Source organism: Zea mays, chromosome 7, assembly GCF_902167145.1.
Source record: "Zea mays cultivar B73 chromosome 7, Zm-B73-REFERENCE-NAM-5.0, whole genome shotgun sequence".
Taxonomy (NCBI): domain Eukaryota; kingdom Viridiplantae; phylum Streptophyta; class Magnoliopsida; order Poales; family Poaceae; genus Zea; species Zea mays.
The window spans coordinates 126558917-126702118 of NC_050102.1; the positions used below are offsets into that span (position 1 = coordinate 126558917).

General features: G+C 47.4%; 5 protein-coding genes and 1 long non-coding RNA gene across 7 annotated transcripts; 4 read left to right on the plus strand and 2 right to left on the minus strand.

Moving 5' to 3' along the window:
• Positions 1–21164: 21164 nt before the first annotated feature.
• Positions 21165–23224, minus strand: LOC100384222 (uncharacterized). Its single transcript, NM_001195883.1, has 5 exons — positions 22910–23224; positions 22615–22729; positions 22169–22377; positions 21975–22032; positions 21165–21835 (listed from the first exon to the last, which is right to left on the minus strand). Exons 1-5 carry the CDS (start codon positions 23049–23051, stop codon positions 21703–21705), a joined length of 657 nt encoding a protein of 218 aa, NP_001182812.1. The 5' UTR covers positions 23052–23224; the 3' UTR covers positions 21165–21702.
• Positions 23225–50067: 26843 nt separating this feature from the next.
• LOC103632812 (probable polygalacturonase) lies at positions 50068–54332 on the plus strand. The gene is made up of 5 exons (XM_008654546.4): positions 50068–50972; positions 51970–52090; positions 52444–52692; positions 52917–53070; positions 53448–54332. Exons 1-5 carry the CDS (start codon positions 50472–50474, stop codon positions 53971–53973), a joined length of 1551 nt encoding a protein of 516 aa, XP_008652768.1. The 5' UTR covers positions 50068–50471; the 3' UTR covers positions 53974–54332.
• Positions 54333–64823: 10491 nt separating this feature from the next.
• LOC103632813 (uncharacterized) lies at positions 64824–69121 on the plus strand. 2 transcript variants are annotated; one of them, XR_556160.3, is made up of 4 exons: positions 64824–65344; positions 66555–66612; positions 66731–66850; positions 66946–67121. It is a non-coding gene; the product is annotated as an uncharacterized lncRNA (long non-coding RNA). The 2 variants fall into 2 exon arrangements; XR_002263339.2 differs by having other exon boundaries at positions 66731–69121.
• A 3291-nt stretch (positions 69122–72412) lies between these two features.
• On the plus strand, positions 72413–94277 carry LOC118473032 (serine/threonine-protein phosphatase 7 long form homolog). Its single transcript, XM_035961243.1, has 4 exons — positions 72413–72460; positions 72553–72761; positions 72844–72975; positions 94202–94277. Exons 1-4 carry the CDS (start codon positions 72458–72460, stop codon positions 94275–94277), a joined length of 420 nt encoding a protein of 139 aa, XP_035817136.1. The 5' UTR covers positions 72413–72457.
• Positions 94278–94383: 106 nt separating this feature from the next.
• On the plus strand, positions 94384–97371 carry LOC103632814 (exocyst complex component EXO70B1). Its single transcript, XM_008654548.3, has one exon. It carries the CDS (start codon positions 94986–94988, stop codon positions 96900–96902), a length of 1917 nt encoding a protein of 638 aa, XP_008652770.1. The 5' UTR covers positions 94384–94985; the 3' UTR covers positions 96903–97371.
• Positions 97372–110324: 12953 nt separating this feature from the next.
• Positions 110325–113470, minus strand: LOC100191444 (uncharacterized). The gene is made up of 5 exons (NM_001136877.1): positions 113181–113470; positions 111607–112537; positions 111350–111445; positions 110963–111099; positions 110325–110861 (listed from the first exon to the last, which is right to left on the minus strand). The coding sequence occupies exons 1-5, from the start codon at positions 113390–113392 to the stop codon at positions 110681–110683; spliced, it is 1557 nt and encodes a 518-aa protein (NP_001130349.1). The 5' UTR covers positions 113393–113470; the 3' UTR covers positions 110325–110680.
• Between the last annotated feature and the right edge of the window lie 29732 nt (positions 113471–143202).

Here is a 143202-nt window from a genome sequence, read left to right on the forward strand (position 1 = left end):
TTCCAGGTCGGAGACATGGTTTTCTTGAAGCTTCAGCCCTATGTTCAGACCACAGTGGCACCCCGCTCTTCGCAGAAACTGTCGTTCCGCTACTTTGGCCCTTATCGCATCCTGGCTCGCGTGGGCAGCGTGGCTTACAAACTGGATCTCCCAGCATCTTCGGCTGTTCATCCCACCTTCCATGTCTCTCAACTCAAAAAAGCAATACCCCCAACTACCCAGGTGACTACTGATCTGCCCGACCCTGATGATCGTTTGCAGGTTCCCATTGAGATTCTACAGAAGAGAGTGATCCTGCGCGGCGTGCGAGCTGTTTCCCAAGGCTTGATCAAATGGTCATCGCTGCCGTCATCTCTTGCTACTTGGGAAGATCTGGAACCTCTCCGTCAGCGCTTTCCTTCAGCACCAGCCTGGGGACATGCAGGTGCTAAAGAGGGGGGAGATGTCAGCACTCCGGCTCAACAGATAAAGCAAACCAACGCTGGAGCCGTGGAGGAGAAGGAAGCAAGGCCCAAACGTGTGCTGAAGCCCAATACCAGGATCATGGGCCCTGAGTGGGTCAATATGTAATTCAGGGTTGGTGTGTGCGTGCAGGATTATAAGACTCTGTATTATGGAAACATTGCATAAGAAAGAAATACAATCAGTATTCCCGTACCTTCTTCTCCAGTTCCTTCTCCTCTGCGCCTCCCTTCTCCGACCCCCTTCCCCCTCATCCGGTTGGTGCCAGTGGGCGCTAACAATCTATTCTTCAAAAGAGGGGATGCCATGAGCGGATGAGGCCATGCCGCAGGTTTGCATACAGGAGTTAGGTGCCCTCGTGTGTGCCGATGCAGAAGTGAGAGCATCCCCGGGAGCTCAAGTCTCCCCTAGCTTAAAATTCTTGTAAACAGTTTTCCTAAATCTCTCCCAACTTTTTGATGGTTCTAAGTCTCCCCTTGTTTATAGTTACAAATAGATAGATTTTTTTGGTTTTCCAATACTATATCCCATGTCACATCACCACTACTCCCGTCACCGCATTGCCATTTTTGTTTCTCGACACTCATCACCGACCCATCTGTCTGTTGGAACTTGCTCTCTGGTGCAAGGGGATCCAACGGGGGTGCGTAGTGACGTAAACAGGGCTCTCGCACGAGATGGCAATAGCTCTGTTAATCTAGCCTCTCAAGGGCACTGTGCGGGGGTATTTATAGGTATCTGAGTGCCCAGCGTCCTGTGTTAAGGACGCATGTGCCCTCAGACACCTAGGTTATCCCTGGAATATTCCCATAAAGCGGGGTTACAGACCGTAATTACAGGGAGGCCTTTACAAATTAGGCCCGTAATGCGCAGCGGCCACGCAGGGCCTGTTACAATGGGCCGGATCACACGTGGGCCTCCATGCGGGACGAGGTTGCAAGGTCTGACGACCTCGTCACAGGTCTTCGTCCGGTGACGTATGGGATGAAGGGTGAGCCTGCCCGTTGTCTTGTCTCCGTTGGTCCAGCGATTACGGCGAAGGCATCGAGCGAAGGGTGGCGTCTTCGCCTTCGCCCCAACATTTGCCCTCCGAGGGACCAGTTCGACTAAGTCATCTGGTGCCGAAGACGTCGCTAGATGGTGGAGACGCTGCCCTCGCTCGAAGTGGTTCCGCGGGGGTTTTTGACATGACCATTGATTGACACCGTACTGTTGGACTGTGGGTTTCCCGAAGCGCCGCGCCTTGTGTATAAAAGGGGGGGCGGGGGGCGGCGCGTTTTGAACTTTATCTTTCCGCGCTCTGCGAAAACCCTAGCCGCCCTTCCGAACCTCTTGCTGCTCGTCTGCCCTCCTTGCTCTTGTTCGCCGGCGATCTGGCCCATGTCAAGCAGACCGCCCGCCGCCGCCGACGGTACGTAGCGATGTCGACCTCTTCTTTTTCTGCTGCCGCTACACCGCTGGCCGACGCGTCGTCTGAGGAGACGCTGAGCACTGGGGCGGCGGAGGAGTTGCGCGTCGGCGATACGGTGGATTTCGGTGTGTCGCGGATGTCCTTGGTCCGCGTGCAAGATATGCAGCAGCTTGGTTACTTTGGCGGCGGAGTCGCTCGTGTCCCGGGGACGGAGGAGGTCCCTGAGCCAAAAGGCGAATTGGTTGTGTTCGAGGCGTTCTTTGCCGCTGGTCTTCGCCTGCCTGCGCACCGATTTGTGGGAGAAGTCCTATGCAGATTCAACGTTCAGATCCATCAGCTGACTCCGAATGCCGTGGTGGCTCTGTCGAAGTATGTCTGGGCGACGACTTCGTACGGCGGACAGCCATCGGTCGAAATCTTTGCGAAGTACTATTGCCTGCACTGGCAGAAAAGGATGGTTGGAAATAAGGTTGCCCAGTTTGGGTCCTGTACATTTACGCCGAAGACCGGCAAGACCTCGATGGAGGTAGTTGAGTTGGTTCCTTGCGCCCGTAATAAATGGGGCAACTGGCATGAGTTTTGGTTCTACGTTGCGGAGGGCACGGTCGAAGACCATCTAGGGCTCCCCGTGGCCGAGATGTGCTCACATTATTACTCAGCATACCCGCAGTTTGAAGTGGCGGAGGATGATGCAAGCGAAGGGGCCCTTCAGTGCGCGGCCGGCCTGAGCAGCGGGCGCGATTTGGTTGAGGAGTTTGTGGCGTACGGGGTGTGGCCTTTGGCGCATGGCTGGGCGCTGGGCGAAGTATGCCCTCGCCATATGCCTTCCCATGGTGGGAAGCTGGTGCGAAGTCCCGCCTTCGCACTAGATCTGCATAGCCGCGATCCGGCCGCCTTTGTGCGTGAGGCGGAGGATGGGGCGGTGCGGATCATTGGTCGGTATGTGCCGAAGACAGAGGGCCAGCGTAGCTGGAATATACACGGGTCTAATGACCGCTTGAACAGGGTCTTCGAGTTGAACCGTCTGCCGTATGGCGGTTATCCCGGGCAAGACGATGTGGATCGTCGCGGGAAGAAGCCGGCGGTAGAGACTGGAGACGACCCCGCGCCGGCGGCCGCCCCATCCTCTAAGAATAGGAAGCTAGGTATTGCTACGGGAGAACTGTGGGTTTCCAATGGTTTCGCTAGGGAATTGATGAGGACATGCGCGGCCCCAGGGGGAAGGATGTCTTCGCCCGAGCTCCGGGAGTCTTCGGCGCGGATGCTAAGGGTTACCGGGGGTTGGTGGCCTAAGAATGTTCCTATCCCCCGCGCGGCCGGTGAAGACTTTTTTACATCTCGCATGGTTCGTGATTGGAGAGTGTTTCCTTACGGGCGGAATATTGCTGCTGTTGTGTCGGCAGTGATGGACAAGGATCGTCAGGGAGCTGCGCAGAAGCGCCAGGCGGTCGTCCGGCTTCACGAGGCCAGGCCGAAGAGGCCGCGGGGGACTGCGAAGGCTGCTGCCCCCGGCGGAAGCCAGCCGCCGCTGGCGGCGAAGTCGGTCGCCCCTGTGTCCAGCAGGGCGCCGGAGGCGGCGAAGGCGGCTGCCGCCGGCGGTACCAAGTCTATGAAGGCCGCCCCTGGGTCCAGCAGGGCGCCGGAGGCTGCGAAGGCGGCCCGAGAGTTGCCGCCGCCGGGCAAGCGCGTTGCCGACTTTGCCACCGATATTAGTGTGGACGATTATCTTGTTGGTAAGTCGTTGGCTCGATTTTTTTTAATCTGTTGATTCGTCGCAGGGTCGAACGAAGGCCAACTTGTTGTTGTTCCGCCTGCCGTGGCGACCGCGGCGGCTGCCGTGGTGCCCAGGGCGAAGGGTAGTGCTCTTAGTGCCGGTGGCGAGATTCCGGCACTCACTGCCGTCAGGGACGAGGCGGGCGCTGTGTCCCGCCAGCTGAAGGAGTTGAAGGAGGCATTAAGTCAGGTACGTTGAGCTAGACTTCGGTTTTTTACCGGCTTCATTGGGGTTGTGGTCTTATGTGTGTCTTGTAGGCGGCTGACTTCGTAGACCGCGCGGCGTCGGGGGCCCTAACGGCAGTTGTGTCTGCCGAAGTCGAGAGACTTCGGACGCAACATGTTGACGCCGTCCAGGAAAAGTCGGCCGCCGACAGCAAGTGCCGCAAGCTGGCGGATAAGGTGGTCGTGCTGGAGGGTGAGAGGACTGACCTCTGGCGCCAACTGGCGGAGGAGAGGAAGGAGGCTAATGAGGCCCTCGCCAAGGCGCAGTCTGCGCAAGCGGAGGCCAATTTGGCGCGGGCGGAGGGCAGTCTTGCCAGGCAGCGCGCCGAGGAGTTGGAGGAGCGGCTCAACGCTCTGCAGACCCGTGTGGAGAGGGTCGAGGCATCGACGCGCTCGGAGGCTGAGCGGACACGCAAACAGCTTATGGATTCATACCATGAGCTGGGCGCGCGGACCGCTGACTTCGAAGTGGCGGACCGAGAGCCCGGACTTCGCTGCCTCGAGTGGATACAGGAGGAGTTGCTGGCGCTCCCCGCCATCGTGGAGGGGTTTATGTCTTATGCCTCCCTGGTCACCTGCGAGGGGGCGATGAACACGCTCTCTCGCGAAGGGTGCCGACACTATGAGGTCTTCGACCAAGCTGATGAGGATTTCGAGCGCGATATCTACAAGGTTGAGGACCCTGTGCTGAAGGAATCCGCGGGAGCCCTCTACGACCGGATGTGGGGCCCCCACGGTCGGGAGGTGGTCAGGGAGCGGGCCGAGACGGCGAGGGGTCAGGTAATGTTTGGCTTTTGTTTGGTGTTTGTTGCGTGTGGGTTGTATGTGGGTTTGCTGAATCTGTGTGCTGTGTCTCAAGCGGCGCGTGGCGAGAAGGTGGAGGACTTCGGGGCTTTGAATAGCGCGCAGCCTGATTCGGAGTCGAACCCGGCGGTGGCTGTGCCTGAGACCGCCCCGGAGCCGCCTTTGGAAACCATCGAAGGCGTTCCCGATGCCCCCGCAGCCACTGTGGCCGACGGAGGCCCGTCGCCAACTGCCACGCCGAGGGCTGAGGATCTTGTGAAGATGGCGGCGGAGCCGACAGCGGAGGATCCCGCGACGGCCGGGTCTTCGCAGGTGGCTTAGTGGGTGTGGGTAGTTAGTGAATTTTGGATATGTTGCTGAACCTTGGTTGCTGCGCAGGTTCAAGATTTTGGGCCTGCGCACGCAACCGCTACTGCTAATTTTTTGGCGGCTTCGACCGTGGATGATGGGAATAAATCAGATGAGTCTGCATCTAAGTTTTCCGATTTTGGTGACTCTAGGAGCTCTGTTGAGTGGACCGAAGAGTCGTCGGATGAGGACATGGACTACTTTGCGGCCTTGGATGTGGCAGCGGCGGAGGCTTCGCCGCATGCCGCGGATGCTGAAGTTGTGCCTGGTCCGAGTGCTGGGCGTAGGCGGCGAAGGGCGGTTGCGAAGCGTAGAGTGAGTGAGGCGGACGGCGGTCGGCTTCGTGTGAGCAGGGCTGGCAGGCAGGAACTGTTGTCCTTGCCGGCCGCTGTGAGTTCAGGTGAGGGGGAGCTGCGAAGTCTTTTTGCGGGTGAGGAGCTGAGGATAATGTTGTTTAACTACAGGGAGATGGGAATTATTCCGAAGGTTGAGCCGATGTAAGGTGTGATGCCCTCGCTTGTATATATGTAATAGCTTGTATGTTGAGGTTGTGTGCCTTCGCACATTCGGCTATGCTCACGAAGGCGTTACGTACTTGGTCTGGTGTATTTGTTTTGTTGGTCTGGTGCGCATGCAGTCGGTCTTTGCGCGGATAGTTTGGTGTACACTTGTTAAGCTTCGTCCGACTGCACCCTTAGGCGACTGTTGCATGGATAGTCTTCGCGGAAGACTTCGATTTTTCGCACTTGTTGCGCTAGTCCGGTTGCACCCTTAGGCGACTTCTGCACGGATAGTCTTCGCGGAAGACTTCGATTTTTCGCACTTGTTGTGCTAGTCCGGCTGCACCCTTAGGCGACTTTTGCACGGATAATCTTTTTGAAGAAGACTTTGATTTTTCGCACTTGTTGTGCTAGTCCGGCTGCACCCTTAGGCGACTTCTGCAGGGATATTCTTCGCGGAAGACTTCGATTTTTCGCACTTGTTGTGCTAGTCCGGCTGCACCCTTAGGCGACTTTTGCACGGATAGTCTTTTTGAAGAAGACTTCGATTTTTTGCACTTGTTGTGCTAGTCCGGCTGCACCCTTAGGCGACTTCTGCACGGATAGTCTTCGCGGAAGACTTCGATTTTTCGCACTTGTTGTGCTAGTCCGGCTGCACCGTTAGGCGACTTTTGCGCGGAGTTGTCGCACGCGAGGGTAGCTAGCGCTGGGCCTCGCGGTGACTTTGTATTGGTCGAATGTCGAAGACCGTCGGCGCGGTCTTTTTTCGACGTGGGTTTTTGTGGGGGATTTTTCACTTGTATATTACATGACTCCGCCTCGTTAAAAACCTCACCCCCCGGGAGGAAAAGAGTGCGGGCCAGAATAAAATTGTTTTTGCGAATTACAAGGGCGAACCGGCCCTGATGAGTCAAACAAAAAATTTGCGGAGATTATCGATGTTCCAGGAGTGTTCCAGGTCTTCGCCGTTTGGCGTTGCGAGCCTGTATGCGCTGGGGGAGGCCTTCATCTTGACAATGAAAGGGCCCTCCCACTTGGGCTCCAGCTTGCCCCTGGACTCTGTCCGCGCTGTTCGGACGAGTACGAGGTCCCCTTCGCTGAATTCCCTCGGGATGACTGCGTGGTCGCGCCATGCTTTTGTCTGGGCTTGGTATTTATTTAGAGCCTGTAGAGCGAAGACTCGGTCTCCATCGATGAGATCCTTCGAAGTGGGTTCGTCCACGTCGGGGACAGCTGACGAAACTGTTCGTGGGGACCCATGTTTTATTTCTTGTGGGGTCATGGCCTCCGATCCATATAGAAGGCGGAAAGGGGTGAACCTGGTCGCCCTGCACTCAGTCGTGTTTAGCGCCCAGACCGCCTCGGGTAACAAATCGCCCCACCTGCCCTTTTTTCGTCGAGGAGCATCTTTTTGACAGCTGTGAAAATTTTTCCATTGGCGCGTTCCACAACTCCGTTGGACTGCGGGTGATATACTGAGGCGAAGGCAAGCTTGGTGCCAATGGAGAAGCAAAAATCCTTGAAGTCTTGGCTGTCAAACTGCTTGTCGTTGTCAACTGTTAGTTCGGACGGTACTCCGAAGCGGCAAACAATGTTTTGCCAAAAGAATTTCTGTGCAGTCTTTGATGTTATTGTGGAAACAGCCCTCGCCTCGATCCATTTGGTAAAGTACTTGACAGCGACGAAGGTGAACTTGAGGTTCCCCTGAGCCGTGGGCAGGGGCCCGACGATGTCCAGGCCCCAGCGCTGGAGAGGCCATGTGTGGGCGATCAGCTTTGTGAATTGCGAGGGGCTGCCTGATCGAGGAGAAAACTTCTGGCAGGCTTCGCAGGACCTTGTGACCCGATTTGCGGCACAGATCATTGCGGGCCAGTAGAATCCTTGGCGGATCACCTTTGCGGCTAGGGCCCTTGGCCCTTGAGAGCACCTAGAGGGGGGGGTGAATAGGTGATCCTGTGAAAACTTAAACTTATAGCCACAAAAACTTGTTAAGTGTTAGCGCAATAATTGCCAAGTGGCTAGAGAGGAGTCACAACAAAACACAATACCAATGAGTTCACAACTCAACAAGAGCTCTAGATGCTATCACAATGAACCAAATGTGTGGAATCGATGTCTTGGTGCTTAGGGATGTTGTAGGAATGCTTGGTGTGCTCTTCCATGCGCCTAGGGGTCCCTTTTATAGCCCCAAGGCAGCTAGGAGCCGTTGAGAACAAATCCAGAAGGCCATCCTTGCCTTCTGTCGTCGGGCGCACCGGACAGTCCGGTGCACACCGGACACTGTCCGGTGCACACCGGACACTGTCCGGTGCCCGATTTCCTTCCTTAAACAGCGCAGTCGACCGTTGCAGATCTGGGAGCCGTTGGCGCACCGGACATGTCCGGTGCACACCGGACAGTCCGGTGCCCCCTTCCGACCGTTGGCTCGGCCACGTGTCCCGCGCAGATCGCGCGGCCGACCGTTGGCCCGGCCGACCGTTGGCTCACCGGACAGTCCGGTGCACACCGGACAGTCCGGTGAATTTTAGCCGTACGTCGCCAGTCAACTCCCGAGAGCGGCCAGTTCGCCCGAGGCAGCCTGGCGCACCGGACACTGTCCGGTGCACCACCGGACAGTCCGGTGCCCCAGACCGAAACAGCCTTTTGGCTGTACACAGCCAACTCTCCTCTTTTCTTCTTCTTCCTGTTTCTGATTCTTAGACAAGTATATTAGTACACAAAACCAATGTACTAAGACTTAGAAACATACCTTTGCTCTAGATTTGCACTTTGTTCATCCATGGGCATTGATTCACATTTAAGCACTTGTGTTGACACTCAATCACCAAAATACTTAGAAATGGCCCAAGGGCACATTTCCCTTTCAGCCCTGCGTGAGAGCCGCAGGTACCACTGTAGACTTCGCACAGGATTTGGATGCCTTCAGTCTCGGTGACACATTTAAGCATCGGCTGACTGATCCCCTTCTTGTAGAGTTGGCCCTCAATCAGTGCGAAGTCCCGGCTTCGATGTTTGAGGCGCTTGGCCTCGTTGATGTCGGTTGGGTGGTAGTACCCCTGTAGGAACAGGGTTATTGGTGCCCGCCAGTCTTCGGTCATAATAAGGTTGACTATGCGGTGGCCCTCGCTGTCATTGGTTATCTGGAGCCCTTCGGGGCTCCGGACGGCTGGCGTGCCGATAACATGGTAGAACACGTCGGAGGGCAGGGACTCGCCTCTGGCGGCAGCCTTGGCCAATGCGTCGGCTTCTTCATTCTTGGCCCGGTCCACATGCTGCAAGGTGAATCCCTTGAATTGTCTCTCGAGACTTCGGATGGTCGCGAGGTATTGCATAAGTGCGGGGTCCTTTGCTGCATAGTCTTTCTCGACTTGGCCGGCAACTACCTTGGAGTCTGTTCTGATAATGCAGGTGGTGACACCAAGGGCCCTCAGCTTGCGGAGGCCGAGGATGGCTGCTTCGTATTCTGCTATGTTGTTTGTGCATCTGTCGGATTCCAGAGCGAAGCTGAGGCGTGCCGCGTATCTGTGCTTGACCCCGGCGGGTGAGGTGATGACTGCAGCGGCGCCTGCCCCCGCGTGGCACCATGCGCCGTCGCAGTGGATCGTCCAAACCGTCTCTGCGGACGGGTTCGGCTGTGCTATTGGCCCAGTCCAATCGACGACGAAGTCTGCCAGGACTTGTGACTTGATGGCTGTCCTGGGCTCGAAGTTGATGTGGTAGTCGGATAGTTCGGCCGCCCACTTGGCAATCCTGACCGATGCCTCCGGGTTTCTGAACAATTCACCTAGTCCCCTGTTTGAGGTGACTCGGACCTTGAATGCTTCAAAATAATGGAGCAATTTGTGCGAAGACATAACAACTGCATAGGCAATCTTCTCCAGTTCTGTCATGTTGCATTTTGGATGGTGTTAGCACTTCGGAGACGTAATAGACTGGGCACTGCCTGATCACGCCCTCAACTGTCTGCTCCTGCACTAGTGTCGCGCTGACCGCATGTGGCGAAGCCGCAACATAGAGCAACAGGGGTAGCGAAGAGTCGGGGCTTGTAAGGACTGCCAACTCCGGCAGGTACTGTTTTAATGAGGCGAAGGCCGCTGCCTGCTCTGGTCCCCAAGCGAAGTCTTTTGCGCCGCGGAGAGTTTTGAGGAAGGGGAGACTTCGCTCAGCGGATTTGGAGATGAATCTGTTGAGGGCGGCCAACCTGCCCATCAGGCGCTGGACGTCTCTGGCGGACTGAGGAGGCGTCATGTTGATGATGGCCTGAATTTTGGTTGGGTTGGCCTCGATGCCGCGGTGTAATACCAGGTAGCCCAATATTTTCCCTTGGCGAACGCCGAAGACGCACTTTTCGGGGTTCAGGCGAAGTCGTGCGTCCCGCATGTTCGCGAATGTCTCGGCGAGGTCCGCAAGATGGTCCTCCTTGCTCCTGCTGGCGACGACGATGTCGTCCACATATGTGAATATATTTCTGCCGACTTGCCCCTCGAGCACTGTTTTGGTAAGCCGGGAGAAGGTGGACTCGGCGTTCTTGAGTCCCTTCGGCATTCTGATGAAGCAATATGTGCCGAAGAGTGTTATAAAGCCGGTGCTAGCCTTGTCTTCCTCCTTCATATATATTTGATAGTAACCGGAGAAGCAGTCGAGGAGTGACATGACTTCGCATCCGGCCGCGCTATCGACTATTTTGTCGATCCGAGGCAGCGGGAAGTTGTCCTTTGGGCAGACCTTGTTGAGACTGGTGAAGTCGATGCACATGCGCCACTTGCCGCTCTTTTTCTGCACCATCACAACGTTGGAGAGCCACGTGGGGTAAGCCACTGGCTCGATGAATTTGGCTTCCAGGAGGCGATGTACCTCGGCCTTGGCGGCTTATGTCTTCTCGTCGGACATTTTGCGGAGCCGCTGTTTTTTCGGTCTTACCGAAGGGTCGATTCCCAAGCTGTGCTCAATTATGGATCGGCTGACCCCGACCAGGTCGAGGGCTGACCAGGCGAAGACATCTTTGTTCTTAGACAAGCAGCAGAGGAGTTTCTCCTCTTCATGCGAAGTGAGGTCTTCGCTGATGGTGACTGTCTGCTTGGGCGTGGCCTGGTCTAGGGGAACAGTCTTGGTCCTGTCGTTGCTCTGTAGCTGTGCCTTATCGTGTTCTTTGTCGGTTGGGCTGATGGACGCAGGGACTTCGCACTGGGCCGTGAGGCAATGCACATTTCTTTGCCCGGGGACGAAGTCCTGCTCTATGTTGCGTGCAGTCTGCTGATTGCCGTAGACCGTGATGGCGCCTAACGGACCTGGTATCTTCATGCATAGGTACAGTCCGTGAATAGCTGCCTCAAACTTGTTGATAGAGCCCCGGCCCATGATGGCATTGTACGGATACACCATATCGACGATATCAAAGGTTATTTGCTCACTTCGGGCATTGGGTGCTACACCGAAGGAGAGAGACAGCTCTATTTTGCCGACAGGAAAAGTGCCCTTGCCGCCGAAGCCATACAACGGGTTGTCCAAAGGCTTGAGCAGGCTATGACTTATGCCCATGCGGTCGAAGGCATGGAGGAAAATGATGTCTGCTTGACTGCCATTGTCGACTAGGACTTTGTGCAGGTCCCAGCCTGCCACACTACAGTTGATGACCATGGCGTCGATGTGCGGGGCGCTGCGCAGGTCGACATCTCGTGCATCGAAGGTTAGCGGTACTTGGGACCACTTTGTCTGCACGACTGGGCCGGTGATGGCGACGTGGTTAATGCTGCGGTAGTGGTCCCGCTTCTGCCGCTTTGTGTCGAAGTCGGCGCTGGACCCCCCAGTGATCATATGAATGACTCCGCGATATGGCTGATCGGCGAAGTCCTCTTGTTTTGGGGCGTGGGGTGGGGGATGTTTTGATGTTGCTGGTGTGGTGGTGGGGGTGGGGGAGGTACGATTTGTACTTCCTGGTGGTGTTGGTATGCGTGGTGCGGTGGATGCGGGCGGGAGCGTGGATGTATGGTGGAGGGGGTTGCTGATAAGTGTGCGCGACAACTCTAGGGTTGTCGGCTGGCTGTGCCCGTGCCATCCTGTCTTTGGTGGCCTTCATCTCTAGGCAGTCTCTGGTTTGGTGGGCGCAGTCTTCGCCATGAAAAAGACAGTAGAATCGGCGCGGCGGCTGCGCGCGCCCCCGACCCCTACCACGAGTGCCATTTCCGCGGCCCTAGGGGGGATATTCCTGACGGCGAGGGGCGTCAGCAGCGGGGTGCTGGTTGGCGATGTTGTGCACTTGCTGCTGATTGCGGCCGTCTCGACCGGAGTCTGGCTGCGGAGTCCTCGTCCACGTGCGACTGGACTGTGGAGCATCTTTGGGTTTCCTCTGAGACTCAACCTTGCGCTGGTGGAGCTCTTCGGATTTGGCATATTTTTCAAATAGCTGATATAATTCCTGGAGGTTCTTGGGCGGATCCCTGATGCAGTGGCTATAAAGGACGCCGGCGCGAAGGCCACTGATGGCGTAGTGGATGGCGATCTGGTCATCGACTGAGGGCAGTTGTGACTTGAGTGTTAGAAACTTGCGGTAATACTCCCGCAGGGTCTCTTTTTCCATCTGCTTGCAGAGTGAGAGTTCGGCCAAGGCGTCGGTGTCTGGCGGTACCCTTGGAAGTTGAGCAGGAATTTGTCCTGGAGGCTTCTCCAGGAGTCAATGGACAGCGGGGGCAACCTGGTGAACCAGGTGAGAGCTGAGCCTTCGAGGGCGATGATGAAAGACTTGGCCATCGTGGCGTCGTCCCCTCCGGAAGATGCAACGACGACCTGATAACTCATGATGTACTGTGCTGGGTCAGTGCTGTCGTTGTACTTGGGATAGGTCCCTGCCCGGAAGTTTGCAGGCCAGGACGTCACTTGCAGGTGTGGCGCTAGGGGACTTCGCTCGTCGAGGTAGTTGACCCCTTGGAATGGCGCGGCGTGTGGGAAGGTGTGGTCGCGCTGGGGGAAGTGCAGGTCTTCCATTTGCGCGCGCTGTTGCAGGGGTGGCCCGTGCTGCAGGCCGAGGTGGCCTTCGCGCCTGTCTTCTAGTTGTGCGCGCTGTTGCAGGGGTGGCCCGTGCTTCAGGCCGAGGTGGCCTTCGCGCTGCATCAGCGCGATCTCCCGCTCGAGGTCCTGGGCCTTCTGCTCTTCGTCGCGTATCATTTGCCGCACCTTGGCTAGTGCAGACACACGCTGACGCTTGGCCTCCAGTATCTCTTTTTGCCTCTGGAGATTGCGGTTCTTGATGCGCAAAGCGCGCAGCTGTAACTGTTCTTCTGCCGAGACGCCGAGGACTTCGCCGTCCTCGGTGAGGTCTGCGCCCTCCGGTGGGGCGAAGCCTAGGGGAGGTTGCGGTTGTCCTTCAGGGCCGTAGGTGCGGAGAGCGTCGTCTTCGCAGGTGCGGAGAATGTCGTCTTCAGTAGCCTCTTGGTGGGTGGATTGGGTGAGGGCGAGAGCCTTGCCCTTTTTTGCGGCCAGCAGTGCTGCCTTCGCAGCCTCGTCAGCCTTCGCGCTAGCTTTCTTGGGTACCATCGCGGGTGGTTTTTTCGTAGCACGAACGGTGGGCGCCAAATGTTGGAACTTGCTCTCTGGTGCAAGGGGATCCAATGGGGGTGCGTAGTGACGTAAACAGGGCTCTCGCACGAGATAGCAATAGCTCTGTTAATCTAGCCTCTCAAGGGCATTGTGCGGGGGTATTTATATGTATCTGAGTGTCCAGCGTCCTGTGTTAAGGACACATGTGCCCTCAGACACCTAGGTTATCCCCAGAATATTCTCATAAAGCGAGGTTACAGACCGTAATTACAGGGAGGCCTTTACAAATTAGGCCCGTAATGCGCAGCGGCCACGCAGGGCCTGTTACAATGGGCCGGATCACACGTGTGGCTCCGTGCGGGACGAGGTCGCAAGGTCTGACGACCTCGTCACAGGTCTTCGTCCGGTGACGTATGGGACGAAGGGTGAGCCTGCCCGTTGTCTTGTCTCCGTTGGTCCAGCGATTACAGCGAAGACATCGAGCGAAGGTGACGTCTTCGCTTTCGCCCCAACACTGTCGTCGGTCATCTAGCGCCGCTATCCACTTTGTGTCGCCTCATCTGCCTACGACACCCCTTCGCTGTCGCTGGTGTCATGCTCCGTCCCTCAGCCGTGCTCCACTACCTACCAGTGACAGTGCAATAGAAAAAAATAATGTAACGAAGATTACCTATGTTAAAAGTGACGTGACGCTCGAATGGATGTGCGTCAAAGACGATCTGATCTAATTTAAATTATTTTTGGTATATGTTTAGGGAAACTATTGAAGATTTGAAAAAATCCACATCCAATAATTTTTAGACCGCTTCCAAAAACCGTGTTTTGGAGGTGATTTTTTGAAAGACTTTTGAAGATGCTCTAACATTCCATATTGGCATGAGATCTTCTTCGCCAGCTCTCCTATCATTATCCACTGTCCTCAGCCTGCACCCACCGAACCAATGCCCTCGTTCACGTCCGTCGACTACGAACTCCCATTTGTCCTCGCAAGATTTTAAAAAAAATGGTAGTAACATCGATGACGTTGGCCAATCTTGGTGTAAAACGCTGTCGACCAGGATGAACAACCGAATCCGACGTGCTGGTCACTTGGTCAGCTCACCCACCAGCCAAACAGCATAACTAGGGCACGTAGTCCTGCCTTAAGTCTACGCAACTCATCTTGTTTTCCTTATAATTCGCACCAAATTACAGTTCAAAAGCTTGCGCCAATTCCAAACAAGAGCAAATGGAAGGTAAGGTTCGGCCTCAACATCAAAACTTCCTATTGCACAAATGCAGGGACGGATGAAGTATAGTTATGTTTGTTTGTTTGTGAGGTGATCACTCTATTGTAACTCTCTAAGGCCACACAAAAGGCTGAACTCTACTGCCTTGCATTTTTCCCTATAAACAGACGACCAATGGATAATTTAGTAACCATCTCCCAACCTGTGTAGCAAACCACACAAGCAGGAGGCAGCTAAGGGGCATCAAATCAATTACTGGCCAAAACCTGCAACTTCTTCAACATGATTCAGCTCTCTTCTCCTTTCCTTGCAGCTTGTAAGCATAACAAAATCTGTTTAAACTTAAAAGTCAATCATACTTCATACTCAGCTGTCGTCACTACTGTCCACTAGAAGTCTTGAACACATTAAATGCACTACGCATGCCCAACACCAAAATTTAAAAGAAGGTCCAAAACAAAATAAGTAATTCTTTGAAAGGGCTCAACTGTTGAACAGCTAATGTGTTCATATTTCATAACTTGAAAACATAAGCGATCATAATCAACAGATAATCGAACGAACCACTGCAGATGCTCTGTATACTAAACCTAAAATACTCACTGTTCCAGCAGAAGGTTTCTCCTTGGTCGCCAGCGTCAACAGCAAACAACCAGCAGTTTGTTCTTCTGCTTCAGCAACCTGGTACAAGAGGAGAGTTAAAAGATTCAGTAAGTAAAATGGTATTGTTTATGTGGATTTCACAGTTCACGCTCCAACAGCACAGAGCGGGCATAGCTGCTTCTTAGCATGCACTAAAACACAGATTTTCTCTTGGCCCGAGTTATTGTCCATTTTAACTATTTGATGAATAAATTACTCCATCCGTTCCAAAATATAGTTATTTCTAATCCACTTTTTCCGTCGACATTCATTTAAATAATAATGAATATAGAAATGCATATAGACTACATTCATATGTTATGTAACGAATGCATGATTAGTCTAAAACGAATTATATTTTAAGACATATGGGTAGTATATAACATAATATACATCTGAATCTTTAAACCTTGTTAGGTTAGGAGGGGATTGAAGATGATTGGAAAAGAATTAAATCCTTTCATAATCAAAATTGAATATAAGAGGATTTAATCTCCGTCAATCCCTTTGCAATCAAACAAGCCCTTAAAGTCTAATTTGGTGAAAGGGAAATCGAAAAGAATTCATGGAGGAATAAAATTCATCTATCATGGACCCACTCTAATTTCTCTTCCGTCGGGCTGGTTTGGGACCACATTTTTTAAAGAGATTTTTATTTTTTCAAGAAAAATTAGTTTATTTTATCTTGGTAAATAAAATCCCTTGTTAAAATTAAGTTCCCAAACTAGCTCTAAAAGGAAAAATGTCACTGCAGATGTCGGCTGTAATACTATGCTAGTGCTAGTTATACCGTTGTTTTCTTATAAAATAAGCGCCGGTTCCCGGTTAGCTTGGCTGAGCGATCTTCAGTGAGCCTGACACTGTAAAACATGCGAGTTCATGCGGGGCGCGTCCACAAATTCAGGGTAGTGCGCTGTGCGCGGTGAGTTCGTGCTATGGCCGAGAGGTGTCGTGACCGCGGATGCAGGGGCAACTAGTGCCATGTTTAGCTGTTTGTTTCCTTTATATTGTTGTTCGTTCAATATACATAGAAAAGCTGTTGAGTTTTACAGCACAAAACACTCGACCATCATAGCTTTGCATTGTGAGTTCGTGTTCGACATTCAGAGAGTGAGCGTTCACAACATTTGGCGATGACCACATCCACAAGACAGCCACGCAGAGGCTGCGGCGCGAGTACGAGAACCTCGCCGTCAAGGACGGTGAATTCGTGGAGAACTTCGCCTAGGCTCACTGGCATCAGTTACACAATTAACATGATCTAAGATTAATTTGATCATATTACGCTAATTCATAATGGAATATAGATCTACTAACATATAACAACGTCGATGCTAGTATTCCACCAATATTGTTTAAACCATGACAATCAACCCACAAAAGATAAACGAACAGCAAATCTATCTAAAAGATTTGCATCGTGATAAATAGAAAATGCAGATCTACTTATAGTGATTCATCGACACCCATGCTCCTAGGACTTCTGAAGTCTTCTCTAGAACTTTGGTCCGGCACACCCAAAAACAGCCTGACTTAACCAAATTTGGGCTATTTTCTTTTGCCTTTGTTTGACTATACTCTTGAGTACTTCTATGACTTAGAAAAACATATACTTAGTCTATCTAAACGGTCTAAGTCATAGGTCTTCATCATTTTGATCTCTTAAATTATGTATGCTCATTTTCTTCTAAACTTAGCTTCATTTGACCCGTGGAACACCATTTCCAATTCTGATCATTCTATCCACTCTAAGTTGTTCCAAAATGTCTCTAGGACCTTTTAAAACTTAACCAAACACTCAAACCACTCAGATATTATTTCTTCCAAATCATGACTTTTTCTCTGAGTTTTGAGCTGTTTTTGAAAGGGAAATGGGCAAGTTAACCATTTCTACCTGTTTTGGTGATTGAATCCAACACAACATTGTGGACTAACGTTTTTGTTAAGTGTATGCGTACAAGTTCACTCGGATGCAATTTGAGGAATTCTAAGTCCAAATGAGCTTAAAAGAGACCAGAAAGTACAACTTTGTGAAAAAGGGTAAAACTGTGAGGTTCGAACCTTTAGATATGTTTCATAGACCTATTACAATATTTCTAGCACTTTAGTTTGATCGCTAACTCATTTTCTGAAGAAAACTGCATTCGGGACTTATAGTTTGAGCTAGAACTGAAATTTTGGAGAAACATTTAGGAAGAGGTGAGTTTCATTAACTTAGTTCGATTGATTATACTCTAGCAATGTTTGTATAAGTCATAGGGAAGGTCCCAAGAAAATCCAAGTCAAATAGAAGAAAACTTGGTCAAAAGCACTTTGGATTGTGCAGCCTAGGACTCACTAGACCGATCCGGTGGCGCATCGGATCGAGTTCAGAGTAAGTCCAGACAAAGGCTTCAGAAGCTTGATGCGCCGGACCAATCCGGTGGTGCACTGGACCTCCATACATATGAACTCAACAGACTCGGACCATCGTGATGAAAACGAGATATCTATATAAAATTCACTTCCTAGTAGGGATAGAAACGGGATGGATACCCGAAACGGGTACCGGATACCGGATACGTGTACTTAAGACGTGACGGCGTGACTCCTGCGCTGGGCCTGCTCTGCTGCGGTGCTGTCCCCCGCCCTGCTATGCTATGCACTTGTGCCTGCTGGCCAGGGATCTGCGTTTGAGGCATGTGACAAGTTCATTCGCATGCACGTCGTCATGATTAGTAACTTAGATCGCCAAAATGCTCTTTCTGTCCGCATGTATGCTTAACTGACGTATCACAGTCGTAGACTCGTAGTAGTAGCAGTTGTTAATATGTTAACCTTGCTTATTATTTTGCGCCCCCCCCCCCCCCCCCCCCCCCCTCCCCATTGATTTCATTTGAATTTCTTCGGTGAGTTTAACAATCGAAGTAGTACAAGTTGTTGCAGTGGTATAAGCTTTGGGTTCAATTAGCTAGTCAACGTTTTTTGTGTGTGTGCAAGTTATCGGTTTTCTGGATCAAAATCCAAAGCTACTCTATATCACAAGAGCTATCAAGTAAGCTACTCAAAATACATATATTATACCATACACTCTTTCTCTAAATCCACCATGTCATATAAAAAAACACATGCATGGCAACTATTTTCTATATGATCCTTTATTTCTGAATTATAAGTTGTTCTGACTTTTCTATATACACACTTTGTAGATATAAGAAATACGTTTAGCTCTAGAAATGTCGAGAGAAATCTCATATTAGTTACAATCGATGTGAAATAGATTTTGACAACTTTCCACAATGAAAACACGAGATGCAGCCAACTTAAATGCATGAAGGCATTTCATCATTAAATGTATGTCATATTCATGATGGGTGTGTCTCATATTTTTTTGTTTTGAAAAAAAAATTGTAAAGCCTATTTAGATAGATATTATAACGCTTTTAGAATTTTGTACACATCGATATTTGTTTTCTAGAGCTACATCTAAAATTTTCAAGTTTGCCTCGGATATGTTTATGAGCTTATATTATTTTTTATTTTGCTTTATGTATCATATCTCTAGGATATTCTCAGTATTACATGTAGAATATTACAAAAAAAAACTGGTTAAAAAACTTATCACGTGTCTACTTATATACTTGTGGATATATTATGCTTGAAAGAGGGGATATGCTGCCCAATTTTTGAAATAATGTGTTGTTAGTTCTACAATGTCATTATGATTAATAACTTTGGATGGCAATGATGTCAATTTTTTCGGTTCTCTTTCCAATATTTGAGTTATCGCGTACATGATTATATATTTCTTAATTTACGTATTTGCTAGAGGGTTCGATAATTAATATTATCGGAACGAACTACCCAACAATTATTCGGTATCTACCTGAGTAATATATGTTATCCGTTTCTTACTCGTCCGAGTCATTATTCAATCTTCTCCCGAATTTTAACTAGTTGTATCCGAGAAAAATAAGTTAGGGATAGGATACATGATAAACCCTATGTCCATCCCGTTTTCATCGTTACATCCTAGTGGCGGCCCCTTCTATCTCAATTCTCAAAAGAAAACCGTGCCATAATCTAAACGGATAGGAAGTTGTGAAATGCTGACGTGGTGGGACCATGTTTATTATTTTGGATTGAACCGAATCTAACCCTCTCGTAATCCTATAAATGAACCAAGGGCGACCGTACCGTCGTCTCTTTTTCCATGTGACTTTCAGCTTCCCGCACAGGTCTGCGCCGTCGCTGGTGACGCTGTCGTCCTGGCCGGCGCGGGCCCCGTGCATCACGTTTCGGTTCAAGAGAGAAGCCAACCCTTACACACCCGCCTTAGCCTAATGATGATGGTTCCAGGCCCAGCACGGCCGTTACTGTAGGACGACCAACAGCTCGCACGAGATATTTTTTTTGTTCAGCGCTTCGCCAGATGTCCTTTTAATTAGAAAACCAGATGCGACATGCATGGCCTCGGATATTTGCAGCGGCTGCAGCTAGTGCTAGTGTGTCAACTGTGCTAGAGGCCTACCGTACCGAGCATGGACCAGCACCAGCCGCGAAAATCACGTGCGCGTGCGCTCTCAAATGGTGATCCCTGCTCTGGCCGGCCCCCTTCTTTGAATGCGATGGGATAACTTGCATGTGCACCGCCGTAGGCAACTCGGCATATATGTGCGCCCTGGTCCGAAACGCAGGTGAACGCCATGAATCGCTTCTTGTTTTATGCTTCGTGAGCATGTACTAGAGTTTTCGAAAAACAAATGGAAGCACGTGTGTCCTGCCCAGTGCCGGCCCGGCTCGCATCGACCAAGAAGGAAAGTAGGCAGTAGCCGTCGACGGCCGCTCTTCCGGTCGCAGAAACGACGGGCTCTAACTCTAACCGAAGAACGAAGACCTGCAGGGCTAAGGTCATACTAGTCCGTACAATGCTGTAAAAGTCTGGGCGCAGGGAAAGATTTGAACCACAGACAGAGCCACTGGGCTGTTTTTCTTCGGCGACACGCCGACACCGACGCGACACCGACGGAGAGAGCCCGGACGAGAGCGCGCGTACGCCGCGGTGCGTGCGGACCGGCCGGACAGAGATGCGTGCGTGCGTGCCGAACCCGACGCGCTAGCTGTCGCCACTCGCCAGACGCCACGGGTGGCAGTGGCACGATGGACGTGCCGAGGCGTGCAGGGACGGCAACGCCGACGGGCGCTGCGGGGTCGCACGCACCACCCACAGGCCGCAACGAACAGGAACCGGGACCGCGTCCTGGCCGCGCTGGTGCCGTCCTTTCTCCTCCTACTTTTCCTAGGCTCGTGCTCCGAGCCCGGCCAAACTCGTGCGCTATATCCTGGTTCCGTCTCGGATCTTGCAGTGCCAGGGCTAGCATAGGAGTAGTAGCGGGGTCGCAGGGGGCAAAATAAAGGCTCGGCCTTGGACGCCGCAGGCCCCGGGAATCCTCCATTTTTGTTCCAGCACGTTTTTTTCACTTTCCGAAAGCCTCTTGTTTTTTTTCTTTCCGCGAAGACCTCGTCAGTCGTCACCCATCCGATTCATCTGCCGAAAACTCATCGCTTCACTCGTAGATCACTTAAAACACTATTTTGTACTGTAGATTGACTATTCATATAGTGCATTTTAAATGGTTATACGGATGTTTTGCATTTTAAATGATTATGTGGATGTGTAAAGTGCTGAAGATAGCCTTGTATTATTATGTTTTGTTACCCAAGCAAATATTTTAGGGGGCTAAAATGCTACAGTGCAGAACCATTCGCAGTTACTAGTTATCGGTTCATAAGAGAGCTAAGCTTTAGACAAGGTCCAATTTATCTGTATATGGTCACTCAAAACACTGTATTCTATTGTTTGTAGAGTATAATTTGAATATGAATACAAGTGGATCTGATTATAGGCCACCCGACCTAACCCGCTTCGAACAAAAACCCAACCCGACATAGCCAGTGCAACAGACGGGTACATGTACACGTACGAGGATGAGTAACCTGCTCGAGATAGTCTTAGAGTTATGTTTGGGACTGCTTTAACTTCACAAAAAAATGGTGAAGTTGATAAAACATGCCACGGGGATCTTCAAAAAAATCATGAGGCTGAAGTTGCAAATTTTCAGAAGACATTGTCATTTTGTTTCTTATTTAGAATAAAAATATTTTTTTAAAACCACTTAAATTTCTATTATACGCGGCAGCTTCACGATGAAGCTAGAACACATAGCAGTGCCAAAACACCTCTGGAGCTCAGAATATAATAAAGCGCGTGTTTATAAATTTATACAGCATACCACAGTAGTACATCACACGCATACATACATACATACATATTCATGAATCATGAAATAGAATGGAGTAGACCATACCAAACATCTTTCCACTGAACATACAAACCCTCCCTACGACCACGAGAGGGGAGGGGGAATATCCAGTGCAAAAACACACGCACACACACAGGACAGGTCGGAGACAAATGAAAACGTACCGGAACGTGCACCGTTCGTTGCGCGAACACAAGACGCGGCCACGCGGACCAGCGAAGCTGCTGCGAGCGTGCATGCGCATCTCCAGCAGCGAAACAATCTCGCGAACGAACGGCCGACCGGCCGGCCTATGTAACAATCCCTAGCTTAACTTGGTCACTCTGGTGGTGGTGGTGGTGGTAGCAGTGCCAGTACTACGTAGTAGAGCAGTGTAATTAAGCCGAGCAATTAACCGACGGTTGGATTATTCTTTCCCTTAACCTGAAGCTACGACGACGCGCGCACGAACGAATCTAGTCTCTACTGATCGATCACATCTCCTCTCCTGCTTGACGACCGTCGCTTCCTTCCTGTTCCTGGCCCAGACCCAGCCAGGGTTTCTCCGCCTTGGACGCCTCAGCGCCGACGGAACTGTTGACTTGGTACGGCGCCTTTGCGGTTATCCTGGAATTTGGAACAAAAAAAAAAAACTTCGTCAGAACTCTGCTTATCTGAACTTGATTCCGCCCACAGCCGGTGATCCTGAACGCAACTGTCCTCCATGCATCACTGAGAATTCGGCAAAAAAAAACGACTCAGTTACCTGTCCTTTCTCTTCTCGAGGAACCTGTGCAGCGAGTTCCGCCTCGCGATCGGCAGATCTGTCACAGAGCAAAAATGATCAATAACACTTGGCGTCACCGACAAAGTCGTGCGAAACCAACAGCAGCATTTCTTTTTTTCTTTCTCACCAACGTAGTAAGAAAAGTACTAAAGAGGGAGGAGCTGAGGCTTTACCGGCAGAGAGACTGTCGTGTGAAGGCCTAGGCAGGTTCTGCGTAGGGACAGCGGCACCGGCACCGGCACCGTCCACCACGGCGTCGGCCCCCGGCGGGCTCACGATCTGCAGCAGGTCCTTGACCTTGGCGGAGGGGAACCTGTCGAAGACGACCACTTTCCCGCCGTAGAAGATGGTCAGCTGCTGCGCCTCCTCCCCAGCTGCCTCCCTGCAGGAACACTGTCTCTGTTATTTGCCCATAATGATATATATGTGTGTATATATATATATCACACGTTCGTTCGTTCGTTCTTTCTTTTGAGCTGAGTGTGTGTTGTTCTTTCTTGTTGGGGAGAATTGAACACATGCGCAAACACACGCTTTATTTTTCTTGATTTCCTGGTCATCAATTTACCAGGAGTATTGCACACGGACGGTCGTGGGTTTAATTTCGCTTGTGATTTACCTTGGATTCCCGCCGGTGCGTTGGCCATGGCCTTCTGGCTCCCCGACGGTGGCCTTGGCCGCGTCGAGCGCGGACAGCAAGTTCATGGTGGTCGGCGGCCGGAAAGCCCCTGCTCCTGCGACGATGGGCGAGTCCGGTAAGCAAAAACGGTACTAGTGTCCATTTCATTGGCTAATTAAGCTTTGGTGCACACACGGCGGTTAGTGTTCACAGGGAGCTTAGTTAACCGTGCATGGATGGCTGAACTGAGAGGAGCAGCCGAGCAGGTTGCACGGAAGAGCAAGTGTCGCCTTACCAGCTGCCGGCGCCGGCGCCATGGCGAGGCCGCCGAGGCCCTGCAGGCCGCCCTTCTTCTCCTTGAGAAACTGGCTCAGCAGGCTGCACGTAGCGGCGAAGCCGGTGGTGGTCTTGTCCCTCGCCGGCGCGTGTCCAGCCATGGCCCCCGCGGCGCCCTTTCTTCTCTCTCTCTCTCTCTCTCCTTCGTCCACGTCCGGTCCACTTCACTTCACCCGCTGGCCGCAGCTCACCAGCAGAGCAGGGACACCTCTCCGCAGCTTCCTCTGCGTATCGGTTTATCACAGAGACAGAGAGCCCTCCGACAAGCTCTCGCGTGCTTTTCCTCCTCTCGCAAATGGCCCTTTGCCCCCCCTTTAATAGCGCGTGCCAATGAACCGGCAAGTGGGACGGGGCCAGCCTGGTCGGGGGCCGGGGCCGGGGCGGAGGCGAGGCGAGTCGCGTCGCATGAAACACGTGACGGACCGGCGGAACGAGTGGTGGTCCTCGGGGAATGAGAATGCGGGAGAGTGATGGGTCGGAGGAGGAGCCGCGGTGGCGACGCGATCGGACGGAGGAGGAGGAGGAGGAGGAGGAGGGTGCGGGCGACAGGGACGGCCGGACGGGTCCGTGACGGCCCCGATCAGGCGCAAAGGCGTGCTAGCGACACGTGATCTGGGCGGGAGCGCGCGCGAGGGGGATTCTTTGACTGGGTGTGGGTCTCCCAGTCCCAGCTCCGCGGTCCCCCGGCGGCCGGCCGGCCGGCCGGCCTCGAGGAGGGGACGCGATGGCAGCGACGGGTGTGGTGTGCTGAGCGAGCGAGACGTGACGGGCGACCCGTCACCCGAGGGCCGCAGCGGTGATACCGCGTGTTGCCTGTGCCGTCACGCGCGCGCGGCGGGATACGCCTGCTGCGGCCTGCAGTACTTGCTTGCTATAGATAAAAACTGCCTCTCTCTCTCTCTCATCCGGCAAGTTTCCTCCGGCCTCTATTTCAATCACGAAGACCATCATCTCGTAGACTTCAGACGGTACACGAACGAAACAGTTCACATTGAACTGTGGTATACACAGGCAGGGCAATGGCCCCCCTACATTGACTAGTTAGTGTCGTGCATGCTGTCCGGCCGGTACCATCGGTTGGTCCAATCATCAGGGACGACGATCCAGGCCTCAACCTCCGGTACTGTTGGCCACGCTTATCACCTGTACCGTGGGATCGTGCGGTGAGATCCGAAAACGATCGAGCGTCCCTGCGCACCGGTGGGCTCAGGAGTGCCACGCACGCTGTCGGCAACGGCCGACGTCGTTCGCTCATCATGTGTGCCTCGCCTCCGACGACGTGGCACCTCAGCTGTCGCACGTCACGCCACATGACCCGCCACCGCTCTCCCGTACGGCGACGGCGATGGCGACGGCTCGCCGCCGGGCTACGCCCTGTCGCCCCGCTGGATGGTTCATGGCTCATGGAGCCATTGGCCATGCCGGCATGCCGCCATGGCTCCTTTTCTTCTTCTTTTTTTCTCAGCTGATAGGGTTGGTCACAGTACGGTACGGCCGGTCTGTAGACCTGAAGCTGAAGCAGTCAACTCCGACCTTCCATCCAATAAAGGGCGTCACGAGTTTCATATGACCCCGGGCCCGATCTGCCTCTCGGTCTCGGCGATGGCTGTGGTTTCCCAAATTTGTGCCACGATTTCGGTGTGAGTGCGTGCATGCCAGCCGGCTAGAGTAGCTCGTACAGTGAATATAATTTATAAAGTTGTCCGAGTGTACGTGTCCCGTTGAAGCTTAAATAGGGTGTTTGGTTTGAGGAATCACTACATCCAAATTGAGGTGATGCATCATGGGTTCATTCCTCAATTTTGGTGGGATGACCCAATTCCTCATATTAGTACTAGCTAATTAACTATGAGGATTGAGGTGGTGATGGATCAACTCATTCCATTCCACAAACCAAACAAAAATAGTGAGGAGTGAGAAGATGATGGATTAGCTCATTCTTCAAACCAAACACCCTAAAAGTAGATATATACCGGTGGATTCCACGTGTCTCTTTTGTACAACACATGTAAGCTTATAATAGAGAGAGTTAGAGTTTAAACTCTAAGTTCTGTATTTATTTTTGTATTTTTCTGGCGGTACGTGCGAGAAGGAAACGCGGGAAGAAATTCTCACCCAAATATAGTAGAGATTTTAATATATTTTATAAAGCTGTCCGAGTGTCCGGTCCCAATCGGAGATTAGAGTGGAGTACTTCGCCGTCTCAAAATAGAGGGTTATTTTTGTTTTCCCAGAGAATCAGCGATTTAAAATTTGACTAAAAATAGATAAATTATTTATATTATGTATACCATTAGATAGAGCCATAAATCTATTTTTATACTAAACTTATTTGGATATATAAATGTTATTATTTTTTTCAATAAATCTAGTTAAACTGGAGTAAATTAGTTGTGCAATTAGATTTAATTTAATACTCATTATTAGCATTCAAACATCTCATGTAATCACTTCTATTAAAACCTGAAGGAGATTCAACCGCTATCCGCATTCCGTGGGCCTCTAGCCACCGTCCTCCTGACACGTGCCACTAGAGAAAAGGTGAACAACAAAACTGACGAGTGCGCACGCGGACGCGAAAACTCCCTCACGGACGCAAAATTTCCACCCACAGGCCACAACCATACCACACCCCTCTCGACCCCATCCTTCACCTCTCTCCGACGATGCTCGCGCCACAGCCCACAGGCTCCTTCCAATCTCGACGCCGAGCATGCGTCCCCGGCGTCGGCTGGGCTAGGCCGTCGTGCCTGCCCACAACATTAAACAATGTCACTGGTAACGTCGTCACACACTCACACTAACGCCACCGCCGTGGGCCATGGTTCGGACCAGAGCCCAAGGCATGACCCTAACGCCGCCATGCGTGGCTATCCATGGCCTCATGCGACGATGACTTCGGCCTCCTCAGCGATGACACACACCAGCCGACAACACCCCTGGCCCCCACCGTCTAGCAACCCACGCCGTCGCCGTCGCCACAGGTTGACCATCCGCTTCGCTGACGCGGCTACGGGGGATGCCGGCGGCGCCGACTCCTTCGCACAGGCTGAGGAGATCAGCCACCATGCCAAGCGACGCACACCAGCCGGCCCCGTCCCCCACTGACCAGCAACCCGCGTCGCACGCCACCGCTGCCACAGGCCCACCATCCCTTCAGCTTCACTGACGCGGCTACAGGGCCCGCCAACGCCGGCTCCTTCACGCAGGCAGGAGAGCAGCTACCATGCCGATTGCGGCGACCCAGTGCACCATGCCAAGTCAGTTAGATTCAGCTACGGTGCTGAAGATTTGGGTTACGGTGAGTTAGATTCAGCTAGGGTGGAATAGCACCAGGGTACCTTTATGCTATCCTACTGTTAATCAATCTCCATTGATGTTTTCGCTGGTTGACTATTTTGCACCTCCGCAGTCAGCACCATCTTTCTCTCGCTAGCAGCCTTTGTCAGATTTGTTTCATCGCCTTCGTGCCTTGGAGATCGACTATATTGGTGCAAGTGGCCATACCAAGGCCCCTGCTTGTGGAGCTATCGATATGCTCCCGTCGCTCTTGATTTTGTCAGGATTATTTGGGTTGTTGTAAAACCTATCCTAAGCATGGTTGCATCAAAATTCACTCGTGCGGTGTTAGAGCAGGTAAAGTGAAAGGGAATTAGGCTTACACCTAGTTCCTAAATAATTTTGGTGGTTGAATTGCCCAACACAAATATTGGACTGACTAGTTTGCTCTAGTGTATAAGTTATACAGGTGCAAAAGGTTCACATCTAGCCAATAGAAAGATCAAGTGTTGGATTCAATAAAGGAGCAAAGGGGCAACCGAGGGCACCCCTGGTCTGGCGCACCGGACTGTCCGGTGTGCCACCGGACAGTGAACAGTACCTGTCCGGTGCACCAGGGAACTCAGACTCAAACTCTTCACCCTCGGGATTTCTCGGAAGACGGCGCGCTATAATTCACCGGACTGTCCGGTGTGCACCGGACATGTCCGGTGCTCCAAGGAAGCTCGGCCTCCTGAACTCGCCAGCCTCGGGTTCGCGCGGCAGCCGCTCCGCTATAATTCACCGGACTGTCCGGTGTACACCGGACTGTCCGGTGTGCCAGCGGAGCAACGGCTCCCTGCGGCGCCAACGGCTCCCTGCGGTGCATTAAATGCGCGCGCAGCGCGCGCAGACGTCAGGGCTGCCCATACCGGTGCACCGGACATCAAACAGTGCATGTCCGGTGTGCACCGGACACCCAGGCGGGCCCACAAGTCAGAAGCTCCAACGGCTAGAATCCAACGGCAGTGATGACGTGGCAGGGGCACCGGACTGTCCGGTGTGCACCGGACTGTCCGGTGCGCCATCGAACAGAAGGCTCCAGCCAACGGTCAAGTTTGGTGGTTGGGGCTATAAATACCCCAACCACCCCACCATTCATTGCATCCAAGTTTTCCACTTCTCAACTACTACAAGAGCTCTAGGCATTCAATTCTAGACACATTCAAAGAGATCAAATCCTCTCCAATTCCACACAAAACCCTAGTGACTAGAGAGAGTGATTTGCCGTGTTCATTTGAGCTCTTGCGCTTGGATTGCTTCTTTTCTTTCTCACTTGTTCTTGAGATCACAACTCCATTGTAATCAAGGCAAGAGGCACCAATTGTGTGGTGGCCCTTGCGGGGAAGTTTTGTTCCCGGCTTTGATTAGAGAAGAGAAGCTCACTCGGTCCGAGGGACCGTTTGAGAGAGGGAAGGGTTGAAAGAGACCCGGCCTTTGTGGCCTCCTCAACGGGGAGTAGGTTTGCAAGAACCGAACCTCGGTAAAACAAATCTCCGTGTCTCATTTGCTTATTCGCTTGGGATTTGTTTTGCGCCCTCTTTTGCGGACTCATTTATTATTACTAACGCTAACCCCGGCTTGTAGTTGTGTTTATATTTGTAAATTTCAGTTTCGCCCTATTCACCCCCCCTCTAGGCGACTATCAATTGGTATCAGAGCCCGGTGCTTCATTAGAGCCTAACCGCTCGAAGTGATGTCGGGAGATCACGCCAAGAAGGAGATGGAGACCGGCGAAAAGCCCACTACAAGCTACGGGAGCACTTCATCGGAAGAGTCCCGCACCAAAAGGAGGGAAAAGAAGAAGAGTTCCTCCAACAAAGGGAAGGAGAAGAAATCTTCTTCTCACCACAAAGAGAAGAAGGAAAAATCTTCTTCCCACAAGCCACATCGGAAAGGCGACAAGCACAAGAGGATGAGGAAGGTGGTCTACTACGAGACCGACACTTCATCAACTTCTACCTCCGACTCCGATGCGCCCTCCGTCACTTCTAAGCGCCAAGAGCGCAAGAAGTATAGTAAGATCCCCCTACGCTACCCTCGCATTTCCAAACATACACCTTTACTTTCCGTCCCATTAGGCAAACCACCAACTTTTGATGGTGAAGATTACGCTAGGTGGAGCGATTTAATGCGATTTCATCTAATCTCGCTCCACAAAAGTATATGGGATGTTGTTGAGTTTGGTGCACAGGTACCGTCGGTAGGGGATGAAAACTATGATGAGGATGAGGTGGCCCAAATCGAGCACTTCAACTCTCAAGCCACAACCATACTCCTTGCCTCTCTAAGCAAGGAAGAATACAACAAAGTGCAAGGGTTGAAAAATGCAAAGGAGATTTGGGATGTGCTCAAAACTGCACACGAGGGAGATGAGCTCACCAAGATCACCAAGCGGGAAACGATCGAGGGGGAGCTCGATCGGTTCCGGCTTCAAAAAGGGGAGGAGCCACAACACATGTACAACCGGCTCAAGACTTTGGTGAACCAAGTGCGCAACCTCGGGAGCAAGAAGTGGGATGACCACGAAGTGGTAAATGTTATTTTAAGATCTCTCATTTTTCTTAATCCCACTCAAGTTCAATTGATTCGTGGTAATCCTAGATATACTAAAATGACCCCCGAGGAAGTTATCGGGCATTTTGTAAGTTTTGAGTGCATGATAGAAGGCTCGAGGAAAATCAACGAGCTTGGCGACTCATCCGAAGCCCAACCCGTTGCATTCAAGGCAACGGAGGAGAAGAAGGAGGAGGCTACACCAAGTCGACAACCAATCGACGCCTCCAAGCTCGACAATGAGGAAATGGCGCTCGTCATCAAGAGCTTCCGCCAAATCCTCAAGCAAAGGAGGGGGAAGGAATACAAGTCCCGCTCCAAGAAGGTTTGCTACAAGTGTGGTAAGCCCGGTCATTTTATTGCTAAATGTCCTATATCTAGTGACAGTGACCGAGGCGACGACAAGAAGGGGAGAAGAAAGGAGAAGAAAAGGTACTACAAGAAGAAGGGTGGCGATGCCCATGTTTGTCGGGAATGGGATTCCGACGAAAGCTCAAGCGACTCCTCCGACGACGAGGACGCCGCCAACATCGCCGTCACCAAGGGACTCCTCTTCCCCAACGTCGGCCACAAGTGCCTCATGGCAAAGGACGGCAAAAAGAAGGTTAAATCTAACTCCTCCACTAAATATGAATCTTCTAGTGATGATAATGCTAGTGATGAGGAGGATAATTTGCGTTCCCTTTTTGCCAACCTCAACATAGCTCAAAAAGAAAAATTAAATGAATTAGTTAGTGCTATTCATGAAAAAGATGACCTTTTGGACTCCCAAGAGGATTGTCTAATTAAAGAAAACAAGAAACATGTTAAGGTTAAAAAGGCTTATGCTCTAGAGGTAGAAAAATGCGAAAAATTATCTAGTGAGCTAAGCACTTGCCGTGAGATGATTGACAACCTTAGAAATGAAAATACTAGTTTAAATGCTAAGGTTGATTCTCATGTTTGTAATGTTTCAATTCCCAATCCTAGAGATAATAATGATGATTTGCTTGCTAGGATTGAAGAATTAAACATTTCCCTTGCTAGCCTTAGATTAGAGAATGAAAGTTTGATTGCTAAGGCTAAAGATTTTGATGTTTGCAAAGTTACCATTGCCAATCTTAGAGATAAAAATGATATTCTTCATGCTAAGATTGTTGAACTTAATTCTTGCAAACCATCTACATCTATTGTTGAGCATGTATCTATTTGTACTAGATGTAGAAATGTTGATATTGATGCTATTCATGATCATATGGCTTTAATTAAACAACAAAATGATCATATAGCAAAACTAGATGCTAAAATTGCCGAGCATAACTTAGAAAATGAAAAATTTAAATTTGCTAGAAGTATGCTCTATAATGGGAGACGCCCTGGCATCAAGGATGGCATTGGCTTCCAAAAGGGAGACAATGTCAAACTTAATGCCCCTCCTAAAAATTTGTCTAACTTTGTTAAGGGCAAAGCTCCCATGCCTCAGGATAACGAGGGTTACATTTTGTACCCTGCCGGTTATCCTGAGAGCAAAATTAGGAGAATTCACTCTAGGAAGTCTCACTCTGGCCCCAATCATGCTTTCATGTATAAGGGTGAGACATCTAGTTCTAGGCAACCAACCCGTGCCAAGTTGCCTAAGAAGAAAATTTCTAATGCATCAAATGAACATAGCATTTCATTTAAGACTTTTGATGCATCATATGTTTTGACTAACAAATCCGGCAAGGTCGTTGCCAAGTTTGTTGGGGGCAAACACAAGGGCTCCAAGGCTTGTGTTTGGGTACCCAAAGTTCTTGTATCTAATGCCAAAGGACCCAAAACAGTTTGGGTACCTAAAGTCAAGAACTAAATTTGTTTTGTAGGTTTATGCATCCGGGGGCTCAAGTTGGATACTCGACAGCGGGTGCACAAACCACATGACCGGGGAGAAAAGGATGTTCTCCTCATATGAGAAAAACAAAGATCCCCAACGAGCTATCACATTCGGGGATGGAAATCAAGGGTTGGTCAAAGGTTTGGGTAAAATTGCTATATCTCCTGACCATTCTATTTCAAATGTTTTTCTTGTTGATTCCTTAGATTACAACTTGCTTTCTGTTTCACAATTATGTCAAATGGGCTACAACTGTCTTTTTACTAATATAGGTGTCACTGTCTTTAGAAGAAGTGATGATTCAATAGCATTTAAGGGTGTGTTAGAGGGTCAGCTATACTTGGTAGATTTTGATAGAGCTGAACTCGACACTTGCTTAATTGCTAAGACTAACATGGGTTGGCTCTGGCATCGCCGACTAGCTCATGTTGGGATGAAGAATCTTCATAAGCTTCTAAAGGGTGAACACATTTTAGGACTAACCAATGTTCATTTTGAGAAAGACAGGATTTGTAGCGCATGTCAGGCAGGAAAGCAAGTTGGAGCCCATCATCCACACAAGAACATCATGACGACCGACAGGCCGCTTGAGCTACTCCACATGGATCTATTCGGCCCGATTGCTTACATAAGCATCGGCGGGAGTAAGTATTGTCTTGTTATTGTGGATGATTATTCTCGCTTCACTTGGGTATTCTTTTTACAGGAAAAATCTCAAACCCAAGAGACCTTAAAGGGATTCTTGAGACGAGCTCAAAATGAGTTCGGCTTAAGGATCAAGAAAATAAGAAGCGACAACGGGATGGAGTTCAAGAACTCTCAAATTGAAGGCTTCCTTGAGGAGGAGGGCATCAAGCATGAGTTCTCCTCTCCCTACACGCCACAACAAAATGGTGTAGTGGAGAGGAAGAATCGAACTCTATTGGACATGGCAAGAACCATGCTTGATGAGTACAAGACACCGGACCGGTTTTGGGCCGAAGCGGTCAACACCGCCTGCTACGCCATCAACCGGTTATATCTTCACCGAATCCTCAAGAAGACATCATATGAACTCCTAACCGGTAAAAAGCCCAACATTTCATATTTTAGAGTTTTTGGTAGCAAATGCTTCATTCTTATTAAAAGAGGTAGAAAATCTAAATTCGCTCCTAAAACTGTAGAAGGCTTTTTACTTGGTTATGACTCAAACACAAGGGCATATAGGGTCTTTAACAAGTCCACTGGACTAGTTGAAGTCTCTTGTGACGTTGTGTTTGATGAAACTAACGGCTCTCAAGTAGAGCAAGTTGATCTTGATGAGATAGGTGAAGAACAGGCTCCATGCATCGCGCTAAGGAACATGTCCATCGGGGATGTGTGTCCTAAGGAATCCGAAGAGCCTCCAAGTACACAAGATCAACCATCCTCCTCCATGCAAGCATCTCCACCAACTCAAAATGAGGATGAGGCTCAAAATGATGAAGAGCAAAATCAAGAAGACGAGCCACCTCAAGATGATAGCAATGATCAAGGGGGAGATACAAATGATCAAGAAAAGGAGGATGAGGAAGAACCAAGACCGCCACACCCAAGAGTCCACCAAGCAATCCAACGAGATCACCCCGTCGACACCATCCTCGGCGACATTCATAAGGGGGTAACTACTCGATCTCGGGTTGCTCATTTTTGTGAACATTACTCTTTTGTTTCCTCTATTGAGCCACACAGGGTAGAGGAAGCTCTCCAAGATTCGGATTGGGTGGTGGCGATGCAAGAGGAGCTCAACAATTTCACGAGGAATGAGGTCTGGCATTTAGTTCCACGTCCTAACCAAAATGTTGTAGGAACCAAATGGGTCTTCCGCAACAAGCAAGATGAGCATGGTGTGGTGACAAGGAACAAAGCTCGACTCGTAGCCAAAGGGTATTCACAAGTCGAAGGTTTGGATTTCGGTGAAACCTATGCACCCGTAGCTAGGCTTGAGTCAATTCGCATATTATTGGCCTATGCTACTTACCATGGCTTTAAGCTCTATCAAATGGACGTGAAAAGTGCCTTCCTCAATGGACCAATCAAGGAAGAGGTCTATGTTGAGCAACCTCCCGGCTTTGAAGACAGTGAGTATCCTAATCATGTCTATAGGCTCTCTAAGGCGCTTTATGGGCTCAAGCAAGCCCCAAGAGCATGGTATGAATGCCTTAGAGATTTCCTTATTGCTAATGGCTTCAAAGTCGGCAAGGCCGATCCTACACTCTTTACTAAAACTCTTGAAAATGACTTGTTTGTATGCCAAATTTATGTTGATGATATTATATTTGGGTCTACTAACGAGTCTACATGTGAAGAGTTTAGTAGGATCATGACACAGAAATTCGAGATGTCGATGATGGGGGAGTTGAAGTATTTTCTAGGATTCCAAGTCAAGCAACTCCAAGAGGGCACCTTCATTAGCCAAACGAAGTACACTCAAGACATTCTTGCTAAGTTTGGGATGAAGGATGCCAAACCCATCAAGACACCCATGGGAACTAATGGGCATCTCGACCTCGACACGGGAGGTAAGTCCGTGGATCAAAAGGTATACCGGTCGATGATTGGTTCATTGCTTTATTTATGTGCATCTCGACCGGACATTATGCTTTCCGTTTGCATGTGTGCAAGATTCCAATCCGACCCTAAGGAATCCCACCTTACGGCCGTAAAACGAATCTTGAGATATTTGGCTTATACACCTAAGTTTGGGCTTTGGTACCCTCGGGGATCCACATTTGATTTACTTGGTTATTCGGATGCCGATTGGGCGGGGTGCAAAATCAATAGGAAGAGCACATCGGGGACTTGCCAGTTCTTGGGAAGATCCTTGGTGTCTTGGGCTTCAAAGAAGCAAAATTCGGTCGCTCTTTCCACCGCCGAAGCCGAGTACATTGCCACAGGACATTGTTGCGCGCAATTGCTTTGGATGAGGCAAACCCTGCGGGACTACGGTTACAAATTAACCAAAGTCCCTTTGCTATGTGATAATGAGAGTGCAATTAAAATGGCCGACAATCCCGTCGAGCATAGCCGCACTAAGCACATAGCCATTCGGTATCATTTTCTTAGGGATCACCAACAAAAGGGGGATATCGAGATTTCTTACATTAATACTAAAGATCAATTAGCCGATATCTTTACCAAGCCACTTGATGAACAATCTTTTACCAGACTTAGGCATGAGCTCAATATTCTTGATTCTAGAAATTTCTTTTGCTAAGCTTGCACACATAGCTCTTTTGAATACCTTTGATCATATCTCTTTTATATGCTATGACTAATGAGTTTTCAAGTTTATTTCAAACCAAGTCATAGGTATATTGAAAGGGAATTGGAGTCTTCGGCGAAGACAAAGGCTTCCACTCCGTAACTCATACTTCGCCAACACTCCGAGCAACTCTCTCTTCTTTGGGGGAAAAATGAGCATCAAAGAAAAGAACTTCATCCCTGGGGAAGAGAGTAAAAGCTCAAAAGCTTCGCTTTTTGGTATAATCTTAACTCATTTATTTTATGACCAAAGGGGAAGATAGCACTTAGAGGGCTCTAATGATTCCGTTTTTGGCGATTCATGCCAAAAAGGGGGAGAAATGAGCCCAAAGCAAAAGGACCGCACCACCACCACCAAATTCAAAAACTTAGTGCTTTCTAAAAGTCTTTATCATTTGGTATCCTATTGTGTTCAAAAGGGGGAGAAAGTAGTATCTCAAAAATGGTATATCAAAACCCTCTTGAACACTAAGAGGTGGATCTCTTTTAGGGGGAGTTTTTGTTTAGTCAAAGGAAAAGCATTTGAAATAGGGGGAGACAATTTCAAATCTTGAAAATGCTTTGCAAACTCTTATTCATGTACCTTTGACTATTTGCAAAAGATCTTTGAAATGGATTTACAAAAAGAATTTGCAAAAACAAAACATGTGGTGCAAACGTGGTCCAAAATGTTATATAAGAAAGAAACATTCCTTGCATATCTTGTAAGTAGTTATATTGGCTCAATTCCAAGTAACCTTTTCACTTACATTATGCAAACTAGTTCAATTATGCACTTCTATATTTGCTTTGGTTTGTGTTGGCATCAATCACCAAAAAGGGGGAGATTGAAAGGGAATTAGGCTTACACCTAGTTCCTAAATAATTTTGGTGGTTGAATTGCCCAACACAAATATTGGACTGACTAGTTTGCTCTAGTGTATAAGTTATACAGGTGCAAAAGGTTCACATCTAGCCAATAGAAAGATCAAGTGTTGGATTCAATAAAGGAGCAAAGGGGCAACCGAGGGCACCCCTGGTCTGGCGCACCGGACTGTCCGGTGTGCCACCGGACAGTGAACAGTACCTGTCCGGTGCACCAGGGAACTCAGACTCAAACTCTTCACCCTCGGGATTTCTCGGAAGACGGCGCGCTATAATTCACCGGACTGTCCGGTGTGCACCGGACATGTCCGGTGCTCCAAGGAAGCTCGGCCTCCTGAACTCGCCAGCCTCGGGTTCGCGCGGCAGCCGCTCCGCTATAATTCACCGGACTGTCCGGTGTACACCGGACTGTCCGGTGTGCCAGCGGAGCAACGGCTCCCTGCGGCGCCAACGGCTCCCTGCGGTGCATTAAATGCGCGCGCAGCGCGCGCAGACGTCAGGGCTGCCCATACCGGTGCACCGGACATCAAACAGTGCATGTCCGGTGTGCACCGGACACCCAGGCGGGCCCACAAGTCAGAAGCTCCAACGGCTAGAATCCAACGGCAGTGATGACGTGGCAGGGGCACCGGACTGTCCGGTGTGCACCGGACTGTCCGGTGCGCCATCGAACAGAAGGCTCCAGCCAACGGTCAAGTTTGGTGGTTGGGGCTATAAATACCCCAACCACCCCACCATTCATTGCATCCAAGTTTTCCACTTCTCAACTACTACAAGAGCTCTAGGCATTCAATTCTAGACACATTCAAAGAGATCAAATCCTCTCCAATTCCACACAAAACCCTAGTGACTAGAGAGAGTGATTTGCCGTGTTCATTTGAGCTCTTGCGCTTGGATTGCTTCTTTTCTTTCTCACTTGTTCTTGAGATCACAACTCCATTGTAATCAAGGCAAGAGGCACCAATTATGTGGTGGCCCTTGCGGGGAAGTTTTGTTCCCGGCTTTGATTAGAGAAGAGAAGCTCACTCGGTCCGAGGGACCGTTTGAGAGAGGGAAGGGTTGAAAGAGACCCGGCCTTTGTGGCCTCCTCAACGGGGAGTAGGTTTGCAAGAACCGAACCTCGGTAAAACAAATCTCCGTGTCTCATTTGCTTATTCGCTTGGGATTTGTTTTGCGCCCTCTTTTGCGGACTCATTTATTATTACTAACGCTAACCCCGGCTTGTAGTTGTGTTTATATTTGTAAATTTCAGTTTCGCCCTATTCACCCCCCCTCTAGGCGACTATCATAAAGTCAGCAATCCTGTTTGATTTTCTGTCTATAATCCTTATTTCGACTAATCACAGATTCTTTTGCGAGCACCATTGCAAGTCAATGTGGAATAACAGCTGGATCTTAGGAGAATACTCTGTGTAATGTTCTTTTTGGTTGCCCAGGCGCTACTAGCCTACTACACAAGGGGTATGACCACTTCCCTTGTTTTGAGCTGTAACATGTAATTTACGTCCAATAACAAATTGTTGTTTGGTGAGAGCTACTACCTACTGACATGTTATGCATCCTTTGTACATCAGCCTTTCATGTAGGACCATTCGTTCACATTATGTAAAATAGACTACATAAATTTTGTGTAGGTATTTAATCGATAAAGTGAATGTAGCATGCAAGTAGTGCTATCTGTTCTTTAACTGCACCGCTTAATGCCTGTCTGAATGTAGTCATTCCATATACCTCATTTGAAACTTTTTAGATTAGTGAAGGCCATCAGTAAATGAATTCTTATATTCACCGATTAAGATGATCCTTTTGGTACTATTACAGGAGCAATGAAAACTGATACGATTAGGACAACAATTCAACGTGCAAAGGCAATTCTTCTATTTAAATCTACATGCTGCTAGCACATCTCAAAATGTTTTTGTGTGGAGTTCAGTTGTTTTAGTACTTTAGGTGCACTTCATGTCCGTGTAACATCTAAAGGAGGCTGACATGCAAATTAATTGCCTATCACGTATGCAGAGAAAAAGTAGTCAAATGAGAGGTGTCTCCGTGTTTTGGATTCTTGTGTGCACATATGATTGTACAGTTTTATAATACAGATTTATGATTCCACAATATTTATGGCTCACATATGACTGGGCAAATTTGGATTGTGCATATATTAGTGTATAGTTTTTACGAATAGAGTGGATGAATGGCTACATGTAAATCAAATAGGTTGTTACATTGTTGGTTGAATAATCAGTGTAGACTACTGGTTAATTAGCCAATCCACTATTAAGGTTCAAAGCTAGCCATTAATGGACAAGACATTTTGATAAAGCTTTCATTCGTTGTCTCTTTTAATTGACATAATTTTTTTAGAATTTTCTGCTGTTCGAAAGAAGAAATGAGTACCGAAGCACTGAACAAGAACGATCCATTAAAAGGTTATTCTGGTTTGTTTTGTCTACGGTGTGTGAGGAACATGTTTCTAGGGATAACAACTATTGTCTATCCATTTATTTATTTATTTCTTCTTTGGTAGAGACAAATATCAAATAGAGCATGCAGAGACCATGGAGAGGGGAAACTGCAGACCGATGGACACAGTAACCCTCAGTTGGGAAATTATTTGTTGCAATGCTCAGGCCACTCAGCGTTCTGGAAGACCTATTGAATCAATTTGCAGCAGACTGAAAGCTATAGAAGGCTGCATTAGAGGAAACTTGATGGGCAAGTATGTTCATTTCTCGGCCTATACAATTTACACACTAGATCCAAACATAAACATTGATGAGTTTGACGTACCATGTAGTACTGCTTTGAACCTGACATATCCTGAAACTATCAATCCATATAATATCGAGAGGTTAACCAATTTTCTTATTGATAAATGTTATTTACTTAGTGTGCTTTTGCTGGTCATTTGCAGCTAAATCCAATGATTTCAGGTTGAAGGAACCCTTTGTATATGTGCCTCCCCCTCCCCTAGGGAAGACCGGTGCAAAATATATTATCATGGACGATGGTCAGAGGATATGTGAAGAAAAGAAATGATCAACATCTAGAGCTTGGTTACAAGGTGAGTATCAACTTCACTTTGGTTGTAGAAGCTGTTGTTTTTCTTGACAATGTCATTGGAAATTTTTATGTCTTCGATTCATTTTGTGTCGGATTTCCCTAGGTGGAGAGGCATCTCAATGATGGGGATTTTGTTCTTTTCGATCGGCAACACAGTCTTCATAGATTGTCTATCATGGGGCATCTCATCAAAACTATGCACTAGTCAACTTTCCAGTTGAACTTAATTCACAATACAATGATGGCTTCTTCGATGGCGATGAGATGAATATGCATGTAAATGTGAATTGAACTCTGTTTTCTTTTCTCCATGTGTGGCCGTACATGACAGTTAGTAGTTTCTAGATTGACACTTTATAGTGGATGCAGGTATGTCGAGAGTGTGTTAGAGGTTAAGAAGAATCCTAACTGGATATGTCCAGTTTGTTGTGACATCTACAATTGCAGTTTATTGAAGAACTAAGAAAGGATGGTTCCCTACTGGTTCTGCATGAAAGTATGCTTTATTGGATAATGTTCCATTTTACATTTAGAAGGCACAAACTGCTATTGGAATTAGGACAATATATACTTTGTTTCTGGATCATGCATATATTATTAGCCACAAGAATATGAGCTTTTACTTAGCTCACGGTGGCTTAACTAGATATGTCGTTGCTGAATTCGTTTAGTAGTCGAGACAATGTACATCATTTTTACTTGTTAAACCTTGTTGGTCCATGATCATTGTGGCTTTCTTTGCCTAATTTTATGGCCGCATTAAAATGTGTCCTATAAGGTGTAATGTATGTTTAATTTATTTTCCTACTGCATGAAGTGTTTAGCGCCCGATAGGGTGCTTCCTTTTTCTAGTGAGACTAAAAGTTAGTCCCCTAAATCGAAAAACGAGGCCTTATTGGCAAAGCATCAGGTGCGATTCGGGATGCAAACAATCTGATTTTGCCATGCACCTGGCAACATTCATTTTTTCGGGTTCTTTTTTTCATTCTCATTCGGTGGTAAAAGCAGAATCGGCAATCCATGGTCTTTCTGATTCGCTTTTCACTCTCGCCCAGTGCTGCGTGGTGCGAGCAAGCTAGGCCGGATCACACATGTGTATATGTTTCAACAATTAAGTGAGCACTGCACATGAAACGTAATATCAGTTTGAACGTCTGGACTTTCAACACAGATTTTCCTGTATTTTTTACAAAGTTACTGTATATGTTAAAAGTCCTAGCGGTAAAAGGGAGGGCAAGAGAAAAGGTACATATAGAAATTGCCTTATTATTTAGGCCCTCTTAGGTAGGGCTATTGCATAACAACTCTAACTCTAGCTTTGACTCATATGCGAAACAACTCTCTCTTTTTTATTCATGAAGAGTTTATAGAGGAGTACCCCATTTAGTTGGAAATACAACTCCTGCTTTTATAAGATGAGAGATATCTGGAGAGGGTCAGTGAAGCCTCTTTTTAGGCTCCTAGTGTCACTGTCGCTTGGTTTCTAGGGGAAGGTCCTTTCTATTTTTACGAAGAAGATAGAGTTAGCCGAGAAGCTTCCCGTTAAGTAGATTTTTTAAAGGAGTTGTTGGAGGAGTCTTTAAAAGAGGTCTTACCAAAGGGGTCTCAAAGATAAAAATAATGTTTTTATCAGTTGTTATTTAATCTCCGTTAGAATCACTTTTCCCCTAAACCTTCATCAATCCCACGCCTACACCTCTATTAGGGCCTCTCTGTTAGGACACCACTAGCATATAGCCCGTGCTAACGTTACGATCCTGAGAAGGTGAGAGGAGGATTTAACCGCGGCGACGACAACGCAAGGAGATGGGTTGACGATGATGAGAACGTGGGGAGAGAGAGAGAGAGGAGGAATGAAGGATGATCCTAATAATATTGTCTAGTGAATTTGAGTAAGGGAGAGGGGGTTATCCAGCGATCTAAACCGTTGGTTTTGATGATGTATTAAGTCTGAAAGCAATTTGTTTGATACATTTAGGGGAGGTTATAGATAGGGAGTGATTTGGTTAGGTGTGTTTTGCAAAGTTTAAACTTGTGGATTAAACAAAGCAAAGGAAGTTGCAAAGCTAGAGCATCTCTATAATAGTTTATAAAAATTCACTTGGTAAAATAATATTTTTTTCAAGTGACTAAAAAAGTTAAAAGCACATTCGCTTTTTAAATCTCGTTTCTAAAACATAGAAGGTAATTTTATATTGGAAATCTTAAGCTATTTTTAAATCGCACCATCCATTTCTATTCTTTTAAGTTTACATTATGTAGAACAATGTCGTACTTTTTATTCTTTTTTCACATTATTCAATCTTCTCCAATTTTACCCTAGTAGCCTGGACGTCGAATCCTTTTATCAACCGTCTCCCTTTTTTACGCTGATATGCACATGCATGCAAATCCTCTTCTTTTTTACGCCAGTAAAATGCCTGCCATCGAGGCCAGTAAAATGCCCCCCGTCGAGGGAGGGGAGGGGCGTGAGAGATGAGTCGTTAGATGTGAGTGAGAGAGTGAGAGAAAAAAAAATGAGGGAAAAGAGATTTAGACGGTTCAATTCCTTTTTACGCCAGTAAAATGCCCGTCGTCGAGGAGCTTTTTGGAACCGTGATATCCCCAACACTGGGCTTCAGAAAATCGGTATCCCGAACCACGCAATTGAAATTTTAGTATTATAATCCATTGAACTTCAGATTTCTGGTATCTGAGTCCGATTTAGCCCGAGGTCAACTCGCTGTTACGCCATTCCGTTTCTCAGAACGGATCGCGAGCTCGCTCCTTTCTGTGCCGCGCCGCGCCTCGCCTTCGTCTCCCTCTCCCCGCCCGACTGCTCCCGGCGCTCGTCGAGCTCGCGAGTCCGCGGTGCTCCTCGTGGCTCTCCCGACTGACTTGGTCTCTCTGCCCGGCGCTCTCCCTCTAGGCGCTCCAGGTGAGGTCGCGGCGTACTGAGTAGTGAGTAGCAGCTCTCCCTTTCTCAGTTTCAGTTCGTAGTCAGTTTCAGTTTCCCTGGCGCCCCTTTCGCGGCGCTACTGTGTAGTCAGTTTCAGTTCGTATCTCATGCTGGGTGGTGCCACTGGCTCTCCTCTGATCTCGAAAGAAAACTGACGGAGCGAAAAGAATGGGATAGATGTGGTCTGGGGATGAATGCATGCGTTTATTATATTGCTTTCATTTCATCCCTTTCTTATTGCTTGAACATGCTTGCAATCATGGCATTTCCGAGGGAGGCCTGGTTGCACTTGCACGGGAGGATGGTATGCTGCGTGCTCTGTTCGTACCGTACCTCACCAAGCAGGCTGGAGGTTCTCCAGCAGCAGCGAGCACAAGAACAAGAACCGTTACATTCTTGCTCTCAAGGGACAAATGCAGCTGCAGGCCGGAGCTGTCGATGTCAGCAGTAGCGAGTACATTATACTCCACAGGAACAACAATTTAGCAACAGCTGCACTCTACCACTCCTACACACTTGCCTTCTCTGACTTGTACTCCATGGAATGGGATTAAAAAGGAAAATGGTACCCTCTTTCCAGTCTGTGGACTTTTGGCTCAAACATGATCCACAGAAAAGAGAGAACCAAAACCTGGTGTTGTCGATGCCAGGCAAAATTTGGTCTAGTTGGTTTGTATACAGGCGATATACATAGTAGATTGGATTTTTGCTTTAGTTGTAGCATGTATTATGATGGATTAGTTGTTGATATAGCCATACAACTTTTTTTTGCCTCTACCTAAACCATACCAGGAACCACAAACGACGCGTAAGATCAGTTTAGTTTTCAGTTCTCAAGGTTTCAGTGTCAGTTTCAGTTAAGTATCAGTTTTCAGTTCAGTATCAGTTTCTGTTTTCAGTTAAGTATCAGTTTCAGTCTCAGCTCACCTTTCTCCTGGCGCCCCTTGAGCAGCTCGTCGTAGGTTCCTTCGGCGCGGCCATGGATAAATCACCAAGATCAATTCCTATCGGATCTGGACCTGCTAGGGGCGACAAACGCAAAGATGTCGCAGAAGTTGCAGATGGGATTAGGCGCACAGGCATCGTCGACACGAGCAACATTGATTATGGCACTAGTAGAATCCGTCCGCGCCATCGATTATGTAGGACACATGATCCGGTATGTTTTTACTGTAAATAACATAAAGTATTATGGCACTAGTATGTTTTTATGGCACTAGTATGTTTTTATGTAGGACAGATGTGATATTGAATGTCATTATTCATTTGGTTGTAGGCGCAGAGATATAATCGAGTTTGGGATGGTCTTTTAGACGCCATTAGACAGATGCAATTATCTGCCGATGAGTTGAGGAAGTTGACCCGCCGCAATCATGTGCCTGAGTATTATGATATGGTGCACAAGAATTGTTTGGTTAATGCCATGAGTGATGTTACTGAAATTGCAAAAGGTCTAGACTCTATGAGCAGGGATTTGGAGGAAGTTCTTATTGGTCCGCAACCTCTACTTGAGGATTACGAAGCCCTTGGAATGTACGATGATTTCAAAACTGATGTTCATTGTGATTGTACTGAGCAGTGTGGATCGGATGAGGACAACTCTTCTTTTGACTCGGATGAGATCCCTGATCGCCGTATGAAGGGCCCTATCTGAGCCATGTATTAATTTCATGTAGTATTGTATTGCAAATGTATTTTGTGAGACTTGTAGTTCATGTGGAATTTTTAGTTTAACTTGGTTTTGGCCATGATTGATTTGGCCAAAATGTATCTTCAACTTGCTACTCATGATGTATCTTCAACTATGTGTGCCCAGTTTAATGAATTCAGCTTATTCCAGCTTGAAAATGGATCTAAACATGAATTCAGGTGTCGTGAATATGTGAAGCTAACTCAAATCAGTACCATTTTCAGAACTTATATCAGGTGAAGGCATTTCCATATTTGTGGCTCACCAATTCACACAGGTGAAGGCAAATGCATAGGTGATTCAAACAAACAGGCAGTAATCAACAAATATGTACACTAGCAACTACAGGCATGGTCAAAACTCAAAACAGAAGATAAAATCTGCAAGCACTAGTAGGTATCACTACAAAACTGTTACAATCAAATATTAGATGATCTCACTTTAGCGGCAGTTTGGCAGCTGGGAGGGTATAACACCTAAAGCCACCACGGGCACAGTCAGCTGAAGCCACCACGGGCACAGCTGAAGCCAATTATTCGAGCAAAGGGAACAAATACTATGCTGGTAATATTAGAAACAAAAGGGGTTCTCCTTACTGCATAAACAGAGTGCATAAACAGAAGTATTTCCCCCACAGACTGCATAAACAGTTTATTCGAGCAAAGGGAAGAAATCCCAAGTATTTTTCTCCAGACTGCATAAACAGAAACAACAGTTCACCTGCAACTGTAAACAGCTACTTAAGAAATTGTTCACAACTTAAGAAATTGTTCACACAACTAGGCTACTCAGAAATTGTTCACACAACTGGGCTACTTAAGAAACTGCTTAAGGTACAGACACAACTGCCATAATTCTTACTTAAGGTACAGACACAAACACAAATTGTTCACACAACTTAAGAAATTGTTCACAGAATTCAAACTTAAGCAGCTACTCAGAAGTAGATCTTCTTCTTCGGAGTAAGTTTCTTGTTGACAGCTGTCCGAAGTCTTCTAGGTGGTGCCCATTCGGTTGTTGACAGCTGAATAGTAGAAGCCTCTTCTATTATTGGCAGCGAGGAAGAAGGGATGTTGTTTACAGGTTCCTGAACAGTTGAAGCCTCTTCTACTGCTGGCAGCTGAACAGTAGAAGCCACCATGCCAACAAGCTGCTGATTACTATCAGGTTCCTGCTGATTACTATCAGGTTCCTGCTGTGTAGGAAACCAATTTTTTGTTGTATTTTTCCTCGGCCTCCGTTTCCTGTGATGATATAAGTTAGATAAACAATAATAATGTTATGAAGAAAGTTGATGTTTACGTAATACCTTTTCTTTGTACCATTTAGGGGACACTTGTAGCTGCTCTTCCTATGCCCTAACTCCCCACAATTTGGACACTTAAATTTTCCTCTAATTAGTTTCTTTGTTTTCTCGGTGTCATTTGAAGGCTTCTTCTTGCTGCTACCACCCTCGAGACAAGACTTGATCCTATTTTTCCTTTGACGTCCGACACCTCTTTTACCAAGGGGTGCACCAACCTCTTTTGCAAAGTCCACCTTAGGCCAAAACAACTTGTTGTCAATTGGCTCCACCAATCTTGAGTATGCTTTCCTATACATCTCTACAGAGTAGTAATCATCAACAAACTCCTCCATCATAACATCTCTGAATTGTTGTGCAGTTATTAGACATAATGCATGGTGGCAAGGCTTCCCGGTATGTTGCCACTCTAGACATGAACATTCTCTTAGATATGCCTTCACCACATATCTAGAAACACAATCAGTGTTGTCTCTCACCTCGGCAACATAGTCATCACCTTTTATTACTTCCAAGTGTCCGAGCCCTCGAGTACGTGCATTGAGTTGGGCTATGATGGCTGGTAGTATCTTACCTTCTAACCTCCGTCCAATTCGCCTTCTCTTATGAAAAAGTTGCATGATCATCAACCTTATTTTGTCAGCAAGGTCGCAAACTGGAAGGTCCTTGTAGTCCTTAATCCAGTTGTTGAAGACCTCCGCAATGTTATTCGTCACATAGTCACATTTGATACTAGGGTTAAAAGCACTGCGGTACCACAATAAACTATGAAACTTATCCAACCAATCAGCGATGGTAGGGTTCTGTTTCACATTTGCAATGTACATATCATAAACTTCTTTCCTGTACGCCCTTGCAGCAGGGTACATATATTCTGAACCAGGAAATTGTTTGACAAAATTGTTCATTAGATGCCTGAAACACTCCCTTTTCTCTGCATTGGGAAAAACATCCCTCATTGCGTTGGTCAAACCTTTGCAAGCATCAGAACAAATTGCTAGTATAGGAAGATCTCCAATGGTCTTCCGTAACTGCTGCATGAACCATTTCCAATTGTCCTCCGTTTCAGACTCGAAGAATCCAAAAGCAACGGGGAACATCCAATTGTGCCCGTCAACTGCTGTAGCAGATGGTAGGTGACCATTCCATCGACCATTCAAAGCCGTAGAATCCACACTCAAGTAAGGTCTGCAACCCTGTAAGAAGCCTGTGATACATGGTCCAAGAGCACAAAAGAAGCGCGTGAAGTAGAATCGACCATCTTCTACTCGAACATCAATTTCAATGACACTATCAGGTGACTTCTGCAATACTGCCTCCTTCCAACTGTACAAAAGTTGAAAGCTCTCTTCCCAGGTCCCATACAAGACTTTCAAGGCTTTTTCTTTTCCATACCAAACTGTGTCATACGCAATTGTGCACTTGTAGGTATCTTGAAGTGTAGTTTGTAATTCCTTGGCACCAATATGTGGTTTCTTAACAATAATAGGAAGAGCTTTTGAAGCAACCCAAGCACTTGTTGGTGTGCTAGTCCTCCGTCGTCCACTAGAAGTACAAGTGTGATGATCATTCAACACTGTTACCTACAAAAATAGCAACAACAATAACACTATCATTATATTACTTCGAAGGCCACAACAATATAAATAAGATAAGTTCTTGACATAAACAAAGAACATACAATTATGGTCGGCGAACCATCCCTCTCAATTCTTGCATTTATGCTCCAAGGACAGCCGCCTCCACGACAATAGCCTCTATATTTCTTCTTTGTACTTGCCTCAATACCTAACTCGAACTCTTTGTCTATGGCATACTGTCTCATTGCCAGCCTAAATTCAGTCATAGATGCATACAAGCTGCCAACCTCCATCACTGGATTATTAGAGTCATAGACAACTCTGGTCTCTTGCTGCAAAAAATCAACACAAGGCAAAGCTGCGGAACCATCGCCACCAAGTTGATCTAGATTATTTCCATCACCTATACGATTGCAAGCATCCTCTCTCTCTTTATTTTCTCGTTCATCCTCGGCAGCTAATCCAAGTTTGTGGTACATAACACTCTCATTGGGTACATGCTGAGGTCCCTCCTCTTGCCATCGCAAATCTGGTAAAATTCCCTCAAAACCATCCGCTACCGAATTACCTTGCTCTACATCAGGCAAGGCTGGTGGCTCAATAAGCAAGTGCTCAACATCTTCAATGCTGACAAACCAATTTACATCTGTCGCATTGTGCTCAACATCTCCATTCCTGTCGGGACTCTCCATTCCAGTACCTGCCTGAGAGTGATAGATTAAACGGAGCTCGATCTACATGTTTTTTGAAAAAAAAAATGTTTGTAACTATCTGCATCAAGAGGAAAAAAATTGCACCGATATAGTCATGTGAATAAGTTTGATTGTTATGCATATTCACAACATATGTTTTTACATTTTTGCTTGGATACGCAATTTGATTCTTGGGCTCAACCTGAACCTTCGAACCCATTCACAACATATGTTTTTACATTCTCATCCTAAAACTCATTCATTTTAAAAACCACAGTACCAGCAGTTGCAACAGTTTCAGATAAAAACAGCAGCAACACCACTCTGATCCTGAGTTGCTTTATTCCAAGAGTAAACTTCACAACGGGTAGTATATCCACTTTAATGAATCAGACAAAAATCATGAGCACGAACTGCAATTGGGATTTGGGGAGCACATAAATAGGGTACAGTAACCGCCCCTTGCAATTGGGATGTTATCAACTAATAGCATCAGCAGACGGCACAGACTGGAATCCCTGGCTCTGAATCCCTGCTCGAATCGAAAGCAAAAAGCGATAAGAGGGCCGAACCTGCGCGAATGTCTGTGCCAGCACCTGCGCGAAGCTGTACCCGAAGAATGTCGCGGTGGTAGTCTGCCGCCGCCGCTACTGCACGGGCGCCTGCTCGGCAGCGGTGGGGAGCGCTCAGCGGTGGCGAGCGCTCGTCAGGGCGCCTGCACGGGCGCGCTCGGGGGAGAGGAGCGCTGGGGTAGAGGATCCGTTGAAACAAACGGATTGCCGTAACACTTGGGGTTAATCTCACTCAGATACTACAATTCCGAATTTCAGAGGGTTATAATACTAAAATTTCAATTGCGTGGTTCGGGATACCGATTTTCTGAAGCCCAGTGTTGGGGATATCACGGTTCCAAAAAGCTCGTCGTCGAGGGAGGGGCGTGAGAGATGATTCGGGCGTCCATGGTCGTTAGATGTGAATGAGTGAGTGAGTGAGAAAAAAAGAGGGTAAAGAGATCTAGATGGTTCAATGTGATGGAGGAGGATTCTTGTGTGTACAAAACGGGGTGTACGAAGAAAACATATCTCAACAGGAGTCATTTGCTGGATGGATCTACATTAATTTGAACTGGTGCTTTATATAGTGTTATAGATTAAGCTAGAAAATATGATGGTTTTATGTGTTTACTATTGTTTAGAGTGCCAAGTAAACAAAATAGTGATGTGACATTGGAATTAATGGAGAGAGAGAAGAGAATCACCTTTTTAGATTAAAAACTATCTCTACATATGAATCAAGACATAAAAAGATACATAGATAGATAATAAAGAAAAAAATATATGCATTTGGACAAAGATTATTTTAAAAAATTACCCAGCGAAATTATATTTTTTAATGTGCAGTACCTGTACAATTTAATAAACATAGAAACTGCATTAGTTTCTAGTATCAGGATATTGCTGTCTAGCATTCGTACTGCATTTATCAGTCAACCAGAAACGGAGAACATGACGAGTAACAACTAATCAACTATGCGCATTTGATCGGCCCGCCTACTCGGGAGGCACATATGATTATTCAGGTTGAAGCCCATACGCAGATTGAGGGGTTGAGCATGTAACTGACAGCCCAGTTCAAGATCCGGCCCAGTTAAGGGGCACAACGTGCGTGTAACGGTGTAAGCGACCTTTACGGTTCGTTTTTTATGGGCCTAATCCCGCGCATGTACGGGTAACTCTGGACTCAGGCTGTGCTGCCTCAGTTTTTATTTACATTTACCATCGCCTTTATTACTACTATCCAGCAGCCACCGCAACGGTGGAGAGCGAGGCATCAATAAAAACGTCGGCGGATTCACCACGGCGGGCGATCTTCACATGGGAACGCCGCGCCGGTGCTGGAGACGAGGTAGCATTGTGCAGAGAGCCTCCTAGCCATCTCGCAGGTCAACACAGAGAGCGGTACAGTGTCCCCGTGGATTTGAGCGTTGGATCCAATGTGTGTTTCCCAGTTCCATCAGTCTCAGAACTGATATTACTCTACACCACTACTGCTCCCCCCCCCCCCCCCCCCCCCCGCTGTTCTCCGTTTTCAGGACTCATGAAAGCGTGGATTACACGCGTTACATATACATTGTCGGCAATCAAAGAGAATATTACACTCAAGAGTCCTAACTGTAGGAGGTGAAGGCGTGAAGCCCAAAAGACTAAACTCGTGAGATCTGTTTAGATTTTTGGGTTGTTTCTACCTTCTGAAAGCTAAAAGGCCAACTAAAAAGAGCTTTTTTAAAAGCAGCTAATTTTGCATAATACACTTTTAAAAACGTCTTAGACAACTTTCTCTTTTTCGAAACGACGAAACAAAGTTTTTTTTATAGTTGTTTGAAAAGAGATAAACATAAGAGGTACAGTTTGCGAGTTATTTAATATCATAATACCATCATCGTTCGCCTTCGCCAGTTTGGTACTCCGAACCCATGTAACACCAAATTAGTACTTCCAACACGCGAACGCCGTTATTATGGCATGACCACGGCTCTGATTGCTTTCGAGGTGTCTGTTTTCCAAACCTACCCCCCGTCGTCTCCTGCCCAGTGCAAGCCTGTCTCTCTTTCTCCTCGCACAACCTTTCTTTCTCCATTCTCCATCACCTTCGTACGCGCAGTACCTTTCGCCATCAATGGTCGATCCATCCCTTACCCGTTGGCTGTAGCTTCCCGCACATGTTTTGTTTATCCATTCTCTCGCATTTGCTGTTGGCTGCTCGATCAGTGGCTCCAGTCCTCCACGCTCTTGCCTCTCGGTGCCGGCGGCGGACAGCAGCCGACCAGCGAGCTTGCGGAGCTAGCGCGCGATGGCGGCGAGCTAGCGACGCGACTCCACCTCTATGGCACGCCCTCGCCAAGACGCTATCAGAGAAGACGATGTGGACGCTGGCCATGGACGCCTGGTGGGATAACCTTATTTAATTATCATATTAGTACTAACTAACTAATTATAAAAAAAGAGTGATGATGAATCAACTTATTCTATTTCATAAACTAAATAAAAAAGTAAATAGCGAGAAGATTATTCTATTCCATAAACTAAACAAATAAACTAAAAAATAAGTAGCGAGAAGATTATTCTATTACATAAACTAAACAAATAAATAAAAAAAGTAATTAGTGAGAAGATTATTCTATTCCGTGAACTAAAAAAAAGTAGTGAGAAGATAGTGGATTAGCTTATTCTCAAACCAAATGCCATATAAATTTAACTGATGAATCTCAGGGTTCTGATTCTGAACTGAAGAGCTCAAGAGACATTTGACTTGTTTGTTTCAGATTTTTTCAGCTGCTAACCACCAGAAGCTATCGCAGGCTGACAAACACCTAACTTTTCAGCCTGTTTATATAATAATCGCTTTAGTCAAAATCGTTCAAAATTAAACGTAAATATAGAATCGGCGAAGTCGTTACGATATAGAAAATCATCACTTTTACATTCTAAATATTATAGACTCTTTTATCTTCCTCCGCACGTAATCTCCACGATATTCAGACACCAAAAATAAATTCTTATAAAAGCTAACCAGAAAAAGTTGAACCAAGCAAAACCCGACATTGCGTGATTGTGTCATTCATGAGCAAATTACGCCGTCCGCAGGCAGCAGCAATGCGCACCAGGCGACACGAAGATCAATTGCAGTTGCAGAGCCTCCGAGTCCGTGCCAACTCTGCAGAAACGACACGGGCACCACTGATGGAATTTGAGCCAAAGCGCGCTCTGCATCCGGATAATCAGAAAGAGAGTCCCTGATTAATGGAGCCATGTTGTGCTCGTGGATGGCCTGGCCCTCCGACAGGACGAACCTCTCGATCGTCGTCATCGGAGCACCAACGATCATGGACCTGGACCAAACACCGAACCCTGGGCACCGCGCACGCCACTAGGACGAGTCAAAACCGTTGCGCGTGGGAATCCTCCATCGGCTGCACCAGCGGAGCCCACAGACCACAGTCACCGAGCGCCAAGAAGAACGCTCTGCCCGGCCCGCCGTGGCGAGTCCATCCAACGGCCCCGAGAAGCTGAACTGACCGGCCACCGCCCAGGGTCAGCTCGGTCATTCCGCCGCCGCTGTCGTGGTCGTGGTTCCGCGCCAACTCAACTCCACGGCCGCGGCGCTAGCATCCACTCACCATCGTCACTCGCCGCCGCTGGCACCACCCTCCACGCCCCGTCCGCACTTTTTAAAACTACGACCCAGCTGCCGAATCAACCGCCTCCCCCGGCGAGCGCCTCCTTCCTCTCTCCCATGGGCCCCCGCGCCCGAGCCGGGACCGCTTCGCCCACCGGCCGGTGCGCGCGCCATAGATAGATTCCACAAGCTTCGCGACCAGATCCGATGCTGGAGGCCACCGCCGCCGCCTCCTCCCCCCGCGCCGCGGCCGCGGCAGTCGCCGCCGGGGCGGCCGCCGCCGCGGTCGTTTCCTCCCCGCGGCGGGGTGGAGGCTCCGCGCACAACCACCGGCGGTGGGCCCCGGCCCCGTTCAGGGCTTGCCTGCTCGCGCTCTGGTTGCTGGGCTTCGCGCTCGTCTTCCTGTGGCAGAGCACCTCCGTGGGCCGCGTGCGGCTCTACACGCGCCCGCCGATGCCGAAGCGCGCCGTGGCGTCGTTGGGGCACTGGGCGGCCTCCCCGCCCGTCTACGATCTGAGGGAGTTCGGGGCGGTCGGGGACGGGCGGACGGTTAACACGGCCGCGTTCGAGTCTGCCATCGCGGCGATCGCCGAGAGGGGCGGGGGCAGGCTCACCGTGCCAGCCGGGCGGTGGCTCACCGCGCCGTTCAACCTCACCAGCCACATGACTCTCTTCCTCGCTGCTGGCGCTGAGATCCTAGGGATTCAGGTGAGACATTAGCTGCTATTTGCATCAGCTTTGTTTGGCTAAAGACGCTGCTCTCGGGTCTTTAGTCAATCTGGATTCGTTTGTGCAAGTATCTACTCTGGGCAAGTGAGAAGCTGAAAAAATTCCTGCTATTGTAGTATTCAATCATATTAAGTCATGAACATTCATAAGTTTTGCATGAAACGATGAGTTCATCATCAATCCAGGGAGTAATGCAAATACTAGGCAGTTTAATAATATGTATCAATAATTACCAGTATTGCTGAGCAGGACAGGCAAATGCCCTTTACACAAATAGTTTTTTTTTAAAATTGTATCAGAAATTCCTGCTAAGTTTATCACAAAAAAAACTGTCTAGGAGTACCATTTTCAACTACACTGCAAGATTTGTGGAAGAATGAAATTTGATTGAGCAAGGACTTACTTGAACACTGAAGTCATCAGCATGTCAAAGTTAGTTTGATAGGTTCCAAGGATCGTAGTAGTTAGTCCCAACATAATGTTTTGTTGTTTTAGGTCAGTTCAGAATTGGTTTCAAATAAATTTGGTCACTGCCTTATGCAATAGTCTGGTTCAAGTTAAGCTGTTTTCATGTTTTATGTACCAACAAGTTGTTTTGTACACTTCATTTCATTTGTTTTTGCTTTATTTGTCATGGACCAAATGAAGAAGAAAAAATCCGCATGTACATGACGTCATTCAATTAATAAAATAAGTATAGAGTCGACCTATTTACTTACAAGTGGTGATTGGCCTGGCCAGTAAACTATATACTTTTTTTTTTGTTTTTCTTACTGTATTTGGTTACCTTTTACTCCAACAGAGAAAGAGAAATTACACCGATTCTTCTTTTTTGTTTTTATAAATTTCTCTCAACCTTAGGCAATGCACTTCAAGAGTTTCTTACATGTTATTTTACTGGTACCTTTTTCAGTTCGGTGTACTTATTTACAATTGAGTTAACATTGGCGACTTCTTTATGTTACTTATATTCAAGGATGAAAGATATTGGCCCTTGATGTCTCCATTACCATCATACGGCTATGGAAGAGAGCACAAGGGACCTCGATATGGGAGCCTTATACACGGCCAAGACCTGAAGCATGTGACTATAACAGGTAGTTTGTGTCTTTTTGTTCTTATTCATATGGAATATGCCAAATTGATTCCATCTTGTATACATTTTGGACCGTACAAAGGCATAGGAAGCGCTGAAAGCTTTTGAAATTAAATTTGATACTTATTTCATGGGATCACTTAATCTCTAGTTGTACTCGAATTAAGTGGATTAATTTGACCTTGAGCAATACATTCATGGTAGTGTGGATTTATTCCACTGAGGATATGCTAAATATAACTAAAATATCATCATTTGTAGGTAACGAATGTTGGCGTTATTGCTTGTTTATCTTCTGCAGTCTCATTTTCATGAAATTGTAATAATATTTCAGTGGGCTCCTCTGCAAAATAGGTCATAATGGTACTATAAATGGACAAGGTCAAAGTTGGTGGGTAAAATTTCGGAGAAAGCTCCTTAATCACACAAGGGGTCCTCTGGTGCAGCTCATGCGGTCAAGTAACATTATCATTTCTAATATCACTCTTCGTGATTCTCCCTTCTGGACTCTTCACACGTACGACTGCAAGAATGTTACTATCTCAGAAACCACCATCTTGGCTCCAATTGCTGGAGCTCCAAATACTGATGGGATAGATCCAGGTTACTCCTAATGCTTGCAAAGTTTTCTGATTATTGAACTTTATTCATTTCACTTATAGCTGCATCCTGTAGATTGTATTGCAATCTAGACTCCACTAAAAATTTCAGCAACAATAGGGGCCCAAGAAACCTGCACTGCATGTCCATGTTCTCTTGAAGCCTCTTTTTTTTAAAAGTTTATGCTTCATTAATCAATCTGTTTGTTATTCTTGATGTATATGCAGATTCTTGTGAAAATGTGGTGATAAAAAACTGCTACATTTCTGTTGGTGATGATGGGATAGCCATAAAGAGTGGTTGGGACCAATATGGAATTGCTTATGGCCGTCCATCAGCTAATATTACTATCCAGAATGTCGTAATCCGCTCTATGGTCAGGTAAGATATTAGGTCGCTTGCTTATTCTGTATCACTTTAATACTGTATAACATATGTATGCATGACGTGTTTTGAAATACCATTGGATAGTGAATGACGCTTCTTGTCATGAAGATAATATTTAAGAGGTGTTGCGAGTTTGTTAGATATTTTGTTTGTATACTTCAGATACATACCACTTGCTGGTTATTTGTTCTATGTTACAGATATACCATACGTACTAGGATCATTTATTTGTCTAGACTTGAACTAGCCACATAAGACATTTGTCATTGTTGGTTTATCTTTCATGATCTGGAAATCAATCAACACCACTATTCAAACCTTAATAAACCAATGTGACTGTATGTTTGATCTTTTTTGTGTTCTGTGGGCAGTGCTGGAGTATCGATTGGAAGCGAGATGTCTGGTGGTGTCTCGGATGTTTTGGTAGAGAATGTTCATGTCTGGGATTCACGGCGAGGCGTGAGGATAAAGACTGCACCTGGAAGAGGGGCCTATGTAACCAATGTCATTTACCAGAACATAACCTTTGAAAACGTACGTGTCGGTATAGTGATAAAGACAGACTACAACGAGCACCCAGACGAAGGCTTCGACCCAAAGGCCGTCCCCACCATCGGGAATATCTCTTACACCTCAATCCATGGGCATCGTGTGCGAGTACCGGTCAGGATACAGGGAAGCGCGCAGATCCCTGTGAAGAATGTTACCTTCCATGACATGTCAATCGGTATAGTAGACAAGAAGCACCATGTTTTCCAGTGCTCCTTCGTCCAGGGGCAGGTCATTGGCTACGTTTTCCCTGTGCCTTGCAAGAACCTGGACCTGTACGACGAGCGGCGTGGGCTGGTTAAACAATCAACGTTACAGAATATCTCTGATATCGACTACAGTTTCTGACAATGGCATTTGATACCACTGTACTATTGCTGTAGGTGTATTCAGTATTCACAGCCGTCACAGTCCTTTCCACACATTTAGAAGCAAAATTTTGGGTAGCTTTTACACTCTTCACCTCACAGTCAGGCATGTATCTAAGGAAGATCGACTTGACCATACTGTCTCGTAGAGGGACGCCAGGAATGTTGCCTTTTCACTTTTTTGATCACTGTATGATTACACTTACTTGGTTACACAGTCGACAGTACACTTTTGATAGTGCTTACTGTTCATGGCAGACTACATTTACCTTGCCCTTTTTAAAACAGATGTGGATGTATATGTATTTGGTAGTTTGAACCTGGAATGGTTGGTTCTTCTTCCAAGTTGTCTTCATATGAAGCTGGGTTTGTCGAGACAACTTCAAAAGAAGTGGGTATTCATGATGTGAAGTGATTTAGCAGAAACAAACAGAGATATTTTAATTTGGCCAAGACAGTCTTTTACACGCGCAAAGTTTCCACGCATTCGTGCGATGGCAGGAGATGGGTGCGGCTAATACCATATGCTTTTATTTGAATTTTCTAAAATTGAAGCTCAGACTTGCAGTTTGAAGTTTCAAACTGTGTTTTTTTGCTGCATAGCTAAGGGACAATAAATGTGACCTAAAGCAGAAATTTTAGGTAGTTTGGAAACCCAAATTTTCTTGTGATCCCCTCATTTCCTAGGGTGAGTAATCTCTAGGTGTTAGTTTGGGAGCTCTATTTTTCTAAGTAATTTCTATTTTCCCAAGAAAAATGAACTAATTTCTCTTGAAAAATTAAAATCTTTTAGGTAAATGATGTTTCTAAACTAGCCCTACGAGTAATATTTGAATAAGATATTTAGGGCTTGTTTGGTTAGCTCTCAATACATGTGGATTGAATGAGATTGAATGAGTTTGAATCCCAAACAAGTTAAACTTCTTCTTAATTTTTTCCAATATCATCCAATCCATGTGTATTACGAATAACCGAACAAGTCCTTAGTGGGATTTTTCCTTCTTAGGTTTAGCCTCTCTTCCTCCCAAAATAGTCCTTAGTCACTACAGGAATCCTTCCGGTAAACGCCTATATAGGCAACTGGAGCTTAAAAATATGTTTCGCTATATCTCTTTGTATCTTACCGCATCCACAGTATTGTGCTAGATATAGCGGACACAAATCGTTACGGTAAAAATGTTGACCATATCAAAAGTTAGTGTTATGCACAGGAAAAAAATATAGAATTTAGTTGAGAATGAATAGACTATGTAATAGTTGATGTTGGAGACTTGTTCTCAAATGCTACGAGTTAAGAACAAGACAACATAAAAAATGTTAATCGTTAAAGTCTTTCGTCCTTCGAAGCATTATTTCCCTTAGGACATAATGACTTTCGGACGAAGGTTATAAAGGGCGTACCTTCATAAATTCATTATACAATGACGAGGGATAAAAGGTAATGGATATAAAAGACAACACAAACAATTATATATTATTATCAGACATATACAGAAATAACATTGAATTACAAGTGTATCTTTAACTGGAAGGAATTGATAATACAAGTGTGACGCGAGAAGCGAATGCCAAGTCAGCGTGAACAGTACGGGGGTTCTGTTCACCTATTTATAGGCACGGGACACAGCCCATACAAAATTACATTCATGCCCTTTACATTTGATAATAATTCTATAGTAATCTATCGAGGTCTGAATAGCCTTTTCATCTTTAAGTCGGTTTCATTTTCTGCAACCACGCCGAAGCTTTCCTGCTAACATCTTCGGCGCTGTATCAAGACCTTCGCATTATCCTGGTCTTCTCCTGCCGTGATACCGACTTGAGTCCGAAGGTACCTGTTCACGCATTATACTTCCAGAAATACTGTTAAATCCTGTTTTTGAGGACCTTCGGATGCCGAAGGTCCCCAACAGTAGCCCCTCGCAATATTAATTTGTTTAAAATAACGAATTTAGATTGCGACATGGACGAAGGCTTTACGCCGAAGGTCCGAAAAAACACCTTCCCTTTGCTAGAATAGCAACATTCACTGACAAGCGGGGTCTTTGAACTTTCAACGCACTTGGCGTATAAATACGGCCATACCGCAAACTCATTTGACACGCTTTCTGGCCAACTACTCCCGCTCACTCATTTTTAGCTCTTGTGCACTGCGATTTGCTAAGCTTTTAGTTTTGAAGCTTTGGCTTTGAAAATAGTTTTTTAGCGTCTCCGAAGATGTCTGAAGATAAGAAGACTGTTGCTGAGATGAAGCTGAGCCTTGACGAAGAGAAAAACTTGGGGTTTCTTATAGCGATGTCAAAGACCAATACAGAAAAAATTACCAAGGAGATTCTGGAAGGTTTGTCTGAAGATACTGGTGACAGTGACAGCTATGATGTGGACAGTGGTGGTGAAGACTCCGAAGATCGTCCCTGGCGACCAAGCCATTCAGTTTATGGTAAATCAACCATCAAAGAAAATCATCTTGTCAACATGAGAGGAAGGTATTTCCGGGATTTGTCCATTGTGAGGGCCGACGAAGGGGAAAAAACTTGCCCACACCCTGAAGAGAATGAAGTCGTAGTGTACCGAAGCTTTTTGAAAGCCGGACTACGATTTCCCTTGAGCAGCTTCGTTGTGGAGGTACTGAAAATATTCGAAGTCTATCTCCATCAACTTACCCCCGAGGCGATTATAAGGCTGAATATCTTCGTGTGGGCCGTGAGGAGCCAAGGTCTGAAGCCTGATGCAAAAAGTTTCTGCAATATACACGAATTATCATACGAAACAAAACCTTGGGGTAAGGAACAATATCACAATAATTTTGGCTGCTACAATTTCGTTTCTCGGTCCGGGTCAAGCTGTCCCGTGCCGACCTTTCGGAAGAGATGGCCCGGCGACTGGATGACAGAATGGTTTTATGTGAAGAATGATCTGACAGCACGAGAAGATATCAAAGGTATAATTATGCGCCCTATTTGGCAAAGCTTCGGCCTTCGGAGGCCGAAGGTTGAAATGAGTGAGGCTGCCGAAGAATGCCAGAGGGCCTTCGGCGTTATCTGTTCTTTTATTGGAACGAGGGACTTGGTACAAGAGCATATCGCCTTCAGGGTATGGCCGCTTGCGGAGAAATGGGAAATGCCACAAGAAACCATAAAAGAGGCCGACGAAGGTGGACTTATCAGGTTGAAATACACTTTTAAGTTCGGAGATAAATTCGTTGAGCCAGATGATGACTGGTTAAAAAGCATTGAAAATTTAAGTGATGAGCTGCTTGGGACCTATTCGAAGGCCGAAGACACTGCAATGTCAGCAGCCTTCGGAGGCCGAAAAAAGAAGAGGCTGAATCGGGTATTTGATGCAATCGGGTTTGTCTACCCTCACTATTGCTATCCCATTCGAAGGCAGAAGAGGAAAAACACAACCTCTGCAAAAGAAGAAGCTGCAACTGCTCCTAGCGAGCCAGAACCGAAAAGAAAGAAGATAAAGGTCCTTACACATCGGCCGCGCTATATTGAACCAGCTTCGGTGCCTGAGTTTACCGGAGAAACTTCTTCGGCCACCGAAGCTGAAAAACCAACCGAGTTAACCTTGCTGCCAGAAGTCGCAGAAACGGCCGAAGTGCCAACAAAGATAGAATTGGAACAATCAAAGATTTTGTTATCAGAAACAAAAGAGAAAGCCGAAGCGCCGTCCACAGAAAAAATGGAAGAGGTAAAAGAAGCAACTGAGGGATCCAAAACATCAGAAGTTTTGAGTCCTGCAGCAAACATTGAGACAGTAAAAAATCAAAAAGTGCCAGCAGTGACTCCGAAAAGAAAGAGAATGGCTAATGTGCTAGATGTACTGGAAACGATCAAATCTTCAAGCACACCTCCGAAGAGGGTTGCTGTCACTCCTGAAACAACTGAAATTTCTGGTTCTAAAGCTCCAGGGCAAGAGACTGAAGTCGAAGCTGGGCCCTCAGAGCCTGCAAAGATAAAATGCTTGGAAAGTGAGGCAGAAAAAATAACAAAGCCAACTTTTGTTGAAGAAACCGATGCCATTGCCCCCGAAGCATCCCGCAAAGTTCGTGATTATATTGTTCGTCATGCTTTGGGGAAAAAACTATCAGAAAAAGAAGAGCAAGAGGCCCAGCACTACGCCCAAAAACTGAAATATCCAAAGGGGGCGTTAATATTCAATGGCAGTGGAGAAGAAGACTTCTTGTATTGTCTCCCCGACAGCAAGGAAATTTCTGTCTGTCGGGAGATGAGCAAGAGCTTCGAATTCCCAACTTTAGAAGACGGGCTCTCGGTGCTGTCGAAGAACGATCTGGCCGACAGCCTGGCTTACAATAGCTTAAAGGTGCGACAAATGAAATCCTTGTATTTTTTGTTGGGTCCAAAATTTTTCGTTTGTTTAAACCTATTGATGCACACATATTTCTTTTTGCAGGGCCTGATACTTAGCAATGCCCTCAGGGCACAAAAAGATGCTGAAGACGAAGGGTGTTGTATAGCCCTGAGCAACCTTCGTTCCGAAGTTATTGAACTGAGGAACGAAGGTCTCGAAAAAGATAAAATATTACACTCATTGATAAATAGAATAAAGGAAGACGAAGCTGCTTTTAAAGGTCAAGCTGAAGCTCAAAAGCGCGAAATTGAAGATCTTCGGAAACAACTGGCCAGAGCCAAGGAAAAACGCATACTTGAAGAAACAAAGCGAGAACTCAGCGACCAATGGGCCGATCACCTAGAAATAACTGTTGAAGAGCTTCGTTCGTCCAGAAAGAGATGCTATAACAAATCTATAGAGTGTGTTAAAAAGTTAAAAGCTAGCTTCACCAGAGTCGGCGCCTTCTCAAGCGAAGAAAACTTTACGAGAGGCAATCCCGAAGGTCCCATCGAATGGATCGACCACGAAGCTGAGGCCTTCGAAGAAATTTTAAATAGCCGAGGAGATATATGCGCCTTCTCTGGTGCCAGAGGGATTGCTACCATCTTAGAGAAGAAGGGCTGCGAACATGTAAAAATTTTAGCACAATCCGAAGCTGCTTTGTCCTTTGAAGATGCAAGAGATCCTTCGGCCGAAGCTAGTATAATTGGTGGAAATTTTTTTACCGATATCTGGGATAATGGTGGCCGAGAAATGGCCGGAGAAATTATTCGAAGAAGTGAAAAGGGAATTCACGATGCTAGAGAAGTAGCTGAGGCTACTGAAAAGAGCGCAGAGGCCGAAGGTCAACTAGGTATTAACTAATAGTTTTTATTGTGTTGTAATCTTAGGCTTTAAGATTTGTTTGCGATTTGTAATAGCAATGTAGCCGCATGCTATCTTACTTCAGATCCTGCTAAAGCGTCTTCGGGCCCTCAGCCGAAAGGAGACGACGAAATTAAAAAGATGGCTGAAGATATTATGGACGAAGTCGTCAATCGGCTCCTGAACGAGGCTGCAGAAGTCGTTTTGAGAGAAGATTAAGTATTTTTGTGAAAACTTCTGAAATGTAATATACTGTAACATTTTGTAACCCCAAATGTAATATACCTATTTTTGTTAGTCAATTCTTTACGATGCATGAAACTTTACACGTACCGCTTTTGAGTCTTTGACGAAAAAAACACCTTCCCTTCTTTTCATGCTTCGTGAAGAAGAATTTTTCTTTGTCAACAATATCCAATGTTCTGATGAATAATATCCAGGCTTCGTGAAAATATTTTCCGAAGCTACACTTCCGAAGATCAATGATGTATCTTTTTATGACTGTGATTTCTCCCTTTTTTCAAAGCGTTCTTCTGTAGATTGATAATGTGTCCACCTCTTGTGCCATGTGCAAAATGATGTATGATGTTTATGCTATGCGAAATGATGCGATGATGTTATGTTATGTGAGATGATGTTTATTCCGAAGATACATACGCATCCCTGCAATAAAACACAATCTTTTGTAAGCCTCCCTTAGGAGCTTCTTCGCCTTTTACTTCAGCGGAATCAGCGTTTATTTTTCGCTGTAAGCCTCCCTTAGGAGCTTCTTCGCCTTTTACTTTCAGCGGTATTCGCGTTGACTTTTCGCGCTTCGCCTTTTACTTAGGCGGTATCAGCTTTGACTTTTCGCTGTATGCTCTGCATTCCCTTTGGAACGACTTTGGAGCAGAAAACTTACACTGCGCTCCCTTTGGAACGACTTTTTTGTGACTTCGGCAAACTTACTCTGCGTTCCTTAGAACGACTTCTTGTTGCTTCGAAGAATTTTCGATAGTTCGAAGGTCCTCTTTGTTATCACAAGTCTTTGAACTTTAATCAATATAAGCCTGTGAAGAAAATATATTTTCCTTGTAGGAATCAACGAAACTAATTACATGAAACCTAAACAATGTCCTTTATTACAGAAAATAAAACTGAATGAAAAGGATTGCTAGTAAGGTAGGATATCTGTCAATAGATGTGCTTTGACTCTGGCACAGTGCTATTGACTGTACGAGCTTCGGACTGCTCTCTGAAGTCCCTCTGGTGTGGAGCATACTGGCTCCCTTCTGGCTGCTGGCCTTGTTGCAACGGAGGTGGAGGCGGAGGCTGTTGCCAGGAAGCTTGAGGCTGACTTGCCGAAGCAACAGAAACTGCAGGATGATTGCCCACATATTCTGGGATGTAGGGCGAATGATACGAAGCTGTATGCATGACCTGCTTCGGCTGAGCTTGTTGTGCTGCTGCTTCAGCTATTTCCTTCTGCTTCTGAATAGTAACATGGCACATCCTGGTAGTATGGCCTTTGTTCTCACCGCAGAATAGGCAAAAGATTCTTCTCGGTTGATCGCCAAATCTTCCTCCAAAGCCCCTGGTGCCTCTGCCTCTTGGAGCTGGTGGTCGGAAGGAGCTTTGCTGTTGCCCCGAAGCCTGTGAGGAACATTGTGGCCTTTGCTGTTGGCTTCCTCTATCATCATTTTGTGTAGAGTTATGAATTGATCTCACGTGCCTCAGGTAGAACCTCCCTCCGAAGCCCCTGGTTATTTCAGAAAACCTGAAAGCCTCCTCCCTTCTTTGGCGAAAATCATTATCGGCCCGAATGTACTCGTCCATCTTCTGGAGCAGCTTCTCCAAAGTTTGAGGAGGCTTCCTAGCGAAGTACTGAGCTGACGGTCCTGGCCGAAGTCCCTTAATCATGGCCTCAATGACAATTTCATTGGGCACCGTTGGTGCCTGTGCCCTCAAACGCAAGAACCTTCGGACATACGCCTGAAGGTACTCTTCGTGATCCTGAGTGCACTGGAACAGAGCCTGAGCAGTGACCGGCTTCGTCTGAAATCCTTGGAAGCTAGTTAACAACAAGTCCTTCAGCTTCTGCCATGAAGTGATCGTTCCTGGTCGAAGGGAGGAATACCAGGTTTGAGCAACACTCCTGACAGCCATAACGAAAGATTTGGCCATGACTGAAGCATTGCCACCATACGAAGATACTGTTGCTTCGTAGCTCATCAAAAACTGCTTCGGGTCTGAGTGGCCATCGAATACGGGAAGCTGGGGCGGCTTGTAGGACGGAGGCCAAGGTGTAGCCTGCAGCTCAGCGGACAGAGGAGAAGTATCATCAAAAACAAAATTCCCATGATGGAAATTGTCATACCAGTCATCTTCGTTGGGAAAACCCTCCTGATGAAGATCTTGGTGTTGAGGCCTTCGTTGCTGCTCATCCTGAGCAAGATGACGAACTTCTTCAGAGGCTTCGTCTATCTGCCTCTGCAGTTCAACTAGCCTGGCCATCTTTTCTTTCTTCCTCTGTACTTGTTGATGAAGCATCTCCATATCTCTGATTTCTTGATCTATCTCGTCCTCTGGTGGTGTTGGGCTGACAGCCTTCCTTTTCTGGCTTCGGGCCTCTCGCAGGGAGACTGTCTCCTGATTGTGGTCCAGTGGTTGCAGAGCTGCAGCCCCAGTCGCTGAAGCCTTCTTCGGCGCCATAACGAAGGTTTATGATCGCCGAAGGTGTTCAAAAAAAACTCAGAGTGGAAGTGAGTTCACCGGAGGTGGGCGCCAATGTTGGGGACTTGTTCTCAAATGCTAGGAGTTAAGAACAAGGCAACATAAAAAATGTTAATCGTTAAAGTCCTTCGTCCTTCGAAGCATTATTTCCCTTAGGACATAATGACTTTCGGACGAAGGTTATGAAGGGCGTACCTTCATAAATTCATTATACAATGACGAGGGATAAAAGGTAATGGATATAAAAGACAACACAAACAATTATATATTATTATCAGACATATACAGAAATAACATTGAATTACAAGTGTACCTTTAACTGGAAGGAATTGATAATACAAGTGTGACGCGAGAAGCGAATGCCAAGTCAGCGTGAACAGTACGGGGGTTCTGTTCACCTATTTATAGGCACGAGACACAGCCCATACAAAATTACATTCATGCCCTTTACATTTGATAATAATTCTATAGTAATCTATCGAGGTCTGAATAGCCTTTTCATCTTTAAGTCGGTTTCATTTTCTGCAACCACGCCGAAGCTTTCCTGCTAACATCTTCGGCGCTGTATCAAGACCTTCGCATTATCCTGGTCTTCTCCTGCCGTGATACCGACTTGAGTCCGAAGGTACCTGTTCACGCATTATACTTCCAGAAATACTGTTAAATCCTGTTTTTGAGGACCTTCGGATGCCGAAGGTCCCCAACAGTTGATATAAAGAGAATATATAGAGAAATATGGGCACGGAAGATTATAATATAGAGTAAGGATATGATGATGTGGAGTAATCTGCAGCCCATGCCCATCAGCCTAACATGCCCTCTCTAGGTCTTATTAGCCATACAACGGCCTGTCAGCTGTCCTCTCCAAAGGAAAAGAAAGCTGTCTTGAGTCTTGACACCTGGTGGGCTGGCGCTTCCTCATTGGCTGGCTTTCCTTACATATATGCCACACCCTCTCCGGCTCTCCGCACTCCCTCCCTATCCTGAAACACCAATCCGATATTTCCTTAATATGAAAGCAGCAAGGATTGCCGCTCTCACGTTAGTCCATGTCGGCAAGAAATTCTTAGCCGTTCGATCGTTTTCCTTGGCCGTTCGATAGTTCTCATGCCTGCGCCATGTGTGGATGATTCTAGGAGGTTTCTTCTCTCACAACTCCTCCAATTTCGCCAGCTCTCTCTCCAATCTCGCCTCCCCCGCGTCTCCGGCTGCGTTTGCTCCGCCGACGCTCAACTCACCTCCCTCGCGTCTCTGGCTGTGTTTCCTCTACGGCGCTCCAAGGTTCCAGGCAAGCACGCTTCCTCCCCAGCTCTCCTCCACCCCACACTTCTGGTTCCCATTGCTATGGTTCGTCGTGCTAGGGTTTAGGGCTTGCGACCGCCTGCCCAATAAGTCAATCGACTGCGATCCCCGTCCTCGCCGACGACGGCACTACCTCTCACAAGCGCGGCTACAGTAGGCTCCCCAGAGTGCCCTGCGAAACGACGCGATTTGATGCCGCTGCTCTCAGTTGCCATATCCTTTTTTCTGTAGTTCTGCTTATTCCTCCGCCGCCCTCCTCTACCCCATTCCGGTTCCCATTCATTGTTTCATTGAAGGCAAGAGGAGATTTCAGTGGCAAACCAAACAAATCACTGCCAGATAGTTCACATAAGCAGGTTGGTTTTCCAGGGACGTTGGATAGGTGTTGGTATGCAAGATTAAAAGCAGACCTTGTTGTAAGGTTGAAGACATCAGTGTCATTAATCTCAAAAGCACTGTACATTCCATCAGGAAGGACCCAACAATTTGTCTGTCCATACATTGTCTCGGGCCTTAGTATAGCAGCTGCCAAATATACCTTCCTCCCTTCCAATGACTTCAGCTTGGGAGGAAAAGGTGATATCACCTCCATTTTAATCAAGATGTATTCTTGTGGCTGCACACCTTCACATGTTGTCCTATCATGATCAGCACAAGGTTGGCCATCCAACGGAGAGTAGATTGTGTACCTCATGTCTTTAACAACCTTGCCCAACTTCTTCAGCTTCCTCATCTGCCACTTAACAAAAGCATCATAGTATGGATTCATCTGCCACTCGACTGAATTCATATCTGAAATGTAAAAAAAGAGCTAACAGATGCATGAAACATACTTAGCATTAGTACTGAATGAAATATAAAAATCCCAATTTGATATTAACTCAACTGAATCCACATCAGTAACTCAGAAAAGGGAAGAGCTAGCAATGGCATGAAACATACAGAAACAAACATTTGTTTATAACCAGGTATACCATCACAGTTTCATTGTAGTTAAACTGAATCCATGTTTTAACTTTTAAGTGTAAACAACAGATGTATGAAACATACTGATGCAGGCATTTTTTTAAAAAGAAATAAACCATTACAGTTTAATGGTAAATGAACTGATAGCTGGAGTTTAAAGAAATGGAGAACAATAATGCACATTTACTACTGATCAAAGTATAAGTCAGAGCCCCTAAGAGTTTAGTACCATCAACAATCTTTATTATGAAGAATAAAGTCAAAGACATTTGTCCAAGAATGATCAACTGGTGACCTTGGAAATGTAGATCAAGGAGCTGCGCTTCGTGACACTGCTACCTTGTGTAATTTCTAGCTAAATCTTATGAGCACACGTATGTTGTCAGCCTTTACAAAATAATCAGCTGGAAAAGGAACATGCAGTTAAAGGGTGTGGTCAATATTAACAACCTTACCCAACTTCTTCATCTTCCTCATCTGCCACTTAACAAAAGCATCATAGTATGGATTCATCTGCCACTCGACTGAATTCATATCTGAAATTTCCTATATATTAAAGCAGCTCCAAAACAACCGCTCTCATTTGTCCACGTCAGCTCATTTTATTTCAGTCGTTCGATGCTGCTCCAAGGGTCACAAACGCTGGCAACGGTCTCCTTTCGGGAGGTTTCTAGAGTGCGGGCACCTAGCTAAAGCAGCTTCCTCAGTATGCTGCTCCCGCATGCTCCTGCCGCCCTTCTCGCAACACCCGCCCACCACCACCGCATCTTCTCCTACGCTCTCGCGCTCCGCCACGACCTTGGTCTGCCACTGCCACCGCTGTCTCGCCGGCTTCACGAGCCTTCTAAAACCTGGCGACGTCGCACTCACTGCTCCTGTGAGCGCACGTCACTGTGCCCGCCCGCCCCGCATGCCGTGGTTCTGCTCGCGTTGGGCGAATCGGGGGACGAGGAACCTACGCCGCATTATTATCTCCAACAATGGTGTCACAGACGCCAGGAAACGTCGTGCTGGCGCAAACTAGAGTGCCATCCTCCCCCACCCCGCTCATTTGCAAGGCTGTCGCGGTGCCGACGTGTCCAACCGCACGTCGTGGCACTTAGGCTCTTCCAATTCCAAATCGCAAATGAGGTCTCTCCCTCGCAAAGGTACTGATTTCGTTTGCCACCAAGTCCTACATAGGGTTTCTTTTGTACAAAAATGTGAACACGTTCTTTGATCTAAAAGTTCATGCATTTAAGGACTTTTTCTTAGTTTGGCCTTGCAACAGTTACGTGTATTTGTTTATTGGTATTAATGTCTTTATATAGGAATTAACCTACTTTCTAATCGATTCTGCATGTTGGCCCTTGCACTTAATAAAACAACATCTCTAAATTTTTAACAACTTGGATTTGAATTACAAGAGGTATGTTTGCATAATACATCTGCACTTCACCCATTTTAATTTTGGTCCATTAATTCTTTTTATTTGCCATTGGGAAAAAGTGAAATCTTCGGTTCTGATTTTCACAACTCATGGTTATTTAAGTGCAGGATATGAAAAGAACTGTTGTCAAATACATAAAACATTGTCTCACGGTTACATAGATACGAAAGCTTGGTCTCAAAGGGAAAAGGTCTGTACAGATTACACCTCAAGGGGAAAAGGTTTATACACCTCTAAGATCAAATATATAACATCAATTAATATTGTATCCATTAAAGAAGGATCCATAATCGCAATTCCGTATGGACATGGACTATAGATATTGTTGATGTTACACTGATGTTTGGAGAGGATCAAATGTGTCCAGAATTGTCTTGAGAGAATTGTTTCGGAAGTCTCTGTGTTATTATGAAAATATTATTACATAGGTATAGTTATATCTAAAAAGACCTACTTCTGTAGAAAAAGTTCATACATAATAAGGTTTCGATTTTCATAAAGCCTGATGCCATTCTAGATTGTTGAGGGGAAAACCATTTAGATATTTATCCTCGACTGACCTGCAAAATGAAATTTAAGAGATTTAAGAACAAAAAAAATGTAAATAGGTTATTATCGGGATAATTCAGTGCATGTTGGATAAAATATGCAGTGACAAATATACATCTATTTGTTTGTCTGTCACATGCAAAGTATTATACAGGTCGAGGTACGACATAGATTACTAAATACATATTATTCATATGAACAGAAATAAAGATGTGCACATTGAAGATATCCTTGCGTACATAAGGATAACATATTTGATCTATGAGTTTGTTTTGAAATAGTTTGTAAAAAAGTATATCTGGATTTATTTTGTTAAAATCCAAAGTTGATATGAGTAATGAACTTAGCATACTGAATATTTCCTATGTATCATGATAAAGAGCTACCTCGAAACGAGCTATCCAGAATCTGCGATGTTGATGTTGAAGTTGCATTGAGGTAAGCTAGCAAAGAATTTCTTCTGCATCATGTTTCAGTTTCATGTGTTTATTATAAGCAATGTTATGTATCAATTTCTGTTTAAATATTTCATCAACTAAATATATGTGATGATAAGAACTAGCTCCTCAAAGCTGCTAAAGTCGAAGGGCTCAACCCAAAACTCAAAGAACTGTCAAAACAAAACATCCACAGCTGCACTATGAATCTAGTGCTCAAACACTATTACAGAGTGAAAGTAAGTGGATTGAGATTTATATGTTTATTTACAATGATCCATAACCGCACCTTGTGACTGCTTATTTTTAAGCCACTGATTTTTTTGAAGTATAGATGATATCCCACACCTCAAGTGGTATGGTGTCGATGAGGAGTACCATGTTATGGTGATTGATCTTCTTGGCCCAATCTTAGAAAAATTGTTTACTTCCTGTAATAGGAAATTTTCTATGAAAACAATACTTATGCTTACTGATCAACCATCGAGTTCATCCATTCCATATTCCATAGTCAACTTTCTGAAATTTGATACCAGCTTATAGTCAGAAAGCTAATCAAGTTTGATCAACCCCTGTATTTTGCTTATGTTGTTTTCAGTATAAACAGAACATAGTAGTTACTTCTCTAATATTAACAATGTCTAGTAATAAATCCCAAGATTCTCGTTCGTCAATAAGCAATGGTAATAACATATCTCATTTTTATTCTATAGATCTATATCATCGATTATGGACTTGCTAAGAAATACAAGGACCTTTAGACTCATAAACACATCTCATACAGGTGAATCATAGTAAGGAAGTTTTCATTTAGAACCCAGACTGGACTAATTTCCGGTAATAAACCCCAAAATTCTTATTCATCAATAAACAATAGTAAAAACATATATCCTTTTTATTCTACGGGTCTTTATAATTGATTATGGTCTTTCTAAGAAAAACAAGACCTTCATACTCAAACACACCACATACAGGTGAAGCATATTAATGAAGTTTTGACTTAGAACTGGGAGACTTCATTGTGCCACACAATTATTCTATTAAATAGCAAGTTCGTAAGCAGAAACTGGTATGCGAGAATTCACACAACCTCTATACTGCACCTGTCTATGTCACAGCTTCTTACATTATCTCTAGAGACACTGGCTAATGGTACATTATTGGGGTAATCCAAAAGGTTATGTGGATTCAATATAGTACCAAATCGTGGTACATAGAGGCAACCTGAATGGATTGTTTGACTGTATGTCATTTACATGTAAATATCAGAAATAAAACGAATGCTCTTTGACGACTTATGCTCGTGCCTAGGAGATCACTGCCAAGTGCCAAGTGCCAAATGCGAGCACTGCCTCATCATCAAGGTCCCCTCCGTTCATATTCAATTGAACTAAATTAACATGAAGCAAAGGCAGCTCAAGGGTCAGCTGGGAGCGTTGTGTGGCCAAGAAAGACCAAACATTTTTTGGTTATATCGTACCGACCCGAAGTGTAAAAACAGTGGCCCAGTCCGGCCCTAAACTACGTCGTACCTTCGTTGGGCCGTGCCGGCTCAAGCCCGGCCCGTATATTTGACCATATAAAATCAAAATATTATAACCATATAAAGTTCATAACTTACTAAATTGAAGATATTAAATAATTATAGTATCATTTAACCACATAAACTCCAAATATAACAACAATATAAAGTCGATATCTTACTAAATTAAAGAAATTAAACATATTGTGCTTAATTGGGTCGTGCCGGCCCAAGCCCGACCCATCTATGCGGGCCGTTCCGGGAACCCGATAGGTCGGAATTTGAGGTCCGGCTCAGGCTCGCCTTCAGGTCATGCTAGCCTGGCTCATATTATTTCATGTCGGACTGTACTTTAGGCTCTTATTTTCGGGTCGTGCTTGTGCTGGCCCGAAAAGCCCGGTCTAGATTCCCAGCACTAGCGGTGATGGGGTGGGCGGACTACATGAGGCCCGGGACCGTCTGTGGTTCGACTGGGCCAACTGAGCCCGTCATGTAATTCTGAGGCAAAGTATGGTCAACTGGATTCTTCTCTTAGATAATCACTCCCCATGTATTTCTATTTATTCATATTGTTTCTGTTTACTGGGCAGTTGGCACTGAATTTCTGTTTACTGGGCAGTTTAGTAAGTTTCAGTTCATGTAATTCTGAGGCAAAGTATGGTCAAAAGTTGGTTCTTTTCCTTCTGTTTATCTTCTTTCTTCTCTTCTCAAGTTGTTTATGTTTATGAGAAATCACTGTTGATTGTGTCCTTTGCGTGTATCCAAGTTGTTTCTGTTTTCCTTTGCGTGTATCCAAGTTGTTTCTGTTTCTGTTTCCCCAATCAAGTTGTTTCTGTTTATGAGAAATCACTGTTTACAAAGGATCTGCTGTAATTTATTTCAATTTATGTTTATGTAAGTTGCTCCTACTGTACAGAGACCTGATGGCTATTATTCAAAATCTGTTGTAATCTATTTCTACGTGTTGTTTCTGTTTACAAAGGATCTGTTGTAATTTATTTCTACATGTTGGTCATAATCAAATGTTTAGGGTGTAAATCATATTTAGATGATTGTAATTAGTTCAATTTATGGGTCAAAATCATATTTTTAGTTAAATCTGTTGTAATTAGTTTAAAATTGGTGGTAACCCAATTGGGCCAAGCTATAAAAAATGAGAACCAAACAATATATCATATAGGTCAGGCTTACTTTGACCAGCCAACCAAACATCTTAGGTTAGCTCATCACATGCGGGCTCTCTTGAGCCTGGTTCTCTCACTGAGCCAGGCTCAGGCTAGACCAGGCAACCAAACACATCCATAGTGCTGCGCACCAATGCAAGGAGATCAAGAACGGCCGCCTCGCCATTCTCGCCTTCGTCGGCTTCTGGTTCCAGGCCGTGTACACCGGCCAGGGCCCCGTCGACAACCTGCTCGCGCACCTCGCCGACCGAATTTTTTGTATTTTAGCCCCTAAACCGAAGTAAATTTACCATTAGACCTAAAAAAATTTTAAATGCAGTTTTGGACCCTTTGCTCGGCGCCATAGGCCTTGGCGCCGAGCTAACACAGCTCGGCGCCACAGCCTATGGCGCCGAGCTCGCTGACGTGGCAGTCCCGCGTGGCACCTAGCTCGGCGCCACAGATCTTGGCGCCGAGCTAGGAAAAAACTGGAAACGGCCTTCTCTGTGCGCGCGTTTCTTGTCTTGTGCTCGTTCCAAACAACGCCGCCGCCGACTTCCTCAATCGCCGCCGCCTCCCCGGACTCCGGCTCGCCGCCGCCCGCCCGTCCCGGCCCAGCTCCGGCTCGCCTTAGCGAGCCCCGCCCGACGTCGCCGGAGCTCGCCGCCCGCTCGAGCTCCCCCGAACTCGGTCGCCGCCGCCCGCTCGAGCTCCCCCGTGCGCGGTCGCCGCCGCCCGCCCTGTGCCGCGCCCGAGCTCCGCCCACTGCCGCCCCGAGTTCGCCGGAGCTCCGCCCGCCCACTGCCGCGCCCGAGCTCCCCACGAAGCCCACTGCCGCCACCGCCCGCTCCGTCCCCGGTAGCTCCCGCTTCCATTGCCGACCATTTTTTTTAATTTCTTAATTTGTAAACTAGTAGTAATTAGTTAGGTATCCACTTATTTATTATTTAGTAAATAGTTAGATAGTTTGTTGTTATTGTTTATTAAAATAGTTAGCTAGTTTGTTGTTTTAGTTGCGTAGTATATTGTTAGTGTTTAGTAAATTCTTAGTGATTAAAATAGTTAGCTAGTTTGTTGTTATAGTTGCGTAGTATATAGTTATCATTTTGTTTAGCGCATTGATATTATATGTTTTCTGTGTTGGCAACCATCGTGTTGTCGTTTATTCGCAGGTTCTATAAACATCACTTTACAGGGGAGGTGCTGCCAAATTTTTTACTGACAATTGGTTTTTTTGTACGTAGGTGTTCGTCCGACTTGACCTTCTCCACCGTTAGCTGGAGTCGTACGCGTTCTCAGGTATACATAGTATTTCGTACATTATTTATAGATTATGTAATTTCGTTTGATGTGTTCATTTAATATTTACTGTATAGTTATTAGTTAATATATATTTATTACTTAGTAAGTTAGTAGGCTTAAGTATGTAGCCATTATTGAGTTAGTAATCCATTTTTGCAATAGATGGAAAGCCTAGTAACACTATACCATGGAGGAAGGGTGGAGATAGATGCTTATGGGAGTGTTACTTTTGATGGTATGAAGATCGTGACCATGTTGTTCGTTGAAAGACCAACTTTTGACCAGCTTTTGGCTCGAGCTTGTGAGGAGATTAGTTGCGACATAAACGACCCTAGAATATCAATTCAGGGTTTGTTGTCCCATATTACATATGGAACAGTTGTCCGACGGTTGATCTCCATTACCTCAGAAGATGATTGGGTGATATATTTAAAAATTGTGAAGACGATGGTTCCACCATGTTTGGATGTGGTTGTTCAAAAGTTACCTGTTAGTCAATGCGAAGGTCCAGTCGGGTTATCTCCACAAATGCCAAATGCATCTCGTATTGAAGCTCCTTTGGTAGAGCTTCATGAAGAAGTCGTTGTTGTGCCCGATGCTCAATCGGGTCCGCACGAGTATGGGATTTCTCGTCCTATTCCCGGCGTTTGTGGGGCTTCTAATGCGGTGGTACCTCCCCAAGAGATCCCATTGACCCAGGATCCAGTTGACGATCATCCTAGTAAGTGTCTTCGACACATTTTTCGTATCCATCATTATTTCGTTTGATTAGACTTTTTAATGTGGTTTTTCTTGCTCCGACCCGATGCAGGATCTCCACATATCAATAATGCTGATGTTCAGATTGATGTGCCTGTGTCATATAATATGGACAACATATGCAGGGCATCGAATAGTGTTGATGTTCAGATTGAGGATGAGGAGGAGCCATATGAGGCTGCACGGGCCGTAGATTCTGATGATGACCGTCCGGTTCAAGAAATGACCGAGCAAGAAATTGAACTCATAAGACGTCTTATCGTACCAGGTCCGCCGTGGGCTGCCGACTTTCAACCCAGCGGCGTTGACGGCTCTGGTCGACAGGTAAAGACTTCTCTAGTTGTTTAATATTTACAATTATCAAATCTACTTTGCATACTAATGATTTTTGTATTCTTTTGTCTTCCAATAGGTGGCGGCCAGAGACTCACACTTTCCACCTTCCCTGCGGTGAGATGACTGTGACGCTTGAAGATTGCCAGAAGATTCTTGGTCTCAGCATTATGGGTCGTCCAGTGACCGGTCAGGCATCACCAGGCGGTTGGAGGAAGAGGGTGGAGGCCTTTCTTGGGAGACTGCTTCCGGATGAGCTACGAGGTAGCCACAACACCGGAGTCCCACTGACCTGGCTTAGGCAGAGCTTTGGGCAGTGTCCACCTGGTGCAGATGAGCAGACGGTTGGATACCATTGTCGAGCTTGGATTCTCCATCTCTTTGGTTCAGTTCTTTTTCCAGACGCAACAGGCGACAGCGCGTCATGGATGTTTCTGCCTTGCCTGACTGACTGGGATACGACCGGAGGTTACAGCTGGGCTTCAGCAGTGTTGGCCTTCCTGTACAGGCAACTTTGCGAGGCTTGTCGTCGATCGTCGAGGACCGCCAGCTTAGGTGGATGTGTCTACCTACTACAGCTGTGGATGTGGGCACACATACCCGTCGGGCGACCCAGAGAGTTTCCTCCTCGTGAGTGGTTTGTGGTAGCCGGACATCGGCTTAAGCCCACGGCTGCTTACCGCTGGGACCAGGTCGAGGAGCCATTCGCACGACACCAGCGTGCTTACGTGGAGTACTCAAACGAGCTCGACGCACTTACTCCTTCGATGGTGAGTTGTCTCCTTTTTTCTTTTTACATGTCCTTTCTACTTTTATCACACGACACCAGCGTGCTTACATGGGCTTTCTAAAACTTTTGCAGGTGACTTGGCAACCGTATCTTGATCCATATTTCGCCAGCATACAGTTGAGCAGCATGTGCTCAATAGACGAGAACCTCTACCTCATGAGGTGTCCCCTCATCTGTTTTTATGCTGTTGAGTACCACTTGCCACACAGAGTTGCTCGACAGTTCGGATTGCGCCAGGAGTTTCCGGTGGAGCCATTCTCGACTTCAATAGAACTTCATAAGTGAGTTACTACATGCACTTGTTATTCTAACTAATAATTGAAATATCAGTTAGTCGCTAATATATGGTTCTAACTTTTGCAGGTTCGACAGACAGAGACAGAAGAAGGTCACGGACTTCGAGACGCACCATCGTGATTACATTGATGAATGGGCCCAGCAGGGGGATCTGAACAATGAGAATGACCAGGCGCACACAAACTACAACTTCCGGAGGTATTTGATTTGGTATTCTGGTGTGACTAGGTGCAAGTTGAAGGGACAGTGGACAGCAGCAGACTACGCCGAGCAAGAATCGTCAGACGACGAAGACACAGCTTTCGACATAGCTGCTCGGCACGGGTCCCAAATTGAGGCTGCTCCAATCCTTGATAGAGTGGTAACTATTTCTTTACTAAAATTAGAGATTTCAATTCAATGAGATATGTCTAGTTTTGAGCATCCTAATGTCTTAACTTGTGATAGGGAAACTCTATGCTCATATCTGTTGTTGAACTCGAGCGTATCTCACAGAGAACTTCAGATACTACTACGCTATCGTTACTATCAGTGAGTATCAATGTCTAACAGAAAACTTGTTTATTTGTATGTTGTAACATATGTCTTTAACTAACATTTCGATTACAGAGGGTATCACGTCGTCTTCGTCGAGCAGCGGCTCGGTGTGGATGCCGGTCTCTAGCGGGCGTTGACGTGCAGCTGTCTGTGCCTCGTATGCAGCAGGACGTTCAGCCTCCCATTTGTGCAGTTGGACCATCTACAGCAGGACTCAGCTCGTCGCGATCGACGCGGGACACGTTTGAGAACGTGGCCCAGGACGACGACGATGACGACGACGACGACGACGACGACGATGGCGCTGGCGCTGGGGCCGCAGGTCAGGTGGAGATTGGACCGTCTCAGTTGCAGGATGCTCCTACAACTCAGGCATCACAGCTGACACCACGTAGAAGGCGTCCACGAGACCCTTACACTCCAGGCACCGACGCTCTTGGGGCCAAGGGCAAGGGTAAGACTAGGAGGAAATGAATACTTTTGTGATATGGACGGTGTGATTTGGACTTATGCTGGAGACGGTTGTAATATGAACTATGTTTTGTGTTTTGGACTATGTGTTGGGAACTTGTATTTTGGACTTTGTTTGTGGACATTATATGAAGAACTATGTTCTGTGGATGTTTTTATATTCGATGTGATTTTGTGATGTATTATATGTTGAAATGCTTATATGTCTTATAATATGTGATTATTTGAACTGTGGTTGTTAATAAAACAAGGGGAACTCTTGCAAAATTTTTTTGTGAACTGTAAAAAACATAATAATCAATAAGTAACGCATCTTTAGAGTTCTAAATTATTTTTGATACGTAAATACTACATAATAGGCTACAATTCTTCAGTCTGAATCACAATCTATGAGTAACTCATCTTCGGAGTCATCCGTCGCGCAATCCTCAACAACAACCTCATTCCACTTGCTGCATTGTCCTGCATCACACTTGTCACCAGTTCTTTTGTAATAATTGGCTTCTGCTTCATCTGCAGCTTGGGAGAATAGCTCATCCTCAGCCTCAGCCTCATCAGACTTCTTCTTGTAATAAGCTGCCTCTACCTCTGCGGCGGCCTGTGACAGAAACTCATCCTCTTCCTCTTGAGCACGTAATCCTGCCTCAGCTAGTGCTATGAGCTCACTCAACCTTGACATGTCGTCCTCCTCTTCTTCATGTAATCCTGCCTCTGCGAGGGCGATAAGCTCACTCAATCTAGATGTGTCGTCGTCCTCCTCCTCCATCAGCTCAACTGTTGCCATTTTATCCTGAACATATCTCGCATGCGCCTCATCGGCCAAATAGTTTACGCCGCTTCCAATCTCTGCAAATATAATGAGAAAATTAAGTTAGCAAAGTCAGGATAAATAAATTGTACTAACATAATTATAATATCATTTATCTCACTTACTTCCCTTGAGGCGATCAGCAAGATTATCCAACATCTGTTTCTCGGCTTGAGCCGCTTCCCATTCCCTTGCATCCTGTGCTCTCTTCTCATCTGCCGCCTTCAACCTCCTATACTCTGCACGCTTCGGGCTATCATAAAAGGCAGATTTTGCTTCCCTACGCATGTCGCGTATGCGATCGTTAATGTACGAATCAACGAGCTGAGATCCACAACGCATCTTCTGTCCCATTATTCTCTTGGACTCTATTGTCCGCATCACCTCTCCTTTGTCGTCGTAACTCTCCCAACTGCATTTCCTCGTCTCCTAAAAAAATAGTAAGTACCGCTATAACATTACATCTGGTGCAAAAAAAAAATACCAACCTCATCGTAATCGACCATATGTCCACAAAAATATCCAACACCAAGCTCCGAAGGAACTAATCCATACTTAGCTTCAATACCGCATTTGCAGAGTACTGGATCAAATTTGACCTCTTCTGCCGCCCACCCCATGTATCTCTTTTCCTTTACCTCTGGCTCTGGCCAATGATACAAAGGACCATACAACCACTCTCTGAAACGACACTTACGCCACCCGTATGGCTGCAGGAGAAAAAATTAGTAATTTATTGTAAATAAAAATAGTTCATATATTTACCGTATCAATGGGCTCACATAATCAATGTTCGGACAACAGAACTGCTTGTCATAGTCTTCGTCGATGACAGCACGGTCTCCACAATCGCATCGAGGCGGTGAGTCCATCCGTCTTTCTGTTGCTACCTCCTTCTCTGCATCCGTCATTGGTGGAGGATTCGGGGGAGGAGGTACCCAACGCTTAAAACGCTCATGACTGGTCTTTCCACTCAACCAATTAACGAAAAGAAGATATCGAGGGTCAAATTTATCAGGACCATCGATCCACTGGAAAAAGAAACACTTCTGATGTCCCTAAAATAATGGAAAGATGCACTATTACATATCTACAAAAAATGAATGCGAATAAAGTTAAGTGACAAGTCATAAGCTACGTACGTCCAAAGTGTCACAAAGGTAGTAGCAGCGAGCAGCCGTGTCTGGATGTTGTGATTGATGTACCCAAGCCAGTCTGCCACAGTCACAGTTAGGCACGGGGAGTTCAGGAGGAACAGGAGCATCCTTACTAGATACGTCCGGATATAACTCTCGAGGACGACCTCTCTTCTGCCACAACGCCTCTCGGTACATGTCTTTCATCTAATAAACGATTATAATTATCACTTGTACCTATTCTGCTTTATAATAAGTCTACACAAACTAATATTCGAAATAATAATATAATAGGTGTATACAAATTATTTAACTAACAACCCAATATACAAAACGAATCAGTTGGAAATCATACCTTGGCCTACGAAGTGAACCAACTCAAATCTTTGAATCCAACAATTTTTGACGAAGTTTGGAAATGGGATGAAATGAGCTGCTCTCGGCCAGCCGCGCGGGCGTTTTTATAGGCATTCGTAGCTCGGCGCCAAGATCTGTGGCGCCGAGCTACGAGGCCGCGCCGCCGCCACGTCAGAGCCAGGTAAGCCCTGGACGCAACTAGCCGTTGCGGCCACGTCACAGCTCGGCGCCATAGGCTGTGGCGCCGAGCTGTGTTAGCTCGGCGCCACGACCTATGGCGCCGAGCAAAGGGTCCAAAACTGCATTTAAAATTTTTTTAGGTCTAAACGTAAATTTACTTCGGTTTAGAGGCTAAAATACAAAAAATTCGGCCTCGCCGACCCCAACCACCGCAACATCTTCTCCGTACGTGCCCCGCCGCTAGCCCTTTAAGATAATCGCCGTCTTGCATTGCTTGTTTCGTTAGCCACCATTTTTGCTCGGAAAACGTTGGGTTTAATTTGGTTGGTTTCTTACACACTGCATGCAGGCGCTCACGTCCCACTGATACGATGTTGCTTCGGAGCTGACTTCAGGCGTTCACGTCCCACTGATAATAAGATTATTACCTGGCCTATTCAGTTTGGTGTTTGCTAACGGTGAAGTGATCAGGCTGCTAACATCATAGGGCCGCGTGCTGCTTCAGCCTGTCACTGTGCACTGCAGAGGTAAACAAAGGGAGTATAGTGTGCGATCAATGCAACTGCTTGGTATAGCCAGAGTGATCGTGCTACAACTTGACATGTCCTTGAGCAGTTGAGCTGCTACGTCTGTTTGTCACAAACATCCTATCGTTCGGTTCCTGTCAATCTGACAAAATCTCCGTGGACAGTGGACGCCGAAACAATGATATCAAGATGGTGGGAGGAGATTATTCTGGTCCAGCTCCACATTTGAGCTGACATTACCTAGTACTAGCTAGTAAGTGTACGTTTATCCTGTTATCCACCTGTACGATTCGTAGGAAACGCAGAGCCGACGACGCCTAGCAGCTAAACGACGAGCCGTGAGGTAATCCGCGTGCAGCTGGAGGCTGGAGAAGGGCAGATCGTGCCAAGATGTGCAGGATGTCATACATCAGCGGGGTAGCTAGGATTTTTTTTCTCCAAAAGATTTTTTTTTAATAAATTATAATCCATAATAGTTTGGTATACAATTCAGAATATAAAGATAATAATAACATATGAAACTATAGATCTAATATTTAAGTCTATAAGCGCATCATTAGAATGCAAAATAATATGATCATAACTCAATTGATTATGAGGTACGAACCATTGCTCGTTGTGAGATAAACTAATAGACATACTCCAACAGTCCAACAGTGAGGTGTTTTGATGCAATAAAAGATACGACATCCACACTCCATCTTACATGTGTTGCTTGACTCATTTGAGAAATCGTTCTTACTGATTTTTGCAATTAAGCACACAATGTTGTTGTCCTGTCGTCGGTTTGAGAAATACAAACCAAATTTGGTGTGTATGTAGCAATAGTAAGAATAGATCTAACCCCTCTTAAACTAGCCTTATTAGTTTCAGGTGCTGAAGAGACCAATTCGAAACGATTATTAATTGCAAACATATTTTGATCACAACGATAGTGAAATGGCCTTCCATATTAGGGTTTGACCAATAAGCACAACTGATCATTCACTAGTGTCGGCGTTTCGAGACCGGGGGGTCTCTGGGCCGACGAGTGAAATGTCGCCGCGTGCCCCAGCCCAGATGGATCGGCGCGAGGCCGAGCGCGAAGGGGGGAGAAAGGTGGCCGGAGACGGGCGTGAGAGAGGTGGAAATCCCGCGGCCTTCGTGTTCGTCCCGCGCCCAGGTCGGGTGCGCTTGCAGTAGGGGGTTACAAGCGTCCACGCGGGAGAGGGAGCGAGCGGCCTTACGCGAGCGCCTGTCTCGTCCTCATCCCCGCGCGGCCAACCCTCTCTAAGAGGGCCCTGGTCCTTCCTTTTATAGGCGCAAGGAGAGGATCCAGATGTACAATGGGGGGTGTAGCAGAGTGCTACGTGTCTAGCGGAGGAGAGCTAGCGCTCTAAGTACACGCCATCGTGGCAGCCGGAGAGGTTTTGGCGCCCGGTTCGTGTGGTGTCGTGGCCGTCGGAGGAGCGCTGGAGCCTGGAGGAAGGACAACTGTCGGAGCTGTCGAGTCCTTGCTGACGTCCTCTTGCTTCCGTAAGGGGGCTGAGAGCCGCCGTCGTCATAGAGTGTGCGGGGCGCCATCATTGCCTATCTGGCGGAGCGAGCTAGATGGGACGCCGGTCTTGTTCCCCGTGGCCTGAGTCAGCTTAGGGTAGGGTGATGATGGCGCCTTCTGTTGACATGGCTGGTCTGCGCCCTAGGTTGGGAGATGTGGAGGCTCCTCCGAGGTCGAGGTCGAGTCTGTCTTCCGTGGCCGAGGTCGAGTCCGAGCCCCCAGGTCAGGCGAGGCGGAGACCGTCAGCTGAGGCCAGGGCTGAGTCCGAGCCCTGGGGTCGGGCGGAGCGGTGTTCGTCGTCTTCCGGGGCTGATCCCAAATCCAAGCCCTGGGTCGGGCGGAGCGGAGTTCGCCGTCTTCCGGGGCTTAGCCCGAGTCCGAGCCCTGGGTCGGGCGGAGCGGAGTTCGCCGTCTTCCGGGGCTTAGCCCGAGTTTGAGCCCTGGGTCGGGCGGAGCGGAGTTCGCCGTCTTCCGGGGCTTAGCCCGAGTCCGAGCCCTGGGTCGGGCGGAGCGGAGTTCGCCGTCTTCCGGGGCTTAGCCCGAGTCCGAGCCCTAGGTCGGGCGGAGCGGAGTTCGCTGTCTTCAGGGGCTGAGCCCGAGTCCGAGCCCTGGGTCGGGCGAAGCGGAGCTTCCTATGGTGCCTGAGGCCGGGCCTGACTGCCTGTCAGCCTCACTCTGTCAAGTGGCACTGCAGTCGGTACGACGCAGGCGGCGCTGTCCTTCTGTTAGGCCGGTCAGTGGAGCGGCGAAGTGACTGCGGTCACTTCGGCTCTATCGACTGGAGGGCGCGCGTCAGGATAAAGGTGTCAGGCCACCTTTGCATTAAATGATCCTGCGATTTGGTCGGCTGGCGCGGTGATTTGGTCAGGGTTGCTTCTTGGCGAAGACAGGGCCTCGGGCGAGCCGGAAGTATGTTCGTCGCTGGAGGGGGACCTCGGGCGAGGCAGAGATCCTCCGGGGTCAGCTGCCCTTGCCCGAGGCTAGGCTCGGGCGAGGCGTGATCGAGTCCCTCGAATGGACCGATCCCTGACTTAATCGCACCCATCAGGCCTTTGCAGCTTTGTGATGATGGGGGTTACCAGCTGAGAATTAGGAGTCTTGAGGGTACCCCTAATTATGGTCCCCGACAGTAGCCCCCGAGCCTCGAAGGGAGTGTTAACACTTGCTTGGAGGCTTCTGTCGCACTGTTTTGCAAGGGGACCAACCTTTCTCGGTTGCGTTTTGTTCCGGTGGGTGCGCGCGAGCGCACCCGCCGGGTGTAGCCCCCGAGGCCTCGGAGGAGTGGTTTGACTCCTCCGAGGTCTTAATGCCTCGCGCAATGCTTTGGCTGGTCTGGTCGTTCCCTCATGCGAGCTGGCCGTAGCCCGGGTGCACGGTCGGGTCCCAAGTTCTCGGGCTGGTATGTTGACGCTGTCAACGGTTTGGCCGGGGCCGGGTTTGCGAGAGCAGCCCCCGAGCCTCTGCACAGGGCGAGAGGACGGTCAGGGACAGACTCGACTTTTTTACATACGCCCCTGCGTCGCCTTTCCGCAAGGAGGAGGGGGGAAGCGCCATGTTGCCCTCGGAGGGCGCCGAACATGGTGTCTCCGGTGAGCTGCTGGCGGGTAATCCGAGCGGACGTCCATGCCCCGTTCGCTAGGGGTCGGCTAGAGGCCCAGAGGCGCGCCCAAAAGTACCTGCGGGTGATCTGCCGGACCCGGTCCCCTGTCGACGGGGTCCGAGGGCTCGATGCCTCCCTCTGATGGGATTCCGTTACAAGATCGTTACCGCTGGTCTCGGAAATGTCCTAGGGTACCTCAGGAGCGTAGCCCGAGCCTTGGTTATGTATCGAACGTACCCATGGTCATCCCTCGCTCTGTGTCTGAGGCGGCTGTGAACCCTTCGGGGGCCAGCCTTCGAACCCCTGATCAGTAGCGGGCGCGGAGCCCGAGTAGCCTGAGGCGGTCGTTGAACCCTTCCGAGGGGCCGGCCTTCGAACCTCTGACCAGTAGTGGGTGTGGAGCCCACGCGCTCTGAGGCGGCTGTTGAACCCTTCGAGGGGCCAGCCTTCGAACCTCTGATCAGTAGGGAGGCTCGGAGCCTGGTTCCTTCACAGAGAAGGATCCTTTTCGGGGTATCCCCCTTTCCCGGTCCCTGTTGTAAGAGAGAGAAAGAGGAAAAAGGAAAAGGATACGAAATCGAATGACGTGGCGTACCTCTTTTGACGCGGTCATTATGGTGAAGGTAAAGCGTCGCTTGCTTCTCCTGCCAGAGGCGCCGCCTGTCCCGCCGCGGAGTTAATGCGACGAGGCGTGCGGTTCGCGGGGCGGCCGTTGCGCGTGCGCGAGCCGTTCGAGGAACGGCTGTTTCGCTTCGAGTTTTTGAATCCTGCGGCCGGTCCGGGCGGAACGTTGAACGGGTCTCGCCTTGGTATTTATATACTCGGGGGAGGGTCTGGCGATGGTTCTTTGCTCCGCTTCTTGCCTCCTTCTTAGGTTTTCGCAACCTGAGAGACTTAGCCAGAGAAAAGGAAATCGTCCACCCTGTCGTTTACGCCGCCACCCCTTCTGCTCGATGATGGCCGACCGGGTGACCATCATCTCGCCGCGCGACCCATGGCCTTTCTCCACTGTGACGGCGGGTGATCTGGAGGATCTTGTTGCTGAGGGTTTACTTCGCCCTCTCTCTGATGAGAGGCGGCCGGAGTGGATTCCCCCCGCGAGCGGAGCCGCTCCGTCCCCACCGCCGGGGTACATCGTGAGCTTCGTCTCCTTCCACGAGCGGGGATTCGGTGTGCCGGTGAGCCGCTTTATGCGGGCGATCCTGCACAACTATGGGGTGGAGTTGCACAACCTCAGCCCCAACTCCATCTCGCAGGCCGCCATCTTCGTAGCGGTGTGCGAGGGGTACTTGGGGATCGCCCCCCACTGGGACTTGTGGACTCATCTCTTTTCCGCGGAGCTTTTTGCTTCGCCGACGGGAGAGAGAAGGGTACGCGCGGCAGTGCGGGACGGCGGCTGCATCCTCCAGCTGAGGCAGTCGCGGGCGTCGCTATATATTCCCGCCATCCTTGCGTCCTCGAATAAAGGGTGGCAGCGCCGGTGGTTCTACCTCCGGAATGACGGCAAGTTGCTCCCGCCGTTTTCCCAGCGAGTGGTCACCGTCGCCGCCGATGCTTGGCGCCACGGGACCCCGCACGAAAGACAGAAGAACCTCGAACCCCTTCTCAAGGCCTTGGAGGCGTTGCGGAAAGGGGGACTCACCGCCGCGGGAGTGATTGCCGCCATCCACCGCCGGAGGGTGCTTCCCTTGGCGGAGCGACGGTTGCCGCTTTGGGAGATGACGCCGGAGGCTGACTTGGAGGGCTCACGGATGTCCTCGGACCCTCTTCCCTTCGACGTTCTCCACGGGCGGGTGGCCGTCGCGTTGGGAAAACCGGACACCAGCGCCTTCTCCCAGCCCTTGATGCGCCCCGACCAAGGGTGTGTGACCCTGGTGAGTGTCCGCTCCCTCCTTCTCCTTGCGTCGGGTTGCCCTTGATTCTTACGGTCAGAATTTCCATCTGTCTCCAGGAGGTAGGGTGGCACAAGCCTTCCCGGCCACGGGTCCCGGAGGATGCGGTGGACCGAGCAGCGCGGCGGGTTGCCGCGGAGGAGAAGAAGAAGAAGAAGGACGCGGAGAAGGCCCGGGCCCACGAGCGGATGCGGGCCCGAGACGCCTTGGAAAAGCTCTGTCGTCGGCAGGAGAGGGAGGGGCTCCCGAGGGAGCCGTCGCCGGAAACGCCTGACGATGACGACGACGATGAAGATGATGACGAGTATGACGACATGGCTGCCCGCCTCGACCTCAGCCCGGGTTTGAGGCTAGGCCTGGAGTCGTCGAGCCAGCCCCCGAGTGGGCTAGCACTGTCAGTCCCCGGAGCCGGGACGCCGAGGTCCCGGCCCGAAGAGCGGGGGCAGACTGAGAGGGTACCTGACCCCTCGGCCGGGGAAGTTGAGGTGACCCCGGGGAGTCAGGCCGAGGCGTCTGTTCCCCGAGAGTCGTCGCCCGCATCGGCAGCGCAGGAGAGCGACCCTCAGGCCGCCATGGCAGCGTCCGGGCAGTCCGTCCCCCGGGCGTCCAAGGTACTCGAGGCAAGGGTGGTGCCGAAGCTGGCGGCGAGGCGGACCTCGGCGGCGCCTTCGGGGGTCGAGATCCGAGAGACCTCTCCTCAGGCAAGGTTGATCATGGCCCGGAGCGGGTAAGTATCTTGGAACGTCTTCGTCCTAGCTTCTCATTCGTATGTCCCGACCGCGACTTTTCTTTCCTCCTCAGCAAGCGAAGCCATGGCCTGACCGATCTGGCTCCCCGGAAGGCCCTTAAGACGGCGTCGGCTTCCGTAGCCGGTGCCGCTCCGGGTCTCGCTGTTCAGTTGTCCTTCTCGCAAGGCGCTAGACAGCAGGGGGGTCAGGTGGCACCAGTCGTCGTGGGGCGAGTTCCCGAGGCCGGCTCTTCTGCCGAGGTGGCCATCGTGCTAGAGGAGGCGACTGACGCGGACGTGGCCTCGGCTCCACCGGACATGCCGCCGGTGCTGGTACTTGTTGCTACCGAAGCCGCTGTCGTCCCAGTCGGGGAGCGACCTGTTGCTGCCGACGCTGAGATGGCCGAGGCGTCGGCGCTTGGTGCCTCGGAGGAGGGGGGCGTGGAGACGCGATCCGTCCCGCCGAGCGGCAGCCTTGTCCCTGCATGGTGGAGCTCCGAGGGTCGGCGCCAGTTGCTCCGGTTCCGGACCCGTGAGGCCTTGGATCCCTTCTTCGTTCTTGACGATGAGCGGGAGGAGCAGTCCTGGGACGAGCTCCGCGAGTGTGCCGAAGCAACGGTGGGGTCGCTCCGGTCGTCGCTGGAGGTTTTCTGCAGGGACGTCCCCAAAATCCTCCAGGTAATGGTTTCAGGCATACCTTTTTTTGTGACCAAGGCGTCTTTTGTGATGCCCCGCTTCCTTCCCTCAGGATCTGACGGATCTGAGCGCCGCCAAATCGTCGTTCATCCGCCGTGAGGTCGACATCTGGGGCTCGCTGCGGTCCCTGAGGACCTCGCTCGCCGGGGCTACTGTGCGCCTCTCTCAGCAGGGCACCGAGGTGGCGGACCTTCGGTTGCTCTGCGCCGATCTGAGAGCCGAGGCGGCGGCGGCACGCGCAAAGGCGGCAGCGGCACGCGCAGAGGTGCGACGACAGCAGTCGGAGTTCGACCAGGTTGTCAATGAGCGAGACCAATCTCGGGGTCAGGCTGCCGAGGCCGAAAGCCGGGCTGGAGCCCTTGCAGCCGACCTAGCCGTAGCCCAGGTCGCAGCCTCGGAGCAGCGTGCCCGAGCCGGAGGTACGCCCTGGTCATTTTCGGTTTTCGTTTCAGCTTGTTTCCTCTGCTTCTGTTTGAGATCTTTCGTTCTGGCTGTTCGCAGAGCTCGAGTCCGCCCTTGATGAGTCCGCCAAGGCGCTTGCCGAGGCGCTTGCCGGGGCGACCGAGCAGAGGGAGGCCGACCGTGCGGCCATGTCCGAGGCCATCTCGGACTTCTGCCGGGTCTTCGGCTTTGGTGACGTCCCCTCAGGGAGCTCCCCTCAAAGTCGCCTGCAGGCCTTGGGCGACCATGTGCGCGGCAGACTCCGTGAGGTGCTACACCACGGCGTCAGGAGGGCCTTCGCCGTGCTTGCTTCCCACTACGTCGTGGATCTGGAGCGGGTCAGCGAGGGATATTTCCTTCCTGACGAAGATGAAGCCGCCCTGGCTGAAGTCCAGAGGCTTGACGCGGCCGCCGCGGGCCCGAGCGCGGTACTGGCGACCACCTTCAAGGCAGAGATCCTCCCGCCTACGCCGTCGTCCAAAGCCGGGGTGGACTTTGCCGAGGGTGGAGACGAGGCCGAAGGCGTGGCTCCTTCCCCGGGCGGCGCCTAACTCTGTCGGGGCAGTTTCCTTTGAATGCACATGTGTATTTTGCGGCCGCTGAGGCTTGAACACTTTGTTATCGTAGTATAAAGTCATGCCCCTTTTCCTTTTCATTTTGTGTGTCCGGCTCCGCTCATCAGTAGCAGGGTGACTCGCCCAAGTAGGAGTCATTTTTCGTGGTAGGTGGCGAGTGAGGTATCCGTAACCCAGAGGTGTAGGAGTCCCTCGGCTCAGTCAACCTTGCCACTTACATGCATCCGCGTTCGCTTCTTGGGGTCCTGCTACCGACATAGCCGGGGGGACGCAGAAGCCTTTTTGATTGAAAATTTTGACGTGGAGGGGGCTCCCCCCTTTTTAGCCCCCGAGGGAGGGTTAGGCTTTGCCGAGGCAAGGCTGACCCTTCCTTGATGACCAAATTTTGCATGGGAAACGAGGTATATGAACAAGTTGAATGCATCTTAAGGGTAGAAGCGACGTAGCTGTTGGATGTTCCAAGTGTTGGTGTAGACCTCGCCCTGACTGTCAGCCAGCTCGTTCGTTCCGGGCCTCAGGACTTTGGTGATGACGAACAACCCTTCCCAATGCACCCGGCGGGTGTAGCCCCCGAGTGCCTTCTGAGGGACTACGGTGGCAGAGCTTCTTCCCATCTCCCAGCAAGACGAACGACTTGGCGCGTCGCGCCAACCGCCGAGCTTCGGCTCGATCGAGGGGCAGCTCTCCTCAGTGGAGATATTGCAGGTACAAGGTCTGCCAGTTTTGATTAGGCGGTGACCCCGCTTCGCTCCTCCACGACGCGCAGTGCCTCACCCTCGGGGGCCGAGGGTACCTCGGGCTGAACCGAGGATGCCTTGGGCCGAGCTGAGGGTGCCTCGGGCCGAGCCGAGGGTGCCTCGGACTGAGCCGAGGGTACCTCGGGCTGGGCTGAGGGTGCCTCGGGCTCGGGCGTGTCGTCGATCTTGACGGAGGGTTGATGCAGGTCTCGGGAGAAGACGTCCGGGGAACCGTTGTTCGCCCCAAGGCTATTTTAGCCAGCTCGTCCGCAGTCTCGTTGTAGCGCCGGGCGATGTGGTTGAGCTCGAGCCCGCAGAACTTGTCTTCCAGGCGCCGAACCTCATCGCAGTAGGCCTCCATCTTCAGGTCGCGGCAGTGGGAGTTCTTCATGACTTGGTCGATGACGAGCTGCGAGTCACCGCGAGCGTCGAGGCGTCGGACCCCTAGCTCGATGGCGATCCGCAACCCGTTGACCAGAGCCTCATACTCGGCCACATTGTTGGACGCCGGGAAATGGAGGTGTAGCACGTAGCGTAGGTGCTTCCCGAGGGGCGAGATGAAGAGTAGGCCTGCGCCGGCTCCTGTCTTCATCAGCGACCCGTCGAAGAACATGGTCCAGAGCTTCGGCTGGATCGGAGCTGTTGGGAGTTGGGTGTCGACCCATTCAGCCACGAAGTCCGCCAAGACCTGGGACTTGATGGCCTTCCGAGGGGCGAACGAGATTGTTTCGCCCATGATTTCCACCGCCCACTTTGCGATTCTACCCGAGGCCTCTCGGCACTGGATGATCTCCCCCAGGGGGAAGGATGACACCACAGTTACCGGATGAGACTCGAAGTAGTGTCCCAACTACCGCCGCGTCAGGATCACCGCGTACAACAGCTTCTGAACTTGGGGGTAGCGGGTTTTGGTCTCGGACAGTACCTCGCTGATGAAGTAGACTGGCCTCTGGACGGGCAATGTGTGCCCCTCTTCTCGTCTCTCAACCACAATCGCGGCGCTAACCACCTGAGTGGTCGCGGCGACGTAGATCAAGAGGGCTTCTCCGGCAACTGGGGGCACCAAGATAGGCGCATTCGTGAGGAGCGCCTTTAGGTTCCCGAGGGCTTCCTCGGCCTCAGGGGTCCAAGTGAAGCACTCGGTCTTCCTTAAGAGGCGGTACAGAGGCAGACCTCTTTCGCCGAGGCGTGAGATGAAGCGGCTCAGAGCCGCAAGACATCCCATGACCCTTTGTACGCCCTTCAAGTCCTCGATGGGCCCCATGCTGGTGATGGCTGCGATCTTCTCCGGGTTGGCTTCGATGCCCCGCTCGGAGACGATGAACCCCAAGAGCATGCCTCGGGGTACCCCGAAGACACACTTTTCGGGATTGAGCTTCACGCCTTTCGCCTTGAGGCATCGGAATGTCACTTCAAGGTCGGAAAGGAGGTCGGAGGCTTTCCTCGTCTTGACTACGATGTCATCGACGTAGGCCTCGACCGTCCGGCCAATGTGTTCGCCGAACACATGGTTCATGCACCACTGGTACGTCGCACCGGCATTCCTCAAGCCGAACGGCATGGTGACATAGCAGTACATGCCGAAGGGCGTGATGAAAGAAGTCGCGAGCTGGTCGGACTCCTTCATCCTGATTTGGTGATACCCTGAGTAGGCATCGAGGAAAGACAGGGTTTTGCACCCAGCAGTGGAATCCACGATTTGATCGATGCGAGGCAGAGGGTAGGGAACCTTCAGACATGCTTTGTTTAGACCAGTGTAGTCTACACACATCCGCCATTTCCCCCCTTTCTTTCTCACAAGCACAGGGTTGGCAAGCCATTCGGGATGGAATACCTCTTTGATGAACCCTGCCGCCATTAGCTTATGGATCTCCTCGCCTATGGCTCTGCGCTTTTCTTCGTCGAATCGGCGCAGAGGCTGCTTGACGGGTCGGGCTCCGGCTCGGATATCCAGCGAGTGCTCGGCGACATCCCTCGGTATGTCGGGCATGTCCGAGGGACTCCACGCGAAGGCGTCGGCGTTCGCGCGGAGAAAGTCGACGAGCACTGCTTCCTATTTGGGATCGAGCTCGGAGCCGATCCGGACTTGCTTGGAGGTGTCGACGCTGGGGTCGAGGGGGACGGACTTAACCGTCTCCACTGGCTCGAAGTTGCCGGCATGACGCTTCACGTCTGGCACCTCCTTAGAGAGGCTTTCCAGGTCGGCGATGAGGGCCTCGGATTCGGCGAGGGCCTCGGCGTATTCCACGCACTCGACGTCGCATTCGAACGCGTGTCGGTACGTGGGGCCGACGGTGATGACCCCGTTGGGGCCCGACATTTTAAGCTTGAGGTAGGTGTAGTTGGGGACGACCATGAACTTCGCGTAGCATGGCCTCCCCAGTACCACGTGGTAGGTTCCTCGGAACCCGACCACCTCGAACGTGAGGGTCTCCCTTCGGAAGTTGGAGAGTGCTCCGAAGCAGACGGGAAGGTCGAGTTGTCCGAGGGGCTGGACGCGCTTCCCGGGAATGATCTCGTGGAAAGGCGCAGCGCCTGCCCGGACCGAGGACAGATCGACACGCAGGAGCCCGAGGGTCTCGGCATAGATGATGTTGAGGCTGCTGCCTCCGTCCATGAGGACCTTGGTGAGCCTGACGTTGCCGATGACGGGGTCGACAACGAGCGGGTATTTCCCCGGGCTCGGCACGTGGTCGGGGTGGTCGGCTTGGTCGAAGGTGATGGGCTTGTCGGACCAGTCTAGGTAGATTGGCGCCGCCACCTTCACCGAACAGACCTCCCGACGCTCTTGCTTGCGGTGCCGAGCCGAGGCGTTCGCCGCTTGCCCACCATAGATCATGAAGCAGCCGCGGACCTTGGGGAACTCTCCTGCCTGGTGATCCTCCTTCTTGTCATCGTCGCGGGCCCTGCCACCCTCCGCGGGTGGCCCGGCCCTGTGGAAGTGGCGTCGAAGCATGACACACTCCTCGAGGGTGTGCTTGACGGGACCCTGGTGATAGGGGCATAGCTCCTTGAGCATCTTGTCGAAGAGGTTGGCACCTCCGGGGGGTTTCCGAGGGTTCTTGTACTCGGCGGCGGCGACAAGGTCCGCGTCGGTGGCGTCGAGTTTCGCTTGCGACTTCTTCTTGCCCTTCTTCTTGGCGCCGTGCTGAGTTGACGCCTTGGGGGCATCTTCCGGTGGGCGGCCCTGGGGCTGCTTGTCCTTCCGGAAGATAGCCTCAACCGCCTCCTGGCCAGAGGCGAACTTGGTGGCGATGTCCATCAGCTCGCTCGCCCTGGTGGGGGTCTTGCGACCCAGCTTGCTCACCAGGTCGCGGCAGGTGGTGCCGGCGAGGAAAGCGCCGATGACATCCGAATCGGTGATGTTGGGTAGCTCGGTGCGCTGCTTCGAGAATCGCCGGATGTAGTCCCGGAGAGACTCTCCCGGCTGCTGTCGGCAGCTTCGGAGGTCCCAGGATTTTCCAGGGCGCACGTACGTGCCCTGGAAATTGCCGGCGAAGGCCTGGACCAGGTCGTCCCAGTTGGAGATCTGCCCCGGAGGCAGGTGCTCCAACCAGGCGCGAGCGGTGTCGGAGAGGAACAGGGGGAGGTTGCGGATGATGAGGTTGTCATCGTCCGTTCCACCCAGTTGGCAGGCCAGCCGGTAGTCCGCGAGCCACAGTTCCGGTCTCGTCTCCCCCGAGTACTTTGTGATAGTAGTCGGGGGTCGGAACCGGGTCGGGAACGGCGCCCGTCGTATGGCACGGCTGAAGGCCTGCGGACCGGGTGGTTCGGGCGAGGGACTCCGATCCTCCCCGCTGTCGTAGCGTCCCCCACGCCTGGGGTGGTAGCCTCGGCGCACCCTCTCGTCGAGGTGGGCCCGACGGTCGCGGTGATGGTGCTCGTTGCCGAGGCGTCCCGAGGCCGCAGGCGCTGTGTTGCGCGTGCGCCCGGTGTAGACCGAGGCTTCCCGCATGAATCGGGAAGTCGTGGCGCGATGTTCCGAGGGGTGCCCCTGCCTTCGGGAGGCGGAGCTTTCGGCCCGCCGGGCCGCGGCGCCCTCCAGGAGATTCTTGAGTTCTCCCTGGATTCGCCGTCCCTCGGTGGTTGATGGCTCCGGCATCGCGCGGACGAGCATTGCCGCTGCAGCCAGGTTCTGGCCGACTCCACTGGAAGCGGGCGGCGACCTCATCCTGGCATCATCGGCGATGCGGTGCTGGAAGCCCTGGGGTAGATGACGCATTTCCCCGGCCGGAGGTTGGCCCGCCCATTCCTGCCCGACGTCCCGGCGGATCGGCTCAAGTGCTCCTACTCCCTCGTCGAGCCTGGCCGGCACCCCGCGGATTTGCTCGAGCTGTGGGTCATGACCCCCCGCCTGAACGGGGACCACTGCTAGCTCCCGTAGGATGTCAACGCGAGGCACAGGCCTAGGGAGGTCACCGTTCTCCGGCATACCAAGATGGTTGCCTTCGGAGGGACCCCCTAGATCGACGTGGAAACATTCGCGATTCGAGCCGCAGTCCTCGTCGTCGAGGCTGCTGCTACCGTCGGAACAGTCGGAAAGGCAGTAGTCGCATGCGGTCAAGAAGTCCCACATGGCACTGGGGTTGCCAAGTCCGGAGAAATCCCAATAGAAGTCGGGCACGTCGTCTTCCTTGGACCCAGAGGGCCCGTAGGTCGAGACATCCGTCAGCCGGTCCCAAGGTGACCGCACACGAAACCCCAGAGGGTTTGGACTCGCCTGTACGAGGGCGCCCGCCAAAGCGAAGTCGCTTGGCGGGTCGAGGCTGAATCCAAAGGGCGTGAGATGGGAATCGGTCGGTACCTCTTGGTCGACGGGCGGTGATGAAGTCACGTCGGGGACTGACTGCACCGTCATCACTGGTACGAGGGTGACGCCCAGCAAGCCTTTCGTGAGCGTGCTGGCGTCGTCCGTTTGCTTGTAATCGGCGCGTCGCGGGGAGACGGCGCTCATCTTCGTCTCAAACGCGAGGTCGATGCCCGGCGCACCCCCCGTTGAGGTGCCGGCGTTGTCGACTCGCTCGACAGCCGACGAGGCGCTGCCTCCTGCTTGGCCTTGGTTGCCCCGCCTCCTCCTTCGTCGGCGGGGGAGAGGACGGGGTGAGCTCGAATGTTGTTCTTCCACCACGCGGGGAAGATATCGCCGATTCCGCCGCCGACGGACGGGCTGTCGGCCGCCATTGCTGCTGTCGCACGACGGGGGAAGGAGTATCATGTCGTAGCTGCCGTCGAGGGACATGAACTCAAGACTCCCGAAACGGAGCACCGTCCCGGGCTAGAGAGGTTGCTGGAGACTGCAGGAGGCCCCTACCTAGCGCCAACTACCTAGCGCCAACTGTCGGGAAGTTGTTCGTCAACACGCAGCAGGCCCCTACCTAGCGCCAACTGTCGGCGTTTCGAGACCGGGGGGTCCCTGGGCCGACGAGTGAAATGTCGCCGCGTGCCCCAGCCCAGATGGGTCAGCGCGAGGCCGAGCGCGAAGGGGGGAGAAAGGTGGCCGGAGACGGGCGTGAGAGAGGTGGAAATCCCGCGGCCTTCGTGTTCGTCCCGCGCCCAGGTCGGGTGCGCTTGCAGTAGGGGGTTACAAGCGTCCACGCGGGAGAGGGAGCGAGCGGCCTTACGCGAGCGCCTGTCTCGTACTCATCCCCGCGCGGCCAACCCTCTCTAAGAGGGCCCTGGTCCTTCCTTTTATAGGCGCAAGGAGAGGATCCAGGTGTACAATGGAGGGTGTAGCAGAGTGCTACGTGTCTAGCGGAGGAGAGCTAGCGCCCTAAGTACACGCCATCGTGGCGACCGGAGAGGTTTTGGCGCCCGGTTCGTGTGGTGTCGTGGCCGTCGGAGGAGCGCTGGAGCCTGGAGGAAGGACAGCTGTCGGATCTGTCGAGTCCTTGCTGACGTCCTCTTGCTTCCGTAAGGGGGCTGAGAGCCGCCATCGTCACAGAGTGTGCGGGGCACCATCATTGCCTATCTGGCGGAGCGAGCCAGATGGGACACCGGTCTTGTTCCCCGTGGCCTGAGTCAGCTTGGGGTAGGGTGATGATGGCGCCTCCTGTTGACGTGGCTGGTCTGCGCCCTAGGTTGGGCGATGTGGAGGCTCCTCCGAGGTCGAGGTCGAGTCTGTCTTCCGTGGCCGAGGTCGAGTCCGAGTCCCCGAGTCAGGCGAGGCGGAGACCGTCAGCTGAGGCCAGGGCTGAGTCCGAGCCCTGGGGTCGGGCGGAGCGGTGTTCGTCGTCTTCCGGGGCTGATCCCAAATCCAAGCCCTGGGTCGGGCGGAGCGGAGTTCGCCGTCTTCCGGGGCTTAGCCCGAGTCCGAGCCCTGGGTCGGGCGGAGCGGAGTTCGTCGTCTTCCGGGGCTTAGCCCGAGTCCGAGCCCTGGGTCGGGCGGAGCGGAGTTCGCCGTCTTCCGGGGCTTAGCCCGAGTCCGAGCCCTAGGTCGGGCGGAGTGGAGTTCGCCGTCTTCCGGGGCTTAGCCCGAGTCCGAGCCCTGGGTCGGGCGGAGCGGAGTTCGCCGTCTTCAGGGGCTGAGCCCGAGTCCGAGCCCTGGGTCGGGCGAAGCGGAGCTTCCTATGGTGCCTGAGGCCGGGCCTGACTGCCTGTCAGCCTCACTCTGTCAAGTGGCACTGCAGTCGGTACGGCGCAGGCGGCGCTGTCCTTCTGTCAGGCCGGTCAGTGGAGCGGCGAAGTGACTGCGGTCACTTCGGCTCTATCGACTGGAGGGCGCGCGTCAGGATAAAGGTGTCAGGCCACCTTTGCATTAAATGATCCTGCGATTTGGTCGGTTGGCGCGGCGATTTGGTCAGGGTTGCTTCTTGGCGAAGACAGGGCCTCGAGCGAGCCGGAAGTATGTTCGTCGCTGGAGGGGGACCTCGGGCGAGGCAGAGATCCTCCGGGGTCGGCTGCCCTTGCCCGAGGCTAGGCTCGGGCGAGGCGTGATCGAGTCCCTCGAATGGACCGATCCCTGACTTAATCGCACCCATCAGGCCTTTGCAGCTTTGTGCTGATGGGGGTTACCAGCTGAGAATTAGGAGTCTTGAGGGTACCCCTAATTATGGTCCCCGACAACTAGTATATGGAATATTAGGCAAAGTAAAGGCCCGTTTGGTTTAGAGTGACTAAAGTTTAGTGACTAAAATTTAGTTAATTTTAGTCCCTAAATAAGGAAATATGGTGACTAAAGTGGGGTGACTAAACTTTAGTTCTTTAGTCACTAAGGTGGTGACTAAATGGGACTAAAGTAGTATTTTTACCTTATTTGCCCTCTTCACTTCCTTCTTATAGCAAACATCCATTAATTAATAGGGGTAAAACAGTCATTATTCACATCAATTAATGATCTTTAGTCCGGTTTAGTCACCGGAACCAAACAGGGTAGTTTAGCGACTAAACTTTAGTCACTAAAATTTAGGGCCTGTTTGTTTACCCCCATGGATTATATAATCTGGATTATTTTTGGAGGATTATATAATCCGGATTATATAATCTGAGTAGTCATGTTTGTTTACCTAGATTATTTGAGTTGTTAATATGATTCTTTTGTATGAGGAAGACAAGAATGCCCTCTATATTTGTACTAGGTTGAAACTCATGTATGAAAAAAAAATCAATTGACATTGGCAAATATTGCATTAGCAATATTATCACGGAAGGCATTCATGTCACCTTCTTCATCCCCAAATTGACTAGTACTAGGCGCAAAAACGATTCGGTGGATTATAATGGCAATGGTGGGTAATTTCTAGGAAACTTGAAAGGGTAGTGGGGAAGTGGGAAAAAAATAATCTGAAATAAGCACCTCCTCACTTGCTTATGGATTATCATAATCCAAGGGGTTAGACTATATAATCTAGGCAAATAAGCTGGACTGTTTGTTTGCCTCTTAGGATTATTTAATCTAGATTATATAATCTGGGGGTAAACAAACAGGCCCTTAGTCTAGTGACTAAAAGAATCAAACAGGGCCTAATAATAAGAGCACAAAATATTCTTTCCTCTAATCCATCCAAAAAGGAGGGGAACTTTTAGTTATTCCACTCCCCTTTACCTTGTGTTTGGGTGTTGACGTGACGATGCCCCTTGTCTCATCGGATCAGTGAAATCGTCGTTGAGCCTATTGTTCTACATCCAAAAATTTGCTAGGTTAGAAAGACTAACTATAGGATATAGTTGAACCAACGACTCCCTAGCGAAGTTGTTAAAAAGTAGTTGACACTTAATTAGATCAACACCGATAATGAGCTAGATTGTCTGATGTATGGCCTAGCCAACTTTTACGTTGGCCGGCGCTTAGGTTTTTTTCGTATTCGATCTTTGTGCCTCTAATGATGAGTGTGATATGCAAGACATGTCACTGATAGAGTCTCGCCAAGATAAGAGTGATGTGCAAGACACGCCGATGATTTCTCTTGAATTCTGAAACCCACACACCGGAATGGACCCTGTTGGGCCGTGCGACGGCTGTGGGCCGCCCTAGCCGGCCGGCCTAACCACTCTAGAACTCCATCATCGATCTCCAGCCATGCAGCACCGACAAAGATAAAGAAAAGGACGGTAAAGAGAGATAGTGGATGTAGTGTTCTTTATCATTGGATTTTGTATTTCTCAATCAGTCATGATCCTTTCATGTTACATAGAGGAGATGGTCTTCTCCCAGCAGAAAAACAAGTTTATCTTATATAAGTTTCGCAAACTAAAAATAGATCTAAAATCGATTTGGAAACCAATCAACTTGGAATTAATAAAATAGGAAAACCAGCCTGGCCCCTTACTAGTTCTCTCATCAGGGCTGTGCAGCCACACGAGTGGCAAACCGGACTACTACGAATCAAATGTAGAAAATCTTCTGAAAAGTACAATTAATTAATCTGGATTCCAAATAGGACGATCTTTGTTTTTGTTTTTGTTTTTTTTGCATTAGCTCCACGCGAGAAACAGAATGATACAATCTATTTCTAGAGAAAACTGGCCTGATCGATTTTGAAACCAGTGTGCCAGTTTCAGCTAAAGATTAGTCTTTGAAAAGCTATGCTCCTTCGTCTGGGCTCTAAATAAAATATTCTAAATATGTTTTCGAAGCAGTCTGACGGTGAGGTCCATTTTGCGCTTTAATTTATCTACCTTTAATTTCGAGCTGCTCTTTAGACAATTACTATTATCGTATGTATATCTCGACTGTTGCTTACGTATTGACCCTTCTTGGCATTCAGTTGTCAGACTGCACTAGAAGCGGCGGAGCACTGGCACTGCTGCAGCGGTTGTGCCGTCCACTCGAGAATCAGCTGAATGAGCTGTCAGCTCTACCTGCTTCGCATAATCGCATCATCTGATGTGTTCGTTTCATAACTGTCGTCCCTTCACCTCAGATTAGCAGCCAACAGCTTTGCTTTCAGGAGTACACGGTAACCCGTTACCACCACACGTAATTGAAATGGAACTAGCGGTCGTGATGATGATCCTGATCATACCGACGTTGCCAAACCCGAGTGCCGAGACGCACGAACGAACGTGTGTACTACGTGACCTCGAGCCGACGATGCAAATGCGACTGCGACCCGGCCGGACATGTGAGTATGTGACTGTTCGTCTGTGCTCTGTACGTATCCTCCCCAGGAAGGCAGGAACTAGCCACTGGTACCTTGACCCCACGCTGACCTGGCCCGCAGGCGTGGGCACGTGGCGTGCCCCTACCAATCAGTGCCGCCCGCGGCCCGCCGTCAGCCAGTAATCCGCCTGCCGGTTGGTTAATTAACACAAGGAAGCCCAAACGAACGAAGCCAAATCGCCGAGATGAACGAGGGGATTAGATAAAGCGGGGCCAGCCGAGCAGACAGCGCCCCTCGTCTCCTCTCCTCGCTTCGCTTCGCGCCGCCGCCGCGAATCGCTGGGAGCAGCGTACTGCCACTCATAGCGGGACTGCAAAGTCCGTGAGGGTTGCGCGGCCACGTAACTGGGAGGGGAAAAGGAGGGAGGGGAGGCGAGGCGGCGGCCAGCATGGAGGCATCCGCGGCGGAGGAGCTGGCGGCCGCGAAGAGGGTGATCATGCGGTGGGATTCCACTGCGTCGGCGGCGTGCTCAGCCGGCGGGGACGACCAGATGCTGTTCGACGGCGCCGCCAACCGCGCCGAGGCGGAGCGGTTCCTCCGGGCGGTGGACGACCTCCGCCGCCTGGCGCCGCCGTCGCCGGCCTCCGTCGGCAGCCCGCGCCGTGCCTCGGCGGCGGGCGGCGTCTGCGACGCCGTGCAGGTCGCCATGGCGCGGCTCGAGGACGAGTTCCGCCACGTGCTGTCGGCGCGCGCGCTCGACCTCGAGATCGAGGCGCTCGCCGGCCTCAGCTCGCTCTCGATGGCCAGCGACCGTAGGAACTCCGACGCCACCGAGGAGGCGGCCGCGGGGGACGACGACGGAAGCGGCGGCGGCGGCGGCAGCTCCGTGTCGTCCTCCGTCGGCAGGCGCAGCAGCTACCGCTCCCTGCAGAGCATCCGCGAGATCGACCTCTTCCCCGCGGACGCAATCTCCGACCTCCACGCCATCGCCTACCGCATGGCCGCCGCGGGGTACGGCCGCGAGTGCGTCCAGGTGTACGCCTCCGTCCGCAAGCCGGCCGTCGACTCCGCCATGCGCCGGCTCGGCGTCGAGAAGCTCAGCATCGGCGACGTCCAGCGGCTCGAGTGGGACTCCCTCGAGGCCAAGATCCGCCGCTGGATCTGCGCGGCCCGCGCCGCCGTCCGCGGCGTCTTCGCCAGCGAGCGCCGCCTCTGCTTCCACATCTTCCACGACCTCCCGCTGCGCACTTCCACCGCCACCGCCGCGTATGCCACCAACCAAGACGCGCCCTTCGCTGAGGCCGTCAAGGGCGCGGCGCTGCAGCTCTTCGGATTTGCCGAGGCCATCAGCATCGGCCGCCGCTCCACGGAGAAGCTGTTCAAGATCATTGACCTCCACGACGCGCTCTCCGATATGCTGCCTGACATCTCCGACATCTTCGCCGCCTCCAAGGCCACGGAGTCGATATACGTGCAGGCCGCCGAGATCAGGTCGCGGTTGGCCGATGCCGTGCGTGGGATACTCTCGGAGTTCGAGAACGCCGTGCTCCGCGACCCATCCAAGACTCCAGTGCCCGGCGGCACCATCCACCCGCTCACTCGCTATGTTATGAATTACATCAGCCTCATTTCGGACTACAAGGCCACCCTCTCTGAGCTGGTCATCTCGCGGCCATCAGCTAGCTCCCGGACTGCTGCTGAGGGCAATGAGGCTACACCGTCCTTTCCTGATCTTGACCCGCCCGATCCTGACAGCCAGTTGCCCCTTGCCGCCCATCTTATCTGGATTATTGTTGTTCTTGAGCACAACCTTGAGAGCAAGGCGTCACTCTACAAGGATGCCGCACTGTCTCATTTGTTCCTTATGAACAATGTGCACTATATCGTGCACAAAGTAAAGGATTCAGCTGAACTTCGGGGGCTAATTGGGAACGAGTATTTGAAGCGACTCACAGGGAAGTTCCGCCAGGAAGCTACAAGATACCAGAGAACTGCGTGGTTGAAGATCCTGAATTGTCTCAGAGACGAGGGCCTCCATGTTAGTGGTGGTTTCTCGTCTGGGATATCCAAATCTGCACTACGGGAGCGATTCAAGGCTTTCAATGCTGCGTTTGAGGAGGCACACAGGGTCCAGTCTGCGTGGTATGTGCCAGACACACAGCTGAGGGAAGAGCTTAGGATCTCGATTTCGGAGAAACTGCTACCAGCATATCGATCCTTCCTTGGCAGGTTCCGTCATCACATAGAGAACAGCAGGCACCCTGAGTTGTACATCAAATACTCAGTTGAGGATCTTGAGATAACAATGGCAGATTTCTTTGAGGGATCTCCACCACCGCATAATAGGAGGAGATCTCATGGATGAAATATATCTTGAAAAAACTTATCTTTTTTGCAATGAATAATACGTATTCTTTAGTTCTTTGGGGACAGGCCAACCGACGCGGTTGGGTCTTGTGTTTTGTCCTCCTGATGCTGAGGGTTGTAGTTGGTGATGATTTCTTCGACTAGAGGTAATCTGAAACAGGATCAGGATCTTGATAAAAAGCTGTCAGAAGTCCCATTTCTTCTTCCACTGCAAGCGATCTTTTTTTTTTCATTTGTTACACTTGTTTATATTCTTGCGAATAGCGTGTTTATAATAGGAATGTTCTTTTAGCCATATAACATAGTTGTAAGTTCTAACTTCTGCATCTGTTTAACATAGTGTTGTATCATCGTTTTGGTGGTTCACATGTATCTGAAAAATGCTGTTTGATAGATGAGGTGCAAAAAGAAACTGTAATGTTAAGGTTATGCACATATGATGCAATTGTGAATGCCATTTTTTTTTCTGGCCTTGAAATATGTTTGTAGAATTTTTTTCTTCTTTATATGTCTTTGCAATCATAACAGTGAATATCGGTGCAATGCAGCTTTAGTCACCGTACAACTACAATGTCTATAGTTAAAGTTACTGATAGTTGCCTAGAGGGGGTGAATAGGGCGAAACTAAAATTCTCAAAAATAATCACAACTACAAGCCGGGTTAGCGTTAGAAATATAATCGAGTCCACGAGAGAGGGCGGAAAACAAATCGCAAGCGAATAATGAAGTGAGACACGCGGATTTGTTTTACCGAGGTTCGGTTCTCTCAAACCTACTCCCCGTTGAGGAGGCCACAAAGGCCGGGTCTCTTTCAACCCTTCCCTCTCTCAAACGGTCCCTTGGACCGAGTGAACTTCTCTTCTCAAATCACTTGGGAATCAAACTTCCCGCAAGGGCCACCACACGATTGGTGCCTCTTGCCTCAATTACAAGTGAGTGTTTGATCACAAGAAAGAATGCGAAGGAAAAGAAGCGATCCAAGCGCAAGAGCTCAAATGAACACTACAAATCACTCTCTCTAATCACTAATGCTTTGTGTGGAGTTGGGAGAGGATTTGATCTCTTTTTGATGTGCTTTGCAATGAATGCTAGCTCTTGTATAGTGGTTGGAAGCTGGAAAACTTGGATGCAATGAATGGTGGGGTGGTTGGAGTATTTATAGCCCCAACCACCAACTTGACCGTTGGTGGAGGCCGTCTGTTCGATGGCGCACCGGACAGTCCGGTGCACACCGGACAGTCCGGTGCCCCAGCCACGTCACCAGTGTCGTTGGAAATTGACCGTTGGAGTTCTGACTTCTGGGCCCGCCTTGATGTCCGGTGGCGCACCGGACATGCACTGTTCACTGTCCGGTGCGCCGGCATGGGCGTCTCTGACTTCTGCGCGCGCTGCGCGCGCATTAAATGCCGTCGCAGGTAGCCGTTGGCGCGAAGTAGCCGTTGCTCCGAGGATGCACCGGACAGTCCGGTGTACACCGGACAGTCCGGTGTACACCGGACAGTCCGGTGATTTTTAGCGGAGCAGCTGAAGTAAAAAACCCGAGGCTGGCGAGTTCGAAGGCCGCCCTTCCTTGGAGCACCGGACATGTCCGGTGTACACCGGACAGTCCGGTGAATTATAGCGGAGTCGCCCCTGAAATTTCCCGAAGGTGAGCAGTTCGGAGTTGGAGTCCTCTGGTGCACCGGACATGTCCGGTGGTGCACCGGACACTGTCCGGTGCCTCCAGACCAGAGGTGCCTTCGGTTGCCTTTAGCTCTCTATTTGAACCCAACTTTGGTCCTTTTAATTGGCTTGATGTGAACCTTTGACACCTGTATAACTTATTAACTAGAGCAAACTAGTTAGTTCAAAGATTTGTGTTGGGCAATTCAACCACCAAAATTATATAGGAACTAGGTGTAAGCCTAATTCCCTTTCAATCTCCCCCTTTTTGGTGATTGATGCCAACACAAACCAAAGCAAATATAGAATTGCATAATTGAACTAGTTTGTATGATGTAAGTGCAAAGGTTGCTTGGAATTGAGCCAATATAAATACTTACAAGATATGCATGGATTGTTTCTTCATTTTTAACATTTTGGACCACGCTTGCACCACATGTTTTGTTTTTGCAAACTCTTTTGTAAATCCTTTTCAAAGTTCTTTTGCAAATGGTCAAGGGCAAATGAATAAGATTTTGAGAAGCATTTTCAAGTTTTGAAATTTTCTCCCCCTGTTTCAAATGCTTTTCCTTTGACTAAACAAAACTCCCTCTAAATGAAATCATCCTCTTAGTGTTCAAGAGAGTTTTGATGATTCAAAATGAAATACTATTTTCTTCCCCTTTTTAACTCAATAAGATACCAATTGAAAAATACTCTTGGAAAACACTAATTTTTTTTGAAATTGGTGGTGGTGCGGTCCTTTTGCTTTGGGCTCATACTTTCTCCCCCTTTGGCATGAATCGCCAAAAACGGAATCATTAGAGCCCTCGAAGTATTTTTCTCCTCCTTTGGTCATAAGATAAATGAATGAAGAGTATACCAAAGTTGGAGAGATGCTCGGAGTGACGGCGAAGGAAGAGTAGTGGAGTGGAGTGGAAGCCTTTGTCTTCGCCGAAGACTCCAATTCCCTTTTAATATACCTATGACTTGGTTTGAAACACTCTTGAAAACACATTAGTCATAGCATATACAAAAGAGACATGATCAAAGGTATATTTATGAGCTATGTGTGCAAGTTAGCAAAAGAAATTCCTAGAATCAAGAATATTGAGCTCATGCCTAAGTTTGGTAAAAGTTTGTTCGTCAAGAGGCTTGGTAAAGATATCGGCTAATTGATCTTTAGTATTAATGTATGCAATCTCGATATCTTCCTTTTGTTGGTGATCCCTAAGAAAATGATACCGAATGGCTATGTGCTTGGTGCGGCTATGCTCGACGGGATTGTCGGCCATTTTAATTGCACTCTCATTATCACATAGCAAAGGGACTTTGGTTAATTTGTAACCGTAGTCCCGCAAGGTTTGCCTCATCCAAAGCAATTGCGCGCAACAATGGCCTGCGGCAATATATTCGGCTTCGGCAGTAGAAAGAGCGACCGAATTTTGCTTCTTTGAAGCCCAAGACACCAAGGATCTTCCCAAGAACTGGCAAGTCCCCGATGTGCTCTTTCTATTAATCTTACACCCTGCCCAATCGGCATCCGAATAACCAATCAAATCAAATGTGGATCCCCGAGGGTACCAAAGCCCAAACTTAGGTGTATAAGCCAAATATCTCAAGATTCGTTTTACGGCCGTAAGGTGTGATTCCTTAGGGTCGGCTTGGAATCTTGCACACATGCAAACGGAAAGCATAATGTCCGGTCGAGATGCACATAAATAAAGCAATGAACCAATCATCGACCGGTATACCTTTTGATCCACGGACTTACCTCCCGTGTCGAGGTCGAGATGCCCATTGGTTCCCATGGGTGTCTTGATGGGCTTGGCATCCTTCATTCCAAACTTGCTTAGGATGTTTTGAGTGTACTTCGTTTGGCTAATGAAGGTGCCCTCTTGGAGTTGCTTTACTTGGAATCCTAAGAAATACTTCAACTCCCCCATCATAGACATCTCGAATTTCTGTGTCATAATCCTACTAAACTCTTCACATGTAGACTCGTTAGTAGACCCAAATATAATATCATCAACATAAATTTGGCATACAAACAAGTCATTTTCAAGAGTTTTAGTAAAGAGTGTAGGATCGGCTTTTCCGACTTTGAAGCCATTAGCAATGAGAAAGTCTCTAAGGCATTCATACCATGCTCTTGGGGCTTGCTTGAGCCCATAAAGCGCCTTAGAGAGCTTATAGACATGGTTAAGATACTCACTGTCTTCAAAGCCGGGAGGTTGCTCAACATAGACCTCTTCCTTGATTGGTCCATTGAGGAAGGCACTTTTCACGTCTATTTGATAAAGCTTAAAGCCATGGTAAGTAGCATAGGCTAATAATATGCGAATTGACTCAAGCCTAGCTACGGGTGCATAGGTTTCACCGAAATCCAAACCTTCGACTTGGGAGTATCCCTTGGCCACAAGTCGAGCTTTGTTCCTTGTCACCACACCATGCTCATCTTGCTTGTTGCGGAAGACCCATTTTGTTCCTACAACATTTTGATTAGGACGTGGAACCAAATGCCATACCTCATTTCTAGTGAAGTTGTTGAGCTCCTCTTGCATTGCCACCACCCAATCCGAATCTTGTAGTGCTTCCTCTACCCTGTGTGGCTCAATAGAGGAAACAAACGAGTAATGTTCACAAAAATGTGCAATACGAGATCTAGTAGTTACCCCCTTATGAATGTCGCCGAGGATGGTGTCAACGGGGTGATCTCGTTGGATTGCTTGGTGGACTCTTGGGTGTGGCGGCCTTTGCTCTTCATCCTCCTTGTCTTGATCATTTGCATCTCCCCCTTGATCATTGCCGTCATCTTGAGGTGGCTCATTTGCTTGATCTTCTACTTCATCAACTTGAGCTTCATCCTCATTTTGAGTTGGTGGAGATGCTAGCGTGGAGGAGGATGGTTGATCTTGTGCATGTGGAGGCTCTTCGGATTCCTTAGGACACACATCCCCAATGGACATGTTCCTTAGCGCTATGCATGGAGCCTGTTCTTCACCTATCTCATCAAGATCAACTTGCTCTACTTGAGAGTCGTTAGTCTCGTCAAACACAACGTCACAAGAAACTTCAACAAGTCCTGAGGACTTGTTAAAGACTCTATATGCCCTTGTGTTTGAGTCATATCCTAGTAAAAAGCCTTCTACAGTTTTAGGAGCAAATTTAGATTTTCTACCTCTTTTAACAAGTATAAAACATTTGCTACCAAAAACTCTAAAATATGAAATATTTGGCTTTTTACCGGTTAGGAGTTCATAGGATGTCTTCTTGAGGATTCGGTGTAGATACAACCGGTTGATGGCGTAGCAAGCGGTGTTGACCGCCTCGGCCCAAAACCGATCCGAAGTCTTGTATTCATCAAGCATGGTTCTTGCCATGTCCAATAGAGTTCGATTCTTCCTCTCCACTACACCATTTTGTTGTGGGGTGTAGGGAGAAGAGAACTCATGCTTGATGCCCTCCTCCTCAAGGAAGCCTTCAATTTGAGAGTTCTTGAACTCCGTTCCATTGTCGCTTCTAATTTTCTTGATCCTTAAGCCGAACTCATTTTGAGCCCGTCTCAAGAATCCCTTTAAGGTCTCTTGGGTATGAGATTTGTCCTGCAAAAAGAATACCCAAGTGAAGCGAGAATAATCATCCACAATAACTAGACAGTACTTACTCCCGCCGATGCTTATGTAAGCAATTGGGCCGAATAGGTCCATGTGTAGGAGCTCCAGTGGCCTGTCGGTCGTCATGATGTTTTTGTGTGGATGATGGGTACCAACTTGCTTTCCGGCTTGGCATGCGCTACAAATCCTGTCTTTCTCAAAATGAACATTGGTTAATCCTAAAATGTGTTCCCCCTTTAGAAGCTTATGAAGATTCTTCATCCCAACATGGGCTAGTCGGCGGTGCCAGAGCCAACCCATGTTAGTCTTAGCAATTAAGCATGTGTCGAGTTCAGCTCTATCAAAATCTACGAAGTATAGCTGACCCTCCAACACACCCTTAAATGCTATTGAATCATCACTTCTTCTAAAGACAGTGACACCTACATCAGTAAATAGACAGTTGTAGCCCATTTGACATAATTGTGAAACGGAAAGCAAATTGTAATCTAAAGAATCTACAAGAAAAACATTTGAAATGGAATGGTCAGGAGATATAGCAATTTTACCAAGACCTTTGACCAAACCTTGATTTCCATCCCCGAATGTGATAGCTCGTTGGGGATCTCAGTTTTTCTCATATGAGGAGAACATCTTCTTCTCCCCTGTCATGTGGTTTGTGCACCCGCTGTCGAGTATCCAACTTGAGCCCCCGGATGCATAAACCTACAAAACAATTTTAGTTCTTGACTTTAGGTACCCAAACGGTTTTGGGTCCTTTAGTATTAGACACAAGAACTTTGGGTACCCAAACACAAGTCTTGGAGCCCTTGTGTTTGCCCCCAACAAACTTGGCAACTACCTTGCCGGATTTGTTAGTAAGCACATATGATGCATCAAAAGTTTTGAATGAAATAGCATGATCATTTGATGCAATAGGAGTTTTCTTTCTAGGCAACTTGGCACGGGTTGGTTGCCTAGAACTAGATGTCTCACCCTTATACATAAAAGCATGATTAGGGCCAGAGTGAGACTTCCTAGAGTGAATTCTCCTAATTTTGCTCTCGGGATAACCGGCAGGGTACAGAATGTAACCCTCGTTATCCTGAGGCATGGGAGCCTTGCCCTTAATAAAGTTAGACAAATTTTTAGGAGGGGCATTAAGTTTGACATTGTCTCCCCTTTGGAAGCCAATGCCATCCTTGATGCCCGGGCGTCTCCCATTATAGAGCATACTTCTAGCAAATTTAAACTTTTTATTTTCCAAGTTATGCTCGGCAATTTTTGCATCTAATAATGCTATATGATCATTTTGTTGTTTGATTAAAGACATGTGATCATGAATAGCATTGATATCAACATCTCTACATCTAGTACAAATAGAAACATGCTCAACATTAGATGTAGAGGGTTTGCAAGATTTTAATTCAACAACCTTAGCATGTAACATATCATTCTTAGTTCTAAGGTCGGAAATAATAGAATTGCAAACATCAAAATCTTTAGCCTTAGCAATCAAATTTTCATTTTCTACTCTAAGGCTAGCAAGAGAATCATTCAATTCCTTAATCTTAGCAAGCAAGTCATCATTATCATTTCTAAGATTGGGAATTGAAGCATCACAAACATGAGACTCAACCTTAGCAATTAAACTAGCATTTTCATTTCTAAGGTTGGCAATAGTGTCATGGCAAGTGCTTAGCTCACTAGATAGTTTTTGACATTTTTCTACTTCTAGAGCATAAGCATTTTTAACCTTAACATGTTTCTTGTTTTCTTTAATTAGAAAATCCTCTTGGGAATCCAAAAGGTCATCTTTTTCATGAATAGCACTAATCAATTCATTTAATTTTTCCTTTTGTTCCACGTTAAGATTGGCAAAAAGGGTAAGCAAGTTATCCTCATCACTAGCATTATCATCACTAGAGGACTCATATTTTGTGGAGGATTTAGATTTAACCTTTTTCCTTTTGCCGTCCTTTGCCATGAGGCACTTGTGGCCGACGTTGGGGAAGAGAAGCCCTTTGGTGACGGCGATGTTGGCGGCGTCCTCGTCGGAGGAGGACTCGGTGGAGCTCTCGTCGGAGTCCCACTCGCGGCATACGTGGGCATCGCCGCCCCTCTTCTTGTGGTACCTCTTCTTTTCTCTTCTCTTGCCCTTCTTGTCGTTGTCCCTGTCACTGTCACTTGATAATGGACATTTAGCGATAAAGTGACCGGGCTTACCACACTTGTAGCAAACCTTCTTGGAACGGGATTTGTAGTCTTTCCCCTTCCGTTGCTTGAGGATTTGGCGAAAGCTTTTGATGATTAAAGCCATCTCCTCATTGTCGAGCTTGGAGGCGTCAATTGGTTGTCTACTTGGTGTAGACTCCTCCTTCTTTTCCTCTGTTGCCTTGAAGGCCACCGGTTGTGCCTCGGATGTGGAGGGTTCGTCAAGCTCGTTGATCTTCTTTGATCCTTTAATCATACATTCAAAGCTCACAAAATTCCCGATAACTTCCTCGGGGGTCATTAGTGGGTATCTAGGATTACCACGAATTAATTGAACTTGAGTGGGGTTAAGGAAAATGAGAGCTCTTAGAATAACCTTAACCACCTCGTGATCGTCCCACTTCTTGCTCCCGAGGTTGCGCACTTGGTTCACCAAAGTCTTGAGCCGGTTGTACATGTCTTGTGGCTCTTCCCCTTGGCGAAGTCGAAAGCGACCGAGCTCCCCCTCGATCGTTTCCCGCTTGGTGATCTTTGTTAGTTCATCACCCTCGTGCGCGGTCTTGAGGAGGTCCCAAATTTCCTTTGCATTCTTCAACCCTTGCACCTTGTTGTACTCCTCTCTATTTAGAGAGGCCAAGAGTATTATTGTGGCTTGGGAGTTGAAGTGCTCGATTTGGGCCACCTCGTCCTCATCATAATCCTCATCCCCTATTGATGGTACATGTGCTCCAAACTCAACAACATTCCATATACTTTTGTGGAGTGAGGTTAGATGAAATTTCATTAAATCACTCCACCTAGCATAATCTTCACCGTCAAAGGTTGGCGGTTTGCCTAATGGAACGGAAAGTAATGGAGTATGTCTAGATGTACGAGGATAGTGTAAGGGGATCTTACTAAACTTCTTACGCTCTTGGCGTTTAGAAGTTACGGAGGGCGCATCGGAGTCGGAGGTCGATGTTGTAGAAGTGTCGGTCTCGTAGTAGACCACTTTCCTCATCCTCTTGTGCTTGTCGCCTTTCCGATGCGACTTGTGAGAAGAAGATTTTTCCTTCTTCTCTTTGTGGTGAGAAGAGGAAGATCTTTTCTCCTTCCGTTTGGAGGAGTCCTTCTTCTTCTCCTTCCTCTTGGTGCGGGACTCTTCCGATGAAGTGCTCCCGTGGCTTGTAGTGGGCTTTTCGTCGGTCTCCATCTCCTTCTTGGCGTGATCTCCCGACATCACTTCGAGCGGTTAGGCTCTAATGAAGCACCGGGCTCTGATACCAATTGATAGTTGCCTAGAGGGGGGGGGGTGAATAGGGCGAAACTGAAATTCTCAAAAATAATCACAACTACAAGCCGAGTTAGCGTTAGAAATATAATCGAGTCCACGAGAGAGGGCGGAAAACAAATCGCAAGCGAATAATGAAGTGAGACACGCGGATTTGTTTTACCGAGGTTCGGTTCTCTCAAACCTACTCCCCGTTGAGGAGGCCACAAAGGCCGGGTCTCTTTCAACCCTTCCCTCTCTCAAACGGTCCCTTGGACCGAGTGAGCTTCTCTTCTCAAATCACTTGGGAATCAAACTTCCCGCAAGGGCCACCACACGATTGGTGCTTCTTGCCTCAATTACAAGTGAGTGTTTGATCACAAGAAAGAATGCGAAGGAAAAGAAGCGATCCAAGCGCAAGAGCTCAAATGAACACTACAAATCACTCTCTCTAATCACTAATGCTTTGTATGGAGTTGGGAGAGGATTTGATCTCTTTTTGATGTGCTTTGCAATGAATGCTAGCTCTTGTATAGTGGTTGGAAGCTGGAAAACTTGGATGCAATGAATGGTGGGGTGGTTGGGGTATTTATAGCCCCAACCACCAACTTGACCGTTGGTGGAGGCCGTCTGTTCGATGGCGCACCGGACAGTCCGGTGCACACCGGACAGTCCGGTGCCCCAGCCACGTCACCAGTGTCGTTGGAAATTGATCGTTGGAGTTCTGACTTCTGGGCCCGCCTTGATGTCCGGTGGCGCACCGGACATGCACTGTTCACTGTCCGGTGCGCCGGCATGGGCGTCTCTGACTTCTGCGCGCGCTGCGCGCACATTAAATGCCGTCGCAGGTAGCCGTTGGCGCGAAGTAGCCGTTGCTCCGAGGATGCACCGGACAGTCCGGTGATTTTTAGCGGAGCAGCTGAAGTAAAAAACCCGAGGCTGGCGAGTTCGAAGGCCGCCCTTCCTTGGAGCACCGGACATGTCCGGTGTACACCGGACAGTCCGGTGAATTATAGCGGAGTCGCCCCTGGAATTTCCCGAAGGTGAGCAGTTCGGAGTTGGAGTCCTCTGGTGCACCGGACACTGTCCGGTGTACACCGGACAGTCCGGTGCCTCCAGACCAGAGGTGCCTTCGGTTGCCTTTAGCTCTCTATTTGAACCCAACTTTGGTCCTTTTAATTGGCTTGATGTGAACTTTTGACACCTGTATAACTTATTAACTAGAGCAAACTAGTTAGTTCAAAGATTTGTGTTGGGCAATTCAACCACCAAAATTATATAGAACTAGGTGTAAGCCTAATTCCCTTTCAGTTACAGTTATGTTTCCCATGTAAACATTCTACCTGACTGAAAAAACAGAAAGTTTTTTGCCCATTTCTCTTCAACAATGAGAGAAAAAAAACCTGGCAGTTACTCTTTTGTATCATTATCTTTTCTTATTTTGAGGACTACTGGCATGCCTCGGAGGCTGGGATATCCCACATGACACACGCACGTGTGTAGGATTGTACTATTATGTCAATGGGCTTATTTTAATTAGTGCCAATATAAAACCTTTTTATGCTTTAAACCGGACAAATTGTTCACTTTTTCGATCTACTAATAATACGAACATGCTGCTGCTGCTGCTGATTCGAGACGAGTTAAGCAACTCATGTAGTCATGTTACACATCATGTTAGGTTATCTATCAGCTTACTCATCATTATCTTCTATTTCAAACTTCATATAAATATGTATATTGTAAAATAGTGTAAAACAATATTTTACACGGCTATATATACGATCTGCTGGCCATAACCTGAATATACACTTCATACTTGAGTTCATATAGGAGTTTTTTTTGCGTGTTACAAACTATTCCTCTGGTCCTCTGCAGAAGTGCAGACACACTGGGAACTGAAACAGTAATGAAAGTTACTAAGAGTCAACATCGTACTTTCAATGAAGACTTGAAGGCTAACTACTCTATTGCAGCGTAGTCAAAACCTGAAATATGTGCGGATGGCAGTTCATTCAGAGGTTATAAGGCCATGTTTGGTTTCAATTAGTCTTAGGACTAAACTTTAGTCCTACGACTAAACTTTCGTCACTACTTGTTTGGTTATAGGGACTAAATAGATTCTCAAGTCATTAAATACATTGTCCACAAGACTCAAATGCCCTTGGAATACACTCATGTGGGCTTTTAGTCTCTTTTAGCACCTATGTGAAGGACTAAAGACTAAATCATTTTATTCCATATTTTAGTCCTAGTGTTTGGCAAAAAAGGGACTAAATGAGACTAAAAACTAGAGACTAATCTTTAGTCCCTCTAACCAAACACCCCCTAAATACAATTCCCTATCTACGGACAACCTGAGAATGTGAGAAGTAAAGGGCGGTGAACTGCCAGCGGCTATTATGTAATGTAAGTGGTGACATGTGCTTGGTCGGTTCAGTAACAGATTGGATACCTGTGATGACATGCGGTCCCAGTCACTGTTTCGTTCTCTGCTTAATTAACATTGTTATCTGCTGCAGTTAGTTATCACGCTTACAAGCATTGAACTGTAAGGTACTAAGCTAAGAGTCGGACCTACATAGGTCCGAGTGATGGCCTAGGCCCCGCTCATTTCTCCATTGGAAATAGTAAAGTCTAAATTTTTACCATAAAGTCATCTGCACAACGAACGACGCCTCTTTTCTATTATTTTGGTGTCAATCCTTACAAGTATGTCCCCACCCTCATTTTGTTCTGACTTCGTACCCTAAGGCTAGTCACAGTGAGGATTTTATGTCTCTGTTTCCAAAAATATCACATCAGCTTTATGAATGAATGAAACACCCTCTCTCAATAGAGAGTTTCATCTCACTATTTCATATGTCAACATACTTCTTAAATGCTGCATATAAATAACCAATAGAATTTACTCAATTATATGAAGATGAAACAAAACATTCTCAGTGGATGTTTCACATAGTTTCCAAGACATTAACGAGTTAACATGGTTTCATCCCCATGAAACTCCATAAAACTCTTCCTTTTTAAATGATGTGACATGTCATCTAAATAACTGATGTGGTAGGCTAATTAATACATGAAACCTCTACTGTGAATAGCTTAAAGCTAATATTGATGGATGATGGTCCTTCATTTCCTCGATTCACTATACTCTGTTTCACCGTACCCCTCTCTTAAAACTAGCTAATAGTAGCTATAGTTTGCAGCCGACGCATGCCCTGTGCAAAGGAAAAAAGGCAGCAGTCAGCGGAGACAGATGCGAGGCGCCACGCCCGTGAGAAGCGCGCGTTTTGTGTCCCGTGAACCGAGGCGGAACCCGCCCGCTCGGCGCCCGCCCACCGCCCATGGTCGCGTTTCGCCGGCCACTGCTTTTGCCTGATGCTGATGCCCACCGGTCACCGGCAACTGGATAGTGGTCGCCTGGTCGTGGTCGGGCGGCTTGGCTCGGTTCGGGGCACGGGCGCTGCCAGCTGCCGGCAGCGGCTGCCGTCCGGCCAATCAGCCGCGCACATGCAGTGCAGAGACGGGAAGACGACCGTCGGGCGCCGAACTGACGGATAGGGCGGGACGAAATGCTCGTAGCTTGCTGGCTCGCTCGGTTCATGGTCAGCTCGGCTCAGCTCGGATCGCTTCGTTTAAATTTTTTTCACGAGCTGAGCTGACATCCTAGCTCGGTTCGCTAACGAGCCAGCTCGGTTCGTTAACGAGCCAGCTCGCGAGCTAAACGAGCTACCATATTCTAGCAAAACGAAACTATATGCATTTCATTTACAGAATAATTGATAAACATGTTATATATATGTGAGGTGTTTATGACCTATGAATTAAACTAATAATTAATGAACTATGTCTATGTGTTAATTTGGTCTATGTAAATATAATTATGAGTTAAACTGATGAACATGTATGTGAATTGTGAATTAATAAGTGATGAATTGTGCTAATTTGGTGTTATATTGACGTGGTTTGTGAAACTATGAGTATAATTACTATTTTCTATTGTTAAATTAGTTTGAAATTAACTAAAAATAATTATTATGTATATTTTATTTTTTCTTCTCTGGCTCGCGAGCTAAACGAGCCAGCTCGAGCTCGTAAACGAGCCGAGCTGGCTCGTTAGCTTAATGAGCCAGCTCGAACTCGGACGAGCTGAGCTGGCTCGTTATCCACCCCTAATGCCGGAGGTAGGCCGGCCATGTGGGAGCATGAGAGGGTCGTATAAACTGCAATGCTCTCTGCCCGTCTAAACCCAAGGAAACCATGCCAACTGACTGGTTTGACCATGGTTCCTCATCAACCGATCATGGTTGGCCGGCCCACCAAAGAAGGGCATATTCCTGTTAGGCCTAATTTGACGTCACTTCTGCATTCAGCTTCAGCTGCCGACATCAATCCTGGGACATCACACTGACCTGTGTGCATCAAGTCATCCACCAACGGATGTTCTTTCTAGAAGGCAGAAATTACTTGTATATAGGTGTGCTTTTATAAAACCGCACCACTTTTACCACGGTTCGGTGGACCTTGCCTGCTTGCACACGCAAATACTGCCGACCTTTTTACTAAGGGAAAAAAAAGGGGACCATCGAGACAAATGTCTTTTAACATTTATGAATTCAAATGGTTAATGAGATAGTCTTGTTGTTGTCATGTATCTAACCAATTCTACAGATAATGTCTGATGACAAAAGCGTATCGAAACATTAGACAATCAAGTGGAATTCTAGCAAAGGTCCAGCAAAACAATTTATTCTCTAACATTCGCAGCATATGTAGAGTTCCCACGATCCAGAAGCAATATGGTGCCAATAATATAAATATTATACACCAGACTATTTTCCCCCCTATCATAACCATCATTCAGACTATGACGATGACAACATAAGTACATAACTAGCCACCCATGCGAAGAACTGTGGTGGTAATGAACCAAAGAAAGAAACAGCCACAAGTGGCGTGCTCCACTGGTAGTAATTAGCATGGCCAGTCCTCTCCTAAGTACCAAAACTGCTCTAGCACCCACTTCAAATGATCTCAGAATATACCCTCCCCTAACCAAATCGACAGTACATTCTACTCCCTTTTGTTTTCCTCATCATCGCCTTCAAAATCTGCAACTGTATTCACGTCCTTTGTTGCTTTGGCCTCTGGCGCAGAAGATAAACTCCAGCCGTTCTTGGAAGCACTCGTTGCTGGCCTAATTAATGACAGATTGTCCTTTCGATCAAAGAATTCGCTTGCGTCGTAGGAAAATCTGAAAAGGGAAAGCCAAAAGAAGAGCTATAAGATTTTGTTTCTCCATTTTTAACCTGAAACATTGTCAAGCTGAAGGCTACAAAAAAGTTAGGACCATACCTCATTGAGTTCTGTGAAGGTGCCCACAGGTAGCAAATGACACAAAGAAGTAAGAAAGACAAGACATGCCAGAAGGCAGGAATGATCCAGGCATGCTGCCATCGTTCGTTAAATACATCTGTTGATTTGGAGTAAATCTGGAGGAAAGAAATTGCAATGACATCAATGAATTATGAAAACAAATGCATAACCATGTACATGCAAACGAGTGAACTCAAACAAGGCAAAATGGACAGATTCTTGAGAGTAGAAAGTTGCAGTTTCAAGTTACTCTAATGATCTCTAGCTGCAAACACTGAAGAGGAACCCAACTAATTTTGTGAAGCGCAACAGTACTCCTTTGATAATTCTGGAGTTAGAATTTGGCTTTGACATAAATAAGCATACCTCATAGCCAATCCACCCAACGGACACCAGAACAGATACAATCAATGCAGTTGCAAATTTCCTATAAATGTCAAGTTTGGCCATCAACCTTCTTGCCTATCATTCACAGCCAAAGATTAGGAAACGTTAGTATTTATATCACATAAGTCAGTGCCTGGTGAAAAAAAAAATTAATGCAAGCACAAAGTATATAGAGTGTATCAATACTGATACTGCCGAGGAACTAATAAAGGATACAAAGAAGAGGTTTTGCTTACCTGAAGTTTACCGATGGTCTTAGCTAAAGAAATAAATATCCAAACAACAAATGCGGCATCTAAAATGGCCACTGGATAGACCAAGAACAGACGAGCTTTTCCAGATAGATCATTAACAGCACCAAGATTTTCTACCAACTCAAGAATTTCTGTTGCTAGAAAGAACGTTCCTCCAAGCATGACCACTTTCGATGTCAAGCCACCCAAGGTAGGTGCGACAACACCATATCCCATTGAGACAATGAGGACAATAACTTCAGCAGCCGTCCTCTTCACAGTTCCAAACGTGACAGCCCAAAATGTGATACCTTTTGGCCGAACTCCAGTCTCATTGAACTCAGCATACTCAAAATACCACAATGCCATCTCAAGCATGCCTAGTGTAATCACAAGAGTAATACAGTTCTGAAGTGGAAGAACCTCTTTCCAAGATTTCATGTACTGATAAAACCAGTAGATCCCAAGCACAACAAATGCAAAAGACATCAGTCCAAAAAAGTTCTTAAGAGGCGCCATCCGACCTGGAAGATACCCAGTAGGATTTTTCCATATGGTTTTCCCCTCGATTTCCAAACTAGCAAGTGAAGGATCACAATGTATAAAGTACATATTGTACATCCCAGTTTTGGTAATTTGAATGGTCCTTGACGGCAGCGTTGCGATCAGATCACTTCCCTCAAAAGATGCAACAAACAACTTTGGCCAACCAGGATTTACCTGGGATGGGCGATAGATGACAGAACCTTCTTTGCAAGCTCCTAATTTTGCAAGATCTGAACTACAACAAATAGCCTTCTGACCTCCATAGGCAGATCCACCAATCATTTCACGGTCTTCTACCTCAAAAACAAGTATGTGAACCTTAGCTGAACTAGTCTCCTTCACAGAATCGTTAGTATCTTCTGGTCGTCTAAAAGTAACCTTGTCAAACCTAAAAAAATAGTAGAAATGCGAAAGTCAAATATCTGTATCCAAGTGTCAGATTAGACTGAATTGAATAGATGCAAAATGCATGTGCCTATTTCTGCATGACAGTGGTCAATGTACTTGTACCGCTACTAAATAAATGATTTCGCGGATGAAAGATGAACTCGCTGAAGAGTAATCAACTTGCATATAAAAAAAACTCAAGAAACAGAAAGCTTGCAGCACGACTTCTTCTGTTGCGTTTATGAGATGCATCTGCATTAGAACAGGTACAAAACACGTGCTTTAGGTTGCTCCTCTCCAATGACACCAAATGTTATCTAACTCACTTCCATCATTGGCAAATTGATGACCCCAAGTCACCCTATTTAGCTACAATTCTCGTATCCCGCGAGGTAAATGCTACACGGGGTCAGGGCAATACAGATGAACACATATAGCTCCGTCGCTCGCCTCCCAGCCGCCACCGACGCAACAGTAGCAGCACACCTTGACGCAAGATTACTTAAATTCTCGCAAAACCCGCACCCATCCAAGATCCACCCGGCTGTACTTGTCGCAGCTAACCCCTTGTACTGCAGACGCACGCATCAAACTAAATTAGCCACCGCATAGCGAACCGGAACGGCTACTGGCTAGCACATTACCGGATGAAGGCGTCGGCCACCGCGGCGGTGTCCTCGTCGTCCTCGGCGGTGGTGTTGGCGTGGGAGGCCGCGTAGAGGCCCTCGCTGCCGGCGTGGAGAATGAAGGCGTTGCCCTTGTTGGCAAAGCTGAGCCCGCGGTAGTCGTGCACGGACGCATCCCCGGGGCAGAGGAGGAGAGCGACGGCAACGGCAAGGAGGAGGTGGACGGCCATGGGGGCGAGCTGGTGAGGTTGGATCTGGCGTGAAGCGGAGTGGAGTAGAGCGCCGCGCTTCCCCTGCTGAGCTCGGCAGGGGCCGGGGGGCAAAACCGGGACAGAAGCCGAAGGATGTGGCCCCCTCGGCCGTCGGTAGGAAACGGGGAGGGAAGGAAAGTGTTTTGGTCGGCCCAGACCAGTTCTCTTTGGTGTTGTACAAAGTTTGAGAGTCAATGGCAGTTGGCAAACCAGCACTGAAAACAAATGCAGGGTAGGCTATGGCTATCCACCGTAGTGCCATGGGAACTGTTTCTTGGCACAGAATTCGTACCGTTGCCGTAAAAAAACCCTTTAAAGGCTAGTTTAGAAAGTCTAATTTTCTAAATAATTTTTATTTTCCAACGAAAAATAAATTATTTTTTCTTTAAAAAAATGAAAATCTCTTGAAAAAATAGGTTCACCAAACTAGTGCTAACAGTTATTTTATTATACTTATAGATCTCTCTCGTTATAATCTACTAGTCGGTTGCCCGTGCGTTGCGACAGCTTACAACAATATCCACGTAAACTATCCATAAAAAAATCAAGATTTTTTATTTATTATCTTCGCTTTCTGTATAATATATTTTTTGATTTGGCTAACTGATGTTATTGTTTACTCCATGCAAATATGTCTTGGTACAACACGGTCAATGAAGTGAGCGATTAGAAGAGAGTTCACAACGATTGACTGAATGAACAGAGATTATAAAATGACATAATTACATCATACAGAGACCAAATAAGAGAAAGTTTGTGAGATTAAGTTTCTAAAATAAGTCCCATGAAGTCAAACTTATAAAAAAGATAGATCAAAATATGGAGTGATTGATAAAGTCAGGCATCAATAAAAACTGGATGCGCTCCATATAAATTATGCTACTTCGTAGAAATTACTAACGTTTAAAACCAACAAATAACCTTTCATTTTATTGTTAGTGTGACAAATCATTGCTGCTCCATTCAATTCAGCAACCCCAAACACTATGTAGTCCATTGCGCCAATGTGGTCTCAGAAACGACCTAATGCTTGCAAGAGCCAAGAACGTGCTTTGGCTAAAGCCTCAGCCCGTAGTGCTGGCCCGGTCCGACACGATTATTTTTTTTTACAAAAAACGTATATACCTATATACAATTTATATTCAATATTAAAAACATTTTAGTGTGATGTTCTACTAGTTAGACAGTTTCACCCAGTGTCTCCCGCCTTTCTTCTATCAGGGCATGGGTTTGAACTCCACCTCCTGCACCATTTTTTAACATTTTACGCTGATTTAATTAAATGGCCGACACAGTTTGCACCATTTTTTAATATTTTACGCTGATTTAATTAAATGGCCGACACAGTTAGCAGGCCGGCATGACGTGTCTGTGCCATAGTTATGGCCCGCGTGCATCTAGGCCGTGTCGAGCGTCGTTACGTTGATTTAATTAAATGGATCGACGGGCTAACGGGCTGGCCCGACACAGCTAGCAGGCCGGCATGACGTGCATGGATCGACGGGCTAACGGGCTGGCCCAACACAGTTAGCAGGCCGACATGACGTGCATGTGCCATAGTTGTGGCTCGCGTGCATCTAGCCCGTGTCGGGCGTTGGCATCTATAGACGTGCAACAGATTAATTTGAAATAACTGTGAGGGATTATTTGTAAAAAAATGACGCATGACGACCGTTGAAACTGGTGCTTTAAGTATAATATAGATATAGATTTATACTTTTTATTCTTTTAATGACATTACTGTCACATGAACAAGTTTTATTCCCTTGGTCGTCCATTTAGATAATTTGTTCATTCAATGTCATCCAGAGAAGAGAACAACGTTCAAGGTATTCATTATATAAGATTTAGATAACAAGTTTTATTCCCTTGGTCGTCTATGAATACTGATGGTAACCAGATTTGATCTCTTTTTATATTCCGAGCTTGATAATAATGTTAGAGAGGTGCACATGAAAGTTCGGTGCATATGATGCACATATTAAATCTTCATAATTCATCTTAGATCTAACGTCTCTGGTTGCTCTATATATTTTACAAAGAACATTATCTGAAGTGATAGAGTGTAGTAGTGGAAGGTGTTATTTACAAAATATAACGAACAAGCAAAGATATTTGATCTGAGATGGATGATGATGATTTAATATGTGCACTATGTGCACTAGATATGTTCTCATATGGTAAAACAATTTATTTGGTCGGATTAGTTAAATTCATGTTAAGTTTCACTTAGCTATTAAACTCGGTTGTAATTATTAAAACTCTTATGGTTTGCACGAACTAGTGCACAGAAGCTTTATAGTGGTGGTTGTGAACTTATTTCCACTGGCATTTCTTAGAATCGTCGGTGCTAGGGGTCAGTAAAATCATTATTTTTCTAGGCGCGTAACTAAAGACCGCTAGTGGAAATCGATTTCCACTAGCGGTCAACGTAATAAAACCGCCAGTGAAAAAATTATTTTCAAAAACATTAAACGGGTTTTAAAAACAACAAAAAGATTGTTTCAGGAGAAGCCTCAGCCCACCCCGCCCGTCGCAAGTCGCAGCATTTTTCGCATGCTACGCGGTTAGGAATCGAATCCCAACCTCACTGAAAGTCGCCTAGAGGGGGGTGAATAGGCAAATCTGAATTTTATAAAGTTTAAGCACAACTACAAGCCGGTGTTAGCGTTAGAAATAAAGTCGAGTCCAAAAGAGAGGGCGAAAAATAAATCACAAGCAAATGAGACGAATGACACGGTGATTTGTTTTACCGAGGTTCGGTTCTTGCAAACCTACTCCCCGTTGAGGTGGTCACAAAGACCGGGTCTCTTTCAACCTTTTCTCTCTCTCAAACGGTCACCTAGACCGAGTGAGATTTTCTCTTCAATCAAACGGGACACTTAGTCCACTACAAGGACCACCACAACTTGGTGTCTCTTGCTTTGATTACAAGTGAGTTGAGAACAAGAATGGAGGAAGAAGAAAAGTGATCCAAGCGCAAGAGCTCAAAAGAACACGACAAAGCTCTCTCTTCTAGTCACTATTGCTTTGAGTGGAATTTGGACTTGGAGAGATTTTGATTCACTCTATTTGTGTCTTGTATTGAATGTACTAGCTCTTGTATTGAATGTGTTGGCTGAAAACTTGGATGCCTTGAAGTGTGGTGGTTGGGGGTATTTATAGCCCCAACAACCAAAGTGACCGTTGTGAAAGTCTATTGTTGACGGGCGCACTGGACACTGTCCGGTGCGTCAGCTACGTCACCCAACCGTTAGGGTTCGACCGTTGGAGGTCTGACAAGTGGGGTCACCGAACAGTCCGGTGGTGCACCGGACAGTCACTATTCACTGTCCGGTGCGCCATCTGCGCCTGCTCTGACTTCTGTGCGTGTTGTTCGCGCACTGTAGCTCACTGTTAACCTTTTGCAGACGACCGTTGGCGCTGTAGCCGTTACTCCGCTTGGCACACCGGACAATCCGGTGCTACACCGGACAGTCCGGTGAATTATAGCGGAGAGACAATCCCAGAAATCCAAAGGTGGCAAGTTCGGAGTTGATCTCCCTGGTACACCGGACACTGTCCGGTGGAACACCAGACAGTCCGGTGCGCTAGACCAGGTCAGCCTTCGGTTGTCTTTTGCTCTTTTTATTTGAACCCTTTCTTAGACTTTTTATTGGTTGTGTTGAACCTTTGGCACCTGTAGAACTTATAATATAGAGCAAACTAGTTAGTCCAATTATTTGTGTTGGGCAATTCAACCACCAAAATCATTTAGGAAAAGGTGTGAGCCTATTTCCCTTTCAATCTCCCCCTTTTTGGTGATTGATGCCAACACAAACCAAAGCAAATATATAAGTACATAATTGAACTAGTTTGCATAAGGTAAGTGCAAAGGTTACTTGGAATTAAACCAATTTATACATTCATAGGATATGCATGGATTGCTTTATTTATTTTAACATTTTGGACCACGCTTGCACCACTTGTTTTGTTTTTTCAAATGTTTTGGAAAAAAAAATTCAAAGTCTTTTGCAAATAGTCAAAGGTATATGAGTAAGATTTTGAGAAGCATTTTCAAGATTTGAAATTTTCTCCCCCTGTTTCAAATGATTTTCCTTTGACTAAACAAAACTCCCCCTTGATGAAATTCTCCTCTTAGTGTTCAAGAGGGTTTTAGATATTAATTTTGAAAGAGGTCATACCAATTTGAAATTATATCAAAAATAAGATATCAATTGAAAAACTTCTTTAATACAAATTGAAAAGACTACATTTTTTGAAATTTGTGGTGGTGCGATCCTTTTGCTTTGGGCTAATACTTTCTCCCCCTTTGGCATGAATCGCCAAAAACGGATACTTGTGAGTGAAATATAAGCCCTTCATTACTTTCTCTCCCCCTTTGGCAAACAATATATGAGTGAAGATTATACCAAATTGGAGAGTGGTGTGGAGTGACGGCGAAGTGGAGATAATTCGATGGAGTGGAGTGGAAGCCTTGTCTTCGACGAAGAACTCCATTTCCCTTTCAATCTATGACTTAGCATAAAATACACTTGAAAACACATTAGTCATAGCACATGAAAGAGATATGATCAAAGGTATAAATGAGCTATGTGTGCAAGGAATCAATCAAAGTTCCTAGAATCAAGAATATTTAGCTCATGCCTAAGTTTGGTAAAAGTTTTCTCATATAGTGGTTTGGTAAAGATATCGGTTAATTGTTCTTTGGTGTTAACATAAGCAATCTCGATATCCCCCTTTTGTTGGTGATCCCTTAAAAAGTGATACCGAATGGCTATGTGCTTAGTGCGGCTGTGCTCAACGGGATTATCCGCCATGCGGATTGCACTCTCATTATCACATAGCAGAGGGACTTTGGTTAATTTGTAACCGTAATCCCTAAGGGTTTGCCTCATCCAATGCAATTGCGCGCAACAATGGCCTACGACAATGTACTCGGTTTTGGCGGTTGAAAGAGCTACTGAGTTTTGTTTCTTTGAAGCCCAAGACACCAGGGATCTTCCCAAGAACTGACAAGTCCCTGATGTGCTCTTTCTATCAACCTTACATCCTGCCCAATCAGCATCTGAATAACCTATTAGATCAAAAGTGGATCTGAAAGTCGCCTAGAGGGGGGTGAATAGGGCGAATCTGAAATTTATAAACTTAAGCACAACTACAAGCCGGGTTAGCGTTAGAAATATGAACGAGTCCGAGAGAGAGGGTGGAAAACAAATCATGGGTAAATAAAGAGTGAGACATGATGATTTGTTTTACCGAGGTTCGGTTCTTGCAAACCTACTCCCCATTGAGGTGGTCACAAAGACCAGGTCTCTTTCAACACTTTCCCTCTCTCAAACGGTCACTTAGACCGAGTGAGCTCCTCTTCTCAATCAAACGGAACACAAAGTTCCCGCAAGGACCACCACACAATTGGTGTCTCTTGCCTTGGTTACAATTGAGTTTGATCACAAGAAAGAATGAGAAAGAAAAGAAGCAATCCAAGCGCAAGAGCTCAAATGAACACAAATGTAGCTCTCTCTAGTCACTATTTGATTTGGAGTGATTCCGGACTTGGGAGATGATTTGATCTCTTTGGTTGTGTCTAGAATTGAATGCTATAGCTCTTGTAATGTGTTGAAGTGGGAAACTTGGATGCAATTGAATGTGGGTGGTTGGGGTATTTATAGCCCCAACCACCAAAAGTGGCTGTTGGAAGTCTGTCTGTCGCATGGCGCACCGGACAGTCTGGTGCGCCACCGGACACTGTCCGGTGCGCCAGCCACGTCAGCCGGTCGTTGGGTTCTGACCGTTGGAGCTCTGACTGGTGGGGCATCTAGGCTGTCCGGTGCGCCGTCTGTCGTTGTTCTGACTCTGGCGTGCACTGTAGCGCATTGAATGCGTTTGCAGTCGGCCGTTGGCGCGAAGTAGTCGTTGCTTCGCTGGCACACCGGACAGTCCGGTGTGACACCGGACATTGTTCGGTGTGACACCGGACATTGTCCGGTGTGACACCGGACAGTCCGGTGAATTATAGCGGAGCGGCCTCCCATTTTCCCGAAGGTGAGGAGTTCAGCTTCGAGTGCCCTGGTGCACCGGACACTGTCTGGTGGCACACCGGACAGTCCGGTGCGCCAGACCAGGATGCCTTTTGGGATGTCTTTAGCTCTCTTTATTTGAACCCATCTTTGGTCTTTTTATTGGCTTGTTGTGAACTTTTGGCACCTGTAAAACTTATAGACTAGAGCAAACTAGTTAGTCCATTTATTTGTGTTGGGCAATTCAACCACCAAAATCAATTAGGAAAAAAGGTGTAAGCCTAATTCCCTTTCAATCTCCCCCTTTTTGGTGATTGATGCCAACACAAACCAAAGCAAATGTAGAAGTACATAATTGAACTAGTTTGCATAATGAAAGTGCAAAGGTTACTAAGAATTTGAACCAATAAATTTTCATAAGATATGCATGGATTGTTTCTTTATATATTTAACATTTTGGACCACGCTTGCACCACATGTTTTGTTTTTGCAAATTCTTTTGTAAGTTCTTTTCAAAGTTCTTTTGCAAATAGTCAAGGAACACATAAGTAAGATTTTGAGAAGCATTTTCAAGATTTGAAATTTTCTCCCCCTGTTTCAAATGCTTTTTCCTTTGACTAAACAAAACTCCCCCTCAATAAAATCCTCCTCTTGGTGTTCAAGAGGGTTTTAGATATTAATTTTGAAGATACTACTTTCTCCCCCTTTTGAACATATTTAAGAATCTTTATTTTAAAATTAGGTGGTGGTCGGTCCTTTTGCTTTGGGCTAATACTTTCTCCCCCTTTGGCATGAATCGCCAAAAACGGATACTTGAGTGAAATATAAGCCCTTGTGAACTAATTTCTCCTTCTTTGGAAAACAAAAAGTGAGTGAAGATTATACCAAAGTTGGAGAGTTGCTCGGAGTGACGGCGAAGGATGAGTGATTCAATGGAGTGGAAGCCTTTGTCTTCGCCGAAGACTCCAATTCCCTTTCAATCTATGACTTGGTTTGGAATACACTCGAAAACACATTAGTCATAGCACATGAAAGAGATATGATCAAAGGTATATTAAAGAGCTATGTGTGCAAAACATCAAAAGAAATTCCTAGAATCGAGAATATTTAGCTTATGCCTAAGTTTGTTAAAGGTTTGTTCATCTAGTGGCTTGGTAAAGATATCGGCTAATTGTTCTTTAGTGTTGATATAATCAATCTCGATATCCCCCTTTTGTTGGTGATCCCTTAAGAAATGATACCGAATGGCTATGTGTTTAGTGCGGCTATGCTCAACGGGATTATCCGCCATGCGGATTGCACTCTCATTATCACATAGAAGAGGAACTTTGGTTAATTTGTAACCATAGTCCCTAAGGGTGTGCCTCATCCAAAGCAATTGCGCGCAACAATGGCCTGCGGCAATATACTCGGCCTCGGCGGTAGAAAGAGCTACGAAATTTTGCTTCTTTGAAGCCCAAGACACCAGAGACCTTCCCAAGAACTGGCAAGTCCCCGATGTGCTCTTTCTATTAATTTTACACCCCGCCCAATCGGCATCCGAATAACCAATTAAATCAAATGTGGATCCCCGATGGTACCAAAGCCCAAACTTAGGAGTATAAACTAAATATCTCAAGATTCGTTTTACGACCGTAAGGTGAGCTTCCTTAGGGTCGGCTTGGAATCTTGCACACATGCATACGGAAAGCATAATGTCCGGTCGAGATGCACATAAATAGAGTAAAGAACCTATCATCGACCGGTATACCTTTTGTTCTACGGATTTACCTCCCGTGTCGAGGTCGAGATGCCCATTAGTTCCCATGGGTGTCTTGATGGGCTTGGCATCCTTCATCCCAAACTTGTTGAGAAAGTCTTGAATATACTTCGTTTGGCTAATGAAGGTGCCCTCTTGGAGTTGCTTCACTTGAAATCCCAAGAAGTACTTCAACTCCCCCATCATCGACATCTCGAATTTCTGTGTCATGATCCTACTAAATTCCTCACATGTAGATTCGTTAGTAGACCCAAATATAATATCATCAACATAAATTTGGCATACAAACAAATCATTGTCGAGAGTTTTAGTAAATAAAGTAGGATCGGCCTTTCCGACTTTGAAACCATTAGTGATAAGGAAATCTCTTAGGCATTCATACCATGCTCTTGGGGCTTGCTTGAGCCCATAAAGCGCCTTAGAGAGTTTATATACATGGTTAGGGTACTCACTATCTTCAAAGCCGGGAGGTTTCTCAATATAGACCTCCTCTTTGATTGGTCCATTGAGGAAGGCACTCTTCACGTCCATTTGGTAAAGCTTGAAGCCATGGTAAGTAGCATAGGCAAGTAAAATGCGAATTGATTCTAGCATAGCTATGGGTGCATAGGTTTCACCGAAATCCAAACCTTCGACTTGTGAATATCCCTTGGTCATAAGTCGGGATTTGTTCCTTGTCACCACACCATGTTCATCTTGCTTGTTGCGGAAGACCCACTTGGTTCCTACAACATTTTGATTAGGGCGTGGAACCAAATGCCATACCTCATTCCTAGTGAAGTTGTTGAGCTCCTCTTGCATTGCCACCACCCAATCCAAATCTTGAAGTGCTTCCTCTATCCTGTGTGGCTCAATAGAGGAAACAAAAGAGTAATGTTCACAAAAATGAGCAACACGAGATCGAGTTGTTACCCCCTTTTGAATGTCGCCGAGGATGGTGTTCACGGGGTGATCTCGTTGGATTGCTTGGTGGACTCTTGGGTGTGGCGGCCTTGGAACTTGTTCATCTTCCTCATCTTGATCATGGGCATCTCCCCCTTGATCATTGCTCTCCTCTTGAGGTGGCTCAATTTCTTGATCTTCTCCTTCATCATTTTGAGCCTTATCCTCATCTTGAGTTGGTGGAGATGCTTGCATGGAGGAAGATGGTTGATCTTGTGCATTTGGAGGCTCTTCGGATTCCTTAGGACACACATCCCCAATGGACATGTTCCTTAGCGCGACGCACGGAGCCTCTTCATCACCTAGCTCGTCAAGATCAACTTGCTCTACTTGAGAGTCGTTAGTCTCATCAAACACAATGTCACAAGAAACTTCAACTAGTCCAGAGGACTTGTTAAAGACTCTATATGCCCTTGTGTTTGAGTCATATCCTAGTAAAAAACCTTCTACAGCCTTAGGAGCAAATTTGGATTTTTCTACCTCTTTTAACAAGAATAAAGCATTTGCTACCAAAGACTCTAAAATATGAAACATTGGGCTTTTTACCGGTTAGGAGTTCGTATGATGTCTTCTTGAGGATTCGGTGTAGATACAACCGGTTGATGGCGTAGCAAGCGGTGTTGACCGCTTCCGCCTAAAACCGATCCGAAGTCTTGTACTCATCAAGCATGGTCCTTGTCATGTCCAATAGAGTTTTATTCTTCCTCTCCACTACACCATTTTGTTGTGGCGTGTAGGGAGAAGAGAACTCATGCTTGATGCCCTCCTCCTCAAGGAAGCCTTCAATTTGAGAGTTCTTGAACTCTGTCCCGTTGTCGCTTCTTATCTTCTTGATCCTTAAGCCGAACTCATTTTGAGCCCGTCTTAAGAATCCCTTTAAGGTCTCTTGGGTATGAGATTTTTCCTGCAAAAAGAACACCCAAGTGAAGCGAGAATAATCATCCACAATAACTAGACAGTACTTACTCTCGCCGATACTTATGTAAGCAATCGGGCCGAATAGGTCCATATGTAGGAGCTCGAGTGGCCTGTCGGTCGTCATGATGTTCTTGTGTGGATGATGAACACCAACTTTCTTCCCTGCCTGACATGCGCTACAAATCCCGTCTTTCTCAAAATGAACATTTGTTAGTCCCAAAATGTGTTCTCCCTCTAGAAGCTTGTGAAGATTCTTCATTCCAACATGTGCTAGTCGGCGATGCCAGAGCCAGCCCATGTTAGTCTTAGCAATTAAGCAAGTGTCGAGTTCAGCTCTATCAAAATCTACTAAGTATAGCTGACCCTCTAACACTCCCTTAAATGCTATTGAATCATCACTTCTTCTAAAGACAGTAACACCTGTATTCGTAAAAAGACAGTTGTAACCCATTTTACATAATTGCGAAACTGAAAGCAAGTTGTAATCTAAAGAATCTACAAGAAAAACATTGGAAATGGAATGGTCAGGTGATATAGCTATTTTAACCAATCCTTTGACCAAACCTTGATTCCCATCCCCAAATGTAATAGCTCATTGGGGATCTTGATTTTTCTCATAGGAGGAGAACATCTTCTTCTCCCCTGTCATGTGGTTTGTGCACCCGCTGTCGATGATCCAACTTGAGCCCCCGGATGCATAAACCTACAAAACAAGTTTAGTTCTTGATTTTAGGTACCCAAACGGTTTTGGGTCCTTTTACATTAGATACAAGAACTTTGGGTACCCAAACACAAGTCTTTGATCCCTTGTGTTTGCCCCCAACATATTTGGCAACTACTTTGCCGGATTTGTTAGTTAAAACATAAGATGCATCAAAAGTTTTAAATGAAATGTTGGAATCATTTGATGCAATAGGAGTTTTCTTCTTTGGCAATTTTGCACGGGTTGATTGCCTAGAACTAGATGTCTCACCCTTATACATAAAAGCATGGTTAGGGCCAGAGTGAGACTTTCTAGAGTGAATTCTCCTAATTTTATGCTCGGGATAACCGGCAGGGTACAAAATGTAACCCTCGTTATCTTGAGGCATGGGAGCCTTGCCCTTAACAAAGTTAGACAATCTTTTAGAAGGGACATTAAGTTTGACATTGTCTCCCTTTTGGAAGCCAATGTCATCCTTGATGCCAGGGCGTCTCCCACTATAGAGCATGCTTCTAGCAAATTTAAATTTCTCATTTTCTAAGTCATGCTCATTAATTTTGGCATTAAGTTGAGCTATGTGACCATTTTGTTTCTTAATTAAAGCTAGGTGATCGTGGATAGCATCAACATTAATGTCTCTACATCTAGTACAAATGGAAACATGCTCAATAGTAGATGTAGAGGGTTTGCAAGTTTTTAGTTCAACAATCTTAGCATGTAAAATGTCATTTTTACTTCTAAGATTGGAAATTGTAACATTGCAAACATCTAAGTCTTTAGCCTTAGCAATTAATTTTTCATTCTCATTTCTAAGGCTAGCAAGAGAGACATTCAATTCTTGAATCTTAGCAAGTAAACTTGCATTATCATCTCTAAGATTGGGAATTGAAATATCACTAACATTAGAATTAACCTTAGCAATTAAATTAGCATTTTCATTTTTAAGGTTGGCAATAATATCATGACAAGTGCTTAGCTCACTAGACAATTTTTCACATTTTTCTACTTCTAGAGCATAAGCATTCTTAACCTTAACATGATTCTTGTTTTATTTAATTAGGAAGTCCTCTTGAGAGTCCAAGAGTTCATCCTTCTCATGAATAGCACTAATTAATTCATTTAATTTTTCCTTTTGTTGCATGTTTAGGTTGGCAAAAAGGGTGCGCAAATTCCCCTCCTCATCACAAGAGTTATCCTCATCACTAGAGGTTTCATATTTAGTGGAGGATTTTGATTTTACCTTCTTCCTCCTTTTGCCGTCCTTTGCCATGAGGCACTTGTGGTCGACGTTGGGGAAGAGGAGTCCCTTGGTGATGGCGATGTGGGCGGCGTCCTCGTCGGAGGAGTCGGAGGAGCTCTCGTCGGAGTCCCATTCGCGCCACACATGGGCATCGCCGCCCTTCTTCTTGTAGTACCTCTTCTTTTCTCTCCTCTTGCCTTTCTTGTCGTCGCCCCTGTCACTGTCACTAGATAGTGGACATTTCGTAATAAAATGACCGGGCTTACCACACTTGTAGCAAACTTTCTTGGAGCGGGGCTTGTAATCCTTCCCCCTCCTTTGCTTGAGGATTTGACGGAAGCTCTTGATGATGAGCGCTATTTCCTCATTGTTGAGCTTGGAGGCATCGATGGGTAGTCTACTTGAGGTAGACTCCTTCTTTTCCTCCGTTGCCTTGAATGCGACCGGTTGTGCTTCGGGCGTGGAGGGGCCGTCGTGCTCGATGATTTTCTTTGAGCCTTTGATCATCAACTCAAAGCTCACAAATTTGCCTATTACTTCCTCGGGAGACATTAGTGTGTACCTAGGATCACCTCGAATTAATTGAACTTGCGTAGGGTTAAGGAAAACGAGGGATCTCATAATAACCTTGACCATCTCATGGTCATCCCATTTGGTGCTCCCGAGGTTGCGCACTTGGTTCACCAAGGTCTTCAAGCGGTTGTACATGTCTTGTGGCTCCTCCCCTTGGCGAAGCCGGAAGCGACCGAGCTCCCCCTCGATCGTCTCCCGCTTGGTGATTTTGGTCACCTCATCTCCTTCGTGCGCAGTCTTGAGTACGTCCCAAATCTCCTTGGTGCTCTTTAACCCTTGCACCTTGTTATACTCCTCTCAACTTAGAGAGGCGAGGAGTATAGTGGTGGCTTGGGAGTTGAAGTGTCGGATTTGGGCGACCTCGTCGGAATCATAGTCTTCATCCCCCGGTGATGGTACCTGTACTCCAATCTCAACAACATCCCAAATGCTAGTGTGGAGTGAGGTTAGATGATGCCTCATTTTATCACTCCACATATTATAATCTTCACCATCAAACATAGGTGGTTTGCCTAATGGGACGGAAAGTAATGGAGTACGTTTGGAAATGTGAGGGTAGCGTAGAGGGATCTTACTATACTTCTTGCGCTCTTGGCGCTTAGAAGTGACGGACGCGGCGTCGGATCCGGATGTAGAGGGCGAGGAAGAGTCGGTCTCGTAGTAGACCACTTTCTTCATTTTCTTCTTCTTCTCGCCACTCTTGTGCGATCGAATGCGTGAAGGGGATCCATCCTTCTTGTTGTTGGCGGACTCCCTTGATGGAGCCTTCCCGTGGCTTGTAGCGGACTTTTCACCGCCGATCACCATCTTCTTGGCGTGATCTCCCGATATCACTTCGAGCGGTTAAGCTCTAATGAAGCACCGAGCTCTGATACCAATTGAAAGTCGCCTAGAGGGGGGTGAATAGGGCGAATCTGAAATTTATAAACTTAAGCACAACTACAAGCCGGGTTAGCGTTAGAAATATGAAGGAGTCCGAGAGAGAGGGCGGAAAACAAATCACGGGCAAATAAAGAGTGAGACACGATGATTTTTTTACCGAGGTTCGGTTCTTGCAAACCTACTCCCCGTTGAGGTGGTCACAAAGACTGGGTCTCTTTCAACACTTTCCCTCTCTCAAACGGTCACTTAGACCGAGTGAGCTCCTCTTCTCAATCAAACGGAACACAAAGTTCCTGCAAGGACCACCACACAATTGGTGTCTCTTGCCTTGGTTACAATTGAGTTTGATCACAAGAAAGAATGAGAAAGAAAAGAAGCAATCCAAGCGCAAGAGCTCAAATGAACACAAATGTCGCTCTCTCTAGTCACTATTTGATTTGGAGTGATTCCGGACTTGGGAGAGGATTTGATCTCTTTGGTTGTGTCTAGAATTGAATGCTATAGCTCTTGTAATGTGTTGAAGTGGGAAACTTAGATGCAATTGAATGTGGGGTGGTTGGGGTATGTATAGCCCCAACCACCAAAAGTGGCCGTTGGAAGGCTGTCTGTCGCGTGGCGCACCGGACAGTGTCCGGTGCGCCAGCCACGTCAGCCAGCCATTGGGTTCTGACCGTTGGAGCTCTGACTGGTGGGGCCTCTGGGCTATCCGGTGGTGCACCGGACAGGTCCTGTAGATTGTCCGGTGCGCCGTCTGTCGCTGTTCTGACTCTGGCGCGCATTGTAGCGCATTGAATGCGTTTGCAGTCGACCGTTGGCACGAAGTAGTCGTTGCTCCGCTGGCACACCGGACACTGTCCAGTGCTTCACCGGACAGTCCGGTGAATTATAGCGGAGCGGCCTCCCATTTTCCCGAAGGTGAGGAGTTCAGCTTTGAGTGCCCTGGTGCACCGGACACTGTCCGGTGGCACACCAGTCCGGTGCGCCAGACCAGGATGCCTTTTGGGATGTCTTTAGCTCTCTTTATTTGAACCCATCTTTGGTCTTTTTATTGGCTTGTTGTGAACCTTTGGCACCTGTAAAACTTATAGACTAGAGCAAACTAGTTAGTCCATTTATTTGTGTTGGGCAATTCAACCACCAAAATCAATTAGGAAAAAAGGTGTAAGCCTAATTCCCTTTCAGGATCCCCTGGGGTACCAAAAACCAAACTTAGGTGTATGAACTAAATATCTCAAGATTCGTTTCACGACCCTAAGGTGAACTTCCTTAGGATCGGCTTGGAATCTTGCACACATGCATACGGAAAGCATAATATCCGGTCGAGATGCACATAAATAGAGTAAAGATCCTATCTTCGACCGTCATACCTTTTGATCTATGGATTTACCTCCCGTGTCGAGGTCGAGATGCCCATTGGTTCCCATGGGTGTCTTGATGGGCTTGGCATCCTTCATCCCAAACTTGGTGAGTATGTCTTGAGTGTACTTCGTTTGGCTGATGAAGGTGCCCTCTTGGAATTGTTTCACTTGAAATCCTAAGAAATACTTTAACTCCCCCATCATAGATATCTCGAATTTTTGAACCATTATCCTACTAAACTCTTCACAAGTAGATTTGTTAGTAGACCCAAATATGATATCATCAACATAAATTTGGCATACAAACAAATCATTTGCAATAGTTTTAGTAAAGAGAGTAGGGTCGGCTTTTCGGACTTTGAAGCCATTAGCAATAAAAAAATCTCTTAGGCATTCATACCATGCTCTTGGGGCTTGCTTGAGCCCATAAAGCGCCTTAGAGAGTTTATACACATGGTTAGGATACTCACTATCTTCAAAGCCGGGAGGTTGCTCAACATAGACTTCTTCCTTGATTGGTCCATTGAGGAAGGCACTTTTCACGTCCATTTGGTAAAGCTTAAAGCCATGGTAAGTAGCATAGGCAAGTAATATACGAATGGACTCAAGCCTAGCTACGGGTGCATAGGTTTCACCGAAATTCGAACCTTCGACTTGTGAATATCCTTTGGCCACAAGTCGGGCTTTGTTCCTTGTCACCACACCATGCTCATCTTGCTTATTGTGGAAGTCCCATTTGGTTCCTACAATATTTTGGTTAGGACGTGGAACAAGATGACATACCTCATTCCTCGTGAAGTTGTTGAGTTCCTCTTGCAATACCAACACCCAGTCTGAATCCCTTAATGTGTCTTCCACCATGTACGGCTCAATAGAAGACAAAAAGGAGTAATGTTCACAAAAATGAGCAACACGAGATCGAGTGGTTACCCCCTTTTGAATATCACCGAGGATAGTGTTCACGGGGTGATCTCGTTGTATTGCTTGATGGACTCTTGGGTGTGGCGGCCTGGGACCCTCGTCATCTTCCTTGTCTTGATCATTAGCATCTCCCCCTTGATCATTGTCCTCCTCTTGAGGTGGCTCCTCTTGATCTTCATTTTCATCATCTTGAGCTTGATCCTCATCTTGGGTTGGTGGAGATGCTTGATTTGAAGATGATGGTTGATCTTGTGCATGTGGAGGCTCTTCGGATTCCTTAGGACACACATCCCCAATGGACATGTTCCTTAGCGTGACGCACGGAGCCTCTTCATCATCTAGCTCATCAAGATCAACTTGCTCTACTTAAGAGCCGTTAATCTCATCAAACACAATGTCACAAGAGACTTCAACTAGTCCAGTGGACTTGTTAAAGACCCTATATGCCCTTGTGTTTGAGTCATAACCAAGTAAAAAGCCTTCTACAACCTTAGGAGCAAATTTAGATTTTCTACCTCTTTTAACAAGAATAAAGCATTTGCTACCAAAGACTCTAAAATATGAAACATTGGGCTTTTTACCGGTTAGGAGTTCATATGATGTCTTCTTGAGGATTCGGTGAAGGTAGAGACGGTTGATGGCGTAGCAAGCGGTGTTGATTGCTTCCGCCCAAAACCGGTCCGAAGTCTTGTACTCATCAAGCATGGTCCTCGGCATGTCAAGTAGAGTTCTATTCTTCCTCTCCACTACACCATTTTGTTGTGGCGTGTAGGGAGAAGAGAACTCATGTCTGATGCCCTCATCCTCAAGAAAGCCTTCTATTTCTGAGTTCTTGAACTCCGTCCCATTGTCGTTTCTAATCTTTTTTTATCCTTAAGCCGAACTCATTTTGAGCCCGTCTCAAGAATCCCTTTAAGGTCTCTTGGGTTTGAGATTTATCCTACAAAAAGAACACCCAAGTGAAGCGAGAATAATCATCCACAATAACTAGATAGTACTTACTCCCGCCGATGCTTATGTAAGCAATCAGGTCGAATAGATCCATGTGGAGTAGCTCAAGCGGCCTGTCAGTCGTCATGATGTTCTTGTGTGGATGATGAACACCAACTTGCTTTCCCGCTTGACATGCGCTACAAATCATGTCTTTCTCAAAATGAACATTTTTTAGTCCCAAAATGTGCTCTCCCTTTAGAAGCTTATGAAGATTCTTCATCCCAACGTGGGCTAGTCGGCGATGCCAGAGCCAACACATGTTAGTCTTAGCAATTAAGCAAGTGTCGAGTTCAGCTCTATTAAAATCAACTAAGTATAGCTGACCCTCTAACACTCCCTTAAATGCTATTGAATCATCACTTCTTCTAAAGACAGTAACACCTATATCCGTAAAAAGACAATTGTAGCCCATTTTACATAATTGAGAAACTGAAAGCAAGTTGTAATCTAAAGAATCTACAAGAAAAACATTGGAAATAGAGTGGTCAGGAGATATAGCAATTTTACCAAGTCCTTTGACCAAACCTTAATTTCCATCCCCAAATGTGATAGCTCTTTGGGGATCATGGTTTTTCTCATAGGAGGAGAACATCCTTTTCTCCCTAGTCATGTGGTTTGTGCACCCGCTATCAATGATCCAACTTGAGCCCCCGGATGCATAAACGTACAAAACAAATTTAGGCCTTGTTCTTAGGTACCCAAACGGTCTTGGGTCCTTTCACATTAGAAACAAGCACCTTGGGTACCCCAAACACAAGTCTTTGATCCCTTGTGTTTGGGCCCAACATATTTGGCAACTACTTTGCCTGATTTGTTAGTGAGCACATAAGAAGCATCAAAAGTCTTAAATGAAATATTAGGTTCATTTGATGCTATAGGAGATTTCTTTTTAGGCAATTTAACATGGGTTGATTGCCTAGAGCTAGATGCCTCACTCTTATACATAAAAGCATGATGAGAGCCAGAGTGAGACTTCCTAGAGTGAATTCTCCTAATTTTGTGTTCGGGATAACCGGCATGATATAAAATGTAACCCTCGTTATCCTGAACCATGGGAGCTTTGCCCTTAACAAAGTTAGACAATTTCTTAGGGGTATTGAGCTTGACATTGTCTCCCTGTTGGAAGCCAATGCCATCCTTAATACCTAGGTGTCTCCCACCATAGAGCATGCTTTTAGCAAATTTAAAATTTTCATTTTCTAAGTCATGCTCATTAATCTTAGCACTAAGTTGAGCTATGTGATCATTTTGTTGTTTAATTAAAGCTAGGTGATCATGAATAGCATCAACATTAATGTCTCTACATCTAGTACAAATAGTAACATGATCAACACTAGATGTAGAGGGTTTGCAAGCATTTAATTTATCAATCTTAGCATGTAAAATAGCATTCTCATCTCTAAGATTGGAAATAGAAACATTGCAAACATTTAAGTCTTTAGCCTTAGCAATTAATTTTTCATTCTCAATTTTAAGGCTAGAGAGTGATGCATTCAACTTGTCAATCTTAGTAATCAAACTAGCATTATCATTTCTAAGACTAACAATTGAATCATCACAAACATCTAACTTCTCAACCTTAGCAATTAATTTTGCATTTTCATTTCTAAGGTTTGAGATAAATCATGGCAAGTGCTTAGCTCACTAGTCAATTTTTCACATTTTTCTACTTCCTGAGCATAAACATTTTTAACATTAACATGCTTCTTATTTTCTTTAATTAGGAAGTGAAAGGGAAATGTACCCTTGGGACATTTCTATAAGATTTTGGTGATTAAGTGCTCCACACAAATGCTTTGAGTAATATTTGTGCCAAAGACTTAAGAAGTGCAAATCAAGAGTAAAGGTATGTTTCTAAGACTTAGTACATTGTTTTGGAGACTAATGTATTGTGTCTAAGTGCTAGAAACAGGAAAAGACCAATTGGGAAAAGACTTGGCTGAGCAGCCAAGACTCTACGCAGTCTGGGTGCACCGGACTGTCCGGTGGTGCACCGGACAGTGTCCGGTGCGCCAGGCTGGCTCTGGCGAACTGGCTGCTCTCGGGTTTCGTCGGCGGCGTACGGCTATAAATCACCGGACTGTCTGGTGGTGCACCGGACTGTCTGGTGGTGCACCGGACTGTCCGGTGAGCCAACAGTCGGCCGGGCCAACGGTCGGCCGCGTAATCCGCGCGCGACGCGTGGCAGAGCCAACAGTCAGAAGGGGGCACCAGACTGTCCGGTGCGCCAACGGCTCTGAATCTCCAACGGTCGGCTTCGCCAAAGAAGGAAAGAAATCCGCACCGGACAGTGCCCGGTGCTCCAGGCGACAGAAGGCAAGAATTGCCTTCTTGGAATGCTCTCAACGGCTCCTAGCTGCCTTGGGGCTATAAAAGGGACCCCTAGGCGCATGGAGGAAGATACCAAGCATTCTCTAAGCATTCCTAAGCACCAAGACTCTAATTTCGCGCATTCGATTCTTTGTGATAGCAACTAGAGCTCCATTTGAGTAGAGAACTCTTTGGGTTGTGTTGTGAGCTCGAGTTGTGACTTGTGTGCGTGTTGTGCTCTGATTTTGTGTCTTGTGTGCGTTGCTCATCCCAGCCTTACTTCCGTGCTTCTTTGTGAACATCAAATTGTAAGGGCGAGAGGCTCCAAGTTGTGGAGATTCCTCGCAAGCGGGATATAGTAAACAAAGCAAAACACCGTGGTATTCAAGTGGGTCTTTGGACCGCTTGAGAGGGGTTGATTGCAACCCTCGTCCGTTGGGACGCCACAACGTGGAGTAGGCAAGTGTTGGACTTGGCCGAACCACGGGATAAACCATTGTGCCTATCTGTGTTGATCTTCTTGTGGTTATCGTGTCTTGCAAGAACTCCTCTCTAGCCACTTGGCTTTATTGTTCTAACTCCTAATCAAGTTTTGTGGCATTAAGTTTCAAGTTTTTACAGGATCACCTATTCACCCCCCCCTCTAGGTGCTCTCAATTGGTATCAGAGTCGTTCTTTTCAAGAAAGGGACTAATCGCCCGAAGAGATGGATCCTAAGGGAAAGGGGATGGTGGTCAACGACAAGGAGAAGGAGACCATCTTCAACAAGCCGAGGGACGACAAAGCAAATGACTCTGGCTCGAGTCAAAAGAAGAAGGAAGGGAAGAAGAAGAGGCGGATCAAGAAGATCGTCTACTACGACGACAACGACGAGTCCTCTTCTTCCCAAAAGGACGATGACGACTACGAGAAAAAGAAAACGGTCAATTCAAACTTTTCTTTTGATTATTCTCGTATCCCCCAAAGTATAAATGCTCATTTACTCTCCATTCCACTTGGTAAACCTCCTCACTTTGATGGAGAGGACTACGGATTTTGGAGTCACAAAATGCGTAGTCACTTGTTCTCTCTCCATCCAAGCATATGGGAGATAGTAGAGAGTGGAATGCAATTTGATAGTACTGATAGCCCCATATTTATCAATGAGCAAATTCACAAAAATGCACAAGCTACTACTGTGTTGTTAGCCTCATTGTGCAGGGATGAATATCATAAAGTGAGCGGCCTGGATAACGCCAAGCAAATTTGGGACACCCTCAAGATCTCACATGAGGGGAACGATGTCACCATGCTCACCAAGATGGAGTTGGTGGAGGGCAAACTTGGGAGATTCGCAATGATCAGGGGAGAGGAGCCAACCCAAACGTACAACCGGCTCAAGACCCTCGTCAACAAAATAAAAGGCTATGGAAGCACGTGATGGACGGACCACGACGTCGTCCGCCTAATGCTAAGGTCCTTCACTGTCCTTGATCCACATCTTGTAAACAATATTTGTGAAAATCCTAGGTACACCAAGATGTCGCCCGAAGAAATACTTGGAAAGTTCGTAAGCGGGCGGATGATGATCAAGGAGTCAAGATACGTCGATGATGCATTGAATGGCCAAATCCATGAGCCTCAAACCGTGGCTCTCAAAGCAACGAGGAGCAAGGAGGCGCTACCTAGCAAGGTGGCGCAAGTTGAGGCGGTCGGGCTTAACGAAGAAGAAATGGCCCTCATCATCAAGCGATTCAAGACAGCACTAAAGGGTCGCAAGGAGCATCCCAACAAGAACAAGACGAAGGGGAAGCGCTCATGCTTCAAATGTGGTAAGATTGGTCATTTTATCGCTAATTGTCCCGATAATGATAGTGACCAGGAACAAGAAAAGAAGAGGGAAAAGAAGAAGGCTTACAAGAAGGCTAAGGGCGAGGCACACCTTGGCAAGGAGTGGGACTCGGATTGTTCGTCGTCCGACTCCGACAACGAAGGACTCACCGCCTCGGCCTTCAACAAGTCGTCACTCTTCCCAAACGAGCATCACACGTGCCTAATGGCAAAGGAGAAGAAGGTAAACACTCGAAAGTCTACTTATGCTTCTAGTGATGATGAATCTAGCGATGATGAAATAGATTACGCTAGTTTATTCAAGGGCTTAGATAGAACTAAGATTGATAAGATCAATGAGTTGATTGATGCCTTGAATGATAAGAATAGATTATTAGAAAAGCAAGAGGACCTTTTGTATGAAGAACATGATAAGTTTGTAGAAGCACAAAATTCTCTTGCTTTAGAATTTAAAAGAAATGAAATGCTTTCATGTGAATTGTCTACATGCCATGAATCTATCTCTAGTCTAAAAAGTGTTAATGATGATTTGAATGCTAAATTAGAAATAGCTAGTAAATCAACCTCTCGTGAAGAACATGTTACGATTTGCAATAGGTGCAAAGATTTTAATGTTGATGCTTGTAGTGAACACCTAGTCTGCATTTCTAAACTAAATGATGAAGTGGCTAGTCTTAATGCTCAACTTAAGACTAGCAAAAATGATTTTGATAAACTAAAATTTGCAAGGGATGCCTACACGGTTGGTAGACACCCCTCAATTAAGGATGGGCTTGGCTTCAAGAGGGAAGCCAAGAACTTGACAAGTCATAAGGCTCCCATCTCCACCAAGGAGAAAGGGAAGGCCCCTATGGCAAATAATATTCAAAAGAACCATGCTTTCTCATACCATGATAGGAGATATTCTAGGAATGTTCATCATGATAGAAGTTGCAATAATGTTATTTCACATGCTTATGATTCAAATGCAATGTTTGCTTCAAGTTCTTGTATTATGCATGATAAAAGTTTGGCTAGGGAAAATGTCATTCATCATGTGCCTAGGAGAAATGCTCATGTACCTAGGAAAACAAGTAATGAACCTTATACAATTTATCATGCTTTAAATGCTTCATTTGCTATTTGTAGAAAGGATAAGAAGGTGATTGCTAGGAAATTAGGGGCAAAATGCAAAGGAGATAAATCTTGCATTTGGGTCCCTAAGACCATTGTAACTAACCTTGTAGGACCCAACATGAGTTGGGTACCTAAGACCCAAGCCTAAATTGCCTTGCAGGTTTATGCATCCGGGGGGCTCAAGCTGGATTATCGACAGCGGATGCACAAACCATATGACGGGGGAGAAGAAGATGTTCACCTCCTACATCAAGAACAAGGATTCCCAAGACTCAATCATATTCGGTGACGGGAATCAAGGCAAGGTCAAAGGACTAGGGAAGATTGCCATTTCATCCGAGCACTCTATTTCTAATGTGTTTTTAGTTGAGTCGCTTGGATATAACTTATTGTCTGTGAGTCAATTATGTAATATGGGATATAATTGCTTATTCACAAATGTAGATGTATCTGTCTTTAGAAGGAGTGATGGTTCATTAGCTTTTAAGGGTGTATTAGACGACAAACTCTACTTAGTTGATTTTGCAAAAGAGGAGGCCGGTCTAGATGCATGCTTAATTGCTAAGACTAGCATGGGCTGGTTGTGGCATCACCGCTTAGCACATGTGGGGATGAAGAACCTTCACAAACTTCTAAAGGGAGAACACGTGATAGGTCTAACAAATGTAACCTTCGAAAAAGATAGACCTTGTGCAGCTTGTCAAGCAGGTAAACAGGTGGGAAGCTCTCATCATACCAAAAATGTGATGACCACATCAAGACCTTTGGAGTTGCTTCATATGGACCTCTTCGGACCCGTCGCCTATGTAAGCATAGGAGGAAGTAAGTATGGTCTTGTTATAGTTGATGATTTTTCCCGCTTCACTTGGGTATTCTTTTTGCAGGATAAATCTGAAACCCAAGGGACCCTCAAGCGCTTCCTAAGGAGAGCTCAAAATGAGTTTGAGCTCAAGGTGAAGAAGATAAGGAGCGACAACGGGTCCGAGTTCAAGAACCTTCAAGTGGAGGAGTACCTTGAGGAGGAAGGAATCAAGCACGAGTTCTCCGCTCCCTACACACCACAGCAAAATGGTGTGGTAGAGAGGAAGAACAGGACGCTCATAGACATGGCGAGGACAATGCTTGGAGAATTCAAGACACCTGAGCGGTTTTGGTCGGAAGCCGTGAACACGGCTTGCCACGCCATAAACCGGGTGTACCTTCATCGCCTCCTCAAGAAGACTTCGTATGAGCTTCTAACTGGGTAGAAGAGGCCTTGCTAGATCCGGATTGGGTGTTGGCCATGCAGGAAGAGCTCAACAACTTCAAGAGAAATGAAGTCTGGACACTGGTGCCTCGTCCCAAGCAAAACGTTGTGGGAACCAAGTGGGTGTTCCGCAACAAACAAGACGAGCACGGGGTGGTGACAAGGAACAAGGCACGACTTGTGGCAAAAGGTTATGCCCAAGTCGCAGGTTTGGACTTTGAGGAGACTTTTGCTCCTGTGGCTAGGCTAGAGTCAATTCGCATATTGTTAGCCTATGCTACTCACCATTCTTTCAGGTTGTTCCAAATGGATGTGAAGAGTGCCTTCCTCAACGGACCAATCAAGGAGGAGGTGTACGTAGAGCAACCCCCTGGCTTCGAGGATGAATGGTACCTCGACCACATGTGTAAGCTCTCTAAGGCGCTCTATGGACTTAAGCAAGCCCCAAGAGCATGGTATGAATGCCTTAGAGGCTTTTTAATTGCTAATGCTTTCAAGGTTGGGAAAGCCGATCCAACTTTATTCACTAAGACTTGTGACAGTGATCTTTTTGTATGCCAAATTTATGTCGATGACATAATATTTGGTTCTACTAACCAAAAGTCTTGTGAAGAATTTAGCAGGGTGATGACTCAGAAATTCAAGATGTCAATGATGGGCGAGTTGAACTACTTCCTTGGGTTCCAAGTGAAGCAACTCAAGGATGGCACCTTCATCTCATAAACGAAGTATACGCAAGACTTGCTAAAGCGGTTTGGGATGAAGGACGTCAAGCCCGCAAAGACTCCAATGGGAACCGACGGACATGTCAACCTCAACAAAGGAGGTACGTTTGTTGATCAAAAGGCATACCGGTCTATGATAGGGTCTTTACTTTATTTATGTGCTAGTAGACCGGATATTATGCTTAGTGTATGCATGTGTGCTAGATTTCAATCCGATCCAAGGGAGTGTCACTTAGTGGCCGTGAAGCGAATTCGTAGATATTTAGTCGCTATGCCTTGCTTCGGGATCTGGTATCCAAAGGGGTCTACCTTTGACTTAATTGGATACTCAGGCTCCGATTATGCTGGATGTAAGGTCGATAGGAAGAGTACATCGGGGACGTCCCAATTCTTAGGAAGGTCCCTGGTGTCGTGGAGTTCTAAGAAACAAACTTCTGTTGCCCTATCCACCGCTGAGGTCGAGTATGTTGCCGCAGGACAGTGTTGCGCGCAACTACTTTGGATGAGGCAAACCCTCCGGGACTTTGGCTACAATCTGAGCAAAGTCCCACTCCTATGTGATAATGAGAGTGCTATCCGCATGGTAGATAATCCTGTTGAACACAGCCGCACTAAGCATATAGACATCCGACATCACTTTTTGAGAGACCACCAGCAAAAGGGAGATATCGAAGTGTTTTATGTTAGCACCGAGAACCAGCTAGCCGATATCTTTACCAAGCCTCTAGATGAGTTGACCTTTTGCAGGCTGCATAGTGAGCTAAATGTCTTAGATTCGCGGAACTTGGATTGATTTATAGCATACATGTGTTTATGCCTTTGATCATGTTCCTTTATGCATATTGTTGCTTATTTATGGTGTTCAAGTTGTACAAACACTCCCCGGACCTCAAAAGTCCATGTGTGAATGATGCACATATTTAGGGGGAGATGTGCTACAACTTGACCCTTTGAGACTAACCATGTGCTTGAGTTTTCTTAATTTAGTCTCAAAGGAGGTTTGAAAGGGAAAAGGTGGACTTGGACCATGCAAGACTTCCACTGCACTCCGATGAGAGGGTAACTTATTCCAAGTTCATCTCCATGCTCTTATTGCCTTTTTATTCTTAATTGAAGATTTTGGTGAGGCAATGGGGTTCTAGGGCCAAGATTGATCCCGTTTTGGTGCTTGATGCCAAAGGGGGAGAAAATAAGGCCAAAGCAACAAATGAATCAGCTACCACTTGAGAATTTTGAAAATAATAGAATAGAGCTTTTGGTTTGTCAAAAATCTCTTATTGTCTCTTTTGTCAAAAGTTGGCCTCATGTGGGGAGAATGGTTGATTATGGGAAAAGGGGGGGAGTTTTTGAAATCTTTGATCAATTTCTCTTTGAACAACTCTCTTTATGTCTCAACAAGTGTGTTTGACTTAGAGATAGGAAATTGAGTTTAATTTGCAAAAACAAAACCAAGTGGTGGCAAAGAATGATCCAAATATGCCAAATTTGAATCAAAACAAATTTGTGTTCTCATTTGCATTGATGTTGCACTTCTTTTGGTTGCTTTTTGTTGTGTTGGCATTAATCACCAAAAAGGGGGAGATTGAAAGGGAAATGTACCCTTGGGACATTTCTATAAGATTTTGGTGATTAAGTGCTCCACACAAATGCTTTGAGTAATATTTGTGCCAAAGACTTAAGAAGTGCAAATCAAGAGTAAAGGTATGTTTCTAAGACTTAGTACATTGTTTTGGAGACTAATGTATTGTGTCTAAATGCTAGAAACATGAAAAGACCAATTGGGAAAAGACTTGGCTGAGCAGCCAAGACTCTGCGCAGTCTGGGTGCACCGGACAGTGTCCGGTGGTGCACCGGACAGTGTCCGGTACGCCAGGCTGGCTCTGGCGAACTGGCTGCTCTCGGGTTTCGTCGGCGGCGTACGGCTATAAATCACCGGACTGTCCGGTGGTGCACCGGACTGTCCGGTGAGCCAACAGTCGGTCGGGCCAACGGTCGGCCGCGTAATCCGCACGCGACGCGTGGCAGAGCCAACAGTCAGAAGGGGGCACCAGACTGTCCGGTGTGCACCGGACAGTGTCCGGTGCGCCAACGGCTCTGAATCTCCAACGGTCGGCTTCGCCAAAGAAGGAAAGAAATCCGCACCGGACAGTGTCCGGTGCTCCAGGTGACAGAAGGCAAGAATTGCCTTCCTGGAATGCTCTCAACGGCTCCTAGCTGCCTTGGGGCTATAAAAGGGACCCCTAGGCGCATGGAGGAAGATACCAAGCATTCTCTAAGCATTCCTAAGCACCAAGACTCCAATTTCGCGCATTCGATTCTTTGTGATAGCAACTAGAGCTCCATTTGAGTAGAGAACTCTTTGGGTTGTGTTGTGAGCTCGAGTTGTGACTTGTGTGCGTGTTGTGCTCTGATTTTGTGTCTTGTGTGCGTTCCTCATCCCAGCCTTACTTCCGTGCTTCTTTGTGAACATCAAATTGTAAGGGCGAGAGGCTCCAAGTTGTGGAGATTCCTCGCAAGCGGGATATAGTAAACAAAGCAAAACATTGTGGTATTCAAGTGGGTATTTGGACCGCTTGAGAGGGGTTGATTGCAACCCTCGTCCGTTGGGACGCCACAACGTGGAGTAGGCAAGTGTTGGACTTGGCCGAACCACGGGATAAACCACTGTGCCTATCTGTGTTGATCTTCTTGTGGTTATCGTGTCTTGCAAGAACTCCTCTCTAGCCACTTGGCTTTATTGTGCTAACTCCTAATCAAGTTTTGTGGCATTAAGTTTCAAGTTTTTTACAGGATCACCTATTCACCCCCTCTCTAGGTGCTCTCAGGAAGTCCTCTTGGCTATCCAAGAGTTCATCCATCTCATGAATAACTCCTATCAATTCATTTAGTTTTTCTTTTTGTTGCATGTTGAGGTTGGCAAAAAGGGCAAGCAAATTATCTTCATCATCACTAGAGTTTTCCTCATCACTAGATGTTGAATATTTAGTGGAGGCTCTAGATTTTACCTTCTTTTTGCTGTCTCTTGCCATGAGACACTTGTGGTCGACGTTGGGGAAGAGGAGTCCTTTGTTGACGACGATGTTTGTGGCGTCCTCGTCAGATGAGGAGTCGGTGGAGCTCTCATCGGAGTCCCACTCTCGGCAAACATGGGCATCGCCGCCCTTCTTCTTGTAGTATTTCTTCTTTTCCCTCCTCTTTACCTTCTTGTTGTCGCCCCTGTCACTATCACTAGATAATGGACATTTAGCAATAAAATGACCGGGCTTACCACACTTGTAGCAAACTTTCTTGGAGTGGGGCTTGTAGTCCTTCCCCCTCCTTTGCTTGAGGATTTGGCGAAAGCTTTTTATGATTAAAGTCATCTCCTCATTGTCAAGCTTGGAGGCGTCGATGGGGAGCCTACTTGACGTAGACTCTTCTTTCTTCTCCTCCGTCGCTTTGAATGTGACGGGTTGCACCTCGGGTGTGGAGGTGGCGCATCGCTCAATGATTTGTTTGGAGCCTTTGATCATCAATTCAAAGCTCACAAACTTTCCTATCACTTCCTCGGGAGACATTAGTTTATATCTAGGATCACCATGAATTAATTGAACTTGAGTAGGGTTAAGAAAAATGAGTGATCTAAGAATAACCTTGACCATTTCATGGTCATCCCATTTGGTGCTCCCAAGGTTGCGCACATGGTTCACCAAGGTCTTGAGCCGGTTGTACATCGCTTGTGGCTCCTCCCCTTGATGAAGCATGAAGCGACCGAGCTACCCCTCGATCGTTTCCCGCTTGGTGATCTTGGTCACCTTGTCTCCTTCGTGCGCGGTCTTGAGTACTTCCCAAATTTCTTTGGCACTCTTCAACCCTTGCACCTTATTATACTCCTCTCGACTTAGAGAGGCAAGGAGTATAGTAGTGGCTTGGGAGTTGAAGTGCCAGATTTGGGCTACCTCGTCCGAATCATAGCCTTCATCCCCCACGGATGGTTCCTGCGCACCAAATTCAACAATGTCCCAAATGCTAGCGTGGAGTGAGGTTAGATGGTGCCTCATTTTATCACTCCACATACAATAATCTTCACCGTCAAAAACCGGTGGTTTGCCTAGTGGTACGAAAAGTAAAGGAGTGCGTTTGGAAATGTGAGGATAGCGTAAGGGGATCTTACTAAACTTCTTGCGCTCATGGCGCTTAGAAGTGACGGACGGCGTGTCGGAGCCGGAGGTGGAAGGCGACGAAGAATCGGTCTCGTAGTAGACCACCTTCTTCATTTTCTTCTTCTTGTCGCCACTCCGGTGCGACTTGACGCGGGGAGGTGATTCCTCCCTCTTCTTGTGGCCGGACTCTCCCGATGGAGCTTTCCCGTGGCTTGTGGCGGGCTTCTCACCGGTCACCATCTCCTTCTTGGCGTGAGCTCCAAACATCACTTTGAGCGGTTAGGCTCTAATGAAGTACCGGGCTCTGATACCAATTTAAAGTCTCCTAGAGGGGGGTGAATAGGCAAATCTGAAATTTATAAAGTTTAAGCACAACTACAAGTCGGGGTTAGCGTTAGAAATAAAATCGAGTCCGAAAGAGAGGGCGAAAAACAAATCACAAGCAAATGAGATGAATGACACAGTGATTTGTTTTTACCGAGGTTCGGTTCTTGCAAACCTACTCCCCGTTGAGGTGGTCACAAAGACCGGGTCTCTTTCAACCCTTTCTCTCTCTCAAACGGTCACCTAGACCGAGTGAGATTTTCTCTTCAATCAAACGGGACACTTAGTCCACTACAAGGACCACCACAATTTGGTGTCTCTTGCTTTGATTACAAGTGAGTTGAGAACAAGAATGGAGGAAGAAGAAAAGCGATCCAAGCGCAAGAGCTCAAAAGAACACGACAAAGCTCTCTCTTCTAGTCACTATTGCTTTGAGTGGAATTTGGACTTGGAGAGATTTTGATTCACTCTATTTGTGTCTTGTATTGAATGTACTAGCTCTTGTATTGAATGTGTTGGCTGAAAACTTGGATGCCTTGAAGTGTGGTGGTTGGGGGGTATTTATAGCCCCAACCACCAAAGTGGCCGTTGGGAAAGTCTATTGTTAACGGGCGCACCGGACAGTCCGGTGCGCCAGCCACGTCACCCAACCGTTAGGGTTCGACCGTTGGAGCTCTGACAAGTGGGGTCACCGGACAGTCCGGTGGTGCACCGGACAGTCACTGTTCACTGTCTGGTGCGCCATCTGCGCGCGCTGTCCGTGCACTGTAGCTCACTGTTCACCTTTTGCAGACGACCGTTGGCGCTGTAGCCGTTACTCCGCTTGGCACACCGGACAGTCCGGTGAATTATAGCGGAGAGGCTATCCCAGAAACCCGAAGGTGGCAAGTTCGGAGTTGATCTCCCTGGTACACCGGACAGTCCGGTGCGCCAGACCAGGTCAGCCTTCGGTTGTCTTTTGCTCTTTTTATTTGAACCCTTTCTTGGACTTTTTATTGGTTTGTGTTGAACCTTTGGCACCTGTAGAACTTATAATCTAGAGCAAACTAGTTAGTCCAATTATTTGTGTTGGGCAATTCAACCACTAAAATCATTTAGGAAAAGGTGTGAGCCTATTTCCCTTTCACTCACCCTCGCGTGAACCCTCCACTACCATTTCGTCTATGGCATGCTTTAGTTTTGTTGTCCACATATTACACAACTGAGTGTAAATTGCTTGTTTGAGACCCTAAATAAATTCAAATAAAAAAGTAGTCAACTACAAAGTTGAATAACTTTTTAAGTTCTACAACTTTCATTCTGACAGTTTTTCATCCGAGGTCATTTGCAAAATTTGAATTTTAAAGTTCACAAATTTAGATGCAATTTTTTAGAAGCGAAATAAGTTCAAATAAAAGAGTTGTCAACTATAAAATTTCATAACTTTTAAATATCTACAACTTTTATTTTGGTGGTTTTATCATATGATGTCGTTTGAAAAACTCGAAAAATTAAGAATAAAATGATTTCTAACTGCGGTTCCTTAAGAAAACCATCACTAAAAATCATGGATTTCTACACGTGGTTTTTTTAAGGAACCGCCTGTACAAATAGGATTTCTATTTGTGGTTTTCTTAATGAACCGCTACTAAAAATAGCACGGGCGGTTGATAACTGAATTTGCGTGTAAAAATCTATCGTTCCGCAAGCTTTGAGCCTTTTTCTACTACTGTACCGTGAACCTCTTACTGCATCCACTATGGTCCATTACACATACAATCAACTATGTCACTCAGACCGCAAATAAC

Coding starts and splice junctions, on each gene's coding strand:
- LOC103632814 (XM_008654548.3), top strand. CDS start 94,986: ATGGAGGCATCCGCGGCGGAGGAGCTGGCGGCCGCGAAGAGGGTGATC.
- LOC118473032 (XM_035961243.1), top strand. Junction 72,762..72,843: donor ACTTCAATAGAACTTCATAA/GTGAGTTACTAC, acceptor TAACTTTTGCAG/GTTCGACAGACAGAGACAGA. Junction 72,976..94,201: donor ACAAACTACAACTTCCGGAG/GTATTTGATTTG, acceptor CTTGGCATTCAG/TTGTCAGACTGCACTAGAAG.
- LOC100384222 (NM_001195883.1), bottom strand. CDS start 23,051: ATGGCTGGACACGCGCCGGCGAGGGACAAGACCACCACCGGCTTCGCC. Junction 22,730..22,909: donor GGCGCCGGCGCCGGCAGCTG/GTAAGGCGACAC, acceptor CCATCGTCGCAG/GAGCAGGGGCTTTCCGGCCG. Junction 22,378..22,614: donor CGCACCGGCGGGAATCCAAG/GTAAATCACAAG, acceptor GTGTTCCTGCAG/GGAGGCAGCTGGGGAGGAGG.
- LOC100191444 (NM_001136877.1), bottom strand. CDS start 113,392: ATGGCCGTCCACCTCCTCCTTGCCGTTGCCGTCGCTCTCCTCCTCTGC. Junction 112,538..113,180: donor GTGGCCGACGCCTTCATCCG/GTAATGTGCTAG, acceptor CTATTTTTTTAG/GTTTGACAAGGTTACTTTTA. Junction 111,446..111,606: donor AGACCATCGGTAAACTTCAG/GTAAGCAAAACC, acceptor TGTGAATGATAG/GCAAGAAGGTTGATGGCCAA.
- LOC103632812 (XM_008654546.4), top strand. CDS start 50,472: ATGCTGGAGGCCACCGCCGCCGCCTCCTCCCCCCGCGCCGCGGCCGCG. Junction 50,973..51,969: donor CTGAGATCCTAGGGATTCAG/GTGAGACATTAG, acceptor CTTATATTCAAG/GATGAAAGATATTGGCCCTT. Junction 52,091..52,443: donor GAAGCATGTGACTATAACAG/GTAGTTTGTGTC, acceptor TCTGCAAAATAG/GTCATAATGGTACTATAAAT.